Below are 143,012 nucleotides of genomic sequence, written 5' to 3' on the forward strand. Positions count from 1 at the left end.
ACGTACAAACAGGAACTGAAGCGCGTTTAAGACTGTTTAAGTATGTTACATTTGTATGACATTGGTATGAAGTGTTTTGCGAAGAAAATATTCAGACATTGTAGGTATGCAAAGTGTCTGAAAGACCGAAACGAACCTTATTTCAAAATGTTTTATTATGATACAATGGATTAACTCTGAAATATAATATATATTGTTAGGGAGTAAAACAGTGAAAACTGTGTCTCAACAAAATAAGTAAATATTATAGAAAGTTTTGAAACAATCACAAAGAATTAAATGCATATGCATGTTTCATTTACACAAATAATTAATATATATATATATATATATATATATATATATAACAACAAAAACATTTGTTTGGTGTATATGTCAATTTTATTTACATTTGTCTTTATAGTTAAGTGCCGGATTTATGACAGTGTTTAAACGCATTGCTTCAGCATAAGAATGAAACAATAGTCTTGACAAAAACATATTGTCTGCGACACGTGCTTCCCTACTCGAAATATATTCACACTATGTTTTGATTACTTGAAAAAAAGTAGAAGGTAAACGTCGAGTCAAGTACGTAATTACTCCAAAATTGACTTTTCCTGTTTATGTCTCTTCTTTTAACATGCATATAAATTCAGTTCGTCCAAATTTTCCACAATTTGGACTGCATATATTGAAAGAAGGAATAAACAAATGTGTGTATGCTTCATGTTTTCATTTTGTTTTACTAACCTCCAAGCTTAAGAAAAACAAAGAGCAATATAACTTTTTTAAGTCTATAATTGAGAGACTTAATGTGTCTGTCCATTTGTAATTCTGTCTGTCTCATACAAAGTTCAGTTACTGAGAACAACTTATTAATGATTAATTGTTTAACCATATTTAAATAAGTAATATAATTATAACCAATTTTAATATGAAATAACGCGCTTTGTTCTAAAAACTATGAGTCACAAACACCCTTATTTAAAAAAGTAAGACACCAGCATTATGTGCATTCTTTTTTGTGTTTACAGTCAACCGAACTTGTGGACTAAGAATGTTTGTAAGAGTCTGAAGTAGGAACAGACAAATGCATCATTTATGAATGGTATAATATAATGTCTAAAAATTACATTAATTTTTTCTGTAGCTTTTTGCATATATATGGATCAAAACTGGTAATCACGGATGTTACTGCACCATTGACCACTTGACAGTGATGGTAATGCGGCCGGGCTAACCATGTAATAACATCAAAATAGTAAATGCGGTATTATATGACGTCTGGAAATATAACAAACCAAGTAAATATATATCAGTACGATACACGTTAGAATTAGCCTAAATGCTAAACAGTTTATATATTTTCACACATGAGTCATGAAACAACTTCTCTTTGCACCACTAACCAATATTTGCACCTCAACCTAATTTTAATATAAATTGAAAATTGTTAAGCTTGTAATTGTGTTTATTTTGTAAGAATGCAACGAAACACTTTAATCAACATGTTGAAAAGTGTTAATTTATAATTTGATAAATGTATTGTTTCGATTTTACGTTAACAAGTATTAAACGTATTAACTATGAAGTGATTGTTTTCTCGAGTTATTGGGACTTTATATGATAATTGTTTCCGGTAACGTTTTTTTCGTTCTATTTACAGAAAGGGTGAGAAAGAATAAGTGACAGTTTTCTTTAATGAATTAAGTGTCTTGAAACAATTCTGAAAATAAATGAACTAGTGGTGTAAATATAAGTAATGAATTGCGTGATTGATGTTATTATTGGGAATATGAACATAGTTGGGCTGGTTAAAGTACGCATCGAGTCCTTCCACCAGCCAAACTGCATTCTACCCCGATAATGACATCAGGCAGGTAATTTATTCCTTTATTGGTACGATATTCAGTATCTACGCAAATTTGTAGTGGTCGATTCATTAAAGCGGTTTGTGCTGTGATTTGTGAGCATCTTACAGAAATATACGAAAACAACTGTTTGGAAAAGCATTATTGCTACGTATAAATTGTTCTTTCAAGTATAAATTAGGGGCACCCGTTGCTCGGCTTGCTAAGTTTTTGTCATTTATACAGTTAAGTTAAGAAAAATCGTTTAATATATCTACGATTTATCAACTTTAGAATAACAAATATTGAATAAGTGCTTCAGTAAGATTGATGTATGTTACAGTTAATGATTTGTCCACCGATCATAAATTTAGACATTTTTTCAGTTTGGTTTTGCTTCAATTCTGTGTGGCTCGTCCCTGTATTTATGCTTCTACGTTATTTAACCTTATATCAATGGAACTCGTAAAATGCACTGACGACTAAAACTCTTTCATTTAGAACGCCATATCTTTCGAAAGAGTGATTACCAGAGGGTTAACGTTCATTTTAATCTAACTTGACAAAACTCATCATTAAATCACTACCTACTTTAGGTTGAATAGTTACCCAAGTACTTATACATCCGGAAACCAATGCAGTTACTTGGGATTATTAAGTACGTTGCAGATTCATTTCTTCATTGATTCTAGCCTACAATAGTTCAATATATGGCAGCTAAAACATTAGCAATGTGATTTATCCTAACATTTAATTGCACATTATGTACCAATTTCCCTAAGGAAAGGATTATTTACCATTTACAAATTCATTTTGCATAATAAATCATTGACGTTATTTTAAGAGAGGTTTCCCTTCACCAAACTGAAATAATTTCATGCATCTCAAATTATTTATATCGTATCTGTTACACAAGCAGGTCGCTCGACTTATAATAAAATAAAATAATAAGGTTTAATTAAAGTTCTTCCACCTCATTATAGTGACTAGAACAGAGACATTTTGCTTTCAACATAATTACCAAAAACTAAGGAAAGCGTTAACTGTTAAATTAGTTTAAAATAATCTAAAGATATTAAACTGCACATAAATGGGTTTTTTGTTACAAAAGATAATTAGCAAATATATGATTAAACAAACCATTGAAAATAACCTAAGAGTTAAATACCGTGCATAATCTTTTTTTCATCGAATACCATGGCAATTTTCCTTCGTTGAGAGTCACAGTAAGGTGTGTGGTATGTAACACATACTGCAGACATGTCACCGTGATTAGATCAGCTATTTTACTGTATCGATCATGTCCTTATTAAATTTAAAAATGTTAAATGTCCTATGAACTTTTTGAATTGCGTCGACACGTTCAAAATGGCGCCAAAACGGCGTGAAGGTGGCTGTCAAAATATCCTATGAAGATGGATTTCATTAAAATGTTTTGGCAGTAAATATTTTTTAAAACATTTTATAATAAATGATAACTATCAACATTTTGTTAGTGAGGAGTTCAAAATTGAAACAAAGATGCCCACCAAAATGTACGGGCACTTATAAACAGACGTGTTGTTAAGCTTTAAACGTCCTTATTCAAAAACGAATGTCTCGCTATGGAAGCCCGCCAACCTGTATTATACATATCTCGTAATCTATCTCTGGACATGTATTGACAGAGTCTGGATATAAACATAGTTCCGCAAAACCTACGTTAGGGGCCATATGAGACTCATACTTTGTGTATTATCGTCATTTTGATCGTCTACTATTCGACGACCGATGACGCTACCTGTGCGGTTTATTACGTCATTGTTATAGCAGGAGCATATGCTTAACGAGCATAAGTCCAAATTTTGCAAGATTCGGTACGCTTTATGGGACCTTGGAAACTGTAATATTTAAATAGTATTGAAGAAGCAAGAGGTCACAGTGTTGCGGTCGTTGCATTGTAAATCTAAAAATAGCCTTAGTTAATCATTTGTTGTTGGATCAATTAAGATATTTGTTGTAGTGGATCAAACTGAAGTCGCAAGTAACAATCCTTGATAAACATACCTAGTTTTTATTATATATGGTATGTATGCACTGTGCTGTTTGTGGAGTTTTGTGCTGTTCTTCCATGTTTCTTGTTTGTGAGTTTTTGTTTTTGTGTTCTATGGCTTTGGCGTTTACCCAGTGCCATTAAACCGGGTTTATGTTTTAACCTTTTGCTACTGAGCTTGTTTCTGTAGTTTTTCACATAAGTATTACATGTAACTTAAGTTTTGTGCATCGTACGAAACCGTGTTCGATGCATAGTGCGCAATTTACTACGGAAGACAAAAAATGTGACAAATTATTGTTTCCTTTTTTGTTGCCCTTTTGTCATGGAATGTTAATGCGTTTTTTTTATGTCAGGATACATTTATAAAGCTTGCTATTTAAGGTTTTATCTTTAAAACACATACAAACATTGTTGCGTTTAATTCCTTCAACCCCTTTTCTCTATGGTAATTTCTTCATACCACATACAGTTTCCTGTCTTTACTTTTTGTTGTCAAAAGGAAAATACATGTAGTTTTGTTTGGGTTTTGGTAATGGTATCAACACCTTGCCATATTTTGATTCAAGTGCTTATCTAAGCATCGTAAAATGAGTTTTCATACCATGGAATAGACATTTGATTTTAACTTGACTTACATTTTCTAACCAAACATCATTTTAAAACAATAGCTGTATTTGTCACACGCATGTTTGTAATTGACCAACCATTGGTTACGCATCTTCTATTTAATGTCCTCGTACAAGGTTTGTGTCCAAGGTGTGCCTTGTTGATTTTAAATAGTGTGTTGATATTTGAAGTTATTTACTTAACTTTGGACAAAAATGCAGTCATGACCTAAAGCAGACCATCCATTCTTATAATGCATGACAGACGACATGTAATGATTCCCATACCTGATTTTTTAAGCGTTCATCACTTACATCACTTATTGTTAAATGTCTTTTTTAAGCTATTTTTGAAAGAGCAAAACCAATGTTTATGATAAAGACAATGATGTCGATAATTACATAGACTATAAAGTGTTTTGTTTATTTATTTTTTCTAGGAAATGTCAAACCAATTTAAATTGTATGAATAATGGGCAAACCTGGTCTCACCAGATTTAGGCCAGTCAATTCGGACATAGTTTGAAAGTATTAGGCTATGCTTTGACTTTCTATTTCATTATCCATTTTTAAGAGTTTGGTTTGGGTGTCATCAAAAGGCAATGTCATCTTTAAGAAAAATGATATAAAAACTACCGACAAAAGCTTTTTATTGAGACTCAACATCAAACTGTAAAAAACCTAAGCAAACACTCGTTCGATAACTTGTACTATAGGGGGTATTGCAATATCGATGTTCAGAAATTGATCAACATTAAGGTGACGAAAACCATTGATTGAGGAAAGCATCTTAGGCTACACTCTCACTGATTGAAACGCTTATACTTTCGAAAACCGTTTAATACATAACATGGATTATGAAAACATGTTCTACACCCAGTTTCTTTAGCGTTGTTGATGTGACGTTTATGAGTGTTTGTTCATTATCCTGTAAATGGCGTTGTTGAGTAATGTAACTTGTAGATCTTTCTTAGTCCTATATGAAATTTAACTTAATATTATTTTGCCCGATGATTTTTGTTATGTGGATAAACTTGTGTTGAAATATTTTACCACCCCAGTTGCTTTTGGCAGAAGTCCTTTTTTACCCTAAGAAGACCATCCATGAATATAGGCCCGAGTATGGTGCTGAAGGCGTCGCAGGCAACCTGTATTGGTTCCAACGCCTACTTTGTTGTGTAGAGAAAGTTTGACTAAGTGGATTTTGCAATAAGAGTTGCTTTTTGTTTGATTTGCTTGCAGTCCGACTCGCATTTATGTCTCACTGTCATTATTATTATAATTTCTTTCCGGGTGTGAAATATTGGAAAGTCAAATTTCTAGCAAAGCCTATTCAGCTTGTCTCATATCATACCATGGTAGTCGGGTATGATTATATAATAATCATATTAGAAGACGAGGTCCCAATTTTTTGTAAATGGTTTATTATCTTAAGACGAATCAAATGTAATGTTTGTGCTAATGTATTCTAAAACCTTAATCAACGTGCATATGAACACACCCATCAACGTTGGTTGTTCCTATAGTTTGAGCTGCATTTTTAAACTTCAAAACAGCCATTTATTCCAGGTTTTCACAAGGCAATATGTAGTTTGATGTCTAAGTGACATCAATGTGTGTGGAATTCACTCTTCACAAAACGAAAGTATTTCCCCGAATCACGGTCCCTAATTGTTTAAATTATAGTTGTTTTATATTTATCAACATGTTCTCCTTTAAATGCAAATAGAATAGTATTTAGTCAAACATTATTTTTTAAATTATTAATTTTGAAACGATATTATTTTGACACATATAAACATTCTTTAATCATTTCCGGACGAACCATACTTCCGATTGATCCGAAAACACACATATCGTTTAGCAAATACATCTGGTTATATAGACACACCTTTCAAATTCGTTCGACGTTTTAACGATCACGTTCTTTCTGTCTTACTTTCAAACAGTACTTTAGTTGTCTTGAATATTGTAGTATCTTGTGAACAAATAAGCATGTTTTTATTTAAGAACTATCCGAGTAAAAGAACATGACGGATTTTATATATGTCTCGGTTCCTGATTTGTTTTACGTATACAAGTAGTAAAGTCAATACAAAAACTAAAACTGGTGTTATATCAATATTACAGAAGACTAAAATTGACGAAGAACCGTTGATATAGAGCAGGCAAACAACAAAATTACTGATGCAGCATGACCGACAGCGTTGCCTGAAATTGAAAGGAAATTATTTGAACATATGTAACTAATTAAGTGAAAAACATAAAAATAAATAGTTTGGGCTATATTCTTCTTTATAAGTATACATGTAGTTTGTAACATTCAAACACCAGTTCCAAAAACAGACTCATTTTTTTTTATTCAGGTCTGATGAATTTTATGCGACCAACAATATCACTTAATGTCTATGTTACTATGAACCTAAGACATACCAGATGAAAACCAAAACAATAACATCAGTCACAGGTTTTGATTTAACTTTTTGTCTGCGCAATGCAAGTGTTGTATTATTGACCTTAACTGCATTTACTATAACCAAACCAACATTAATTTTTGAAATGATTCAAGCCAACAACAAACTGACAAACGGATAATCATTAATATTCTGTATATTTTTATATCATTTTTGTGAAAAATGACATGGAATAGCTGTAAAGAATGCCATATTGTACTAAAATTCAGTTCTTTTAAAAGTATGATGCGCAACATATGCTTTTGAATCAAAACAATTGACGAGATTCGTTGTATCGTCAATGTATATAACTGTTTTTGTGTTTTGACTTATGTTTTCTAAGAATTCCAAGGGGCATGAAACTTTGTCATTGTAAGTTTAAGGTTTATTTAGCCAAATAAACACAAAAACGAACATGACGTGCTGACAATAAGTCGTTTAAACATCAATACAATTATTTAACAATTTATTAATAATTTTGAGGCCGAAGTCGATGGATAGTTTTTCACACAAATATTGATATTGCAATTTAATGTTAACTTCTAGTCCACTCGTTGTTGGACTTACTCTTAGCAACACAGAGATTTGAGTCATCTGCCCCCGTGAGTTCAAACGTTACCTTACAAGCGCACTTGGTATTTACACATACTGAGTTTGTATCCGCAGTAGTACACACAGTAGCATCGGTAGAGCAATCTAGAACGGGAAAGGATAAGAAAACTTTATGAAAGTCAATTGTGAATTCGATTACCGAATTCAGAGTGTTTCTTATATAGGTTTTAAACTTATAATTAAATACGGGCACCAGACATCCACATTTAACAAAGCAATTTGACGATAAAAAGTATGACTTTCTAAAGCAATTAGCAGCAAAACATAACGAATTTCATAGGTTATCAGTCATAACAATAATGAATAGAAAAACTTCAGTCAAAAGCCGTACAAACAAACTTTATTGGTTATGTTTCAAATCGGTTAATAACATCTGAACTATTTTCAACTCTATATGTGACTTTCTGATTTATAAATGATATCTCATGTTTAAACAATGAATTTATTTGAGTTATAAACTCTTTAAAAAAAAATGGTATTTTTTAATGACAGAAACGTTAACATGCCTTTAGGTGTACAAGCAGCGCCATCATTAATGGCAGCACATGCACATTCTGGTCCATTGGCAGCATCTAAATCACAGTATCCGCCCGTAAGTGCTGTGCACTGATTCCCACCCGCTGCACAGGTTGCTCCGACGTCTGCTAAGAATAAAACAATAATACGATTAATTGTCAGAAATGTGTTTGCCCATAATTTAAACGTAAACTCAAGATCATGTAAGAAACTAATCTATTGTTTTACTTACTTGCGGAAGTTGGATGCATCAGAGTAACAATTCCAAAAGCTACCACCAGTATTCCTGACCACTCCTAATCACACAAAATACTTTTATATTAAATGCATGCATGTACGTAGAAACTTATGTCACTAATAATAAGTCGACGTGGTCAATATCATTCCTAAAATTACCGCAAGTAAAAAGTTCTGTGGATTTTCGACGTTTTACAAAATTTAAATAGAAAAGTCGGATGATGAGAAAATAACCCATACCATCCAGTTGATCACCCCTTTAAGATGTATTTCCTTTGCGTTCTTATTTATTTATTCGACAAGTTAAAACAGATCCCTACTTAAAACGTCTAAGAACGTACCATATTTAAGGGCTGTTACAGAAGTGGTGAATCCTTCTTATGCGGGTGCGCACGGTTTTTATATAAAAAGTATCGTAACACAATCCATCCGATTGGTCTACAACTTAATGACAATTTATTTTCAACCAATCAAATAATATGTTATTCATAATGTGTTTGTTTATCGGTTATCGTAGCAAAATGTGGGGATTAAATTCTCACTTTAAATCATTGAGTGAACTTGTAAAGCATTGAACACATAATATTTGTTTACTTCAGTTTTTTTTAGACAAAACCACAATGTTGGCCTAATAAATAATAAATAAACAATGAAAGTTATACTGTTAGTCTTCATATCCGTATTAATTAACTGTTTTAGTAGGTGTTAAAATCTTTTCAGGACGCCAACAACGCAATCAAGGTTGCCATGCATGAATAATATGAGCTTTGATGTTTTCCTTGAAAACAAAAACAAAAACAGAACTAACACATAACGACAACACAATCATGAATGCAGTAATGAACTTGTAATTGAAAGCTTATTTCAATAACAAATAATTTCAACTTAATAAACAAAGAAGAAAACTATTTCAACACAAGAAATGTCAAAACATTTGATTTTTTTCCCCATATTTTTTTCTAAATAAACTCTAGACTATAGCTTATGCATGTAATGCTTATTGTTATCATTTTGCATTTTCCGTATTAAAACGGATCGCTTAGGAAAACCAGGGTATGTTTTCCTTAAAAAAGCCGGTAAATTATTTCAGTATTTATATGTTAATTCTAAATTTTACAGATTAACCCTTAAGATTGACAGCCAAGTGTGTTACAACAAGACAACGGATCCGCTACCCCAGACATAATGTATTGGGGCTTTGTCTTATACAAACTAATCTGGAATAGCCACGTCGCTTCAAGAAATGATCAGTTGTTTTTAATTGGGCTTTATCTTATACAAATAAATCTGGAGTATCGGCTGAATTTGTATTGGTATTTTCCTTATACACATAATTTAGAGTAGCCACATACCCTTAAGAAATGCCAGTAGCTTTTTATTGGGCTTTGTCTTATACAAATTAATTTTGAGTAGACACGCTCCTAATATAAATGACCAATAGTTTTGTTTTATTTTGACTTGGTCGTATACAAATCAATCTAGTGTTGCTACGACTCTTAAAGAAATGGCCAGAAGGCTTACATTTACACAATACTACTTTTTGTATTAATATGATTGAACCGTTTCCGTTCTGGACACTCTAACGAATAGCAAGGTTTTAGATCATAGCTTTATTGAACTGCTAATATGCTACAAATTGCAGATAATTTCTTCGAAATGCATACATATAAATTATTTCAATTGAAAGCATTTTTTTTTAAAACTTCGAAATTTCAAAATATGCGAGTGGAAAATCTATTCGCAAAAGTTAACAGGTGCAATGTAACAAATGCATTCAACGGTGGTTTCTGCTTTGTCAAATTGAAACCAAAACGTCAAATGTGCAATTTAACGTTGTGATAAAAACTGGAAATGTTAAACTTCCATATATTTAAACTCCGCGGGCCAGTTTCAATTTAGTAATGAGTTTGCGAAGCTTTTGATAATGCCTAGTACTTATTTGCATTGGTGTCTGAATTTATATATCATTAGAAGTAACTATTTAACGAAGCGTACATTGTGATTTAATGAAGTTTATTGACAAGTTGATTAAAATGAACGTTGACCCTCTTGTAATCTCTCTTCACTTGTGAACGTCACATTTTAAGTATGAAAGAAAAGAACATTATATTGGTTTATGCTTATGTATTTAGTATCTATTTTGAAGACAGCTGAACACTTATATAGATCACTCTCGCTTCTGTTTACTAGGCAGAAACTAATACCATGTCCTGTTTTGGTAGTCGTAAGAAAGTACCCCGGGTTGGATCGAACCAACTACATATAACACCTATACAACAGTAATGATCTCGTTTACATATACCTGGCAAAATAAAAAAACAAACAATTAATTTAATTTAATTGAAATCAAAATCATCGATATATAAACTATAGTCTACACATTAACAAAGAGACATTACCTCCCCTTTTGGTATGGAATAGAGAATAGTTCGATGACTGTTTCACCGTTGAATATATGTTTATGCTCAAGGGATCCTAAACATGAGACGAGCACGACCGTAACAATTTATTTATTTTTTTACTTGTAAATGTTATACATCGACACCGTAGGTGTGAATAAATGCCGTTCCCGGACATTACTGGACCAATACATAAATACAGACAATAGTTCTACATTTTTATCTGAGTCATTAAAAATCAAGAGGTGGTGGAAACAGAGGATAACAATCTAGCAATGAATTTAAAAAATAAAAAAATATTTCCGCCTTAATACAATGACAAAACGACGTCTCGTGTTGTAAAACGCTAGCCACACATTTCACCTTCCATAAAAGTGTATTGAGGTGCAATATGAAGGAGCTTCCATAGTAAAAAGTTGGGATAAAAGAACATAAAGACAAACTCCTCACAAAAGTCAAATGCACGTAGATAAAAGGTTCAATACTTAGAAAGTATCTACATCTGGCATTTTATACGATGGCGCCCTCCCTCGAATCCAAGCACCTGCGTGCCTGCGCGCAAGTACACACGTACACACGTGTTATGCGCACACACGCACACGTACCCACTCTTACGCAGGCACGTACATATATGGCATCCATTACCAATTCCTTATTAAAAGTGTTTGTTTTCCTTTCTAATTGACGTACATTCATGCAAGTGCAAAAATAAATATTTTTGGAGTGTCATTTTATTCGAATAAAAATATCTAGGACTAGTCCGTATAATGATAAGATAACACATTAAAATACTAATCAGGAGATAAAACAATGTTAAAGTACTTATCTTAAGATTGCATTTAACTTGGGTGTCTTGTTCTACATATCAAGGCGATCGCCAGATCTATCTAGGAACCGATTGCATGTCAGGGTCACATTTTTAGGTCGGGAGGTGGAGAACCAGTGTTTCTTGTTTGCTCTACATATCCTATATTTGTTGAAACATGATAATGAAATATTGGTTAGGTCTGCTACTCATCAATGCATATCCAATGTTTGAAATGCGTCGATCCAAGGTATTTTGGATCATTTTCATGTAAGCATCCGCTCCGCTCATGTATTCTAAATTCTACGAATTTTAGTCACATGCCGTTTAATCTTTCGTCATTCCGCAATTGACCAATTGTCATTTTGTGGCGGGGGATAAATGTTGTCGTTCAAACTACCTGTTGTTGATTTTTAATTTACTTATAGCTATGCTGGTGTTATTTTAGTAAATAACAATTATACTTGTAGTTCCACCTATAACCGAGCGAGATGGTTCCTAAACATGAAAAATAATTATGATCACCATGACATGAACTTGTGCCAGACATGTTGTGAAAGCCAAGTTAATCTCGTCTAACAGTTATTTGCCCTTCAGCATATATAACTGTTGATACAGAGCCGACAAAACCAACTGACTATACGAGGGGAATATGAAAGGTCACGAAACATGCATGTATGTAAACCTGGATTTGCCTTTTCTTAGTATGTAGAGTAAACGGAATCTAAACACCAGTCTACACGTTTGATTATTAGCTTTTCAAATATAAGTGAACAGATCCCACCAATGGAGTGTATTGAACATGGACATAATAACCTTAAAATAATTGTTTCATCATGTTTTCAAATATGTCCATGAGTATATACTCATACTAAACTGATTGATATACTATTAAACTCAAAAAAGAAAACATGTGTCACTGTACCAGTACACAAGTGACTGAATTGTGCGATATTATAAATGCTTCATACTATTACATTAAAAGTTCACAAATAAGTTTTATCACCATCTAAACTATAAAACTGTTTGTTTATGTTTTAGAGATCGTGTCCAGATGAATATAACCATAATACTTTATTGAACGAATGTGATAAAACTGTTTTACTGGACGAATAGGTTAATGTGTGGTGCGTTGTATAAACTTGACTAGTATAACTGTTTTTATTTATCTGATTAGTGAAAACTTGCAAATAAAGCTCACATTGAAGTATCGTTTTAACTTTAACAAACCAGTAGTAATTGTATATATGCTTAAAATCTGTAGTTTTTGTACTATTTGAACTTATTTCTTTTTTTTGTAGCATTATTGCGTTCTCAATAAAACTGAGTAAACCTTTTTTATTTGATTAATTCATATTATAACAAAAGGGCCACTTTAATGACCCTATATCGTCCCCTGAATACAAAAGTGTTTAAGGGGAGGCAAATGTTAGTTCAAGATTTGGTAGAAAATTCGGCCCATTTGTGTTATTGTCGGCATAGTGACTTTTGTTTGGAAAAAAGTCTTCAATCTTGACCTATACATTTGAGCAAGAAAAAATCACACTGCGATTACTTATTGTATTGATTAGTATTTTTACGTAAAGGGACATCCCTTTGAAGGAGACTGAATATATCCATCTAAAAAAATACACCTGTCGCCTAGGTCTTTGAGTACGGGGCGATTCTCCTTGTGATCTTTAAAACATGTTTAAAACATGTTAACAAATGCAACCCGATGATGAGTTGCTGCTTATACTGCTCCCTTGATATAATTTGATGTTGTGACATTTTAATTTTCATGCATGCAGATTTCGTTAGATGATCTCATTAAAACATTGCTTTATTTTACGAAGTTAAGTTTTGGAGCCTAAAAAGAGTTGGTATATATTGATCCTACGGTGCTAGTTTAAGACAGCTGTAATATATATATCTTTTTTGCATGTGTTTCCTTTTCCTGATTCAATCGTCTAAGTATACCGTTGTACAAGTACACGTATAAGACATGCAGAGCAAAAATATGGAACTGGTTCCGTTTTCTTTATTCAAAACGAAGTATTGTAATTAAGCATGAATCACTGTTTCATGTCTATGAGTGTAAAGTTGGCTACTAGCGTGTTTGTCGTAGATAGACCACCTACAAATAAGAATTGGTTGACCTGTATTGTAGAGCATAGCTCGACCAAATACAATATAATATAAAGAATTGGTTGATCTGGATCATAGATTGTACAATGATCAACTAAAAAGGATTTGTTAACCTGGATCGTAGATAATAGATCAAACATCTAAACTCCGTTAAGAATTGGTTGATCTGGAAAATCAATCGTATCGTGACCTTCTAAAAACATTTAGAATCGGTTTGTCGTAGCTCGGTCATAAACAGTACATTAAAAATTACATTTATAAGTTACATCTTAGATCTACCATCTAGAATGCATTAAGACTTGGTTAACCAGGGTCGTTATTCATACATCAACTAATTACAATACATAACAAATTGACCAGGGTCGTAGATTGTAGCTCGACCATTTCAATACTAGAATGAATTGGTTGAGCTGGGTCGTAGATCGATGCTCAAAAATGAAACAAAAAATGAAAAACTACTCGACCATTTTAATTCAATAAGGAATTGGTTGATCTGGATGAGGTCGTCCAAATTTGCAATGTGTTTTAAATGGTCAACAACGATCTCTTACCCAGGTTGACGTCTATTGTCTCAAGTGGACATACCCTATATTCCTTTATATTTACAGGTATCCTCCATTTAGCATTCAAACGTTTTTAAAATTAGTAATAATTGCAATTTCTAAGGCCAAAACACTTTTCGGTATAATTATGATATTCCTTCAGATGCTAACAAAAGATGTTTAACAAATATTGTAATGAAAACTGTTTATTTATAACATTCTAAACAAATAACATTCACAGCAATCATGTCATACGTGTCTTGTCCAGTGTTCAGTTGCCATTGTTGTATTAGATAACCTTAAAATTTGGGGGAAAGACAACCATAACATATTTGTTGTGTTACGAACATGTCATATATAATTAGTAGTTTCTATTGATATATAATTATACAATCTAAATATGTATTAAGTAGGATTAAGCAATTTCTATAAAAGTCCTATGCAATGTTATTATGAATACGAAAGACATTTCAGTGAGAAACAGCCCCTTGTATCATGAAACCTGATCACAGTTTATAGCTATTTAAAAAAAACGGTTTATTTAAGCACCCATTTAAATGCATCTTTTACTTTACTTTTAAATATATCAGCGTCTTACATCAATCAAAGTATATATTTTTGAATTAAGAATAAGAATATTAATTGAATCTAATAATATTGTATTGTCAGTTATGTGGTAGGTTCCTTCTCCACGTAGAAGCTACACACCACTGAAATATCTATGGCCACTGTGGAACGCTGGATAAGACGAGACTAGCGCAGATATCAACACCTTTAATCAAATATGACATAACTATTTGCATATCTTTTTCAAGACCACGTACATTACTATGCACAAAAAGGTTTCTGACTTTCTAGTGTTTTAATGTATTGCCTAATATTATAATCTATTTGTCAAATATTTAATTTCTGGTGGATATCATGCGTTGGCACGATTATAACATTTTACACACTTATATACACTAAAAATGCAATTCAAAAACTTATCGGCATTCTCGTGATATTCAGTACCGTTGGTGACTCGTCCTAGGAGGTATCCTATCTTTACACATTCATATATTTTAAGAAATGGTATTTTTTGTTTCAATGAAAACAGGGTTAAATTATATATATATATATATATATATATATATATATATATATATATATATATATATATATATATATATATATATATATATATATATATATATACATAATTTAACCCTGTTCACAAAGTAATAATATATATTTGGGAGATCTTGTTTTAACAAAACATATGACAGACATTTAAACAGTATGGTTATAAAACACGAGTCTTCAAGTATCACAGACAGTAATTTCTCCATTCCAGTACGCGGTTAGAGCTGACTCAAGAAGAGGCACGACACAACAACAAGCATCGACGAAATTTCACGTAAGCCTGAAATATGAAAAAAAGAAAGACAAACAGCATAAAACTTAAATTAAATGCATCACTTAAAGACGAAAAAGAAGAGGGAAGAGTCATGAGAGAAAAAAGAACAACAATAACATCAACAGTTATGACACAACTAAAGTAACGACACAACTTTATATTAATGAGTTAATGCTAAAATATACTGTTTTTTGTATGAAGTTATGCTTACCGCCGCTAGGTGCCGGACACAGCTTTGTGGTTTCATCAGCGTCTCCGTTGGTACAGGTGCATTTCCCGGCTGTACACTCTGAGTAGGTCATGCATTTTGATGCTGCATCATCGCATGTCCCACCGCTAGCTGAAGTAGTTACAACACCTTCCAAAATTTCATTAATTTAAACACGCTTTCAGTAATAAATGCATTAGCTTTGTGTGAAATGGTAGATAAAGCACAAGTCGCATGGTTGGAATTTGTGTGACAAACGTCATTTCCTCCACATACAGTAGCCGTTTCATATAACGATACTAACGTTGTAGGAATAAACATTTGATATAGTATAATGTAGGGGCATTACGCTGGAACAACATTTCAAACAGGAAAACAAACAAAAGGAAGAACAATGTACCAAATGTGATTGAAATTGATATTGAAACCAGTAAGCCGAATTATCCGTTCACATGTACAAGTGTGGATTGTACATTCGGCATTCAATACTCACTTGTCTTTGTTGAGTACTTCACTTAATTCAGTTTCATCGGTTTAAATTAGTCACCCAAATTAGAAAGATTTTTTTGTGTTTTTACCAAATAAGTAATTTAGGGCTATTGTGGTATTAATTTTAAATTCTTCGTACACGCCGACGACAACACCCAAGCTTAGTCAATCACTCATAGTTTTAAAACAGACGAGCCTCCAAAAGAAACAAGTCCATATACTATAAATATGGTTTTAATATCACATGTCAAAGGATTACCGGAACATACAGTATTTGGGATGCAGTCCGCTACATTAGCGCATGTGTTGGTGATGTCTGGTTCAATAAAGAGGAAGCATTTGGCATTTTCACAATAATACAATGAAAACTATAGAGACAAGCCCAGCAGTCGAGCATTTGGAAAACAAAACATGTTTAGATCCAAGGAACAGACCAAAACGACAATGAACTAGAAACACAAGCATACAGACACTAAATACACCACATACACAAATACACTTAAAACATCCTTTATAATTGTTGTTATTTTGATTCGATTTGAACATTTACATTGTGTTCTGAAATACGATCACTATTTTGTTCCCAAAATGACGAGTATATTGGTTCTCAGTCTTCATTTCATGTCCCATAAAGAAATTATCAACTTACTCTTAAGGCATTTTGTTTTGCCGATGTTTGATGTGAAACCTGCGGCACACTGACATGTCAAAGCAGTACCGGAACATACAGTATTTGGAATGCAGTCCACTACATCAGTGCATGTCTCGGTGATTTCTGTTATAATAAACAGTATTTATTTATCATTTGCATAACAACACAATAAACACTTCAGGGACAATAATGAAATGTCTCAAACTACGTAAGGAATCGTGATACAGACAAAAATCGTTTTGTTTGCTATGACATCTGGTTTGTTGTTTGAGAGAGAAACATACGTTTGCGTTATTAAAAAGATCAATGCTGCGCTATCAACACATACTTATTATAATCTACTAACTCTTAAGGCATTTCGTTTTGTTGGTGATTGGTGTGAAATCTGCGGCACACTGGCATGTCAAAGGGGAACCGGAGCATACAGCATTTGGAATACAGTCCGTTACATTAGCGCATGTGTTGGTGATGTCTGGTTCAATAAAGAGGAAGCATTTGGCATTTTCACAATAATACAGTGGCAACTATAGAGACAAGCCCAGTAGTCGAAGATTAAAAAAAAACGAAAACATGTTTAGATCCAAGGAAAGGACCCAAAACGACAACGAACTAGAAACACAAGCATACAGACACTAAATACACCACATACACAAATACACTTACAACATCTTTTATAATTGTTGTTATTTTGATTCGATTTGAACATTTGTATTGTTTTCAGAAATACGATCACTATTTTGTTCCCAAAATGCCGAATATATTGGTTTTCAGTATTCATGTAATGTCCCATGTAGCGATAATCTACTTACTCTTAAGGCACTTTGTTTTGTCGGTGTTTGATGTGAAACCTGCGGCACACTGACATGTCAAAGCAGTACCGGAACATACAGTATTTGGAATGCAGTCCACTACACCAGTGCATGTCTCGGTGATTTCTGTTATAATAAACAGTATTTATTTATCATTTGCATAACAACACAATAAACACTTCAGGGACAATAATGAAATGTCTCAAACTACGTAAGAAATCGTGATACAGACAAAAATCGATTTGTTTGCTATGACATCTGGTTTGTTGTTTGAGAGAGAAACATACGTTTGCGTTATTAAAAAGATCAATGCTGCGCTATAAACACATACTTATTATAATCTACTTACTCTTAAGGCATTTTGTTTTGCCGATGTTTGATGTGAAACCTGCGGCACACTGGCATGTCAAAGGATTACCGGAACATACAGTATTTGGGATGCAGTCCGCTAAAACAGAGCACGTGTTGGTGATGTCTGGTTCAATAAAGAGGAAGCATTTGGCATTTTCACAATACTACAATGGAAACAATAGAGACAAGCCCAGTAGTCGAGCATTTGAAAAACAAAACATGTTTAGATCCAAGAAACAGACCAAAACGACAATAGACAAAAAACAAAAGCATACAGACACCAAATACACAAATTAATACATACGCAAATACACAGTCGTTTAATTCCAAAATTCAAGATTAGATTGTAATACTTTAAAAACTTAAATTCATAAATGCTTTCTGTGCTATATGTTTTACAGCATACATTGTAACAAAATGCTGATAAATACCACGTACTTGCTTTGCAAACGTTGTTATACTGTGTATATCCGTCAGCACAAGTGCATGTCTTAGATCCACTCGTACCTGTACAAACGGAGTTAGCGGTGGTCGTGCAATTTGTGGTATCTGTGCATGTTCCACCGAGAGCAACTATCAACAAAAACCAAAGCTTATTTTAGATAGTGTAAATATCAAACTGATTTTTAGAATAATGCTAGAAACTCATATCAAAAACAATTTAAACTCAGTACTATCGGCAGAACTTATACGCAGTTTTTTCGTATAATTTGATTCTTGCGGGGGTATAAAGAGATAAAAGTCCATAAGAATATTATAAATAAAATGACAAGAATATAAATAGTGATTGTGTTTATGTGCATTTCATGTTAGCTGCGAATGTAAGTCTTTTTGGGCGGGACCAGGTCTTACCACGACTAAATGATAAAACTTAAATGTTTTTGATGCTAAGTATTGAATTCATATGTCGCTAGTTGTTCAGGTAAAATCGTTTTTATAAGGTGTTCGTTCACTGACAAAGTTTGGCCAGTGTGCAGGAACACACAAACATCCACGTGTTTTATTCCAAAGAAAGAATGATTACAAAAGATCAGTTGCAATGTCGTAAGCATAACAAAATTGTTTTCCATGAGAGGCGAAAGAAAGAAACCTTAATCAACACAACAATTTTAAGGCTTTGACCTATAGAAGCAATTTATAACAGTTGATTGTTACTGCTTTTTAAGATAAATTTAATGCAAATCAAAGATGATCAAACAGCAAACTTTGAGCTGACGACACACGACATTATTCATTACATAGAACGATTCTCCATAAAGGATGGACTGCCAAGTTAACGTCATAGTAGTTTAAACATACGCAGATATAAGCGAGATATAATACATGAACGTTTACCTGCACCAGCTGCCTCATAAAACAATCCCACCAGAAGCAAAAGTAATAACGTCGGTGTTGCTCCTTTCTGTCGAAACAAAATAAAGAAGTCATGTTATCCTGGTTCTAAGTCTATTCCCTCGTCCCCGTTTAATTTAAAGTAATCATTGTAACAATAAAAAACAAACAAAAAACTCCTAATAAAAATGTTTAAAATGCACCACATACCGTCGTGGTAATCCAGTCAGAACATTTAATGTGCTCATATCAATACTCATAAAACAAAAATATAAACTGCCATACATTTCATCCAGCTTCTATATTTCATATTATAGTAAAATGAGGATTGCACAAAACATTAGATATTTCAAATAAGAAATTGTACGTTGCATATTTTAACAATCTAGAATTGAAATAATGATAGTTATGAGCGAAGCAGTTAAAACTGAAAGATAAAACAAGATGAACATAACCTTATCCATGTCAACGCCGATTTTCTGCAGTGCGTCTAGAGATTGTCTTCCGTAATATATCTCCTTCATTGGTAGGTTACACCCCTTCTATATTTTGACCACTAAATGTGCAATAGTTGGGCGTTCACGTGATCGTTCTTTATCTTTGATTAGCGAATACCGAGCCGCCACTGCTTCAATATTTTACCATCGCCAGTGTTCTAACCCTTTAAATGATAATTTTAAATACATATACCGATATATAATTTAGGTTATATTTTCTGAACATCATTTAAATGATACAGAAATAAGGTGGGTTCAGCCGGCATCCACAATCACGCCTTTACAACAAGTATGAAATTTTAAAAATTTTACTGAACGAAGTCAAGAACATTGTCAAAATAAGAACTGTTAACATGGTAAGAACATTGTCAAAATAAGACCAGTAAACTTGCCAATTTAATTAATTGTACAGTGGCTTATAAAAGATCATTTTGTTAATTAATGACAGCAGAGCATATTTAAGAATGCCGTTTACTTTGACTTATATGGAGGGATTCAGTGTTGAACTACATATGTTAAGTTTCGAAACTAGTCATCATTATCTTTATACATATTCACGGTTATGAAGTTTATTGACACTATAAACAGTCTTAACTGTCGATAATTGTTTTCAAAAAAGCCTTGAAATGCATTGAGTTGTTTTCCAACAAAATTATTTAAAGGGCTTTTGTTTATAATCCTTATGTTTATTATATTCATTGCAAAACATGAATAATAAGGGACTAAAGTTACATTTTACATTACAGACAATTAGTTACGTCCAGTGCTAAATATTACAATAAAGAACTGGAACAATATTAATGTAAAACATTAAAGAAACAAGCACAGTCGAAAGTATAAACATAAACCCCGCTTAATGACACAGGGTAACGCTTAAGATTTAGAACACAAAAACAAACATTCAAAACCCCGAAAAATGGAACAACAGCACAAAACTCCAAAAACAACACAGTACATTTATATTTAAGGTATATTTAAAAAAAACTAGGGGTTATCACGAATTGTTAGGTACCGTCAGTGAAAGCCCAGTAGTCGAAAATTTAAAAAATAAACGCTGTTTATACCCTGGTTAAAAAACTCAGTCACATTTGCCACGGCGGAGATAGAGTCTGATATAGCTACGGCCTAAATCAATTATACGGCCACCGCAGCAATCCAACGGCCACCTACTGTAGCGGTCAAAACTTTTAGGGTAGCCACAAGGCGTATTTTGAATTTGTGGAAACAGAAAACCTGCGTCTGCCGTACGGCCTTGAAGTAATAACGCACTGTCAAATTATGGCGTACCTGCAGCAAATATCAAGGCAATCTCAATGTAGCCGAAAACAACCGCACGGTAGCCGCACGCAGGGGGGGGGGGGGGGGGGGGGGGGGCTTACGGCGACCGTGCGGCCATGGTATCACTCTAAGACATAAATACGGCATGTATATTGCTACGGCGCACGAATGATTGAAATGTTCCACGCTATTAACGCCCTGTAAATAATATAGATACGCCGTACGGTTACCCTACGGCCAACGTATATCATTAGCGGCCGCCGCTCGTAACTCTCGGGCTTACGACCACCGAAGCCTAGCCGTAGACCAAATGTCACTGATGTATTTACCTCTTTACCATTTTCCCGATAGTACAAACACACTCGTTTTGAATATAATTTAAAACTAGTCTTTGACACAAGTGCTGTAACCCTATAATGGATTTAGCTTCAGGCCGAGTTTGTTTCTTTCTCATTAGGGTTAAGGTTGGGAAGGTAGGCATAAATGTTTTAGACGTTTACTTCAATTAGAAAATCGAAAATGACATAGGATTTGTCGCCGGTTTATTGGCGTTTACGTTTGCTTATACTAAAAAAATGCGCTATTTATTGGCCATGACTATATGGAGGGAAAACCGAAGTCATGAAATGAGATATTTTGCGTCACCGATCATGCGCTTGACCTTATGGGTCACATAATACAATTTAATATACACGAGTAACTGATGTAAAATATAACAATTTGAACATTTTTTATCAGTTTAAAAGATTTATTGCATTTACAATGTTATTAATCAATCGAAGGCGTCCATTTATAGCTGTCGATTACCTTCAAGTGGAACATGTGAGAATCTTGAAGAGAAATATAATGACAATTAGATTGCAAATAATTATATTCAATGATTTGTTTTTCATTGTATGATAACGCTTGGACACCAGGTGTTCGGTACTGTATTTTCAGTTTGCAGGCTTGCTATTTTGTAAATACGCTGTAAATAAATGATGAATTGTTTAGTGTTTATCTCACACATTTGTCAACTTAAACATACCTTATATTGATTTAGCGTTACACCTCGAAGGTTGTCTGGTGCAGAAAATCTTTCGTTCACCGAATGGCAACGACAATAAATTTCAGACCTTGTGCACAAATTCTGGCATTGCATTTCAGCTTTGCTTCATTTCGTTCGGGCTATCATTGTGTCTGCACTTGATTTTTTGCTGTATCTAACATAAAATTAACTCACTCAATGAACTTATATGGTTCCAATACAATACATGACTAAACGAATGCAAGTACTAACCTTATAAAACAGATACACGGATAGGCTGAACATACTTTGAGTTTAGTATTTTGCTGACCTTTTGCGCGTAATAAATACATTAATAAAAGTATTTTAATTTTTCCGTACATGCTTTCTGCTGAAAAAAAAACACATTCAATACAGTCTACGTTGCAGTGAGGATTAAGTCAAACTTTTTAAATATAAATAGAAAATAGCATCTTTAGTTTAGGTAATCTCAATAAGGCTCGTCTGATTGTGGTGTTTGTATTTGGGTATTTGGTGTCTAAACATATGTAGCTCTAGTTCTTTTTTGTTTTGGTCATTACCTTGGCACCTGAACTGGGCTCATTTCTGAATATGTGACTACTAGACTTATCCCTCAAGTTTTCATTGTTTGATCGTTTAAAGAAATTCAGGCGACCATATTGACGTTTATGGAAATGCTACAATATCACGACTCATAACTGGTGATAGTCAAACAGTTAAATTACGCCAAAATGCATTAGTGCTGGCCGATGGCTTTATGATTTGTCAGATAACATGTTACGGCGATAACATACATGTGAAAGCAATGGACTAAGTAACGTAAAATTTTTTTTTTAAAAGATGGTCGGATTATACGTAACAGTAAATTCATACAAATGACATACACATGAATCCTTTGGGACCCTGACTTTGAAACTAGCCTAGCAGTCAAACTCACGGGGATTAAGCAAAACATACCCATAACGGAACACACAGCAAAACAGACACGATTTGTGTTGAAATGTTTAATATCATTATGAATAAATTTTGATGATACTATTTGACGAATGTTGTTTAGTTTCAGTTGTTTACAGTGGCTTTACATCTGCAAATAATTTGCTTTGTGTCACCTTTGACGGCGGCGTAGGCGTCATTAACCTTGTTAACCTTGTGCCGAAAATAACTTATGTATTTATTATCCAACCATGAAACTAATAGACAAAGTATGTTGGCATTAGGTCTCCGTCCAAGTACATCGTGGACTAAATCGCCCAAATAGCTCAGTTATGTCCATTTTACAATTGAGCGCAATATTTTTGCGCATAATACAGGACAAATTCGATTGTTAATCGTATCAGTTGACTGTTGACTGTTCCGAAGAAACACTTGGATGTTTCGATGCAAAAAATAAAGGTCAATATATTCAAAGTTTACCATCCCATCCAACAAGCGACAAAAACATTAACTAGACAGTTTTCTCAAGCTATCTTTTAACATAAAATACTTAAGAAGGTCGGTAAAAGCATTTATTAAGAAGCTTATTGAAGTATCTACTTCTCATAGCGTTTGATGTGCTTTAAAAGCATCTTTAATGTAAAAAGTATTTTTGAAAATCCTATAATGCATAGTCATAACTAAGCATGGAAAAGATTAAGTCAAACCGAACGGACGCACACACACTGAACATGCGACACGCCCCCTTGACATGGTGAATTTTTATGGCAAGTTCTTTGAAATTGCTGGTAAAGATACGGCTAGGACAAGGTGCTGTATTGACCAGTCCTTATAACATTACTCATTTTGACACTCTGAGTATGACCTTTTAGGTACAGTCCTGCGTCTTGTTCGTGACAAGCCGCCTGATCATCGTTAACATTAATGGGTTTTTTGTTGTTGTTTTTTAAACATCCTATAATGCATGGTCAAGATACAGACGGGACAAGGCTCAGTTAAGACAGGCGTACTCACGCACTGACACACGCATGTGCACACACGTAACTGCCATTGTGACACCTCACCTGGCGAGCTCACCGCAAGCAGTTCGACAAAACATGATTGCAAATACTTTTACAAAGCATTAATCAGAGGTTGTTACTTTTATATAGCCCATATAATGACCTGACGCTGGTAACCGTATTTTCAGTATTGATAGCTTAAAACAGTTTAATTAAGAGATATCAGGCAGATTTATTAACTAAAGAAGACAAAATATTGGATAAGGGTTGCAATGAGATTGCAGTTAATGCTTTGATCATTTATATAGGACGTGGTGCACAACAATAAGACTGTTTTCAGTTTAGTGTTGTCTGAATTTGCTTGGGACTGTTTCTTAATTGAGTATCTGCTTTATTAAACATTTACCAAACTATCTGACTTTGGAAATATTTCCAAAACATTATAAACTAAACACGAGCACTGAACTAGTGAAACAAGTTATCTGCGCACATAATGACTGCTTTGGTAATTATTCTTAGCATTTTTGTTTAAATTTTGTGCATTGTAAAATGAATATTTTTATTCATTTAATAGCGTCCTACTACGCTACAGTGACACTTAAATCTAAATATAATGTAAATCTGAATCAATATGACTTAAATATGCGCTTTGTTTGTTGTTACAGTGACGTTAACAAGAGATTCGAATACTGAAATAAATTGGACGAGCCAAAGTACTGGGTTATGAAGCGCCGAAAACAAACCCGGTACGTCCGACAGGCGAACATATTTGTATTCATGCAGAACAAACATTATGACCTATAAGGCCACAACAAATTGATCATTTGTTCTACGGATTTTGCCCAAAAAAAGGAGGAGCGAGCGAGCGAAATAAAAATTAAAATACTTTTTCCTAAATTTAAGGCAAATCAGAGGCGAGCGCAAGGCGAAAAATTAAAAAAAATATATAAATGTTACCAAATTTATCATACAGTGTATGTCAAGAAATGCTAATTAATTGCAAACATAGGTTCAGTTATTAATGAACAGGTTTTGATTGTATCACATGCAAATCTGTCTCAATATTTAACAAATGGCAATAAGGTCCAGTGCTTTACTATTAACTTCAATTTAAACGTGGATTTATTGTAAAGACAACATTCCTCATAGTAACATACAATTATTTGAAGACCAAAAAGAAAACTATTGTATTCATTCTGTAACTTACTATTACAAAAAAACATTTTAGACTTGTAAGAGTAATTCATGATTTGAATCAGGTCTAAGTTTGAACCTCTTGAAGCACATGATTAAATTGTAGTGACTTTGACATTGCAGAAGATCGAAAATGTAAATAACACAGAGAACATATCTAAAAAAGACATTGTGGATTAAATTGCGGGACAACATAAATGAAGCAGTATCAAACAAATCTGCAAATGTGGCACCAGTCATTATATTAGAGCAGGTGGTGGAATAAAGATATTTCCCTTTAAAGAACTCTCCTTTACCCCGAACCTATGGTTTATAGGTCCGTGCCTTGAAAAAGAATATCATGTCGGCCTCCATAGCTTCAATGCCCATAAGAAACAGGCCACTTTAATTACAGGCCATTTTATACAAATCGATCAAAGAAAACAAGTGGATAAAAACGAAGAATTGAGAAAATAAAAACAGTCATTTTACTTATAAAAGGTTTTATTTTCTGGTTTTACTGATGTTTTTTTTTTTTATACTGTCCATGTGTATGTAATGCACTAGTATCTTGGTATCGTGGAAATACTGACATTTTTCATTTCTATAATATGATGGCATCGGAAAATGTTACCCATATTAAATCCATTGCTCTTTACATTCATAAACTCATGTTAGTTATAGATAACACTTAACTTGTTAACCAAGAGACACAACTCTTATTTAGTTACATATATGCATTTTGTTATATTTGATTTGCATTGTAACATGTATTATGGGCTGGAGGCCTTTCATTGAAATAAACTTTCGTTCGTTCGTTCAGTCAATTGTAACCACGCCCCAAGGTCCGGGGAATAGCGGGGACTTTGACTTTCGGTCCAGCCAACCCCGGGTAAATCCACTGCATTCACCCGGCACTGTGGGGCCACCTGGAAGGTAAAAACTTGGCCCATTTCCACGACTATCCCTGGTATACCCAAGGACCTGGGGGAGGGGGCGTGGTTACCGTGGATTGACTGGTTCATAAATATAATGTACAGGCTGTTTCTAAAACATTTACAAGTCCTACTATTTTTATCTGTTTATAACAATAATGATTATATGAAAACTGAGAAATCATTTTAGAAAATTTAAAAAATAACTCACGAAAACGTTCAATTGTTGTAAGTCGTGTGTCCGTGTATTTTAATATAAGTTTTGCACTCAAAATTCGATTTAGTTATTATTTAAAAAAAAAAATTAAGTACAAAACAATGAATTACTTAAAACACACATAAATAATTATTGCTTTCGATTCTGTGAAACTGTTGTTGTTTACTGAAGACTGTAACCCATTGACTTTGACACTGATTTTCATTTAAAACGTGTATTTTACATTACGAAAACCGAAAGTAACCCGAAAATTAATACCGGAAATAAATAACAACGGTGCTTCCTGCAAAATATTCCCGACAAAAAAGACTGTCAACAAATATCGGCTGTTTTGCGGTTACCCGGACGTGATTTTGTCCTGACACGAGGAAATTTTGCTCGCGAAGAATGTAAAGCATGGAAATACCTTCAAAAAAGGCGAAGTCGACGTTGAAGGATTAAATTCTTAGTAAAATAATTTCAGAAAATAGAGGAAATTCAGAAGTAAACAAAAAAATAATATGCGCGGCCAAATAGTAAGTGTGGGCGCAAAAAAAAAAAACGTATTAATGCAGGTTGGTGACTTGTTGTTTTACATACATAGTATTTGATAATATTCAATGATAAGAAAAGAGGAGTTAAAGTTAATAGTTAATAAGCATATATATTATTTCATCAATTATTTCAAAACAATATAAAATGTATTGCAATATGGTATGTGGTACATTGTTGAAGCCATCTACACACATAGTTGCATAATTAACTTGGTGCAAATGTCAACATGAATGACAGACGGCTATATCCCGCAATGGGTGAGACAGGTGTCAGAATGGCAGATTAGGCCATCAGACAATAATATTTTAAAATGGACGGTAAACTTAACAATGAAAGAGGTTAGTCGTGTCTTTTGTTCGGAGGTTTGCAAGAAAAAGCAAAAGGAGACTTACAAACAGGAACTGAAGCGCGTTAAAGACTGTTTAAGTATGTTACATTTGTATGCCAGTGGTATGAAGTGTTTTGCGAAGAAAAAAATTCAGACCTAATTCCAAAATGTTTTATTATGCTACAATGAATTAACTCTGATTTAAAATATATATTATCAGGGAGTAAAACGGTGAAAACTGTGTCTCAACAAAATAAGTAAATAGTATAGAAAGTTTAAATCATTCACAAGGAATAAAAATATTTTATTTACGAAAATAAATAATACACATATAACAAAATAATCATTTGTTTTGTATATATGCCAGTTTTACATTCAATAGTCTTGACAAAAAAAAACTGTTTGTCTACGACAGGTGCTTCCCTACTCGAAATATATTCACAAGATGTTTCGATTTCTTGAAAAAAAGTAGAAGGTAAACGTCGAGTCAAGTACGTAATTACTCCAAAATTGACTTTTCCTGTTTATGTCTCTTCTTTTAACATGCATATAAATTCAGTTCGTCCAAATTTTCCACAATTTTGACTGCATATATTGAAAGAGGGAATAAGACAAATGTATGTATGCTTCTTGTTTTCATTTTGTTTTACTAACCTCAAAGCTAAAGATAAACAAAGAGAAATATAACCTTTTTAAGTCTATAATTGAGAGACTTAATGTGTCTGTCCATTTGTAAGTCTGTCTGTCTCATACAAAGTTCAGTTACGAAGAACAACTTTCTAAATGATTAATTGTTTAACCATATTTAAATAAGTAATATAATTATAACCAATTTTAATATGAAATAACCCGCTTTGTTCTAACAATTATGAGTCACAAACACCCTATTTAAAAAAGTAAGACACCAGCATTATGTGCATTCATTTTTGTGTATACAGTCAACCGAACTTGTGGACTAAGAATGTTTGTTAGAGTCTGTAGAAGGAACAGACAAATGCATCATTTATGAATGGTATAATATAATGTCTAAAAATTACATTAAATAGACATGGATCAAAACTGGTAAACACGGATGTTACTGCTTCATTGACCACTTGACAGTGATGGTAATGCGGCCGGGCTAAACCATGTAATAACATTAAAATAGTATATGCGGTATTATATGACGTCTGGAAATATAACCAAGCAAGTAAATATATATCAGTAAGATACACGTTAGAATTAGCCTAAATGCTAAACAGTTTATATATTTTCGCACATGAGTCATGACACAACTTCTCTTTGCACCACTAACCAATATTTGCAGCTCAACCTAATTTTAATTTAAATTGAATATTGTAAAGCTTGTAATTGTTTTTATTTTTTAATAATGCAACGAAACACTTTAATCAACATGTTGAAAAGTGTTAATTTATAATTTGATAAATGTATTGTTTAGATTTTACGTTAACAAGTATTAAACGTATTAACTATGAAGTGATTGTTTTCCCGAGTTATTAGGACGTTATATGATAATTGTTTGCGGTAACGTTTTTTTCGTTCTATTTACAGAAAGGGTGAGAAAGAATTAGTGACAGTTTTCTTTAATGAATTAAGCGTATTGTAACAATTCTGAAAATAAATGAACTAGTGGTGTAAATATAAGTAATGAATTGCGTGATTGATGTCATTATTGGGAATATGAACGTAGTTGGGCTGGTTAAAGTACGCATCGAGTCCTTCCACCAGCCCAACTGCATTCATACCCCATTCATCCTTTATTGGTACGATATTCAGTATCTACGCAAATTTGTAGTGGTCGATTCATTAAAGCGGTTTGTGCTGTGATTTGTGAGCATCTTACAGAAAAATACGAAAACAACTGTTTGGAAAAGCATTATTGCTACGTATAAATTGTTCTTTCAAGTACAAAATAGGGGCACCCGTTGCTCGGCTTGCTAAGTTTTTGTCATTTATACAGTTAAGTTAAGAAAAATCGTTTAATATATCTACGATTTATCAACTTTAAAATACCAAATATTGAATAAGTGCTTCAGTAAGATTGATATATGTTACAGTTAATGATTTGTCCACCGATCATAAAGTTAGGCAGTTTTTCAGTTTGGTTTTGCTTCAATTCGGTGTGGCTCGTCCCTGTATTTATGCTTCTACGTTATTTAACCTTATATCAATGGAACTCGTAAAATGCACTGACGACTAAAACTCTTTCATTTAGAACGCCATATCTTTCGAAAGAGTGATTACCAGAGGGTTAACGTTCATTTTAATCTAACTTGACAAATCCCATCATTAAACCACTACCTACTTTGGGTTGAATAGTTAATTCAAGTACCTATACATTCGGAAACCAATGCAAACAATTGCTTGGCATTATCAGGTACATTGCAAATTAATTTCTTCATTGATTCTAGCCCACAATAGTTCAATATATGGCAGCTAAAACATTAGCAATGTGATTTATCCTAACATTTAATTGCACATTGTGTACCAATTTCACTAAGGAAAGGATTTCTTACCATTTACAAATTCATTTTGCATAATAAATCATTGATGTTATTTTAAGAGAGGTTTCCGTTCACCAAACTGAAATAATTTCATGCATCTCAAATTATTTATATCGTATCTGTAACACAACCAGGTCGCTCGACTTATAATAAAATAAAACAATTAAAGTTCTTCCACCTCATTATAGTGACTAGAACAGAGACATTTTGCTGTCAACATAATTACCAAAAACTAAGGAAAGCGTTAACTGTCAAATTAGTTTAAAATAATCTAAAGATACTAAAATGCACATAAATGTTTTTTTGTTACAAAGATAATTAGCAAACATATGAATAAACATACCATTGAAAATAACCTTAGAGTAAAATACCGTGCATAATCGTTCTTTTTTTCATCGAATATCATGCCAATTTTCATTCGTTGAGAGTCACAGTGAAGTATGTGATATGTACCTGAAGCACATACTTTAGACAAATAAGCGTGATTAAATCAGCTATTTTGCTGTATCGATAATGTCCTTATTGAATACAAAAATGTTTAGTGTCCTATGAACTTTTTGAATTGCGTCGACGGTTGTTAGAAATAGGCTTAATAATATTGCTAGAATAATAAATAAACATTTAAGTATTTAAACAGCTTTTTTGACACATTACGTTCAAAATGGCGCAAAAAAGGGTGTGAAGGTGGCTGTCAAATATCATATGATGATGGATTTTATTAAAATGTGCTCTTTTGCTGTTTATTTTGGAAGTTACCAGGTATTGTTATAAGATAGGTTTGCTAACAAGCATATTTCCAAATTTTCCACGATTCGGTACGATTCATGGGTCCTGGGAAGCTCTAATGATTTAAATATTTTTTTTGAAGCAAGAGGTCACAGTGTTGTGGTCGTGGCATTGTCAAACAAAAAATAGCCGTAGTTGATCATTTGTTGTTGGATCAATTCAAGATAGTTGTCGTAGTGGATCAAACTGCAAAGTCGCAACTTATATGTAACTAAAGTTTTGTGCATCGTACGTAACCGTGTTAGATGCATAGTGCGCAGTTAACTACGGAAGACAACAAATGTTAAAGATTATGGTGTCCTTTTTTGTTGCCGTTTTGCCATGGAATTTAATGCGTTTTTCATGTTTTCTAAGTAATAAAACCACATCAACAAGTATGCCAGGATACATGTATAAAGCTTGCTATTGAAGATTTTACCTTTAAAACACATACAAACTTTGTTGCGTTTAAATCCTTCAACCCTTTTTTTCTGTGGTACCACATACAGTTTTCCCGTCTTTACCTTTTGTTGTCAAAAGGAAAATACATGTAGTGAAGTTTGCAATCGGCAATCACATGTTTGGGTTTTGATAATGGTATCAACACCTTGCTATATTATGATTCAAGTGCTTATCTAAGCATAGTAAAATAATTGTTCATACCATGGATTAGACATTCGATTTTAACTTGACTTACTTTTCCTAACAAAATATCTTTTAATGACTATAGCTATAGTTGTCAAACTCATGTTTTTAAATGACCAACCATTGATGCAGCATCATCCATTTAATGCAGGTCGTGCAATGCTTGACTACAATCATTGGTATCATTGTGTTTGCATCAGCTTGAAGAACGTTTACCTAGCGGATGTAGGAATATGGTGCAGTTTTTTGTTGTACAACAGGAGTAAAATTATAATACAATTATAATTGTTTTCCACTTGCGTCTTTTGTCCTCGTACAGGGATTGTGTCCAAGGTGTGCCTTGTTGATTTTAATTAGTGTGTTGATATTTTAAGTTATTCACTTAACTTTAGACAAAAATGCAGTCATGACCTAAAGCAGACCACCCATACTAATAATGCATGACAGAAGACATGTAATGATTCCCACACCCGATATTTTAAGCGTTCACCACTTAATTTTTTAAGCTATATTTGAAAGAGCAAAACCAATGTTTATGATAATGACAATGATGTCGATAATGACATAGACTATAAAGGACCAGCTCAGTGTTTAATAAACTTACGCGTACGTTTCTTTACCGTTGTTGATGTGACGTTCATTATCCTGTAAATGGCATTGTTGAGTAATGTAACCTGTAAATCTTTCTTAGTCCCATATGAAATTTAACTAAATGTTATTTTCCCCGATGATTTTTGTTATATGGATAAACTTGTATTGAAATATTTTGCCACCCCGGTTGCATTAAGCAGAAGTCCTTTTTTTACCCTAAGAGGACCTTCCATGATTATGGGCCCAAGTATGGTGTTGAAGGCGTCGCAGGCAACCTGTATTGGTTCCAATGCCTACTTTGTTGTGAAGAGAAAGTTTGACCGAGTGGATTTTGCAATACGAGTTGTGTTTGTTTGATTTGCCTTAAAAGTCCGACACGCATTAATGTCTCACTGTCATTACTTTTAGAATTTCTTTCCGGATGTGAAATATTGGAGTTTCGAGCCTATCCAGCTTGTCTCACATCATCCCATGGTAGTCGGGTATGAGTATATAATAATCATATTAGAGGACGAGGTCCATTTTTTTGTAAATGGTTTATTATCTAAAGACGAATCAAATGTGATGTTAGTGCATATGTATTCTAAATTTTTAACCAACGTGTATATTAACACACACATCAACGTTTATTGTTGCTATAGTTTGAACTGCGTTATTAGACTTCTAAACAGTCATTTATTCCAGTTTTTCACATGGTGACATTTAGTTTGATGTCTAACTGACGTATATGTGTGTTGAATTCACTCTTCTTATAACAGAATTATTTCCGCGAATCACGACCCCTCATTGATTAAATTATAGTTGTTTTATATTTATCATCATGTTCTCCTTTTAATGCAAGTAGAATAGTATTTAGTCAATCATGTATATACATTTGTTTCTTTAGTAGATAATGGGTGTCAGGAAATAAAAAGTCACTTAAGAAATTATTTTGCTTTATTAATTTTGAAACGATATCATTTTGACACATATATACATTCTTAAATCATTTCCGGACGAACTATACTTCCGATTGATCCGAAAACACACATATCGTTAAGCAAATAAATCTGGTTATATAGACACACCTTTCAAATACGTTCGACGTTTTAACGATCACGTTTGTTTCTGTCTTACTTTCAAACAGAACTTTAGTTGTCTTGAATATTGTAGTATCTTGTGAACAAATAAGCTTGTTTTTATTTAAGAGCTAACCGAGTAAAAGAACATGACGGATTTTCTATATGTCTCTGTTCCTGATTTGTTTTACAGATACAACTAGTAAAGTCAATACAAAAACTAGAACTGGTGTTATATCAATATTACAGAAGACTAAAATTGACGAAGAACCGTTGACATAGAGCAGGCAAACAACAAAACCACTGATGCAGCATGACCGACGGCGTTGCCTGAAATTGAAAGGAATTTATTTGAACATATGTAACTAATTAAGTGAAAAACATAAAAATAAATAGTTTGGGCTATATTCTTCTTTATAAGTATTCATGTAGTTTGCAACATTCAAACACCAGTTCAAAAAACAGACTATTTTTTTTATTCAGGTCTGATGAATTTTATGCGACCAACAATATCACTTAATGTCTATGGTACTATGAACCTAAGACATACCAGACGAAAACCAAAACAATAACATCAGTCACAGGTTTTGATTTAACTTTTTGTCTGCGCAATGCAAGTTTTGTATTATTGACCTTAACTGCATGTACTTTAACCAAACCAACATTAATTTTTGAAATGAAACAAGCCAACAACAAACTGATAAACGGATAATCATTAATATTCTTTATATTTTTATATCATTTTTGTGAAAATTACTTGGAATAGCTGTAAAGAATGTCATATTGTATTAAAATTAAGTTCTTTTAAAAGTATGATGCGCAACATATGCTTTTGAATCAAGACAATTGACGAGATTTGTTGTATTTTCAATGTATATAACTGGTTTTGTGTTTTGACTAATGTTTTATAAGAATTCCTAGGGGCATGAAACTTTGTCATTGTAAGTTTAAGGTTTATTTAGCCAAATAAACACAAAAACGAACATTGTCAACAGACGCGCTAACAAGGAGTTGTATAAACATCAATACAATTATTTAACAATTTATAAATAATTTTGAGACCGAAGTCGATGTGTAGTTTTTGACATAAATACTGATATTGCAATTTAATGTTAACGTCTAGTCCACTCGTTGTTGTACTTACTCTTAGCAACACAGAGATTTGAATCATCTGCCCCCGTGAGTTCAAACGTTGCCTTACAAGCGCAGTTGGTATTTACACATACTGAGTTTGCATCTACAGTAGTACACACAGTAGCATCGGTAGAGCAATCTAGAACGGGAAAGAATAAGAAAACTTTATGAAAGTCAATTGTGAATTCGATTACCGAATTCAGAGTGTTTCTTATATAGGTTTTAGACATATAATTAAATACGGGCACCAGACATCCACATTTAACAAAGCAATTTGACGATAAAAAGTATGACTTTCTAAAGCAATTAGCAGCAAAACATAACGAATTTCATAGGTTACAAGTCATAACAATAATTAATAGAAAAAACTTCAGTTAAAAGCCGTACAAACAAACTGTATTGGTTATGTTTCAAATCGGATAATAACATCTGAACTATTTTCAACTCTATATGTGACTTTCTGATTTATAAATGATATACTCTTTAAAAAAATGTTATTTTTAATGACAGAAACGTTAACATGCCTTTAGGTGTACAAGCAGCGCCATCATTAATGGCAGCACATGCACATTTTGGTCAATTGGCAGCATCTAAATCACAGTATCCGCCCGTAAGTGCTGCGCACTGATTCCCACCCGTTGCACAGGTTGCTCCGACGTCTGCTATGAATATACCAATAGTACGATTAATTGTCAGAAATTTGTTTGCCCATAATTTAAACGTAAACTCAAGATCATGTAAGAAATCAAATTTATTGTTTTACATACTTGCGGAAGTTGGGTGCATCAGAGCAACAATTCCAAAAGCTGCCATCAGTATTCCTGACCACTCCTAGTAACACAAAATACTTTTATATTAAATGCATGCATGGACGTAGAAACTTATGGCACAAACACTTATAATAAGTCGACGTGGTCAATATAATTCCTAAAATTGTCGCAAGTAAAAAGTTCTGAGGATTTTCGACGTTTTACAAAATTTAAATTCAAAAGTCGGATGATGTGAAAATAACCCACTACCATCCAGTTGATCACCCCTGTAAGATGTATTTCCTTTGCGTTCTTATTTATTTATTCGTTAAGTTAAAACAGAGCCCTTCTTAAAACGTATAAGAACGTACCATATTGAAGCGCTTTTACAGAAGTGGTGAATCCTCCTTATGCGGGTGCGCACGGTTTTTATATAAGAAAACATCTTAACACAGTCATCAGATTGGTCTACAACTTAATGATCATCTATTTTCAACCAATCAAATAATATGTTATTCATAATGTTTTTGTTTATCGGTTATCGTAGCAAAATGTGAGGATTAAATTCTCACTTTAAATCATTGAGTGAACTTGTTCAGCATTGAACACATAATTTTTGTTTACTTCTTACGTTTTTTTTAGACAAAACAACAATGTTGGCCTGATCATTAATAAATAAACAATGAAAGTTATACTGTTAGTCTTCATATCCGTATTAATTAACTGTTTAAGTAAGTGTTTTCAGGCCGCCAACAACGCAATCAAGGTTGCCATGCATGAATAATATGACCTTTGATGTTTTCCTTGAAAACAAAAACAAAAACATAACGACAACACAATCTTGAATGCAGTAACGAACTTGTAATTGAAAGCTTATTTCAATAACAAATTATTTCAACTTAATAAACAAAGAAGAAAACTATTTTCAACACAAGAAATGTCAAAACATTTGATTTTTTTCCCATAATTTTTTCCATATTTTTGTTCTAAATAAACTCTAGACTATAGCCCTTGTCGCGGTTTCAAAGTCACTAAACCGCGGGATCTGCTTTTTCACATAATAAACCGGAACTCGTTGTAATATACTCGTTCACATTTATTCCATACAATCAAACAGTCAATCAGTCAGCATAACAGTACGTAATGGAACTCATCTTAACGCTATTGTACGTATAGGAACGTAAATGAACGCTAAGGAACGTATGAACGTATGAACGGTTATCTGAAATAACCCAAACACAATAATTAAGACACATACATCATATACACAATAATAATCCAAATAATGCAATTAACATAGCAAATAGATGTTCACAGAGTATTTTCAGGACATTCGAAAATACTTAGTTACGAAAATGCTCTGAAGTTTTGTAGCTATCAAAAATTGCCTTAACTAACCTTTCCGTTATATATTGTAGATTAACTTCATTTATAAAAAACAAAATGTTACAAAATATAACTTACTAAACATTGGTACGTATTCCGATTTATTTAACCAAAGCCCAAACATTCGTTCATGTCTTTTCACTCGCACCTCACTTACTGACCAAATTTACTTTCGCCCAGAGCCCTCGCAGCTGCCAGCCAATCAAAACACAAAACATTCTCATGGTAACCACGCTAAATATATTTTGTATACGTATCTTGCATACCCCAAGCAAATAATCTAAACAATGGGTCTGATTAATTTGTTCTATTATTACTACAATGAATCATACTCGTTAGCGACCTACAAAGCTGATGAATTTAATAAAAATATTCCTAGCTGCGGCACAGCCCTTAAGATTTACGGCCAAGTGTGTTACAACTAGACAACGGATCCGCTACCAGCGACATAATGTTTTGGGGCTTTCTATTATACAAACTAATCAGGAGTAGCCACGTCGCTTCAAGAAATGATCAGTTGTTTTTTAATTGGGCTTTGTCTTATACAAATAAATCTGGAGTATCGGCTGAATTTTTATTGGTATTTTCCTTATTGAAATAATTTAGAGTAGCCACTTTCCCTTATGAAATGCCAGTAGCTTTTTGGGGTTTTGTCTTTTACAAATCAATTTTGAGCAGACACGCCCCTTATATAAATGACCAAAAGTTATTGTTGTTTTTTTACTTGGTCGTATACAAATCTATCTAGAGTAGCTACGACTCCAGAAGACTTACATTTACACAATACTACTTTTTGTATTATTATTATTGAACCGTTTCCGTTCTGGACACTCTAACGAGTAGCAAGTTTTTAGATCATAGCTTTATTGAACGGCTAATATGCTACAAATTGCAGATTATATCTTCGAAATGCATACATATAAATTATTTCAATTGAAAACATTTTTTTTAAAACTTCGAAATTTCAAAATATGCGAGTGGAAATTCTATTCGCAAACGTTAACATGTGCAATGTAACAAATGCAATCAACGGTGGTTTCTGCTTTGTCAATTTTATACCAAAACGTTAAATGTGCAATTTAACGATGTGATACAAACTGGAAATGTTAATCTCCATATATCTAAACTCCACGGACCAGTTTGCGAAGCACTTGATAATGCCTAGTACTTATTTGCATTGGTGTATGAATTTATGTCATTAGAAGTAACTATTTAACGAAGCGTACATTGTGATTTAATGAAGTTTATTGACAAGTTGATTAAAATGAACGTTGACCCTCTTGTAATCTCTCTTCACTTGTGAACGTCACATTTTAAGTATGAAAGAAAAGAACATTATATTGGTTTATGCTTATGTATTTAGTATCTATTTTGAAGACAGCTTGAAACTTATATAGATCACTCTCGCTTCTGTTTACTAGGCAGAAACTGATACTATGTCCTTTTTCGGTAGCCGTGAGGATGTACCCCGGGTTGGGGGTTGGATCGAACCTACTACATATAACACCTATACAACAGTTATGATCTCGTTTACATATACCTGGCAAAATAGAAGAAAACAATTAATTTAATTGAATTGAAATCAAAATCATCGATATCTAATATATAGTCTATATATTAACCTCCCCTTTTGGTAAGGGATAGAGAATAGTTAGAAAAAGTAGTTTTTTTAAATTGAGACGGAGTTACATTATTTTCTGTGATGACTGTTTCACCGTTGAATATGTGTTTATGCTCAAGGGATACTAAACATGAGACGAACCACAAACACGACCGTAACAATTTACATTTTTTTTTACTAATGAGTGAATGTTAGACATCGAAACCGTAGGTGTTAATAAACGCCGTTCCCGGACATTACTGGATCAATACGCAAATACAGACACTAGTTAACATTTGTTTTTATCAGAGTAAATAAAAAAAAAAGAGACGGTGGAAAAAAAACATAAAAATCTAGCAACGAATTTAAAATCGCCTTAACAAAAAACAAATGTTTCCTCCTTAATACAATGAATGAGCGACATCTCGTGTTGTATAACGCAAGCAATATATTTCACCTTCCATAAAGAATGTACCGAGGTGCAATATTGGGGAGCTCCATAATAAAAAGTTGGGATATAAAGACTTAAAAACAAACTCCTCACAAAAGCCAAATGCACGTATTTGAAATATTCAACACTTAGAAAGTATCTACATCTGGCATTTTTAACGATGGCACCCACTCTCGAATCAACGAACACAAGTATATACGTGTGCGCGCGCATGTACACACGTACACACGTGTTATACATACACACATACACGCGCCCCTACACACGAACAAATGACGCGTACACACATACATACAATCAAGGATACCCACTCTCACGCAGGGACGTACACAATAACACACACAAGCGCACGCACACATGCACACCAAAATGGATTTTTATTTTTTCTTCTGCAAAAGTAGTGTTCCTGAAAACTAAATAAAAATGACATTTTGAAACCTTTTTTTTAAAATTTAACCATTTCCATCCACTCTGTACTTTGGAAGACTTTTCAGACTTCTATCTTTCAATGTTAAATACAAAAGCACAACAATTTGCAAAACTGTCATATCGATGCTTCTGTGTATTTAATTGTAATATATATGGGAATTATCCAATGCGTATGATTTTTGTGGATATTTGATGTTTCTTCCTTTGTTTTTTTTTATAAATGGTAGATATATAATGGCATCCATTACCAATTCCTTATTATTAGTGTTAGTAATATCCTTTTTAATTGACGTACAATCATGCAAGTGCAAAAATAAGTTACTGCTGGAGTTATTCGAAAAAAGCATATCTAGGACTAGTATGTTTAATGATAAGATAACAAAGGAAAATACTAATCAGGAAATAAAAAAAACGTTAAAGTACTTATTTGAATATAGCATTAAACTTGGGTGCCTTGTTCTACATATCAAGGCGATCCCCAGATCCATCTAGGAACCCATTTGTATGTCAGGGTCACTGCTCTTGGTCGGGAGGTTGAGAAACAGTGTTTCTTGTTTGCTCTTTATATCCTATATTTGTTGAAAATGATAATGAAATATTTGTCCGATCTGCTACTCATCAATGTATATCCAATGTTTGAAATGCGTCGATTCAAGGTCAATTTCAATGTACTAAGTGGAGTAATGTAGCTGGCATAGAGTGACAACTATACAGATCTTCTTCATTTATGGAAGGATCTCTATAAAACTTCGATTACATGTTCCATCCATTAAGGCGATCGGCGCAACCTATTTTGGATTGTTTTCATGTAAGTATCCGCTCCATGTATTTTAAAATCTACGAATTCTATGAATCTTATCTTTCGTCTTCCGCAATTGACCAATAATAAAGAATCACTGGACCAATAGATGTTTTTAATATAATTTCGTCAAAATTTATTGGCCAAAACAAATATGTTGTCGTTCAAATTACTTGATGTTTTTTTTAATTTACTTATAACTATGTTATTTTAGTAAATAACAAATATACTTGTAGGTCCACCAATAACCGAAAAGTATATGCTGCGTATGTTATGGATATGCATGAAACATGAATTCTCAAAAGTTATGTAGAGCCGACACAACCAAATGTCTATAAGAGGAGCATATGAAAGGTTATGAAACATGCATGTTAGTAAGCCTGGATTTGCCTTTTCTTAGTATATAGAGTAAACGGAATCTAAAAACCATCTACACGTATAACCCTAAAAAATAAAATATTTGTGTATATACTCATACTATACTGTTTGATATACTATTTAACTCAAACAAGGAAAGGTGTGTCACTGTACCTGTACATACGTGACTGAATTGTGCGGTATTATAAATGCTTCATACTATTACATTACAGGTTCTCAATGAAATTTTAACATCATCTAAAACTGTTTATTTATGTTTTGGAGATAATGTCCAGATGAATATAGTGCTTCTTTTTGAACGAATGAGTTAAAACGGTTTTATTGGACGGTAGATTAGTGTGTTGTGCGTTGTAATTCTACTAGTGTAGCTGTTTTTATTAAGCTGATAAGTGAAAACTTGCAAATAAGCTCACATTGAATTTAAGAAACTTGAAGTACTTGTTTATGCTAAAAATCTGTTGGTTTTGCTATATGAACTTATTTATTTTCTTTGTAGCATTACTGCGTTCTAAATAAAACTGAATACAAAAATTTTGACGCATTCATATTGTAACTTAAGCGCCACTTAAATGACCCTATATCGCTCCACTGAATATAAAAGTGTTTAAAGGGACGCAAATGATAATTGAAGATTCGAAAGAAAATTCGGCACACTTGTGGTTTTGTCGGCATAGTGACTTACTTTTGTTTTGGATCTTGTCTTCAATTTTGACCTATTTTATTGATTAGTATTTTACATCACTTTTTAGGAGATTGAATATGTCCATCGAAAGAAAAATAAACCGCTCGCCGAGGTCTCAACTATTTAATTGGTTCCCCTTGTGACTATACGAACATGGAAACAATTGCAAACCGATGATGAATTGCTGTTTATACTGCTCCCTTGATAGAATTTGATGTTGTGACATTGTAATTGTCATTCAAGCAGAGTTCGTTAGATGCTCTCTTTAAAACATTGCTTTAGTTTACGAAGTTAAGTTTTTGAGCCTAATGATATTTGGTATATATTGATCCGTCATTGTGTAATCCTGCATTTGGTGCAATGAGTAGTATAGGATGCTTTGTTTGTACGATACTAGTTCAAGATAGCTGTAATATTTCTTTTTTTGCATGTGTTCCATTTTCCGGACTCAATCGTCTGGAAGTATACCGCTGAACACGTACTAGTATAAGACATGCAGAGCAGAAATATGAAAATCAGGAACTGGATCCGTTTTCTTTATTCAAAACAAGGTATTGTAATTGAGCATGAATCACTTTTAACAACTGTTTCATGTCTAGGAGTGTAAAGTTGCTACTAGCTGGTTTGTCGTGGATAGACCACTACAAATAAGAATTGGTTGACCTGTATTGTAGAGCGTTGCTCGCCTAAATACAATATATAAAGAATTGGTTGACCTGGTTCATAGATTGTACAATGATCAACTAAAAAGGATTTGTTAACCTGGATCGTAGATAATAGATAAAACATCTAAACTTCGTTAAGAATTGGTTGATCTGGAAAGCAAATCGTAGCGCGACCTTCAAAAAACATTTAAAATCGGTTTGTCGTAGCTCGGTCATATAAAATATATTAAGAATTACATGTATTACTTATTACTTTATCTTGGATCGACCATCTAGAATGCATTAAGAATAGGTTACCCAGGGTCGTAATTCATAGATCATCCAATTACAATAAATAACGAATTAATTGACCAGGGTCGTAGGTTGTAACTCGACCACTTCAATGCTTTAATAATTGGTTGAACTGGGTCGTAGAACGAAGCTCAAAAATGAAAAACATACATTAAAAACTGCTCGACCATCTTAATTCAATTAGGAATTGGTTGATCTGGATGAGATCGTCAAAATTTGTAATGTGTTTTAAATGGTCGAACTACGATCTACTACCCAGGTCGACTTTAGATTTCTCACATCCCTATATTCCTTTATACTTGTGTCCTCCATTTAGCAGTCGAACGTTTTTAAAATTAGCAATTAATTGCAATTTCTGAGGCCATAACACTATTCGGGATAATCATGATATTCTTTTGGATGCTTAGAAAAGATGTTCAACAAATATTGTAATGAAAACTGTTTATTTATAACATAATAACATTCTAAACAAATATCATTCACAGCACTCATGTCATGTGCCTTGTCCAGAGTTCAGTGGCCATTGGTGTATTAGATAACCTTAAATTTAGGAGGAAAGAAAACCATAACATATTTGTTGTGTTACGAACATGTCATATATATTTAGTAGGTTCTGTTGATATATAATTATACAATCTAAATACGTATTAGGTAGGATTAAACAATTTCGATGAAACTCCTATGCAATGTTTATTTATGAATACGAAAGACATTTCAGTGAGGAAAAGCCCCTAGTATCATGAAATCTGATCACAGTTATAGCTATTTAACAAAAAACGGTTTATTTGAACACCTATTTAAATGCATCTTTTACTTGACTTTTAAATGCATCAGCATTTTACATTAAATCAAAGTATATGTATTTAAATTAAGAATGAGAATATTAAATAATTGAATCTTATAATTTTGGTTCGTTAGTTCTGTGGTAGATTCCTTCTCCACGTAGGAGCTACACACCACTGAAATATCAATGTCAACTCTGGAACGCTGGATAAGACGAGACTAGCGCAGATATCAACACCTTTAAATAAATATGACATAACTATATGCACTTCTTTTTCAAAACTACGTTAATTACTATGCATAATAATTGTTTCTCTCTTCCTAGTGTTTAATTGTAATTGTCAAATATTTGATTGCTTGTGGAAATCATGCGTTTGCAATATGAACGATAAGCAAATTTTACACACGTATATACATTAAAAGTAAATTTCAAAAATTGAAGTATCGGCCTTTCTTGCGATATTCAATTTACCGTTGGTGGTTCATCCTTGGTATTATCCTGTCTTAACACATTCATATATTTTTAATGTTAAACTTTTTCAATACATTGACTTTAAAGTGGCAAAGTTGACAAAAAAAAAACTTAAAAAGTATTTTGAATTTGAGAAATTGTTTGTGATACTCCTGACACTTGAAATTAACTTTAAGGGTCTTAACTGTGCTGTTCTGTTATTTTAAAATGAAAACAAACCTATTATTCAAAAACACAAAATTTGACGCTTCAAAATCGATTTAGTCAAGCTTGGGGATTTTCATTTCATAGTCGCAAAATGCTTTCTAATTATGCAAACACAATATATGTGACCAGACACCAGCAGTTTACGTATTTATGGTTCAATTCAATACTTGTTCAAATGTAAATGCATATTCATTTTCATTGTGCACCCCCTGTAAAGTTAAACATAGATATATATATATATATAAAGTTATATGTATATATTAAACCTGTCTGTTAAGAAATATTATATCTTTGATATATTGTTTAACTAGACATGTGACGAACATGTGGATGTTTGGTTATAAAACACGATTGTTTAAAAATCACAGACAGTAATTCCTCGATTCCAGTACGGCCGTAACGGTTAGAGCTGACTCAGCCAGATGCACGTCACAACAGCAAGCATCGATGAAATTTCACGAAAACCTTAAATATAAACAGAGAAAGGTACACATGTATAAGACGAATATTAATAGCACTAAATGGAGACGAATTAGAAGAAAGAAGAGTAACAACATGAAAAATAAAATATCAACAACAACCGTATTAACGCAAATGTGGAAACGACATTTCATTATATGCGTGTATGTAAAAATATGATGTTTTAATTATGTAGTTTTACCAACCGCTGTTAGGTGATGGGCACAGATTTGTGGTTTCATCAGCGTCTCCATTGGAGCATGTGCATCCTTCGGTTGTACACTCGGAGTAGGTCATGCACTGTGATTTTGCAGCATCGCATGTCCCACCGCTAACTGCAGTAATAACAACACTTTCATGTCTTTATTTTAACACGCGTTTAATGACAAATGGATATGAATTTATTTTTAATTGTTAACAATAAAATCACAATGTTATTTATTCCCTAAAAAATATTTTCGTGCGATAGAAGCAATACTATCTTCTTTTTAAATAGTTCTCATCAATATTATTTTTTAAACTTTTACACAATCATCTTAATCATTTTTCATGTCTTTACGGAAACGGAATGATTGCATATATTTTCATTAAATTACGTCGCTATGAGAAAAAATAGAACCTAAAGCACACGTCGCAGGGTTGGCGTTTGTGTCACAAATGTCACTTCCGCCACATCCCGTAGATGTTTCGCATTCCGATCCAAACGCTGTATTGGTAGACAGGTAAAACACGACAAAGAGTAAGTGACTAGTGCATTATTTCAATTAGAAAATCAAACTAAACAAAACAGAACAAAACAACATAATTATCCGATAAAATGCTCAAATTTAACCAATCTTACCTCCAATGCAGAGTTTGTTTGTGGCCGTAAAGTCCGATTTACAAGTACAGGTGTTGGTCGTACATTCGGCATTCAATACACATTTGCCTGTGTTTGGTGACGCACACGATTCAGCGTGTCCTGATACAAATAAATTTTTAGTAAACACTATTTAGTGTTTCAAAGAATTTGTGATTTCCCTTTAAATAATTGAAGATTGGGCTTTCATTCAGTCATAGACAAAAAAACACTTCGGTGTAAAACGCTTGATTTTGTCAATAGAGGAATAATTCGACGATTTTTAAAACCAATGCATAAATTTCCATTTCCACAGGTAACATGTGTAAAATTATATAGTAAATATTTTGACTGACGGCCAAGGTAAAAGTGTTTACACGCTGACAACGACACCAAAAGTATGACAATACCCCATTGATTTATTAACTATCAACTATAATAAAATTAAAAAACAACACTGAACACCTGTGTAGATTTCGTGTTTTCGTTTTTTATTACATCTTACCGAGAGCACAAATGCTCGATGATCTAGTGGAATCACAAACTCCAATTCCACAATCGGCGTTCGTGGCACATGCAACTCCAAGCTCTGAAATGTTTTATTAAAATGTGTCTTCGATAATACTATGCTTTCACTTAATTACTGCTAGTGTCAGATAAACTATTATATTGTATGTTATCGCGCTGTTGATTTCCGGCTAGAGATGTAGAAGTTGCTGATTTGACAATAGTTACTCAAATGTCAACTTGGCGATCCTTTATTTAGCATGAGAAGTAATTATTGTACAAGATTTTTTTGTCGCGCTAGAGTTTAGTTCTACATGTTGACATTTGCAAAAAAATTGCCGTTTTTTGTCGACGAGTTGGTATGCAGAAAAACAGATGTTCATAAAGAATGAAACTTTCGTGTAAAAGTACCTCTATTGTAATGAAACATTTGAAAAAGTATATTTTATGTTTGCATATGCATTATTTGTAACTGTAATTTTGAACAATGATTTCGACTATCTAAATAAAAAATAAAATTAAATAACATGATATTTCTGCATAGTATACGATTTTCTGTATTCTTTCGTGGACATATGGAACATGGTTTCCGTTTACAAATGCAGAAAACGATTGAGGGCGACGGTATCGGAAAGCGTGAACAAGGCCTTATGATGGTAGGGCAAAAGTAAACATAACGGAATACGCCATATTGCCGTTATCTAGTTTCCAAGACTAAGCAAAATAAGAGCTCTAAACGTCATGTTATCAATTTAACAGAAACCTTACAAGTTGAATTTAAGCTTTAAATATCAGCTCATCGCGGTTTATATTTCCCATAAAAAGTTGAAAAATGCTTAACTCGAATATTTCCGTTGTGCAATTATTTTCGAACCAACAACTTTTAAACAATTTGAAGGAAATTTACACAGGTTGAAATAGAAGGCAAAGTTTCAATTTGTCGCGTTTCTGTTAAGTACAAAAAACCGACGACGGTACAGGATACCGTAGCCATGGACAAATTTGAATATCCAATGTTGCGGGAGAGCTTTTTATCATTTTAAAATGCAAACTTCTAATTGCAGTCTTAATGTATACACTTAGTAATACATTGATGTGGTAATGAAAACTACAACGACAAGAAGAAGAAAAACGAAATGGAAAAAACTCTCCAATTAGCAGTCATATAATACAATCCGATGAAATGCTTAGAATGAAATAAGCTTGCCTCCAATGCAGAGTTTGTTGGTTGCCATAAAACCCGCCTTACATGAACATGTGTTAGCCGTACAGTCGGCATTCAACACACATTTGTCTGCGTTGGGTGCCGTACACGAGTCTTTGTCACCTGTTAATATATTTGGAAAACATCAAACGATTTGTCAATATATTATAAAATCAATATTGAGTGGCCCGATAATCAAAAAGTAAAAGAGATAATATAATAATAGTGGTTGAATAATATATAAAATATTAAAAAAAATCGATGTAAGTCGGTGATTCATTTATAGATACAATTTACCGAGAGCGCAAATGCTCGTTGTTCTGGTAGTGTCACACAGTCCAGAGCCACAGTCTTTGTTGGAAACACATGTACCTCCAAGATCTGAAGTGTTTTATTAGTAATATCTTACTAGTAACATAGATTCAACTTGTTACTGTCATGTTATATAGCATTCATCTAGTAGTATTAGTGCCACTTGTACTTAATTGTTTAATTGTATAGCTGATATGAAAACGAAATATGATACGATAAATTATCTGCATGAACATAAGACAATACCATCTTTATTTTCTTTACCTATGCAAACATAACATTTTATAGTTTAAATACTAGACGAAAAAACAAAAAGAAAAAAAATGGATTTCGCATACTGTAGGATCGAGTTTATTTATGGTATGTCATTAGGATTGGATGAAATGGTTTAAGCTGCGTATCGCTTTATTCGGCACAAACAATGGTGGAATAAAACATTGATTTAAAAACACATGAATGTGACCATGCCTCATTTTCTTAAACTTAAGATTTCTTCCAAAATATTTTCAAATGTTATTTTTTTACAAAGATAGTAAAACCGACACTTAATAAATAAGTAAGTTATTTTATTGTATTGTTTTTACTTTTGCATTTTTTTATCGGAATTATCCAAATCGGCTTTTGCTTAAATATTTGAATTCAATATATAACAGCGGAACTGGCGAAATTCCTAAATACATGTTTGCTAAACAAAGGTAAAATAAATGAAAACCATCAGAACTTCAATTAGACTTCAATTTCTAAAATTCAAAAGTGTGTTAGTGGTGTAGGTTGGTAACAAAACGCCACGACCGTAACCGGAAACAGTTTGTCAAATGGCGTCACAATAACGCGGAAAAAGATCAACTTCTTGCACAACGATACACTTAACATATGATAAATTTACACTTTCTTAAATGTTGTTCTATTTTTTACGAGACCTGCTGACACAATACAAACAAAACCAAGATAAACAATTTCCATGTATATTGTTATGCGATAATTCGCGATCCGAACATACACGAAGATGTTGCGTTTATCGGATGATAACCGCAATTTTCGAAAGGCAGTTCATTTAAGGAAAAGAAGTTGAGGTGTAAATATGATGGAATAATTAGCTATTTCAAACGCGAAATTGTCTATGAAAATTACTGTATATATGAATATGTATATAGTATACGATTTTCTGTATTCTTTCGTGGACATATGGAACATGGTTTCCGTTTACAAATGCAGAAAACGATTGAGGGCGACGGTATCGGAAAGCGTGAACAAGGCCTTATGATGGTAGGGCAAAAGTAAACATAACGGAATACGCCATATTGCCGTTATCTAGTTTCCAAGACTAAGCAAAATAAGAGCTCTAAACGTCATGTTATCAATTTAACAGAAACCTTACAAGTTGAATTTAAGCTTTAAATATCAGCTCATCGCGGTTTATATTTCCCATAAAAAGTTGAAAAATGCTTAACTCGAATATTTCCGTTGTGCAATTATTTTCGAACCAACAACTTTTAAACAATTTGAAGGAAATTTACACAGGTTGAAATAGAAGGCAAAGTTTCAATTTGTCGCGTTTCTGTTAAGTACAAAAAACCGACGACGGTACAGGATACCGTAGCCATGGACAAATTTGAATATCCAATGTTGCGGGAGAGCTTTTTATCATTTTAAAATGCAAACTTCTAATTGCAGTCTTAATGTATACACTTAGTAATACATTGATGTGGTAATGAAAACTACAACGACAAGAAGAAGAAAAACGAAATGGAAAAAACTCTCCAATTAGCAGTCATATAATACAATCCGATGAAATGCTTAGAATGAAATAAGCTTGCCTCCAATGCAGAGTTTGTTGGTTGCCATAAAACCCGCCTTACATGAACATGTGTTAGCCGTACAGTCGGCATTCAACACACATTTGTCTGCGTTGGGTGCCGTACACGAGTCTTTGTCACCTGTTAATATATTTGGAAAACATCAAACGATTTGTCAATATATTATAAAATCAATATTGAGTGGCCCGATAATCAAAAAGTAAAAGAGATAATATAATAATAGTGGTTGAATAATATATAAAATATTAAAAAAAATCGATGTAAGTCGGTGATTCATTTATAGATACAATTTACCGAGAGCGCAAATGCTCGTTGTTCTGGTAGTGTCACACAGTCCAGAGCCACAGTCTTTGTTGGAAACACATGTACCTCCAAGATCTGAAGTGTTTTATTAGTAATATCTTACTAGTAACATAGATTCAACTTGTTACTGTCATGTTATATAGCATTCATCTAGTAGTATTAGTGCCACTTGTACTTAATTGTTTAATTGTATAGCTGATATGAAAACGAAATATGATACGATAAATTATCTGCATGAACATAAGACAATACCATCTTTATTTTCTTTACCTATGCAAACATAACATTTTATAGTTTAAATACTAGACGAAAAAACAAAAAGAAAAAAAATGGATTTCGCATACTGTAGGATCGAGTTTATTTATGGTATGTCATTAGGATTGGATGAAATGGTTTAAGCTGCGTATCGCTTTATTCGGCACAAACAATGGTGGAATAAAACATTGATTTAAAAACACATGAATGTGACCATGCCTCATTTTCTTAAACTTAAGATTTCTTCCAAAATATTTTCAAATGTTATTTTTTTACAAAGATAGTAAAACCGACACTTAATAAATAAGTAAGTTATTTTATTGTATTGTTTTTACTTTTGCATTTTTTTATCGGAATTATCCAAATCGGCTTTTGCTTAAATATTTGAATTCAATATATAACAGTGGAACTGGCGAAATTCCTAAATACATGTTTGCTAAACAAAGGTAAAATAAATGAAAACCATCAGAACTTCAATTAGACTTCAATTTCTAAAATTCAAAAGTGTGTTAGTGGTGTAGGTTGGTAACAAAACGCCACGACCGTAACCGGAAACAGTTTGTCAAATGGCGTCACAATAACGCGGAAAAAGATCAACTTCTTGCACAACGATACACTTAACATATGATAAATTTACACTTTCTTAAATGTTGTTCTATTTTTTACGAGACCTGCTGACACAATACAAACAAAACCAAGATAAACAATTTCCATGTATATTGTTATGCGATAATTCGCGATCCGAACATACACGAAGATGTTGCGTTTATCGGATGATAACCGCAATTTTCGAAAGGCAGTTCATTTAAGGAAAAGAAGTTGAGGTGTAAATATGATGGAATAATTAGCTATTTCAAACGCGAAATTGTCTATGAAAATTACTGTATATATGAATATTTTTTAGACATGTTAGATGTTTGTAAATTTAGATATCTGTAGATCATTTTACAATTAAACAAAGATAATTTAGATTTTTCTGTACTGTTTGAATGTGCTCTTAACTTTCAATATGTAAATCAATATATGCAATGGATATGTGGACTAATATCTATAGTGTTCGTTTTTTATGTATGTGATGTCAGGTTAGGTCTGGTGTTTGATGATGTGAAAATGTGTGCGCAACTAGTAAATTGTCGTTTGGGCCTTTGCATTGTGCCCTATGAACAGGGTTAATTATTAAATTTCCGACTACTGGGCTTGTCTCTGTAGTTTTCATTGTACTATTGTAAGACCTAAATCGTTCCAATTAATATCTGTAAAATATTATAAATGAATTCATAATATTAGTGCATGAATTGTGACAAACTTTTGCACAACACAGCATACCTGCTTTGCAGAAGGTTGTTTCTTTTGTATATCCATCTGCGCAGGAGCATATCTTTGAATTATCCGCACCTCCACACACGGAGTTTGCGGCAGTGCAAGGTGCTACATTCGTGCAGGCATCACCGAGAGCAACTATAATAAATAACAGACTAATGTAAATACTCCAAGGGAAAGGTACTTAAACTATTTACTCTTAGATATATCATTTATGGCTTTCTTTTAAAAAAAGCTTAATGTAATTGATTAGACTCTTTTTTATCTGCCATTTCCACGTAAACATTGACTTTTTACGCACCATCACATTTATCATTTTTTCAAAGCTAAATTCTACTTACACATTAAACATATATAATAAAAAAAATGTTGTAACCAAATAACAAAGACAAAAGAAAAGGAGACCCACCCTCAAATAGGCAGACAAGTATTACAATCCGATGAAACAAGCTTACCTCCAATGCAGAGTTTGTTTGTTGCCGTAAAACCCGTCTTACATGTACAAGTGTTAGTAGTACATTCGGCATTCAATACACATTTGTCTGCGTAGGGTGCCGCACAAGAGTCTGCATCACCTGTTATATTTTTAGAATACATTAAGCGTAATGTAAATTAATTAAAATTGAAATTTGAAATGGCAAAATGCTGAAGATACAATAGAGTTCAGATGATTTAAAAACACCAAAAATCGATGTTATCAGTGAATCATTTATAAATGTCATTCACCGAGAGCGCAAATGCTTGTTGTTCTAGTGGTATCACATAGTCCAGAGTCACAGTCGTTGTCTGTAACACATACACCTCCAAGATCTGAAATGTTATATGGATCCATCCTTAGTAGTTACACTGTTTCCTTTTGTTTCTACTAAATCATATAGTATTCTACCACTAGTCTTAGTGCAACTTATACTTAATTGTTGAGAAAATATAGCCGATATTATAAAAAAAAATAGGAAACGTTTTCTGCAACATTAAACAATACTTCATTTTTTTGTGTATTAATTATAATAAAACATAATATAGTTATGTTACTAAACCAATTAGCATATATAGAAAGTATAATTTTTATTCTTGTATTTCGCATACTTGTGATGATGAAACGTTGTTTACAATGTCATCAAAATTGGCTTAAAAGCTTTAAACTGCATATCGCTCAGTTGGCTAAAACATTTTTATGAACATAAAACATTGATTTAAAAAAGGACATGAAAGTGTTCAAACCTCATTGTCTGGAACAAAGATTTTCCATTAGGATAAGAAAATAATTTCAAATGTCAGGGATATTTAAGATTATACTTGACAAACAGTAATGTTTTTAGGTGTTTTTTTTTGTGTGTTTTTTTTTAAATTCGAAATTCAGCTTTGAAATAACACTTTTGTTTCGAATTGCATATACACAATTCTTATAATGGTATTTGCGAAATCCTAAGATAAATATTTTCTCAAAGAAAATGTTATGAAATGTCAAAACAAAACTATGGAACAACCTTAGTTCCATATTATGTAAAACGCAAAATAGGAAAATAAATAGATTTCTATTTACTGGATGAATTCCAAAGTAAGTCAGTGGTTTATATTTGCTCATCAACCAATCATATTGTAAACATTGCGCACATTAGATTCGGAGTTCAAATATCTTTGCTCATTATGCATGGTTTTAGCATTTAGAGCAATGAAATATTGGTAATGGCTGTGAAAGGTAAGAAATGATTAAAATGTTATTTAAAATGTAGTGAAACAAGTGTAGGTATGCAATCAGTTTAATAAAAAAACAACTATCATTAACTCATGTTCAATAAGTCTATTATATATAGCGTCATGGTATAGCTGGAATGTACTAAATTTGAATTTCCCGGCTTCTCTAAAAAACCATTTCGAAGCACTCAATGATGACCCGAGGCACAGGCATCAGTGACAATGATAATGTCAGCAAATGCCGAAATGTTGAATTACTGCACTATAAAGTCAACTTGTCCATTGCAAACGTATATACATTAACATGTTAAAAAACGTATAACGTCTTATTCGATTTTCGATGTCGTGTGAATTCTAAAAGTAACATAGATATATCTAAATTTACACAGGTCTAACACACCTAAACATTTATCATAAATACAGCATATTCTATAGCCAACATCGCGTTCGACATAACCTGTTTCAATACATGCATATTCTGACTGTTCATTTTTGTTTCCCAAGTGCATGTATATTGTTCTTGGACATATTGGAAGTGGGGTAGAATATGCTTGCCGGAAAGTATCAATAATCATAATATATATATTGACAGGTAAATGAGTTTTAGCATGAAATTAAAAAATGTTATTTCCATACAACAATCTGACAATTATTGTTTGCGATTTTGATGAACAAAATGAATTATTGTACCAATTTGAAATCCCTGTTAAGAAGAAACGTCTTTGTGGCATATGGAATATATATGAATATGAAAGTGGTTTAGAAAAAGGAAACATGAGTATTGTTTTTATAAAATGCTGCATTTTCATATTAACTTTTAATACCTAAATCGATCTAATTATTATCTGCAAAATTGTTCTAAAATAGTTCTTAATACTAACAACACATACTTGCTTTGCAAACGGCGGTATGTTTTGTATATCCTTCCGCACAGGAGCATATCTTTGAATTTTGCTCACCTACACACACGGAGTGTTCGACAGTACAAGTTGCGTCGTTTGTGCAGGAAGCATCGAGAGCAACTATCGAAAAAATCACATATATTCTGGGTTCCAAGTCCTCACTTTTGAGAAAAAAGTATCCGTCATGTTATACAAATTATTTTTATATGTTGTGTTAGGAGAATGTCTATTGTTTATGAAAAGTGCCTTTGGCCACATGGCTGCTCCTGCGAATTTGCTAAATTTAAAATGGCGTTCAAAATGGCCGCCAAAATATGTAATATGAGAAATAATCAAATAATAGGTTGTTAAGATATTTTGAAAGTACATATTAAAACCAAATCACTTTTAAATATATACATACTTTTTCTACTGTTCAGATTCAAGTTTATTTACATTTTCTATTTTCAAGGTCAAGGTCATTTTAGCGGTCAAAATGCTAATTTTGAGAAAGATATACTATCGGATTGGCTTCTTTCTTTTATTATTTAAAAATGATGATGTGTATCAAGCTAATATATGTACCAAAATGAACTGCTATGTAGATTCTTTCAATATTTTATTTTGAATGCACCCTATATGCTGTTACCATGGAGATATTCAAAATAGCGTACACACAGTCATTATTCAGAATAAGCTAAAATGATAAAAAACAGATGGCTATTATAAATACTTTTTTAAGATAATTGTACGTTTAACAATATGCCTTTAACAATTATCATTTATAGCTTTCTTTTTTAAATAAATGTAGTTCAAAGGAATTGATAAGACTCTTTCAAATGTTCCAGATCGTATTTCTTTTACACATTTATTATTTCGCTTATTAAATATGTGGTTTCATGAAATGAAATAAATAACATATCGTGTTATATAAAAATGCTACATAAAATGGAATTTCAGCCAGATCAAACAAATCAATTTTGACCGGCTATATGGCTTTATTAGTACCCGCACTCTTACAAGATTTGTTAATTGCACAGCAGACGCTCGGAAAGCTATTCGGCAATGTTTAACCAAGGGTGATATCCAATATGCTTCAAACATTATTATGATCATACTTCACTGACTCTATTCACTGTGTAGGTCCGGTATTCATATCGAGCAATCCGATTAGCTACACCGTTCTTAGATCCAATTAAAACCAATATTGAATACCACTCCTGGCTTCAATGAAACTTTGTTTTCTATATTATGATTTTTAGTAGTAACCGAAAACAATAATCATAGAAACAGTAAAATTACCTTAAATATCCTACAAAAACAACAATGATCAAATCGACATGACCATTTCTGACCTTATGTGTATTATTTCAACATATTATAAAGTTATCTAGTTGCTACACACGAAGTATGTAAAAATAATATGTTTCGACTACTCTTCAAAAGTAATGAAGACGGACACAAAAATAGGTTAAAATGAACAAATAAAAGTAAAATTCAAAGTAAACACGAAAAGAAATAGGCAACAAAAATATATAATGAAATTCCTTAGCAGAAAGGCATAAATCATTACATAAAACAACAACTCGTGCGAATGTTTCACAAAGTTAACGTTTTGGTAAAACATTTATCGTTGTAACGGAAGCATGACTAAGCAAGAGTAAAGAATAATAGTTTACCTGCTTCAGTCGCATCATAAAGCTGTGCCACCAGAAGCCAAATTATCAACGTCGATATAACGCCTTTCTGTAAAAAATGAATAAACTAAATTCGTATAAAAACAACATTTTAATTACTAATATATAAGCGACAATTTTACTTTTATAATTAACTTCGTGTATACAATTGGTGATGGCTTAATTAGGAAATTGATAGAAGAAACTTAATTGGTTTTATAGTTTACGATCCTGTTACCGATTCTTAAACAAGCATGCCCCACCCTTTTGTTCAATACGAATAAACAAAATACTAAATCATAGTATCCCGATGTACTTTTAAGTAATTCTTAAAAACTATTTACCACCCTTGTGTCTGGTAACAAAAATCTTAATAAAATACTGTTTAACCAAAAGACGATTTTTCAAGTCTAAACTTTCAATTTAATGATAATAGTCAAACCCCATGACGCCCTTCGACACCATAAATGTAAATATCAACATTTGTAGTCAAACAAACTAAACGAACACAAAGACAGTTAAATCTGACGTACAGGTCATACTCCGTGTGTACTAAATCTTTCAGTAAAGTAAGTAATACACAAAACTAAATTTATCAGATAAAACATATTGTGGTTAGTATGAATGTACAATTGCTTAATTTAAATATTTAAAAATAAATCCAGCAAATGAATTAGTTAAAACCAATGTACAATTAGAAAGATAAAACGAAGTGTTTCTTTAGATGAACTGTACCTTATACATTGGTCCGCCGTTGTGTTGTAGCGCATCACGAATTTTCCGTCTGTTATATAAGCTATCCTATTTTGATTGGTTACACCCCTCGCATATATACTATCAAATCACTAACAACTATAATCCGTAGTAGTGTAGCGTTCACGTGGTCTTCCTTTTTCGATTAGCGAATATCTAGCCTCTGCTGATAACATTCAAATACATCTGGCAGATCCCTTCAATGATTAACTTGTACTCTTTATGGAGGACCTTAATGCTTAAATTTAGGATTGTGTGCTGACATATTCAAATACAAATACAAAAACATTTAGTCGTAGCGCCGTCCATGTATTGTTCATTCCCAGACACGTAACTCCACTTCAGAAGTATACAGATGGCTTAAATGAGGCATGTTCTTATAGCAACATGGTATGCTATAGAATTAGTTCTTTTTTAAAAATCCGTAAATTGTTAGGAGTGGGCAAAACGACCTTAAAGTAAGCTTTATCTTACACCTATTAATAAGATAACATGAGGTAAAATATTAGTTTGAATGAATGCATAAGATATCGGCATCTTAAAAATAATACTTACTTAAACTTATTTAAACAAATGAAACACTTCGAATAAAAACATGAAACCCTGAAATTGTCCGACCCACAAACAAGCTGAGTATTTGATGATCCCATATTATTTGAAAAATAGGGGGACAATAATTATATGAAAAACTACAGAAACAAGCACAGTGGTCGAAAGTTTAAACATAAACCCCGTTTAATGGCACAGGGGAAACGCCAAAAATATAGAACACAAAAACAATAAATCAAAACCCCAAAACATTAAACAAAGGCACAAAACTCCACGAACAACACAGTATATATATACTTAAAAGTATATAAAAAAAAGGGTGTTTATCGAGGATTGTTAGGTACCGCCTTGGAACGGTTAGTAAAAGCCCATTAGTCAGGAATTCAAAGATAAACGCTGCTTGTACCGCAGCATTCCTTCGGCCACCTATTGTAGCGGTCACAACTTTTAGGGTAGCCACAGGGCGTATTTTGAATTTGCGGAGACAGAAAACCTGCGGCTGCCGGCCTTTGAAGCTATGACGCACTGTCGCCTTAATGTGTACCTACAGCAAATATCAAGGCTGACCCCCGGTAGTCGCAACGCGCCCGAACGACAGCAGCAAGGGTGGCATATTGCGACCTGCGGCCTTGGAACCGCTCCACGACATAGCTACGGCATGTCTATTGCTACGGCAATATATCCACGCTTTAATCCTACGGTGACCCCAACGGCAGTTAAATAGTAGGAAAACGCCGTACGGTTACCCTACGGCCACCGTAGATTTTCCGCGTCCACCGCTCGTAACTCTCGATTTCGGGGGCCTTCGGCCGTAGAACAAATGGAACTGAGGTTTAGTATTAAAAACTAGTCTTTGACCATAATGCTGTAACTTTATAGTGGAGTTAGCTTCTGGCCGATTATGTTTTGTTCTCATTAGGGTATAGGTAAACATTTCTTTAATATACCTTACATCTTTCATCTTATTTTAGAGGTATACCTGAAGTAGAAAATTGAAAATGACGACATTGGATTTGTCCCCGCTTTATTGGCGTTACCGTTTGCTTAAACTAAACAAATGCGCTTTTCATTGGCCATGGATATATGAAGGGTAATGAGATATTTCGCGTCATCGATCGTGCGCTGGACCAATGTCTTTTTTAGATCGCACAATACAATTTAATATACACGAACATCTGATGTAAAATATAACCAATTTAACATTTTCCATTAGTATTATAAGATTTATTGCATTTACAATTTAATAATGAATCAAAGGCGTTTATTAATAACTGTCGATTAACTTTAAGTTGATCTTGTTTTGATAGTGATAATCTTAAAGAAATATACGATGGCAATTAGATTGCAAATAGGGTTCTGGGTTTCTATCGTATTTTCAGTATTGCAAGTTTGCTATTTTGTCAATTAATAATACGCTGTTTATCTATGAGGAATTGTTAGTTTATCGTACAGATTTGTCAACTTAAGTAAACCTAATATTGATTCAGCGTGACACCTCGTAGGCTATCTGGTGCAGAAAATCGTTTGTTCACCGAATGGCAGCGACAAAAATTTCAGACCTTGTGCACAAAATCTGACATTGCATTTCAGTTTTGCTTATTATTATTTATAATTTCGTTCGGGCTATCTTTGTGTTTGCACTTGAATGTCTGCGGTATCTAACAAAAATAACACATTCATTGAACTTGGATATGGTTCTTATACAATACATGACTAAACGAATGCACGTACTAACCTTATAAAACAACTAAGCGGACAGTCTTAACATGGTCTGAGTCAAGTAAATTGCTGACTTTTTACACGTAATAAATACATTGATATAATTATTTTATGAAATTCCGTACATGCTTTTAGTTAATTAAACACATTAAATACAGTCTACGTCACAATGGGGATAAGGTAAAACTTTGTAAACCTAAACCGCAAATATCCTATGTACGTAGTATCAATAAGGCTCGTATGTTTGTGGTGGTTGTATTTGGGTATAGGGTATTTATACATTTGTATCTCTAGTTCTTTTTCGTTTTGGCCATTACCTTGGCATCCAAATATGATTTCTGTATATGTGACTTTTTGGCTTGTGACTTCTTGCCTCTAGTTTTCATTGTTTGATCGTTTAAAGAAATTCATCCATATTGACGTTTATGTAAATGCAACAATATCACGATCCATACCTGGTGATAGTTAAAAAGTAACATAACGCCGAAACGCATTAGTGCCGGCCGATGACCTCATGATTTGTATGATGACATGTTTTGCGTTAACATGCATATGACGGCAATGGAACAAGTAACGTAAAGTTTTTTTGACAAGGGGTGGTCGGATTGGACGTAATGGTTAATTCATTTTACATACACATGAACCCTTCGGGACCCTAACTTTGAAACTAGCCTAGCATCATAATCACGAGGATTAAGCAAAAAATACCCTTAACGGAACAAATAACAGAACAGACACAATTTGTCTTGAAAGGTGTATTTCCATTATGAATAAAAGTTACCGTGTTGAAAGGGTTGGTGAAATGCTTTAGAAATATTTCATAGTTTGGATTGGCCTTTTTTATTATAATATTCGTCTTCACGGATCTTGACAGCTCGCCATCCTATTCTCCCATGTCCACCCATGCCATAATACATACTTAAAACTAAATCACTGGACGGTCACAACGCAAGAACTACAGTTTTATACTCAATCACGTCAACATGCATTGGGATCTCTATCGTAGTTTGTTTGTAGTGTAAAATTTATTGAGAAACTATCGAAGGGTTAACGTTCACTTTCACCTAACATGACAACAAATGTCATTTAATCACAATCAACTTCGGGTTGAGTAGTTACTTCAAGGACCTATAAATTCGGAAACCAATGCAAATAATTACATGGCATTATCAAGTGCTATACAAACTCATTACTAAATTTTTACTTGCCTGCACATTTTTATATAATAAAGCTTAAATATCAAAGTACTTTTTTATCTCAAGATATATTGCACAAGAAAATCCACCAAAAATAGTTCTTATCGCATCTAGTAGTTTTACATGTTAACACTTAAAAATGAACATGCTATGAAGTCAGATTTACTCTTGCATCTCTTGCACACAGGCATGTCACACGAACTGTTTTTTAAGAACTTCCAAATCGTTAAAGAGATTAAAACGATAACAATTATCTCCTAACATAATATGCAAAGGTTAAAGTATATACGGGTATTTACAAGGAAGTCAAAGACACAAGGATGTTTTATATACATGACAAATTATATTAATACACATCTAACAAAGCATATATTGATTGTGTGTCAAGGTAAGTTCTACAAATATTTATACTGTTTTTTAATTGTTATATTTGTTACATTGTTAAAGTTTGATCGCATTGGCAAGATAATTTGGTGACACAGGTGCTCCAATATTCAAAATATTAATTTCAGAAACAATAAGCCAATGTTGCTAAAGCAGTGTCCATTTGTTAGAAAAAAATCATGTCTGGAACCACACAAGAGTGTCCATGATGCCTGCTGAGCATGACAAAAACCTCGTTGTCGTCGGTACACTTTCATTTCCGAACGATTACGTTTCTACAAGCTTGTGTAGAGCCGCCAAACTTGTCGTACTCTTTTTAGGATCGGAAGGTCGAAGGGCAAGGCGATACTATGACATTTTACCAATTATTACATCTCAAGTATCAGTTTGTCCTCTGTCACAAATTTGATCATTGTAAAAGTCATATCTCAGCAATAAAAATGTTGTGTCCCGTAAACCGTATCGATCCCCCGACAAACATAATTTCAAGATAGTTGGATTGGTTACATTCTAAATCATATGACTATATGGTTGTTTGTTACAGCTTACGTTCCCAGGCAGTTATAGTCGCTAAATGTTGGGATATATTATAACAGTCGGTCAGTGGCAACGTGCTGGAGTAACATTGTACCTAGGTGGTGGGTTGTAATCGATTACGTTCCCGACAGACATGTTCGCTAGAATTTGGGATAGGTTACATTCCACAACATACACGGTCTCAAGATGGAAGGATAGGATATATTCCCCGAAAAACAAAGTCTTTAGAATTAAGGATAAATTACATTCCACGATAAAAATGGTCTAAAGATGTAGAGATAGATTACAATCCAGGACAAACATAGTCGCCAAATGTTGGATAAGTTACATACCCCGACAAAAATGGTCGCCAGATGTTGGATATGCTATATACCCCGACAAAGATTGTGGCCAGATGTTGGATATGTTACATACCCCGACAAAGATGGTCGCCATATGTTGGTTATATAACATATCCCGACAAAGTTGGTCGCCAGATGTTGGGAAAAGAAATACTCCCCGACAAACATGGAAGCTAGATGTCGGGATAGGTTCCATCCCCGACAAACATGGTCCATAAATGATGGTGGGATAGGTCCCATTTCCTGACAAAAAGGTTGCTGGATAGTTGGATCATTTACATTTCCTATCAAACATTGTCGCTAGTTGGTGGGATAATAAACATTTCCAAATAAACATGGTCGTTAGTTGAAAGGACAGTTAACATTCCCTGACAAACATGGGCGCTAAATACAAGTAAAGGTTACATTTTCTAATAAAAAAGGTCGCTAGATGTTGGGATAGGTCGAATTTCCTAACAAACATGGTCGCTAGATGTAAGCGTAGGTTCCATTTCCTAACTAAAAAAGGTTGCCATATGTTTGGATAGGTCAAATTTTCGAATTGACATGGTCGCTAGATGTTAGCGTAGGTTCCATTTCCTAGCTAAAAAAGGTCGCTAGATGTTTGGACAAGTCGAATTTCCGAACAAGCATGGTCGCTAGATGTTAGCTAAGGTTCCATTTCCTAACCAAAAAAGGTCGTAAGATGTTTGGATAGGTCAAATTTCCGAATAAACATGGTCGCTAGATGTTAGCGAAGGTTCCTTTTCTTAATTAAAAAAGGTCGCCAGATGTTGGGATAGGTCAAATTTTCGAATTGACATGGTCGCTAGATGTTAGCGTAGGTTCCATTTCCTAGCTAAAAAAGGTCGCTAGATGTTTGGACAAGTCGAATTTCCGAACAAGCATGGTCGCTAGATGTTAGCTTAGGTTCCATTTCCTAACCAAAAAAGGTCGTAAGATGTTTGGATAGGTCAAATTTCCGAATAAACATGGTCGCTAGATGTTAGCGAAGGTTCCTTTTCTTAATTAAAAAAGGTCGCCAGATGTTGGGATAGGTCAAATTTCCGAATAAACATGGTCGTTAGATGTTTTGATAGGTAACATTCACAAACAATCATTGTGGCTAGATGTTTGGATAGGTAACCTATCCATACAAACATTATCGCTATATGTTGGGATAGGTTACATTTACTGTAAACATTGTGGCCAGATGTTGAGGTTACATTCGCCAACAAAAACGTTTTCGGGTTTAATTTAAAAATTGTCTGACAAAATTTCTGAGAATTGTCTGAGGAATTTCGAAAAGTGAAACATCATATCGATTTTTTAGTTCATTAAGTTCAAAAGTATTTGGATACAAAATATGAATGAATCATTTTTGCGATGCATTCACGGACATATCAGAATAAAATAAGTTATACATATTAAATATCCGGAGCAATTGCGTTTACGCAGAATATTTGCAGACTGAAGATTAAATTTTAATTAATTTTCAAATGTCGTGAATTAAAAAAGGGTAGGTTATCAATAATAATATGTGGCTATCGGTCAGATACCGGTTAGGGCTCTTCGGGGCTCATTCCGGGTGGTTTGCCAGGTAAGCTCAACCAGTTCTCGTCATGTGTGCGCGGTCAGTGGCAACGTGCGGGGAGCCTCGATGGCACAAGGTCCGCTTCGCCTTAGAATTCGGGACTTCACGGAGATCCCTGTATATTGCATATCAATTATATAAATTGCATGATCTTGTATAGCTTTGAACATTTAGAGTAGTTCCATAACCATAAAATGCACAGCATGATTCTTTCTATCAATTCCAACGAAACTACAGGGACAAACCCAATAGTACCTTTAGCAACGAAGAGCCAGTTGTGTTTTCTTACTCCAAGATCCGCCACGTTTTCCTTAACATATGTATGTGCTGTGTGGTTGTAAGGTTTTATTAGGCTCTTGAGTAGAGATCAAAAGTGCCTTCAATCTTTGCTCCATGATATCGATGCCATATATCAACATAAGCATACAGTAAAACCTCTAGTGTACTGCTTAAAAACTACTTGATTTTTTATGGATAGTTAAAATTTGTCATTTGCATTTTGCAACTGTACATGCCTTGTACTCCTTGTTAAAAAATGCCCTAAAATAGGCAGTTGAATCATTTTTAAAATCAGCAAAACCATTTCAGATTGTAAAGAAAACATTTAAGAAATATTGTAATGAAAACTGTTTATTCATAAATAAAATAGTTCTTAATAAATAACATTCACAGCAATCATGTCATACGTGTCTTGTCCAGTGTTCAGTGGCCATTCCTTAGATTTATAAAATCGACAAACGTAACTAGAATTGTGTGATGTAAATCAATATCAATATTGTGTATGGTTAAAATGATAGATAATCATACGACCACAATATATCTAGTAGTATTTTTAATGTAATTTGATGTTGAATATGACAGACATTTCAGTGAGGAACAGCTCCTAGTATCATGAAACCTAATCACATGTTATAGCTATAGAGGAATTGTTTATTTTAACAAGAATTTTAAAGGACCGGTTGCTCGACTTTAAATAAAAACAATAATAAACATACAATTATAGGTTATTCATGCGCATTCAAAATGGAATATTAAATTAATGGTATCATATTTTTGAAATTCAAACACTTTTGTCATTCTGTGGTAGATTCCTTTTCCACTTAGAAGCTACACACCACTGAAATATCCATGGCCACTCTGGAAGGCTGGACAAGACAAGAATATTCACACCAGCGCAGATATCAACACCTTGAATCAGATACGACAGGAATGTATTATTTTCCCTTTTTATCATTTATTCTTTAAACTTGTTGTATGTCCCTGTACACTCTTTTAGAATTTACTTTGGGTTCAAGTAATTGGTTCTTTTTTCTGCATATCATTTGATATCTTTATACAAATTAATGATCAACTCATTCTTTATTACTACACTAGTGGTATATATACATATGTATTGATATTTGGTTGCCATGTATTATAAGTACATTTAAAAAATCGTGCATTCTATCATAAGCATAACAACTTTAAAAAAATAATCTTTGAACCGTATTGTGTTTAAAAACTTGCTTGCATAGACCCAAAATCAATGCAGAAATGAGTTGATCGGATACGGGTCAAGTTACCATGTGACGTTCAAAACATGTGGTATTGACAGTGACAGTTTTGTAAACTACTTACATATCGAAAATAAAAAAAATAAAACTTCCATTTTGACAGAATAAGACTTATAACGAGTTTTACATTAACCTGTCATGTATTTAATTTATGATTGTTATCATGCGCTGGCAATATGAGGGATGACATAAATTGTGCACACACATAATATTATATATTTACAGTTAAATACAAAAACAAATAGAACATGAAAAGGAGTCGATAGTTCTAAACACGGCTTAATCGGACATTATCACAATTTGCAACTATTACAGTTGATGACGTCTCATTATTAGTATTAACAAGTTAAAGGTGCACTCTCACAGATTTACCGTTTTTACAACTTTTGTTTTGTTTTGGAATGAGCAATTTTTTTATTTATCAAGATGGAATTCCTATTAGTGTTATGTTATTTTCTTCTTATCTCTAAACAACAAATAAATCAAAACCAGTCCAAGCTATTCTTAAACTAATCATAAACTTACGAAAGCTAACTTAAACTCGAATGTTTGATACAAATCTAGATTGTCAATAGTAAAATTACGTAAAATAGTCATCTGATAGTACAAACGACCATAAAATAAAACATAATATAAAGCTGGCATGTATATCATTAAAAAGGCTGATGGAGAATTTGGTAAATAAGATAACGAAACATACATTGCAAAAACTAATAAAATGGGAACAAACGTAAATAGTCTCAATGTTAAGTTGTATATCATTTCCAAACGTTTGATACTTTTCAAGGCTACCGATTTATGGGTCAATACCTTATTACATTTCACAATTCCATTTATATCAATTAACACATAGATTATTGACCTTACTAAGGAGAGTAATATGTTTAGATAAGTGCCTTTATGAGAGTGATTCGTACTATTCTCTATATAATGTAGAGTTGTAATTTTTATTTTATTGGTTATCGAATACTTATATTTCACTTGGTTGATATTGGCAATAATATTTCCATCTTTTAAGGTATTTCTGTTGATATAAGGTCACACGAATTAAAAGATTGTTCTACGGATTTTGAATTGCTTTCAGAGGCCGAAATGAATATAAAGTATAATTTTCTGATGAAGTTTTAAAACGAAAGCAGGCCAAAACAAACGTACTTTACCCATAAAATGTATAATGGGAATGAAAATGGTGAACATTACTAAGTACACTTAGAAACTTGTAAAAGGTAACGCCCTCATGAAATATTCGTACCAAATTTTATATTGAAATACAGCTTTATTAGCTTCATTGTTACGTAATCGAAGCAGTTCGTTATTTATTAAGAAATATTACTGTTGTGATTTACTAAGAAGAGCAACACTCAAGCCGTCGAACAAAGAATTCAATGCGGCCTAATAATATTTTTACTCTATTTAAATTGACTTATATATTTCAATGTGTATTCCATGACATGTTTTACATTGGCATATACACAAATTGTTTTACATTGTATACATATTAAGGAAATATGATAAAGAACAGGTTATTAAACCATACATGAACCATACATGACAGATGAATAATTATCTTTATATCACACAAAGCTCTAATTATGACAGACAGTAATTTCTGCAGTCTAATAGATTCCAGTGGCAGTTAGAACAGGCTCAACCAGAGGCACAGCGTCACTACAAGCATCGAAGACGATTCTCGTAAACCTTCGAAATGAAAATAAAAAGGACAAAATATAAGACAAGGATGCTATGCACGAAAATATAAAAGATAAAGGAAGCCCAAACAAGATAGCAAACGGAGAACAACACTAGCATCACCAAGAAATTCGTCAACGGTTATTAACACGAAGAAACTCTGTGTCATGTAGGTTGTTGTTTAACTATGCATTTATACCTACCGCCACTTCGAGATGGACACAGTTTCGTTGTTTCATCGGCCTCTCCGTTAGTGCAGGTACATTTCGTCTCTGTACACTTTGAGTTGGCTACACACTTCGAATCGGCATCGCATGTTCCACCATTCCCTGAATACAAATGCAAAAGATTCATGTGTTATAATTTAAGTTAAACTAAGGCGTATATTCTGTTCCCTAAAATAAAATGTCGTCAATGGCAGAATGTATTGCCCAGCTACATACGTTTTTATTTTGCAGCGATTGCTCTGAAGTTTTCATTGATAATGTCGACATTGTGATATAGAACATACCCATAGCACATGTTGGAGAGTCAGAGTTGATATCACAAACGCCACCATCGGCACACACAGTTGTTGACCCGCAGCATATTTAAGTATACAATAACATATCAGTATATCCACCAGACAGGGACCAGGTCATTAACGTGTTTAATTTTCTAGGGAATTAGTTATACAATTCAAACATTTTTGAATACAAGTATGTATGAACACCTTAAAGGATACAAATATGAAATGTTAATTACTATGTCTTAATCCAATTGGGTTTCAATAATGAAATTCCATTATATTCAACTCTGATAAACATACTGAATTGGCAGTTTTATTGTCCGTTTTAATTTATTTGTAACGCCTCTAAACATTGAAATTACATTAGCATTAAGATCGGATTTCGGTGGTCGAAGAAAGCATATACTGTCAAAGGTTTCGGAATCGTACCACACATTTTCATTCCTTCATGTGCCATACAATGGAAACCACAGGGACATGTTAAACAGACAAACAATAACTATTATCCTGTCAGGTATTATAAATTTACATTCATACACATGAGACAACTAACACAGATAATATACATGTTAAACATTGATTTCAAAAGCTGATCTTTCCACCTTGTAACTTTCAGTGGAAACAATCACTCCTAGTTAACAGGAGTTTATGCTGGTTGGTCAAAGAAACGACTTACTTTTACGACATTCTGTTTTGTCGGTGGTTGAGGTGAAGTCGGTGGCACACTGACATTTTGTACTTGAACATACAGCATGGGCTATGCACTCCGATTCCGCACTGCATGTACTGTCGCTTTCTATTTTTAAACGGCAATTTTGTGTTAGCTTACAATCAATTGGAGATGGATAGACATAACCCCGGCCAGTGAATGTTAGATAGTTACAATTTGTCATTTAGGACGTTTTAAAGGTAAAGTAATACTAGGTTAAGCATCTATATCATAGCATCTATGATCGTATTGTTACATATTGTTACTGGCAGTGAGTATTTTCATTTCTTTATTCTAATATTTATCTCTTATTTTAAATACACTGTCACGTCTAAATTCCATTGACTACTCAATTAAAAACGGGGGTTGGAAGTCAAAAACAGTTCTGGTATATCACAATATTTCTTAAACTATTCGTTATTAGGGATGTTAACAGTGTTTCTAGTTTGTTTTATCGTCGGCACACTTAACAAGATCGCATTAGATGTTTGGCTACTGCTTTTGTTTTGTATGGAATAATAAAAACAAGGTTATTGATTTTTTTACCGGTATTCATCAATCATAGCTTATGAAATACGAAAATATCTCACAATTCAATATGTTCTTACTTTTGAGACAACCGCTATTATCTGTATTAGCCACATAGTCATCAGCACAGAGACACTTTGTTGTACTTGTACTCCCGCCGTCAGCAACACACGCCGAGCCCAGAGTAGTGCAAACATTATCAGCCGCAGTGCACGCCTCTCCGATTCCTTTGTCTGGCATAAAACACACGTTCGTTAAAACATGGCCAGTGTAGCATACGTTTTTCATTATATTGTTTATTGGTGAACGTTTACTGAACCTTACTGGGAATTACCTGAACTTGTCAATCATTTTATCGGCGTGATTACTGATTGATTGATGAATGTTTGTTCCGACAAAAACACACTCATTATATATATACGTCAATACTAATGTGGCTATAATGTCAACATTAGATTTTTACATACTATAGTTTAAAAGATAATTTCATAAATCGCCTTACCTCTGTTAAGTTCTCACTTAGCAATAACTATTTCTTAACCCGATTGGGTTTAAACAATAAGATTCAATTCAAATTTAATCCTGATAAACAAGTTAATCAATAGTATTGTCCGGTTAGTTTTTAGTTGTTACGCCTCCGATCTTTGTTATAATAACAACCTATCGTTTGAAATTTTAAAGTTGAAGACACACACACACTTAAAGTGTTGGTAAAATTCGACACATTTTTGGTGTTGCATGTGCAGTTAAATGTAAACTACAGGGCCAAGCCGCTAAAAAAAAGAATCCCTCCTGGCTAACAGTAATTCATGTTGGTTGGTATAAAAGTGTTCCCTTTAAACCCTAAAAGTAATGTGTATAGCATTCTAAGTTAAGCATACATATGATTTTATCTCATAAAACAATGAAATTTACTGTAATTTTACGAATTAATACTTAATACTGGTAATTCATATTCTCATTTCTTTATTCAAATATTTATTCCCTCTGTTGAATGCACAGTCAGGTCATAAATCCGTGGACTACCCATTTTTCCAGGTGTTAGTAGTCGAAAACATTTCTGGTATATTAAAATATTTCTAAAAATATCCCTTTTTACGGATGTTCCAGTTTATCGTTTTGTTTGTTATCTTATATATCTTTGGGTCACTTATCAAGATCGCATTATATTTTTGGCTACTGCTCTTGTTTCGTATGGTATAATAGCAACAACGCATTTAAAATTATCATCGGCAATCATCAATCATAGCTTTATGAAAATATGACACAATCCAGTATGCTCTCACTTTTGAGACAACCGCTATTATCTGTTTTAGCCACGTAGTCCCCGTCACAGAGACACTTTGTTGTACTTGTACTCCCGCCTTCACCAACACACGCCGTGCCCACAGTGGTGCAAAAATTGTCAGCCGCAGTGCACGCTTCTGTTATTACTTTATCTGACATAAAACAAGCGTTCGTTAAAACATGGCCATAAATATTTAGCATGTGAAGCATACGTTTTTCATCACATTGTGTATGGTTAACGTTTACTAAAACCTTACTGGAAATGACCTGAAATAATCAATCATTTTATCAGCATGGTTACTGATTGATTGGCGAATCTGTTCAGACCAAAATACACGCAATAAATATACACACGGCAAGATATTTGTAACATTAATATTAATGTTAACATTAAATTTTATATCTAAAATACAATTGATAATATATTATCCTGACAATATCCCGAAACTATCACATAAGAGTTAACAGTGAAATACAAAATCATTCTAAATGAAAATTAAATAAAAAAAAATATTTTATTTGTTTGGGGGGTGGGACATTTTTCTCGCCGTATACTATGTTTACGAGCTGAGGATAGCTCGCGAATACTCATTTATCTTGTTTTTAATGGGGAATTTCAATTAAGTTTTATGCTGTACGTGAGGCAACGTTTCACTTGTTTTGAAGCTGAAAGATTTATGGCTTTCAATAGCAAATCCTGTCGGAAATCGTGAACTGACTTGGTTTAGCTTGCTTATAAATAGATGTCAATAATGTTTTCATTCATTGGATTCTGAATAATGCGGGTGATCAACAGCCTTTGATTAGGCGGGGAAGTTAAGATAAACGAAAAAACATGAAACTTGTATACTACATTGAGATTAAATATTTGTAATAAAGTACTGCGATTGGCCAAGTTGGCTTATATTGTACATTTCATTTTCATTTGCTTAAACTATAGATATTTTAACAATAAAAATAATATTTATTTTAACATTGAAATGTATAAGTTATGATAGCGTTTAACCTATAACGTAATCATTTGCGTTAGTGTATGTTATAGATGTACATAGCATGTAAAATTATATAGGCTAAGTAATATTTTTTAGTTGAAAGTTCTAGAAATTATATAGCGATATTATGATTTCAAATCTCTATTTTATGAAATGTTGATGTTTAAAAACCTGGAATCTTAATATTTTATCGCCATATATGAAGAGACTTTTTAAAGTGCAAGTGGCTGTTTTAGTTTTTTGTTTGATTTTACGACTAATTGTTTCATCTAACACAGTCATGTTTATATGTTGTTTTTATTAAAGACATAATGGAATAGTTAATATTAGTATAGCTATACGCAGTATTAAATGTGCAATATATCAGTTAAACATAACATTTATTTATTTGTGATCATTTTGATTGTGCATTGCTAAATAAGATCGAGTGTCATATATGTATACATGCATGAGTGTTTGTTTTGTCGTTATTTGTATAATATTTGACCATATGGGTTTAAAATCTACTAGTAGATCAATGCTTTGTTCTGAAAAATTTGGCCAGAGTTAAATAAAACGTGCTGATATTTTTACGATAAAAGTATTTAGCAAATTGAAACGTAATAAAGATTTAGTAATACTTGTTAGCTATGTTATTCTTAAAATAATATAGTATAATATTTGCCAAAACATATCTTTTCTTCATAAAAGGGAATACACACCATAGTTTTATAAGGTGCAAAACCTGGTGTGATTAAGATCATGTTTCCTGTTTAGCCATCGCCTTGTGGGACGGTTTTTAACACAGAAATATTGAACCATTAATATCTTGCAGTTAGTAGACTTGTATGGACAAAATAAATTTGTATTCATGTCTTATAATTTATACTTCTTTTTCCGAATTATGCTTACACGTGTGTTTCTCTTAAAACGTCTGTACTTATTTTATATATAATGCTGTTTTTGCAATACCACATTTTATTTCCTTATATGAAATAATTTATATAAGTTTGCGTGTTAAATTTATATGAAAAACTACAGACAGTAATAAGTTCACCATTCGAGTGTAATTCCAGATCTCTATGAGTGAGGGTGAGGTAAACTTCCCTTTACTCTTTCCACGTATCACGCACCCCCCCCCCCCCCGGTAATCTACCGCGACAAAGCAACCGTAGAAAATTGTGACTGATTGCAAGAATATGTTAATCTCTAAACTTGTAGCCTTTCAACACGTTTTCAGAAATATTTTTAAAGTTATAGATTCATATTTAATTTTAAATTAATTTTTAAACTTTTGAATTTAATAGAACCCTACTTTTTCAATTTCCATGTATTCTTTAAAATAGATAGTTAACAATATTCAACCTTCTAAGTTCACCTTTGTTGCCTTCGTCATTTGTTTCCACATCATGCATTTCCTAGCCGTCACATTGAATACCTCAAATCGTTTATTCGCTTCAGTGACACAAGACATGTGAATGAAAATGTTTTAAACGTTTTTGATTTGTTGTTTGTTTTTTAATTGATTGATTGATTGATTGATTGATTGATTGATTGATTGATATTGATTGATTGATTGATTGATTGATTATTTGATTATTGTTTTTTTTTACCTCTCTTATGACCAAAGAAGTATTTCTGCCGGGTATCACCACATATGGTGTGTATTATAATAAATTCTCTTCGATTAATTTGTTATCAAAATAAATCATATTATACAATGTCTGTGCCATTATATTGCTTTTAAACTGCTTAAATATGTCATTATTTCCTAAGAACACACATAATTTATGTGCAACTGAATTGTATATGTTAATCTTTAATGTTTACATTGTCCAAGTTCATTTTACTTCAATGACCAGATACGTTATTTAGCTAAAGTATATTCAAATCCACAGTAATGGTTTAAATTTTCAAACTACTACGTTTATAGACGCATATATATGAATACTATATAAATCACGAGCAATAATAATCATTTTGATGACATTTGTAATAATTTAACAACAAAAAACACACCGTGTGTTGAACTTCCTAGCGATTTTGTAAATAACAAAAAAAACCAGCTTCCCTGACATGACACGCGACCTAATCATATTAGTGTACATCATTTGACATTAAAACATGTGTCTGATGCATGTCAAGTACTATCCGATGCCAATTAAAGTGATTTAATTGTTTAAATGGTAGCGTATCTGGAAGTAACATATCTAGTGTCATAAAAGATGGGCCTTTATCGATAGTGTTTTTAAAATATAATATAACGATTTCAGGCATGTGAAAAGCGTAATAATGATATTTTTTAATTTAAATAAGATAACTGATAACTTAAGATAGCGTTTCCGAATAATATAAGATTATAATGGTGACGTACCTTCTAGTTTCTAACATTACAATGTGGATATATCTGTGGGATCTCAAAAAATAAGGGTTTTTTATGAAAAAGGGTTGCTTTTCATTCGACATGGGTGATAGTAATGCAAAGCACTTACTTATCTCAACTATAGCTAAATGTGTCATCTGGATCCATTTGAAAATTATACTGGTAACGTATCTGGCATTAGGGTATGCCCAGGCCTATCATGATTGTCTGGTTTGTGAACCGCCTCTAGATAAAAGCAACATGACGCGTTGGGAACACTAAATCTCGATCAGAGTTTGCGAAACCAGTCCATACCAACAGTTTAGTCTTTCGCGACATATGCTGCCTTATATTTAAAATGTATTAAGGGTTAGTTTATTTCTTCGTTATCAAGATTTCAAAATGATAGTAATACAAGCCTTTAGTTGAGATAAACTATAAAAAAAGTAAACAAACAAATAAGAAATAGCATATGCATTAAAGAGGTTACTCCTTGAAATTTGCCTATGCTTACGCCACGGGTCGTTATTGGTATTTCGGGCAAATGATCATGTAACTACCCAGCTCCGCGATGTATACTTTCACATCTAAATGATATTTGCAGAATTAAATCATACATTGAAACATAATCCAGTAAGTTAACATACGCCAATTAGATATATTTAACTATTTGCATCAACGTAATAAATTTTATACATTATTTGCACATGGGGAAACGCAATTCAGTAAACAGAGGTGTGCTTGTATGACACTTGTAGCTGTCGATTGCATTAAAGGGATTTTGTTGTGATTTGTGAGCATCATAAACTAATATACGACAGCAATTTGCTTTCAAAGCATCATTGTTACGTTTGAAGTGTCAATTGAAACCGTATCATAAATCATTGATAGTTTGCTGTTTTTTATCATTAACGCAGCTCATCTAAGATAAATTGTAAATCTTTTGACAGAAAAATTGGGTGATCTAAGTAGAGCAAATATAAGATAGATTACATATACTGTAAGTTTGCTGTCTGGAGCACTTTATGTGTTGACTAATGGTCATTAATTTAGGACATTGTGTGTCAGAAACTTGAAGAGAAACAGTTCATTTTAATATATAACTAGAATATAAACATCATTAAATCACAACCTCCTAAGCGTTGAATAGTTACATCAAGCACCTTTAAATTCGGAAACGAATGCAAATAATAACTTCGCATTATCAAGTGCAGAGCAAATTAATTACAATTTTTTTGTCACAAATCTGCAGAGTTTTAGTATATGGAATCTAAAGCATTATCAACGTTACACTGTACTTTGTGTAGCATTAATTATTAGACTACATTAACAACATGTGTTACTATTTACAATCTGTTTCCTATTATAATATATTCATTCAACAACTGTGATAATTTCCTCTCAACATAACTAGCGTTGATAAATGAAAGTTTTAACTTTCCAATATATTTAATATAATAATAGGAAGTTTAAATAAACATTAAAGACTTTTTTTCTCACATAAGATTTACCACAATTAAAACTATTATTTTAATATTCCGAAAAGGATAAATAAATGTCAAAAACAATGGTTCTTATTAAGGATACCGAATTTAATTTGAAAGAAATGAGCAGAAAACATGGTATTTCTACGTAATGAGACGATAGTAGATCACAGTAAATCTTTTAGCATTCACCATCATTTTATAATTTTTCGTTTCCAGCTGTTAAATACACGGCTACAATTTTGATATCAGCAAATAATATTTTCCATAAGTGCATTATTAAGAAAGTAGTTAAAGGTTTATTACTCAAAATTTATGTTTGTTATACTTGTGTATGTGTTGATTTTGAATAAGAGTGTCACTGTAATGTTTCATTTCTGTGAAAAAAAATATAATAACCACACATATAACAAATCAAACACGTATTTTGTGTAATTGTCAGTTCTACTTATAACTATATTATCAAAAGTTATATATTGAATATTCTTCGTTAAACTTCTGGCTACTGAGTGTGTCCTTTTAGTTTGTATTGTATATATATTAAGGGAGTAGGTGGTTACAAGAGTTTTAACCAGTCAATGTAATCAAAATATTTGTCTGAGGCTGTAGCGGCATAGATAACAAATGCATCGTGTAGACTGAGAAATCTAAGGTGGCGTCCATACATTGTCAATTGAGTAGAAAATATGTCTGAAAACGGCGTTTTGTTCTAAGTATTTTTTTAAAGAAAGAACAATGAAAATCTTGATAAATTAGTGAAGAACGAAACAAAATGCTATAAGAGATAATTTGTTCAATAAAAAACCTATAACTATTAGCAATTTGTGAGTTGTTTACTTTCCGAAAATGTCAATTTCAAATATTTCAGATCCAATACGATTTGTACACGTGTATGGTTTTAGACTAAATGTTGCGAACACATATGACGGACAGGATCCACCAATACTCCGCTTTCTGACTTGGACTTTTGTTATCCAGTAATCTTTTCCAAACGTTGATGAAATATTTTTGTAAATTGTCTTTGACAAATTTGATACTCAGCCAGATCGTTTCGTTATGGCCCCTATTGTCGAAAGTGTATTTATTGCAACTGGAATTGAAGCATTCTTTTAAACTTTTTGTCAAACTTGATTACAATTTGTATTGGCATGATATCTTAAACGAGTTTGATAAACAGTCAACATGTACCAGTCAAATCGGAATTATGGTCTTTTTTGTCGGGCGTATACGGGAAAAACTTTACTAAGTCTGCCTTTCATTCCAAAGTTTACTAAATTTGGATACAATATTTTTTTAGAGACTGGTATCTTGGACAGATTTGATAACCAGCAATATTCTTTTTATCAATCCCGAGTTGTGGCCCCTTAACTATCAAACTTTGACCAAATTGACCGTGTGTCATGTTGAAGCACAAACTATTCAAAGTAAATGATTTTGCTCACCACGTGTCTATCATCTGACTTTGTGCACTACCGCGGCTGACATCCTTCTTTTTGATACGCTAGTGCCCATAAAATATTGGTCATTGTTTTGTAAAGCTCATTTTGGTATAAGACAAAACATTACAACCCCCTTGTGAATACAAAAGGTTTGTCATATGTTCCTATCAAATCTTGATGCAATTTGGTCAGAATAATGCTATTAATTGTACCTGAAACAGTGAACTTGCTCAGACTTGATTTAATTAAATCTAAGTTCAAGTTTAATTTGGAAATTCTGATCATTCTAGTTAAGTTAGATCATAAGCTCAAAAGAAAAACAATAACATTAACATACTAGTAATCATGTTTGTATATACCTTCCAGATGTTAATGGAATTTAAGCATGAGTATTTAAGTCTAGATCATGATTTTATATATGCTATGTTGGGTTAAACAGTACGTCACTGTGGAAAATAGTAATCTTGGACCCACTATTGGCCACATTTCGAACCATAGTCCAGAAAACTTTGTCCAAATTTGTTATTGAGAAATTAAGATCAAGCTTCAGTGCTGGTCAAGTATGAATTATTTCGTTTTGGCCACTATGCCAAAACTTCGTAAAGGTTTGTCATTTGTTTACAAGCTACAACAAGTGTATAAAACTAATTATTTGGTTTGGTAAAATGATAATTGATTAGCCGATATTTCTCTTATGATTACTTTTAACCAATAACATTATTTACACGTACTAACTGGTCAAAAGATAACCTGAAACCTGAAGTTTCATACAATCAGACGCTAGAAGCCACATATTCTGCAATAATTTTTGAAACATGGTCAAAATATTTGCCGCTCTGTAATACATGAGGTCAAGAATGATAACTGTTTTACCATACAAAGTTAGTTACTTTGCCTAAATATAGAATAGTCTTCTCCGATCTATAACATTAGAAGCATTTGTCCAATCATCAACACATTTCGGCATATGTGCATGTCTTAAAACAGGGAGGGCGTCCTTTGAGATGGTTTGCACTTTCGTTTCTCTTAAAGTACAAGCCTTAGCACATTAAAGTTCACATTTAAGACGGCTGTTTTTACATGTTTAAAATAAAATCATTCCTTTGAAACAATCAATAATGTATCTTAGGCGTTCAGCGGGAGAGAACGTAATGTTTTGCTTAATATATGGAAAAGACATATATACAATATTGTTTAAACAATTGTGTAGATTAATAATTAAATAATCAATTATTCGAAAGACACTATCTCTCTTATTTGTACCAGACGTTAGTAAATGCAGACACTTAAAATACCATTCATGGCATAACGTCAGTTATTTATTATGACTTTATCTCACAAGCAAATATAATGTTATTTTTGTTTAATTGACTTAGACTTAGTTGCACGATGGGGATTAAGGCACACTTGAAAACTTGATCTGTTTTTATTACTATTGGTAGTCAACATACAGTGCTGTAATATTTCCTAATAGACCAGTGTCCATTGCACGTCGTTATGTGTGTTTAAGAAACTCCATCTAGCCCGCGATAGCCAATACATGTAGTTTATTGTATCAATTCCAACCAAACTAATAGGAAAATCAAACCTATGCCAAGAAACACTGGCACCCAGATCCGTTACATATCATTACTCTGCAGGTGTAATGGTAGCAGTCAACAGTTAGAGTTTCGATTTGAAGTTGTAGACATCTCTGGCGGCAAATATTGGTTTAATTTATCTCTTGAAATGTTATTTTTTTCACTTCGAAGGGAACATTCATTCAATCAATTTTATATACATTCACCAATGTTGTCTGCTAGTCGGTGGGTTGAAAAATGTTAAATTTGACCAAATTTCTAATGGATTAATACGCTATTTGGAAACATGTTTTGGTAATACTAGTAGCTGCTAAACATATTCAGGGCATGAAACTGGTGCAATCACTCGCAAGTCCATTTAAATAACTTACTGCAATTTAATGGACTGGATTTTTGTATGTGATTCCGCCCTAAATTCTTATTTCAGTGCCATCTGACCGCTGCGTACATGTAATGTATTTAATCTCAGCATTTTGGTTGAACCACAGATTGGGGAAAGTTGTAAGCGTGAGGTAGATTGCAGCGCCCAATGTCGTTTATTAATGTGTGTGCTGTATTCTTTGATTTTGTTTTGCTTTTCTTTGGTAAACTCTCGACGGGAAATAATCAAACTGGTTTATATCTTCTGTCGCATAGTATGCGTGCCATTAAATAAGGCGAACTACGATAATAAGCATACGTATTGCTTTCAATGTTGTTATTATTCTACAATTATTCGATGGAATTGCTACTCAATTACGCAATAATATAGACATTTTTAATACCGTGTCGCGATCAACAAGTGTACATGTGTTGTATTTCCTTGATACGTGTGTTCTTAATTTGCCGTCGAGCCAGTTTTAGACTAGCAATGTAGAATTTCTCCATATTACTATGGCATTCGCTGAGATGCCAGAGAAAGATTTTCGACAAAGATTTAATGAAAACTGTTTATTCGTAAAATATTTCTAGATAAATACTATTCAAAACACGCATGTCATACATAGATCTTGCCCAGCGTTCAGTAGCCATTGGTGTATTAAACAACCTTAAATTCCAACAAATAGTCAAACAAAAATAGATTATATGCAGCGTTGTTATCCGCATTGTTTATGCTTTAAGTGTTAGATAATTGTACAACACAAATATAAGTATTTTAGTATTTTAGTCATTTCATTGAGTCATGTTATATAACTATGACCCCCGATAAACATTTCAGTGAGAAACAGCTCCTAGTATCATGAAACCTAAATACAGTGCATAGCTATTTTAGAAGATCTGTTTATCTTAACCCCACTTTAAATGCATCCGTTACATGACTTTTAAACAAATCAGTATTTTGCATTTAAATATAGTAAATCCATGTGCATTTAGATTCGAACATCTAATTAATCTAATCATACCTTAAAATTCCAACGCTTTTGCCAGTTTTGTGATTGAATATTTCTCAACTTAGGAGCCACAAACCACTGAAATATGCAACTTTGGAGCGATGAAAAAGACCAGGATAATCACATATGCAGCAGCGCAGATATCATCACCTCCAATCAAATACGACAGAAAATAGATGCGTTGTTGATTCAACATTTATACTATCAACTATTATTGTAACTCTGTACATTCATCTTTAACCAGACTTGAAGAAATCGTATTTTTTTCTGATTGAACCTTGTCCGACTTAAAGCTGAACAAGCAGAAACATAGTTATATTGCCATGTCTTTTAAACGCACATAAATACTGAGTTAAAAATTCTGTATTTAACACAAAAAGATGACATTTAATTTTGCAAAAAGAACATGGACTGGTGTTATGTATCCAAGCATTTCCGTGTAACACAACTATTTATTTACCGTACATACAGGCTACAGTTTGTTTAAAATATGTTGATGAAAGATCATATCGTTCCAGATATTAATAAACACAGGCGTTAGATGTAAGCGAAGAAATTATATATCCATACTTTACATGTATTGTTCTATTATAAATGTTATAAATGTAAACAATCTGTGTTTTAAGGTTCCCGAAGCATAGCAGTATACACACGTATTATAGCATAATAAGTACAATGTTGTTTAGATACTCTTGGTGCCAGCTGATGCCAAACATATGTGGTATGGACACTGTGACAACAAAAGTAATTAAAACGAAAGCATGCTGTTTGACATACTAATAACTTTTAACTGACAAATGTATAAAAATTATCCCTCAGCTAAAGTATTTGATTTCTGGTGATTATGTGGCGTTGGCAACATGAACGACAAACACAGTGTACAGACGTATTTACATTTAAATGCATTCAAATATTAAAAGGATTCTTAGATTCAAAACTCTTTTTCAATCGGCCATTCTCGCGATACACTACATTTTACTGTTGGTGATTCTTCTTAGTATTCTCTTATCCTTAAACATTTATATTTATTTAGAATTTTAATCAATGTTTCAATATATATTGACAAAAAAGTTGTCATTTTCCGTTCAAGGACGTACTTTAAGACGAAGTGTTCATATTTGAGAATATTTTAGTGACACTTTGGCACAAACAAAATGTGTTATTAAATTAACTACTTATTGTTCATCCTATTTGCTTTTATACATAATCATTCATTTTAACATTTTAACAAAGTCACATTTTATAATATGGAAGTTATCGCCTCAAACAAGAACTTTACAATATGACATACATATCGATCAATTTCCATAACGGCAGTATTGGCTTGAGCTGTTAGAGATGACTCAACCAGAGGCACACCAACACAACAAGCATTGAACATGATTCACGTAATCCTTCGATATGAAAAAAACAACACAATTTAAGACTTATATTGACCGGCTAAAAGACCAGATAAACTAAAACGAGAACAAAGAAAGAAATGCGGAACAAAGAATAGTAATAATTTAAGTATTGTACCGACACAACAATTGATTTCTGTAATATGTCTACTGTGCTGTTTTGATTATGTTTGTGTGCCTACCGCTGCTTTGTGCTGGACACAGTTCCGTGGTTTCATCAGCATCTGGGCATGTGCATGTTTCTGCTGTACACTCTGAGTGGGTCATACACTTGGAATCATCGACATCACAGTTTCCACCGGTAGTTATATTAAGGTAAGCAAGTATTTGTTTTGTGTAACAAATCCATTCACGCTGTGGTAAATCAATGCGTTGTTCAACTTTAAATAAGTAATTGTCTTTCATAGCGACATGCACATAACATAAATGTAATGTCGTAATAAAAATATAAATGCAAATAACAACCGGCCCGTGGGGCCTATAGGTCACTTTAATATTAACATTTCTCAAGCATTGGTTCAAAGATAAAAATTATGCAAGTCGCATTGCTGTTTCTCTTAAGCGAAAGGTTCTTAATACAGATTTGTTTTAATTGCGGGTATTAATAACAATGATACTAATAATTGCTGGTATACCAAACAATTAACAGCGTGTGTATCTAACTTCCTTTCGTTAAATTGGGATACCCGGTGGTGTACTACTTGTACTACATATGCTTATAAACATTACCTAAAGCACACTTCGCAGGGTTGACATGTTTATCACATATGTCATGTTCTCCACATCCAGAAGACTTTTCACAGATGGAGCCTAACGCTGTACGAATAAAGGTTTAATAACGAACAAACAGAGAGAAACCTAGTTCATAAGTTCAATAGAGAATACTGTTAAAAAAACAGACAACTATAAGATTAAGTTCTAATGCTAAATTTGAAAACAATCTTACCTCCAATGCAGAGTTTGCCTGCTGCCGTATAACCCGTTTTACATGAACGGGTGTCGCTCGTACATTCGGCGTTCAATACACATTTGTCTGCGTTTGGTGCCGCACATGAGTCTGTGTCACCTGTTCACATTTCGAATAACAGAACGCAGTGCTACATGTTTATTTGTCAAATATCAATATGGAATGACACGGTACAGACTGAATGATTAGATATTGAAAAACGCAATGTAATTGGATGATTCATTTATAAATATGAATTTTACCGAGAGCGCAAATGCTCGTTGTTCTTGTGGTATCACATACTCCACTCCTACAGTCGTCGTTGGTTACGCAAGAACCTCCAAGATCTGAAATGTTTTATCAAATATGTTTAACTATTCGTTGTACAACCGAGGCTTTTATGATGTCTGTTCAAAAATCATCTCAATTAGGCCATGCTATATTGATTTTATGTTGAGTGTTATCTAGCTGGTAGGTTTAAGGCCTTCTAAAGTTTGATAGTAAAGCAAAGAATATTGCATTTATAACGCTAATACTATCATAAGATATAATCACTACCATTAGCTTTTACACTATTTAAATAAGAATGTTAGTAAATATGTGTTTCATTTGATATAAAAAAACACCCACGCCGTGGTAAATTAATAAATATTTTAACTATACAGTACATAATCTATGCTTGTAAACATTACCTAAAACACACGTCGCAGGAATGGCAACTGTGTCACAAACGTCATTTTCCCCACATCCGGTGGATGTTTTGCATTCTGATCCTAACGCTGTAAGAATATACATTGAATGATAGACATAGATAAATTTAAATGGCAGACTATATTTAGAATAAAAAACCTCAAAAACAGATTCGATTAAATGCTAAGACTGATACTTACCGCCAATGCAGAGTTTGCCTGCTGCCGTATAACCCGTTTTACATGAACAGGTGTCGCTCGTACATTCGGCGTTCAATACGCATTTGTCTGCGTTTGGTGCCGCACATGAGTCTGTGTCACCTGTTCACAATTTGAATAGAAAAAGGCAAGACTACATGCTTATTTGACAAATATAGATATGGAATGAAACGATACTTTGGAACAACACACACTTAATGATTATATATCGCAACTAAAGTGATGTAATCGGATGATTCATTTTTGAATATATTTTACCGAGAGCGCAAATGCTCGTTGTTCTGGTGGTATCACAGACTCCATTCGCTCAGTCGTCGTTGGTAACACATGTACCACCAAGATCTGAAATGTTTTATACTTTTTACACCGTTTCGCTTAATTACTAATATAATTGCAGGAGTAGAATTCTACGGCCTATTTCAACAAAAATATAATTAAAAATACACCTATAATAATATATAATTGTTTGATAGTAGACAATACAATACCTTTGTGTGTGTTATATTTTCACATATAATAGAATATGACTCTATACCAATATTATTATATACTTCCAATTAAAATAGAGAAGAATTATAATTGCTAAACCATTACTTGGAAAGAGTAGATTTATTGATTGTGTCACTATGTTTTCACTAAGTAAACTGAATATCTTTTTAAAAACATATCACAATGACGCCACATTACATTGTTGAGTGGATAGGCTGGAATTGCTTTATTCAAACACGCATGGATAATGTCGGAACTCCTTATTACCCCCAACATGCCACATAGACAATGACAACTCTTTTGTAGAAGTTTGTACATCTATAATAAATTTATATGTAATTTCATCGTCAAACTAATACTACCGAACAATCACTTGGTTTTTGAAGACATTGAATCCGATTTTATTTTGACTCATTCTGGTGGCTTCTAATGACTAGAATACAAAACGAAACCACATAAATTTAGCACTTTGAGAATATTTTTAACACGATCATGTTTTTGTCATTTTTAATCAAGAATTATTTCAATCAAGGAAAAAAAAGAAAGAATGCTATGACCAATAAATGCAAAGGAAAGTTTGATAAAAAAAAAATGTTCGAAATCTGTTTTTTTTTCCAGGCGATTAATTTATTTGCTTAATTTGCTGAATTATGCCGAAAAATCACGATAAAAGTTGACAGTTTCAATCATATTTGCGAACTATTATACTTGTACATACTGCATCATTAGTTGCAGTACCCTGTATAACCTACTTGCTTTGCAGGCGGCGTTCTGTTGTGTATATCCATCGGAATAGGCACATTTTGTGTTCCATCTACACACTCGGCGTTTTGGACAGCACAAAAATCATTTGTGCAGTCACTCCCAAGAGCAACCAACATGATAAATCACGAAAAATTATTTCAAATTCAGGTCATCGATTCAAAACAGGCATATATATATAAAAAAACAGCTTGCATACTTTAGTCCGTGTCACCAAATATATATATGTATATTTTAGAAGTACCAATTGTTGACGACTGATTGAAGACAACGTTCATCTATCCTAAAAGGTCACCCAACCACTCCGTATTCAGGATATCTCAATGTAAGTTATGTTATTTAAATTATTTTATTATTATTTTTTCATAGATTTGTATGAATAAACTTAAGTGATTTATATTCATAATTAAATACATAAATCATGAACCTGCTTCAATCTCCTCATAGAGCAATGCCACAAGAACGCAGAGTATCAACGCCGATTTTTTTTCCGTTCTGTTGAAAAAAGACAATTTTCTATTGCTATTTCGTCGCATAAAGCTGAAGAGTAAATGTCAAGGCAATTAATGCAGTTAAAATAATGATATTCGCTTAACATTACATATCGTAAAAAAACATTACTGCTATTATTAGTTTATTCGGGACAGTTGTATTTTCTTTAACGACATTTTTATACACCGCGTGTATCTAGAATGAATGGATGATTATTTTCCAATAGCATCCTCAATCAAAACCAATATCCCTGCTTTTCGGGATTTTATTGTCAAGAAAAACGATTGTTAAAAACGACAAGAAGAAGAAAAATAACATGAAAAGCAATAGTAAATAAAACATTTTGAGCTACAGTTGTGTGCCTGTGTTAATTCAAACGGAATGTCAATAATTTTAATTTCGTTGTTGTAACCTAAGACATAAGAACATTCAATTTACGTTGATGAAAAATTACATAAATACGGCATTGAGTTTTAGCATCTGCCTAAGCAATCATGATATAATGCGATTAAAACCTGCAAATGAAACAATTAAAATAGATTTTATTGGATAGGAAAGATCTAATGTACCTTTTCCATTTGTCACCCGATGTTCTACAGCGCGTCAAGAAATTTCCATCTAATAGGCTGTCCTATGATGATTGGTGAATGATGACGTGCGACTAAATAAGTACCAATGAGTGGTGAACATGATCATGACGCTTGTGTTTGCTCCTGAATAAGGAGGGGCGAACTATTACATTTTCGAACTCGGATAATAGATGTGAAGATTAGTGAAAAGGAGATGAACAACCACGTTTGAACTTAGAAATATATATATATATATATATATATATATATATATATATATATATATATATAGATATATTAGTTTTTAAGGGAACCCCTAAATGATTTTGTCCAATGCGCTTTTTTGTATGATTAAATAAAGTTTGGGAAATCATATGGAGTGTCAGAACTAAAATACTTACTTTCGAAACCTCCAACAAATGACGAAGTAAGCTCAAATATTGCCTTTGAGGTCCACAGCTTGAATAGCGTTAGTAACGCGATCCAACAAAAGGCGTAAAGGTTAAGTTATCCTAACGTTTGTGCATGAGTCCTTGTGAAAGTAAGTTTTTTATTAGTTTTTTAAATTATGCCTTGGGTGTACCGGCGTGGGTACATATCCCACTAAAACTATAAGAATGTTTTTTTCTTCTGCAAGTTCGGTATCAAATATAAAAATAGTTTAAATATAAGTGTTTTAGATGTATTACCGGGAAGAAAACAAAAATGATGCCCAAAAATGAGCGATCCCTTTAAATCAGTTTTTTTCCCATTCCCAATTAATTGCTTCGTGGCCACAATATTCCCGACATTAATGTTACTGTAATGGCTCCGCCATTAGATCTTTAGCATTCATATTTATTTTGTAGTCATGAAGTATTGAAAACAATATATATGCATTTAAGCAGCAGTCAATGAGAGTGGCATTTCTAACTAAACATGAAATCAAAACCAAATGATGATGTTATTATTTATCTTATAAACCGTTTAACTTTGAAAGGTAAGAATGGCGATTTGCAGAAAGGTATAACAATTTATGAGTTTTGCAACAAATGACATCAAATAAACGGAGACATTCTTTTCGGTCATAGTATGTAGCTATACTGAATGTGATTTTAGAGCATTTCAGCCAACTATAAGATATCAATTACTTTTGAAAAGCTTTATCGCTCATTGAATGACACTGAGACCCATGGCGTTCGGCGCTTACTCCATTATTGATAGCTTCATGCAGCTCATTTGCTGTTTTATCTGACAGATTTATTAACCTCAAGGGACCAAATATTGAATTGAAGTTACTTTGCGTGAGCTGTTATGTAAAAACAATAAAATTTGCAATGTTTGCATTTTAGTTTTGCTTGAATTCGTTTGACTTTATGCTTAATTCAACATAACACGAATGTAACATATTTAACGAACAGACTTTGGAAATTCGACCTAATCATGAGATAACTTAAACAAATATGATCACTTACAACGTGAACTGATAGACTAAAGCAAAATTTCAGTATTCTGCGTACGTTTTACACGAAATATAGGCATTAAATATATTTGATCTAGATAATTCTTTGTATTTGTTTTTTTTTTAATTTATATTTGTTATTTTATTTAACAAAGTTAATAAATTCAAAAACGCTGCAGTGAAACGTAAGTATTCTAATCGGAACAAAATGCGCTCTGTACGTAGTTGTACAATGAGGTTAACAAAGATACCCGTATAAAAATGACCAGTCGACAGCTGACAATCAAACGATAAGTTGACCAATACTAGGACTATATTTTATAAAGAAATACCAATGCATGGCAGCATTATTAATAGATTAACTAAATTTCGATAGCCGATCTTGCAAGACAAGCAAAAAGTACCGGGCAATTGAGCGGGATGCAGACAGGCAACCATACTATATTGACATTCATCAACAGATATTATGTTTAGGTACATTTAGAAATTGGGACACCGAAAGGATTCCATTTCAAGTAGAAGTGCTGCCTTAAAATGCTGATGTTAATGTTTTTGTAAGTAGTTTTTTGATGTGTCGTTGGCAAAAGTGAGTTTATTAGGGCGACGATTTTAGCATTGCTGTAAATATCATCAAAGTCCAAATCGTCCACAAAGGTTGTATATCTATATATGTTTTCAATACATAGCATATCAATATAAGGTTTGGTGCATTTAGGCAAATATCTTAAAATCCCTTTGACATGGCTTTGTCATTGGTCCTTTGTCAGCTTGGTAAACCGGCAGGTGTCGATTCAAACATGGAACGGTTGGGACGTAATAGTACGGTAATCGTACCTCCTCACGATACTTTTTGAGTTCATTTTTATTTACCGTATATTACAAAGTATCAAAACTCTAAATCATGCAGTGCGTCGTCTCGTGTTATTCATTTTCCATTGACAGGTCGTCATTCAACTGTTTTCCAAGCGCTTGATGGAAAGCTATATAATACGCACGGGCTCGTATGTCTCTCCAAGTCCACACGCAGGTTAAGTGTGCTACACTTGTCTTAATCTATATTCTTGTGTATGGCAAATAAACAGTTTTGGCTAATTGGTATGTATCTGAGAGACAAACACTAACTTTATTTGTTTTGTGTTTCATTTAAATCTAACTTGACAATAAACATTATTTAATCTCAATCTACTTAAGGTCGAATGGGTACTTCAATGATCTTCAAATCTAGAAATCAATGCAAATAATCTCAAAGAAATATTAAGTATCTAGCAAATAAATTACTGAACTGATACTGTTCTGCACGGTTTTCATACATGGAGGCTAAAACGCAAGTTTTTGTACCAACATATATATTGAAAATCGAGCAATAATTCAGTTTCAACAAATAAAGTTTAAACAACAATGCTATTTTTGACCACTTTAAGTATGTTAACGTTGCACAAATAACCTTATGGTAGTTGTTTTTCCATAAACATTTTAGCATAAGATTTTTCTTTACTTTCCAAATAGAATAATAACACATATCCGTTTGGTCATTCGGCTTGTGATCTAATATTTGAACAAAAAAGCGGCTCGATCCGAGCCTGAAAGCTGCTGTTAGTTCTCTTTTTATTAAATTTTAACAAAACACAGCATAGTCGAAGACAAACCTGCACAAAAAAATCGCCCATTAAGCCTTTCGCTGTATATTGTATATAATTTGTGGGCAAAATGCTCAGATGGTTGTTTGTTATAACCGAAAGCAAATTGTTTTTCAGTACAAAATAGGATTGCAATCACAGTGTTTGAATCTCAAACGCAATTTCTGGAGACATTTTACAATCCAATGGTTTAAAGCTAGATAATTTCATGAGGCGCCTTTCATATCGAAATATATAATCGTTGTATTTTGCTATCGCAAAGAGCAAAATAAATTTGGCTTTCACATAGAGTAATAATGGGGCACAACTGAGAAAACCCTTTATGTGTTACCTTATTGTGCAACTGAACTTAAATAAAGTGAACAGTAATACACCATCAGTATAAATATATGCACAACAGTAAAGATATTTGTCATCGAAACTTTACTAGCGAAAATGTAATAATACACTATTGATTGGCAAGTTTACATCGAAATAGTAACTGAAAAACAATTTCGCTAAAACGAACGAGAGACTGATAATTTATGTATAAATATTCGACCTTTTTTACAAGCATCTAACATACGATGAAATCTACACACGCCTTAATTCTTGTGGTTTACAGTATAGTGTCTTGTTTCAGATGCAAAGTTCATGTCTAAAAAAAGAAATTTATAAATAGTTTTGATGTACACGGTTAAATGTCCAATATAACAATTAAACATGTTTCGTTTTTTAGTTATTACGCAGTGTTATTAATTAAACAGAGGCGTTCATTTAGGTAATAAATCGCTGTCGATTACCTTTCAGGCATTTTGTTGTGATATGTGGGAATCTCAATAAAAAAGATAGTCATTAGTTTGCAAAAGTTATATCCAATGATTAATTGCCCATTGTAGGCGTCCAGCAGGCGGTACAGTATCTTTAGTAGTGATGGCTTGCTTTTTTGTCAAAAGAACAGTTTATTTATGAGGAATTGTTGAATGTGTATCTGAAAGATGTTTCAACTTAAATAAACTTCATTATGGATTAGCGTTACACGGAGAAGGTGGTCTGGTGCAGCAAATGTTTTGCCAATCGAATGGCAACGACAATAAATTTCAGACGTGTGCAGAAAACCTGACATCGCGTTTTAATTTTGCTTAAATTTGTTTGGGATTGTCTCTGCTTTTTTGACCTCTTAAATTTCTGGTGTATCCAACAAAATGTAAACGTACTTATTGAACGAGCATGCCTTCGATAATTTACCTAAATAATAGATGACTTGAAAAACTTGACTAACGAATGCGATTGCATACATTGTAAAACAACTGAAACTCACAGTCTGAAACATACTTTGGGTTAAGTATTCTGCTGACCTTGTACGCATAATAAATACAATAATACCATTATGCTATGCAATTCGGCGAAATATAATAGATGCCTTTTAATATACAATGGCCGGAGGGGGAATAAATTAATATGGCGCGCAAACCGAACATAAAACGAGGGTCGTATGTTGCAAATGTGTAGTGTTGGTTTCGTGATATTTGTGAAACTCATTACACCAAATACATTCGGATTCAAGTCTTCGTGTTGCTTAAACACGTTCATGAGTGTTGTAATTCATGAGTTACGTCCTGCTGCTACTGTGAATGAGTTAGGCGACTTGTTTCCAGTACTTTGATGAAATATTGATATTGAAATGATGTACTGTATAAAATGTTTCAAAGGTCATTTGTCTTGGGTTATTCCTTGTTTGCTTGTCAATTCAACATCCGGCTTTCGTCTTATTCGGGAGCTTATGGTCGGGTGGGACGTAATGGTAAAATCACTGAACCTACACAGGAGTCCATGTGGAACTTTTTCTAAATAATGCAATGGATACTATTCCAGCAGGCAAACTCACGCGGATTAAAGCAAAACATACACTAACTGCAACACACAACGCCACGACAGAACAGGCACAATTCGTAATGAAATATTAAAAAAGCATTATCAATAAAGGTGTTACCGTAAAACGCTTCCAACTTTGGATTGGCGTTATTCGTGATAATATTCATCTCCGCGGATTAAATATTTCTCGTTTGTCAAAATCATCGGTTCTGTCAGAGCATGGACTTGGGGGACGTTATATAATACGTACATGAAATTAAATTACTATACTGACACAGCAACCTTTGGAGACCCTATATCTAAAAGGCTCTAAATAAGAAACGAACGGTAACACCCCATGCTCTATATAACTAGTTAAATGTTAAAACAGTTTCAAATAACAGTTTCTGCTATTAAATTTACTGGAATTACAAATGGGACATACGTATAAGACAGAATAAGATTTAATCTCGGTATGAAAAGTGTACTTTAATATTAATACGATGTAACGTAAATAAGTTCCACTAACAACACAAGCAAACTCTGGGGTAAGTTTGCGTGAGCTCTTTATTCAAATGATTTGTGAAGAAAATAGGTTTGAATTAGGCGATATACAAAGTATCTGAAGACAAGAACGATAGTGTAATGCTTCATCACGTATCAACGTATTTCCCGATATTTCGTAGTTGAACTGCAGAGTTAAATTTAAAGAGAGATTATCAGAGATTATTTCAACATTTCATTTTAATCTTACTTGAAAATAATCGTCATTAAATCACAAAAACACTTTAGGTTGAAAAGATACTTCAAGCACCTATAAATTTCAAAACCAATGCAAATATTTATTTGGCATTATCAAGTGCATTGCAATTTATTTACTAAATTGCTAATAGCATTCAGAATTTAAATATATGGACAGTAAAAGAGTAAAATACGTGTTTATACCAACTTTTGTTTGCGCATTTTGTAACGAATAGACCAACCAGAACTCAAAAAAACGAATGGTTGTATACGGTTTTGTATTATATGACGATAAGAGACAGATCCTGTAGTAATGCATTTCAAAACACTCATCTTGCATCTGTAGCATACAAGCAAGTCGCACTTACTATTATCTGAGACCTAGGACGGAGACTGTCTCTCAAAATAATTACAGATTAATGTTAATGAAAGCAATTTATTATCAAATGCGTTATATACGGATATTTACAAGAAATTAAAATAGACATGAATGTTTATTTTATTATAACAATTCAACTAAATACACATCTAACAAAACCTTTGTTTGTTTTCTGTAAATAGCAGTTTTAATTACATTTATATTTAAATTTCAGATTTGTAGCAGTGTTCTATATTGATTGCTTTGGTAAGAGAACAGGAAGATGTCTTGTGTCCAAGACAGAAGCTCCAATATTTACATATTTTTCAATTCCGATCAATTGCGGTTATACGATTTTAGAGTCAGAAAGGCTATGGTCAAGGTCAGGGTAACCGTTAATAAAGATTTAGATATGAGCTAATGCGATAACGAAGAATATGTTATTGCGCCCTTGACCAATTATTTCTCAATTATCAGTTTGTCCGTGGTTACAAAATCATTGTTAGAGATCATTTTTTTGGAAATCAACATATAATATCGCATTAACTACATTGCTAACCGTGTCGATTCCCGACAAAATAGTTGCTAGATGAATATATGTCTTACATTATCCGACAGGCTTGGTCGAAAGGTTTGAATACGTTAAGTATCTCGACAAACATGATCATTAGATGATGGGTAGGGATAGGTTACATTCCCCGACCAATAAGGTCGCCAAATGTCTACAGGTTAAACCCCCTGACAAACGTATTAACTAGATTGTGGTTTGGTTAGGCTATATTATCCGACAAACATAGTCGCCTAATAATGGGAAAATTTACATTTTTTTCGAAAAAAATCGTCGATAAATGGTTGGATAGGTTCCATTCCGTCGCTAGCAATTGGGATAGGTTGCATTCCTCGACAAACATGGTCACTCACTGTTTAAATAGGTCTTATTCCCCGAATGGTAACATGGTCGCTAAATGGTGGTATAGGTTACTAATCCCGACAAAAATGGTCGCTAGATGGTGGGATAGGTTACATTTTCCGTCAAAAATGGTCCCTAGATGGCGGGATAAGTTACATTATCCGTCAAAAATGTCGATACATAGTAGGATTAACTGTATTGCCCGACAAACCTTGTCGCTAAATGATTGAATTGGTTATATAAAAATATATTGTCTCAATATGTTGGGTAGGTTACATTCCCTGACAAACATAGGCGCTTGATGGTGGAATTGGTTACATTCCCAAACAAACATTGTCGCTAGGAGTTGGAATAGCTTAAATTCCCCAACATACATTGTCACTAGATATTGAAATATAATACATTCCCCAACAAACATTGTTGCTAGGTGTTTTGTATAGCTTACATTCCTCAACATACATTGCCGCTAGATGTTTGGATAGCTGACATTCCCCTACAGAGATAATCGCTTGATAGTAGAAAATGTTACATTACCCAACAAACATTGTCGCTAGGTGTTGAGATAGCTTACATTACCCAACAAACTTAGTCGCTAGAGGTTGGGATAAATTACATTCCCAAAAAAACATTGTCGTTGGATGTTGGGATATGTTACATGCCCAAACAATCATTGTCGCTAGATGTTGGGATATGTTACATAAGTTTTTGTACACTTTGAGTGGTTCACTTGGAATCCGCTGCATCGCGTGCATAGAACCCTAAACATAGATGCTGAAACGTCTTTTAATTCGAACTAGGCTTTCTTTTATGTGTCCCTGTATTAAAATGCCTTAGTAAATTTAATACACCAACACTCTTAAAAGGCAATTTAGAAACATTCATTATTGCTCTGAATTTGTAACAATTAACGTCGAAATAGTGATGTTAAACATACCAATAGCATTCGTCGGAGATTCAGAGTTGGTGTGACACAATCCATCGGCGACACACACAGTTGTTGCCTCACATGATGTTCCTAAGAAATTTTAGTTATATGTTACAGTATGCTATACAAAACATTGAATGAAAACTTATATAGTATATAATATATATATCTCTTTGAAATTGTGTTTGCATCATAAACGTGTTACCAATTATTATACAAATAGTTTAAGATACAAAGTTCGTTCATGATTCTGTATAATAATTGGTTACATGTATATGACATACTGTAACAGATAACTAACATTTCGTGCATGTTAACCTTCAAGACATACATGGACATACTGTACATAAATATTAGGTTGTACAATGTAGCGTCATGTGTTGTTTTTCATTTCTGCTTCATGCATAATCCAGGAAACGACGAAGACTTCACTGATGCAACTGCGTGCGTAGCAGAAACTGTATTTTCAGGAGACTCTAAGAAATGTCAGTGTGCCACAGACTTCACTTCAAACGCCGATAGAACAAATTGCCTTGGAAGTAAGGAGCTTGAATCATGTTTTGGTGCCTGATATTAAACTTATTTAAACACAGTTATTCTTGGACAGCATTTAATCTCTTAACGTAACATACTCGTCATCTAAAAAAGGTCGTTCGAAGAAGTGTTGATGGATGAAGAATACCTGTACGACATTTCAATAAAGGCGGCGCTGCACGTGAAAAGGGCAAGTCTCCTAGGGATCCAGCTGAAGCTTTCGCTTTCTTCAAAACTTATTTTCACAGTCAGTAGAAGGATTTATTACTTTAAAACAATTAAACTAAAAGTGAAACAAACAAAATTTAATTCGAATTTAATTCGGACATTCAGGAAGGTTTTAAAAGTATTTTGACGAAGAATTTACCTTAGGCAGCTCAGCATATTGTTATGGGTCAAGTTTCTAACTTAACGCACAGAAATAGTCTCATTCAAGTGGCAGATTGTTCCGCGGTGTGCTGGGCGACAGTAAATGAATATGAAAAATCTAACTTGGGCCAGATAGCTAGGACGAAAAGAGGCTTAGTATGAAATGTGAAATTGCGAGTTCAGTTTAAGCTTGAAAATCGCTCTTTGCGCGATGTGGGGAAGAGAGGCTTAGGCAAGCCGAAAGAAGGGTTATTAAAAATATAAAAACTTCCAAACCTCCTTCGAAAAGTTATCGTTCTTCTTCAACATTTCGGAGCACCGACACGGGAAGTGAGCGACAGTCTAGACAAGAGCGGCGGGGTTATTATGACCAGCAGTTCTGTCGTGCCCTACGTACCAGAAGCGGCCACGATATTTGCTTCTCATGCGAATAGCGCGAGCACTTCCGGAGGGGATGAAGCGCCAACGAGGGTGTTCCTCGCAAGTTTACTTCTACTACGACACCAACAACATTGCCGAGATATAAATGATGAGTATTCTTTTGACTGTTTGTTTGATAAAGATTTCTTTGAGTATGAGTTACATAGTTGTACAACATGTTCAAGTGCCACTAAAATGATAACGATATATTCAAATCCCACAATTTTAGAAGCATATAGGTTTGAATGTAGAAATTGTTGATGTTATTAATAATTGGCTACAAATTACCATTATTTGAAGTAACGGAACGTCTTTTTTCGAGAAATAATAAGTCCGCTTTGGAAAATATATGTTTTGTTGATACGGCTGTAAATGAGTTGTCATAAACACATTGTATTGTTGACACATCTTTTGTTCCCCATACAGTAAGTTTTCTTTAAAAGGAAAATACTATTGTTTTACCGTTTTGGCTTTCGGATGCAGTTCAACCCCTTCATAATTTGTAAAGTTCTCGGAGAAGTGGTTAACTATTTTTAAGAATAAACGACCATAACATTGTCATGTTTCTAGGCGAGGGGTTGGGCACAAACATTCTATTTGCATGTACTTTGGCAGATTCTTTATTTGATATTTTAATAAAGGCAGGGTAAATTATAAACAATGAAGAGTCAATTTGGAGTCCAATACAAAGTATTGAATGGATGAGTTTTCATTTTAAAAGTACAAAATTTTGTATAAGTATTCCCGATAGACGAGTTCAACAAGTTCTTTTGAACAACTACAGCGACACGTTTAGCAAAATGTGTGGGTAGAATTATTTCTATGAAACTGATATTAAGTAACATAGTTAGGCTAATACATAAAACCTTGTCAACGAAAACAACTAAAATACAATGAATGGTATACGGGCGACAGGTACTGCACTTAATAATCAATATTTATATAAAAATCTACAGAAACAAGCCCAGTAGCCAAACATTAAACATAAACCCCGTTTAATGGCAGTGGGTAAATGCAAATACATAGAACACAAAAACAAAAACAAATCACAAAGTTTAACAAGAACCATGAAACAACAGCACAAAACTCAACAAACAACACAATGCATATAGACTATATACAAACTAGATGGGTTCTATCAAGGATTGTTATGTACCGCTTTGGAACGGTCAGAAAATGTAAATTTACTGGGGGTTTAAACCAGTTTGCGTGCACAACCTCACTCTTATCTAAACATTCCTGAATTAAGTAAACACGTAAAAGTTAATCCTTATCAAAGTATGCATTAACTTGAGGAAACTTAAAGTGACACTCTTATCAGTACATTCACATGTATTACAAACATAATTTTTGAGAGATACACCCTTAAATACTTACTAAATAATGCATTTATGGATAATATTACTGGTGCCAAGATTGAAACCGTGTATTAAAAAGCTCAAACGCAAAAATATAAAATAATCGGTGAGTGCTAAAAGATTTACAGTGATCTACTATTGTCTCATAAGGTAGGACCGTGTTTTCTACAACTTTCAAATTAAACTCAGTATCCTTCATAAGAACAATATCTTTCGACATGTATTTATCCTTTTTAGTAAATTTAAACAATTGAATTAATTGTGGTAAATTTAAGTTGGGATTAACAGTGCAGCTTTAAAAAAAAAAAAAAATTAAACTAATAGGTAAACCTTAAGTACTTCAATGATTAGGAATTCCAACTCTGTTTGCAGTGTAGACAAAGGAATACAATTCAGAGTACCTAATACATTTTTTTTCAAAGACACGATACAGTTATTGTTTAAAACGATGTGTTCATAGTTTCATAATAAAAAGCATCATTGTACTAAAATCTTGGAACAAACAAAGAAAACATTATTCAAAATGAAAACGACATGTATTAGCTAAACTTTTCATCCAATTGATAACCTAAGTAAAATTTTAAAAGAAAGAAACCTCACACGCTGAAACATGCCTAGCCAGCAGAAAAAAAAACGGTTTTAAAGATAATATGAATCTGCAAAATTTTCATAACATCAATGCTCTGAAAGTTTAATTATGTAAGGATGCTATTTGTGCCATGTAGGCACTACTATTGTACTTTGATAAATATTATAATGACCATTAACAAATTTAGAGAAAGTTTCCCTTAAAGTATAATATCTGAAGCCTTGTGTTAGAAATTGTTCCGTCATAAGTTTACTGCGAGAGCTGAACTCTTTGAAGTCTGTGCATATTCTAACGAACCTTATCAACTGTGCAATACATCTCAATCTAACGAAGGATAATCAGTTATTTTGAAATTAAAATCATCACGTTTATCATAAAGATTGATATTCAATTTCTCTGCCCTCACTTCGAGTTTCAGATCTAAATAGGATGCTTTATTAGATTTATTAAGTTGCAATTGTGAAGGGTGTATCGATTTAATAAAATCTGTAAATACCGGATTATCCAAACTTAGAACATATATCTAAACGTGTTATCCAAACTTAGATAATTTCAAAATATATTCACTTTTAGAAAAGAATTATTATGTACAAAAGTTAATACTTAAAAGATACCTGTGCATTTTCTATAGATATATTTATCTGAGCGATCATTTGTAAAAAATGACCTTTTTATCATAAACTGGCATATTAGTTGTTTTCTTCCTAGCAAAAGTGTTTTTAATTTATAGAACTGCACTATGAACGTAAAGCTTGAGTTAATGATACTTTCAATCACGAGGGTTGGTAGTTGAAAGATATTTTTCTTAACCTCCCCGTTTTTCTCCATCTTATTGGCGGTGTTGAAAGCATCACCTTAGAGGCAACAGCGAGGCATCGACAGACCAACAACCCCTTGATATCAATAAGGACATGTAATTAAATAGGTAAGTAGGTTGCACATGTAAACATATTGAAACGATTTTCCATAGCATAGATTGAAGTCAATTATAATGACCAACTCAATGACAATTGTACATAATCATCAAAGGTTAATGTCATTTATCTATAATGTAATTATTTGCAAACGAGTTTACCAGGAATTAAAATACACAAGGATGATTAATATACATTATAATTTAACTTAATATACATCTAACAACGCATATATTGGTTTCTACGAACATTTATATCGTTTTTTAAATGTCATATTTATTACATTTACTACATTAAAAAAATGTTGATCGCATTGGCAAGATAATTTGGTAATACCGGTGCTCCAATATTCAAGACAATTATTACAGAAATAATAACCCAAAGATGCTAAAACAGTGTCCAGTTGTTGAAAAACGTGGCTTCTTGAAATAAATCATGTCTGGAACTACAGGAGAGTTTCTGTGTCGCCTGGTTAGCATGGCAAAAACCTAAGAGTCGTCGTTACTATTTTTCCCGATCAGTTACGGGTGTACGACTTGTTTTAGAGTTGTCAAACATGATGTACACACTAAACGGTCAGTAGGTCGAAGGTCAAGTTCTTATTGTGACACGTAACCAATTATTACATCTCAAATATCAGATTGTCCTCTGTCACGAAATTGATCATTGTAAACAATCTCCTCTCAGAAATTACCATGTTGGGTATCCTAACCTACAATTGTACTGTTTCGATTCCCCGACAAACACAGTCGCAAGATGGTAGGATAGGTTACATTCCCTGACAAATATTGTCACTAGATGTTGGGTAAGAATCGGTTACATTCCCCGGAAAACATGGTCACTAGATGGTGGGTTCACATAGGTTATCTGGGATAGCTAACATTCCCTTACAAACATCGTCTCTAAATGTTGTGATATGAATCTTTTCCGGGTAGTCACTAGATGGCAGGTTATGATAAATTACATTCACCGACAAACATGTTCGCTAGAAGCTGGGATAGTTTAAATTTCAAAATATACATGGTAACTAGATGTAAGAATAGGTTACATTCTTCTATCAACATGGTCTTTAGATGTAAGAATAGGTTACATTTCACAACGAGCATGGTATATATCTACATTCCCCGATAGGTGTTGGATATATTACATACCCTGTCAAACATTTAAAGTGTACAAAGCCAGTTGGGGGTTTTCTTAAGCAAGATCCGCTACTATTATCTCGTTTTACTTAAAAATGTATGTGCTGTGTGGTTTTTATGCGACTCTTGATGAGAGATAAAAATGCCTTTAATCTTAGATTCATGTTATCCATGAAATTATAGAAGACGAAATTTATACATGAACATAGGTATACGGTAAACACTCTATGATGTATTGCTGAATCAGTTGTAATTGTTGTACAACTACACGATTCTATATGCATATTTATAATTTGATATTTGCATATGGCAACTGTACATGCCGTGTTTTCATTATAACCTAAGCCTAAAAATTGGCAGTTGAATCATTTTTTAAATCAGAAATACTCTTTCAGATTTTAAGGAAAACGTTTAACGAATATTATAATGGAAACTGTTTATTCATAAATAAAAATAATTCTAAAAAAATAACAGTCACAACAATCATGTCACATGTGTCTTGTCCAGTGTTCAGTGGCCATTGGTGTATTAAATAACCTTAAATTTAAAATAGACAGATGTATAAATGGTTTGGTTTAACGACAAGGTTATCCATCTTTTGAATGGTTTAAATGATAGTTTATTATAAAACCAAAATAGATATAGTAATATTAAGCAAGTCCGTTAAAATTCCTTTGTACTTTAATATTTTTTAATGAAAGACATTTCAGTGAAACAGGTCATAGTATCATGAAACCTAATCACAGTTTATAGCTGAAGAGGAACGGTAAATTTTAACACGCATTTTAAAGGACAGATTGTCTGGCTTTTAAAAATCAATATTTAACATATAGTTGTAGTGTTTTCATGTCCCTTAAGATTTGGAATATTAATTTCATGTAATCATATTTTTTAATTCCAACACTCTTGTCAGTTTTATGGTAGATTCCTTCTCCACTTAGGAGCTGAAATGAAATATCCATAACCCCTCTGGAACGCTGGATAAGACGAGAAAAGACACATAAGCAACAGCGCAGATATCAACACCTCAAATCAGATACGACAAGGATGCAGAACTTTTCTTTTTTAACATTCATACTATAAACTACTTTTATGCTCCTGTAGAATTTACTTGGCGTTCAAGACAGCGGTTCTTATTACTAACTATCCTTTGATATCTCTACAATATCATTATTTTAAAACAATTTTAATTATAACACTAAAGGTATATATAAATATGTAAAGGATTTTCATCGATTATTTTTGGTTGCCATGCTTAATAAGTAAATACAAAATTACAGCATACTATCATAAACGAAACAAACATTTATATACTATTATTTTTTCTTAAATCATCTTTGAATCGTATTGTGTTTTTTAACCTCGTCAGCGTTGATCCACTAGAATAAATGCAGCATTATGAACTCCTCGGATGTATACGGACGGTTTACAATGTCAGAAATCTATACAGTTTAACCAAGCTGCGAGAAGATCGCGTAGTAATTTCAATTTAGCAGTTAAACATTATGACTTAATTCTTACGAATTTTAATTATTTATGTAAATATACACTTCACTGGCAATCAATTTAATTAATTAATACAAAATACACGTTAAGACACTACTAATGATCACTATTATTTTTTAAATTTTTACGAACTACTTCAACTTATGTACCGGCATAGATCCGAGGTTATTTTTCTTGGAAAATGGGCGAGTAGTTCCGAATGTAAATGCAGATGTAACAAACAGAAGTTGTTGTAGAGGTGAGTTAATCGGAGTTGGATCACATTGTCCTGTGACATTCAAAACACGGACACCGTGGAAAGTTCGTAAACAAGCTATTTATCGAAATCAAACGAAATTGAACCTTTCGTGCTGACATAATAATACTTTTAACAATTGTTTTACTTTAACATGTCGAATATTTAATTTTTGGTAGTTATCATGAGCTTGCAATATGAGCGATGACACAAATTGTGAACACACATATATAAATTAAAATACAAACAGAATATGAACGAATTCGTTAATTCAAAACACCTCTTTCCCCGGACCAGTTTGCATCCATTTACCGTTGATGACGTTATATTGTTATTATTAATATCATAAAATGTTAACATACTCGTATGAAAATTCGTGATGAAAATTTAATCTAAATTTTAATAACATACATGTGGCGGGTTTAGTTAGAGGCAAGACTAAGTGTTCTGAATATGCGAATCACTTTTTGGAATTTTGGAATGTCTTGAGGTTTCAAGTATCACAGACGTTCATTGCTGCAAACGACCAAAAGCTTCCAGTAGCAGTTAGAACAAACTCAACCAGAGGCACACCGTCACGACAAGCATCGAAGATGTTTCACGGAACCTGAAAAACGAAAAATGAAAGAAACATAGTATAAGAGACATATGTACTTGCACGCATTAAGATAAAGATAGCAAAGCTTAAACAATAGGAGAAATTAACAGAACTTAAATAAACAATATATACGTCGATTGTTATAAGCAATTATCACCAAGAAACATAACAAATTGACACTATGCTGTTATAAAACTATGTATTTTATGTTTACCGCCGCTAGGTGCTGGACACAGCTTTGTTGATTCATCGGCGTCTCCGTTTGTACAGGTGCATTTGCTTTCGGTACATTCTGAATGGGCTACACACTTGGAATCCGCAGCATCGCATTTTCCACCACTCCCTTCACACAAATGCAACCACATTTAAATATGTCATTTAAGTCGAACTAATACTTCTATTCTGTGCTCCTTAATTGAAATGTCTCCACTGACAGGCTTAATCACTCAGAAACAATTTTCTTTGCAGTGATTGTTCTTAAGTGTTCATAAATATTGTCAAAAAAGTGATATCTAACATACCGATAGCACATGTCGGTGAGTCAGAGTTGGTGTCACATACGCCATCCTCGGCACACACAGTTGTTGACCCGCATGATGTTTCCAAGTCTTATAAGTGAAAGAGGACAATCAATAAACCAATTCATACATGACTTTTTAGTACGAAGACCGTATGTCTACTAGAAAAGGACAAATACAAGATAAACGTATACATAACTGTACCATAAATACAGAAACTAAAGGGTCTAGTCAAACAGTCAGACTTTTAACATTGGTGTAAGCAACCTTTATAAAAAGTCAATTGAAACGTGAGTGTTTTCTAAAGTGTTATTGCTATATTTTAAATGCTTTTAAATAAAAAATAAGAATATTATACAAACATTTTTTTCTGAAAAACACAAGTTTTATTACAACCGATCCAAAGATTGTCGCTATATTTAATTAATTGCAGCAACTTGTGTTCACTTCAACCGTTTTGTTTAAAATTATAATGATTGTATAGTCATAACTTATGGAAACAAAGTGTATGCCAGGAATGAGTTCATAAGCAGATATATATATAGGAACCTGACAGAAGGTGTTTTATCATATCAAACCAAAACTGTAGCACAAGCTCAAAATGAACTAATCCAATGGCATATCATGCCACGCTATGCACTAATATCACAGTTTCATTTTTTTTTCAGTTTAAAGTATGCGTTTAATTGTTCTTAATTATAAGCAGTGCGTTCTTGAAAAACTAAGCTTGACGTTGAGAAGTCGAGATGGGGTTTCGTCTTTCCGAATTTCTTTCATTGAACGTTTTGAAAACTCTTTCATTGTGAGAGTTAAACAATGTTAAACAACGAGCATTTCTCTCTCATATTGTTTGATGGGATGGTCTCATCAAAATATCTCACATCACTTAGACATACATATATGAATTTAATACTGGAAAATGACTACACGTCACGTTAAGTGACACTTCACGCGCTGATGTAATGTTACTTCATACTTTTGGAAAAATATGGTCTCAATATTTCTTCATTATGTCAGTGGATTTCTATGTTATCTTGTCTGAATTATCAAAAACAAATATTGTCATTTTTTCTGTAAATATTTGTTCTGACATAATAATGCAAAACATGATAAGAGATGCTTGCATTTCAGATATAACAGGTGATAAATCGGTAACTTATTTACTGTTTAACACGTTTTGATAATCACACGTTAATTATGGATTTCCCTCCCTAAAGTATCAGACACATGGATTGTGCATTGTCAAAGTATGAAGTTGAGTACCCGACGACAGGTTTAGCAAAACAGGAAATGTATCTGTGTTTTCGTTTATACAAAATGCTTTATTAATGTGCATGCGCTATAGATTATAATGCCGTTTATAGAAGGAATAAATTAGTATGATTTTTTTAACAGGGACGTAACTCGTATTAGCATTTTTAGAAATATCCTAGAGTTATGCCATGATGACTTTTGTTTTGTGACGTCAGATGACACGTTTTCAGCTCGGAACAAAATGGCACCCGCCCACCCGTCAAACCCTTTAATTCAAATGTTAACAAAATACGTCAATGTGCAAATGTCTGCTCTCTTCTTTACTTTAATTTTCAGAAACCTCAAAATCAACGGCACCCATTCCAAGCCAATCTGGTTTCACCGGTTCCCGTGTGCGTGTGATGTCGCCACCACAACCCGTCAGGCAGTCGACTTACGTTTGATGCTATGGACTTTGTCGCCATGTTTTTATCACGGACATAGTATAGAACACTTTTCTAGCTAATGTTAACGAAAGAATTGACTCATTCAAGATTACTTTGCGATATTGGCGGATGTTTTTGACAATACATCCATGAAAATATGAAGTTCATATTAGAACAATTCTTAAGTGATAATCATTACAAACAATTTGACATAATCCTCTTTGCACTGAATACCTTATCCATACTGTTTGGAATCACCAACAGATATAAGTATATTTCTTTGTCGTTTGTACAGTTATTGGGACTTACGGCCTTGGACTTGTTGCATTACAATTCAATATTGTTTGTTCGATTTATTCATTATATCATTGTTGTTTGAATATTGAATTAGTGATTACATGTAATAACAATGATTGCAATATCGATTGACATTAACATAGTAATTGATTGACTTTGAAGTTTGATTATTATTAAACATTGAAAACTGTTGTCGACTGCTAGGCCATATTCTTCAAAATAATAATCTTTTGTATGGATACAAGTATTGTTGAATTTATTTCCGAGATAATGTGAATGCCTTGTCTTGTGTATTTTTTTTTATCTTTGTATTGAATCCACCACTATCCGACTCACGACCATTCAATATATTGAGAACGTTCTTACTTTTAAGACAAGCGCTGTCATCGGCATTAGCCACGTAATCCCCGTCACAGAGACACTTTGTTGTACTTGTACCCCCGCCGTCATCAACACACGCCGTTCCCACAGTGGTGCATACATCACTAGTCGCGCTGCATGCAACTCCAATTAGTTTGTCTGTAATAAACGTGTCTTAATAATCATAACTACTCACATTATGCCAGATATTTGTGAACAGCAACAATATTTCTCTGTAAAAATCATAATCTTATGGCCGCAATCTGTGTTTACTATTAAACAAATTCAAATTTGTTCAGTCAGCCGAGCATTTTCTAATGATTCATGATTTGATTTTAATTTAAATTTCGTCCATTTTCAAATTTGTTTAAACGACCAAACATTTGCTACATTTAAATACTGATTGTGAATGTTTTTTGTAGTAACCGTTTCAAACTTGTAAGGACGACCACACATTTTATTATTGAATTTTGTTGTTATTAAATGGATATTAAATGGATATGATTTTTGTTCCGGACGACCAATCAGTTTGTGATTTCGTATTTTGATTTTTCAATAGTTCTTAAATCTATTTCAAGTTTGTTTAGACGACCAACATCATTAAGCACAATATCTTTTTGAATTTCAACTGTTTCAAATATGTTAGGACGAAAGAACATTTTCCTTACCTTGATATTAAATAGATACGACTGTTTTTCGGACGACCGAACATTATGTGATATCATATTTTGAACTTCAATAGTTTTAAAATCTGACTATTTCAAATTTGTTTGCTCAATCGAACATTTTTTTATCAATTCACGTTTTGATTTTAATTAAATGTTGTCCATTTAACATCTGTTTGCTCGAACGACGGAGCGTTTGGTACATTAAAATATTGATTTCAACTGTTTGGCTAGGACGACCAAACATTTTCTGAATCAATATTTTGGATATTCAATGGATATGATTTTGTGATTTGATTTTCAATACTTTTTCAACTCTACAGAATTTGAATACCTATGGAAAAATCCCTTTTCAACAAAAAGATTTCTTACAATATCTGACTATTTTAAAATATATAGATCAGATGTAATTTGATTGTAATTTTAACGTTTGACATTTCATGTTTGCATTACGGACTTGTTTTCTTAAGATTTAAATTAGGATATTTTACCTTTGCGTTTTTTTATTGTTTTTGTTTTCGTTTTGCCATTTTTATAAATATTATAGGCTCTGAACTTTTGGGTTATTGAGGTTATTGTTCATTTAAAAACACACTAAATCCACTCTTTAAACCAGTTTCGTCTACTAACTACTAACGTACGAAGTAAAAAATCTACAGCTCAATCTGCTGAAAGTACTTATATAATTATACGTACTTGCTTTGCATTCGGTATCCCGTTGAATATATCCTACAGCGCAGGAACATGTTTTTAATCCTTCGTCATCTACACACACAGAGTTTGCGACAGTGTCCGTGCAATCTGAGTCTTTTGTGCAGGATTCTCCGAGAACAACTATATATCGGAAAAAAACACACTTAACTGTATTAATGTCGACCTTATGGTTACTAAACTAACCTAGTTTTCCTTATACCTTTCTTTGGAAATTGTTCGAACGAATTAATTTGCTTAAGCGCATACCAATTTGATTCCACGTATAACGCCAGGCCTCAATTTCAACATCAGTTTTACCTACATAGCGGAAAGTTAAAGCGTGCAATACATAATTCATTATCTTAGGATATATATGATGCAGACGTTCAGAAACCTATTTGAAAACTTTACAATCAATATTTATTCGAAAAACTACAGAAACAAGCTCAGTAGCAAAATGTTCAAATATAAACCCGGTTTAATGGCACTGGGTAAACGCAAAGACATAAAACATAAATACAAAAAATCACAAACAAGAAACATGGAAGAACAGCACAAAACTCTACAAACAGCACAGTGCATACATACTATATATAAAAAACTAGGTATGTTTATGAAGGATTGTTAGGTACAATCAAAATTAAATAGTGTTATATTTAACGTGATATTGCTGAACTTATTTTATCATTATTTGCATAATGAAAGCAGTTTATTTTCTTGTTATCCTTGCTATACGTTTTGGGGAGCAGTAGACTCGAAATCTTCCCACTTTATGGCGCTATTACAATACATTCAGCGCAATTGTCTGTCGGATTAGCAGATCTTCTTCTGGCTATTACCGTTTAATTTCTTATATCAATATATTAAGGCGTAATGAGCTTCATGGCGGGACCGGCTATGACCACAATGTGATGATTTGAAACTAATTTATTAATGTCCTGGCTGTAAAATATTGAATACATTGCTTCTTGTTCCAAACAAAACCGTCATTGAAGTGTGTTTATATATCCATAAAAAACAGTGATCCAAGCGGCAGAACAATTTCTGGCCTCATTGGCATGATTCCAACAAATTTAGAGATGCTTTACATTAAGTAACAAAAGTATGCATGTATTCAATTTGCAAGGTAATGCTAGATACAATAGGCACTAAGACAGTCTCAGAGTCATAAATTGAAAGCGCATTGACAGTGTTTTCTTGGACACTTGACAGAAAATTCCGGTAAACTTGACCGTGCTGTAATATTTCATCGAATACCCCCATGCCATGAGTCACGTTAATTTATATTTGTTACTATTACAGCTGATTAAACAATTAAACGATCGCAACTGAAATAAATACGCATTATGAATTCAGTTAACAACGTCGCACGCGCTCTTTCTTACAACTGTAGATAAATGTTTTTTTTCTACTTGGTGTTCGCATATATATTTTGGCAAATGACAATCGAAGATTTACCCAATTTACTGTAGCTCCATATCATGTAGATATGACAGTGGATACAAATATTTATTTTCGTAGAAAGTAATTCGTCGGTCTACCTGATTTGGTACAGTGGTCTATTTTGCATAGTTTGTTATTCGCTTGCGCAAAGTAACTACGATTGACAGCTAAGGGTGCCGTTGTCTGGTTACATTAAGCTTACGTCATGAATCCGATTTTTAAATAATGTGTAATCAGATGTCGAATCGTATTGACAACTTTTCCAAATAAAGATGAAACATTTCAGCAAAAACTTCTACTTCTTTCATTCTTTTCTTTCTAAAATAAACCCAAGCAAGCACAATTCAGTACCAAACTGTGCATTTTTTATATTCATTCTCATGCGAAAATATATCTTTCGGTAACCTAACTTACATACACAAGATATACTTCGACTGTTATTTGAAATAATCACCAAGAGAAATCCCAAATTGACACTTTACTGTTATAAAACTATGTATTTTATGTTACCGCCGCTAGGTGCTGGACAAAGCTTTGTGGATTCATCGGCGTCTCCGTTTGTGCAGGTACATTTTGTCCCTATACACTCTGAATGGGCTACACACTTGGAATCCGCAGCAGTGCATGTTCCACCACTCCCTTAGCACAAATGCAACCACATATAAATATGCCATTTAAGTCGAACTAATGCGTCTAGTATGACTCCCTAAATTAAAATGTCTTAACTGCAGACATAAACGCCCAGTCAAAAACACTTATTTTCTTTTTTGGTTTCCCAATTGAGATTGATCTTAAGTGTGCATAAAGAGTGTCGACATGGTGAAATAAAGCATACCGATAGCACATGTCGAAGAGTCAGAGTTTGTGTCACACACGCCATCTCCGGCACACTCAGTTGTTGACCCGCATGATGTGCCCAATTCTATTGAGTGAACCAGAACAATCAATTAAAAATGCTTACATCACATTTAAAGTATCAGGAAGATACGTCTGTCAGACAAAAATAAACAACATGTATATAAGTCCATTACATTAACGCAATAGAAAACCACAGGGCCGAGCCTAGAAGTTTAAACTTCATCATTAAAGGCACTTGGTATTTAAACCAGTCGTCAAAACATGTATCAATATAAGCACAACTTATTGTGTTATCATCAGTTATCGCATCCTTAGTATATAAACAATAACAGTTCATTCGTGTTTAAAACGCTTTGAAATATAAAACAATAAAACGTTTCTCATAACCAACACAACACCATTTCCTGTCAAATCGCGACCGTTAAGTATAGTTTTGAGAATATTCTTACTTTTAAGACAAGCTTTGCTATCTTCATTAGCCACGTAGTCCCCGTCACAGAGACACTTTGTTGTACTTGAACTCCCGCCCTCACCAACACACGCAGTGCCCAAAGTTGTACATGTATCATCGGCCGCAGAGCACACTTCTCCGATTCCTTTGTCTGGCATAAAATAAATGTTTGAATACAATAGTAATCTCACACATTTTTTCCTGGCCGTTAACAAAATCCCGTGGCTATTAAATTATAATCGTATACCTGCCAAAGACTTTCATTTCATTGATAAGGATACCTGGAATAACACAGTTGTATCACGTTTCATCCCTGTGTATAAGAAATTTGATTTGAAGATATTGGTAGATGTCCAACCGTGGTATCTTTAAGATCACTATTTTAACCTGCCATAATCTTACACATGTAGAAACTTGATCTCTTGTTCATCATTTCGCTGTTATTTATGTAACTTAACATTTATGTAACACTGGCATGCTATATTTTATCATATGCACTATATTATTTTGATTCTTATAATATTTTAGAAATCTGTTTAAACATCAGATGCAGCGACGGTATGTTATGGCTTAGTCATATTGCGAAAAAATCAATCCCTCGACTAACCTTGTCAAAACATTATATTTTTGAAAACAAGATGCATGCCCTTAAAATAATACAACAACAATACCCTGGTGTATGGTTGTATGAAATTAATAAACATTGTTTAAAAATGTAAAACCAGACTATAAACATTTTGAAAATGACATTGTAGGTGGAAATTTGTGTCGATAACCTAATTAATGATATACCTATAATTTTACGTTTCTCTATTCAACAGCAAAAAAACAGCTATCTGTATTGAAAAATCCGTGTCACCATACTGTCGTATTCTGATTCAGTATCTTGCTAGAATGGTGTGTAGTCTAAAAACAACTTTCTCGTCGCTAAAACTAGCGGGCAAAAATGCCTGGGAAAACCTTTTTATTTTTAAATTTTAATACGTAACATGACCTAATATTACTAACTCCACAAGCAGAACGTAAATATAACGGAACATGATATTCATAGAAGCATAATGATGAACACGAATAACATTTTCTCATCATGTCAACTCTTTGCCAATATAAAGATGATGAATTGTAACATATCAATAGATGAGTAGAACGCCAAAATAAAAAAGAAGGCGTTATCATTGAAAGTAATAGCGATTGACTTACGAACTTATTTCTGTATAATAATGATAGTCAACATTTCTACGAACTTTTTTTTAGAAAAGACGATTTGTTTATAATCATTTAAAATCTATACGCTTTTGATTGTTGCTGATTTGTGCTTGGGCAATACTTTGTTTTTCGTATTAGTAATTTATTATTAAATTACTTATTTTGCTTGTCCGGTTAGCGTAGTGGTTAGCACTCTCGCTTATCACCTATGCGACCGGGTTCGAATCCCGGCCTGGGCGCATATCAGCTTGGTTTGTGATCACCAAGCCGGACAAGTGTGTTACCTCCGGTTACTCTGGTTTTGTCCACACACAAGACAACACTCCCGAGCAAAGTCGTGCCATAGAGAGTGATTAATATAATGCTGTAATAACTTGTTTCACAATCGTTGTAAAGTAAAAATATTAACTAAGGTTACAAACTTGTGACAAATTGCAAATTAGATACACCGTATGGCCAGATAGCCTGGACAAGAGCAAAATCAGATAAAAATGCCGTTTAAGAGTACCTGTTATCCCAAACAGTGCCTTTTAAACACAGAAACATAGTTTATTGGTGATTGCATATAATGTATCAGCATCATTACTAACTTGATGATTTGTATTCAGACCAAAACACCTTCACTACTATATTATGGCAAAACGTATTAAAGTACAATAACTGTTTACAAACATCATTTTATAACTAATTCTAGTTCATAATATACTATCCAGACAAATTGTAGATATGATAATAAATGAAAACATTAATGACTTAATCTTAGAACCAAGACGTTTACCATCTGCATTTATACGGATTTTGTGTTTCCTCAAGTTTATGCAAATTTTGATAAGATTTACTTTTTACGTTTTTACTTTATTTAGGATTGTTGGAATAAGAGTTAGGTTGTGCACACAAACTGGTTTAAACCCACAGTTAATTTCCATTTTACTGACCGTTCCAAGGCGGTACCTAACAATCCTTGATAAACATACCTAGTTTTTTATATATAGTATGTTTGCTCTGTGCTGTTTGTAGAATTGTGTGCTGTTCTTCCATGTTTCTTGTTTGTGATTTTATGTTCTATGTCTTTGGCGTTTACCCAGTGCGATTAAACCGGTGCAATGTTTAAACTTTTTGTTTCTGTAGCTTTTCGCATAAATATTAAGTTGTAACTCTGTTGAAGAGAAAGTGTTCTACTTTTCAATTACAAGTTAGGTTTGTGACAAGAAGGTTTAATGGTACTATTTAAAAGAATACTTCGTCTTCTCAATTATTTTAAAGTAAGCGATTCATGACTTATATAAGCATTTAACATCTTGTTTGAAAAAATACACCGACATCTGTTAGACGTACATGATTTTATAGCATTTGGAATTAAGGGCGGCGTTGAATACAATTCGATCAGGTTATCATTATCCAGAAAACGGCAAATGCTTCATTGCTATCAAAACAAGATAACCGGATAGTTCAAGGATAAAGAGAAATGTAATGCATAAAACATGTGAACTGATACTGTAAGATATTACAAATGTTTCTATGCATATAATTCCTTTTAAGTCCTAAAACAAAATCACAATCTCTAAAAACACTTTACGTTCAAAAAACAGTTACATCTGCATCCATGTTTATACTATTTAAGTAATTACGTTTTGTGCTGTTTTGTATTTAAATGCCAAATAATGATATTATGATTGCTAAAAACAACTCTTTTCTACAAACAGTTAATCATGTCCTTTAAGCTGAAGACTGGTATGATATATACTAGGTTATGACAAATTGGCAAAACATAACCCGAGAAATGTCAGTAATACACGTATGTTAGATGCATGCATCCGCCTATATAATATAGCAACGACAAAGACGACAGTATGGCTGGACAATGTTATTGTTAAACTGGCATTATTTGTAGAACCAAATAAAACATGTTAACAGTGGTCATTTATCGAAAAATCATTTAAACATACATTATACAGTACTTTAAAATTATTTTTGTTTTAAGATAGCTTTGAACAGATGAAAACATTTTTAGTTCTCTTGAATAGTTTCAGAAATGACAGGTGCCAGGTTAGACAGATAATGACTTTTCTTAAAGCGTTTTGTTATTAAACCATTTAATACATGTTCAAATGTTGTTTGCGAAACCTGCTGTGAAATACTTTTATTTGGCGCGTTTTCTTGGGAAAACGGTAGAAATCGAATAAAGTTTCAAATAGTAATTACTTAACCGGTTCAAGTTAGAATAACACATTTTTATACTTTTTCTTATACTATTTCTGTACCAGTTGCCAACACGACATGCATCACCTACTTGCTTTACAGGTGTTGTCCTGTTGTTTATAATCGTCCTTACAGGAACATTTTCCTGTACCTTCACTATCGCACCGTGCGTTTTGGTCAGAACAATCAGCATCGCCTGTGCAGTCAACACCTAGTGCAACTTACAAATGGAACCACGAATAATTACATCTAAGAATAATTTTAAGCAAGGCTTATTTGCAAAATGTATAATTGGCATATTTTACGAATATTTATATGAAAAGCTACAGAAACAAACTAAGTAGCCAAAGGTTTAAACACAACCCCCGTTTAATGGCACAGGGTAAACGCTCAATAAATTAAAACACAAAAAAACAAAACAATCACGAACAAGAAACACGGAACAACAGCACAAAACTCTACCAAGAAAACTAGGTGTTTGTATCAATGAATTTTTAGGTACCGCATTGGACCGGTCAGTAAAATAAGTTTCCTGGGGGTTTGGGTGTTTATCTCCTTGCCGTTGCATTCATTGAATTACACAGTAAACAATATTTTTAATCTTATACTAGATAGAAATAAATTGACCTGCAATAGGAAATTGACATGAATAATGGGTTTGATCTAATGTCAAGCGCCTCGGTATTTTGTGTTACGGGGCTCGGTAGAACTGTTTTTATGTAATGATGTGAAAAACATTGTTAAACAAAGCTATATGTCATTTTAACACTAAAGTTTAACTAATCTGGCCAAAAAGCATTCAAGTGTTCCTTGTTTCCCTCAATAGGTAGAATGCATGAGATGTAAGGTTTGTTTTTGCTTGTGTCAAAGATCTAGTAGATTTGGATAATCTAGTAACGGATTTACGTCCAGTGTATTCGGAAGATTGATAAAGAAACCGTTTTAACTTTTATTCACGAACGAACTATAACAAAGGACCGCCTATGAATTATTAATTCGATATCAACATTGACTCTGTGTTTCAGAAGTAACAGTTGTGGATAACGGACGAACGACTGACGATCAATTATCATAAAAACTCAATCAAACACTATTTTTTCATCTCGATTAGTTTTTTTATAAATAGAAGTATTGTATTGCTACATTTGTATTAATATACTTGAACTGATGTTTATTCAAAATTGAATACATAAAATATTTACCTGCTTCAATCTCCTCATAAAGCAATGCCACGAGAAGCCAGAGTATCAGCGCCGATTTTGTCCCTCTCTGATGAAAAACAAATAAGAAAACTAGCTATTACGTCGCACAAGCCTGACAAGTAGACGTGAGTTCAAGAAAAGAATGAGGTTTGTCTTGCATTTGATTTCGTAAAACACTTCATTTCCATTATTAGTTTTTACGGCCTTTTAGGTATGTTTATACTCGGCCTATATCTAAAATGCCAGGATAATTAATTTCTGAAAGCATCACCACTGAAAAAGAATGATTCATACTTTTCGTGCTTGTATCGTTCGAAGATTCCAGAAAGAAAATACAACAACAGCAATTCCTACATTTGTACGTTTTGTTGTACTTAAAGAAAACAACTAAGGGAAACAACATTAAAAACAACATCAATACTGACAATAAATTAAAAAAAAAACATTGCGAAATACAGTTGTGCGTCCGTGATAATTCTAAAGAAATGCCAATACATAAATGACGTCGTTGTTATCAATGCCTAAGAACATTCAATTTACTTTTTTTAAAGAAACCCTGTGAATTTCATGCTTTGTCGACGCACAGGCTTACCGAACTCAAAGACAAATTCTTCTTTCGCAAAGTCGTCACTTTTGTATAATAATTATGTTTTATCAGACGAAATACTGCTCAAAATATAAATCCAATAAATTATTTTTCCTTTAAGATGCAAGTATAAAATTGCATATTTTAGCAACTTAAAAGTAAACCACTGCCATTACATCCAGCGAATACAACAGTTTAATATATTTTTAATAAAATAGATAAGATCAAATAAATATCCTCCTTAAGATGCACAGTACCTTATCCATTGTCCGTCGATGTTATGAAGGGTGTCACGAAATCCCCGTCTATTTTATAAGATATCCTCGGTTGATTGTTTACACCCCTTCTACACCTAAACTTAAATCACTCACGACCAAATGCGTATGAGTTAAGCGTTCACGTGGTCGTATAATGTATGAATTGTTCATGAATAAGGAGGGTCTAGCTCTGACAAGTTCTAACTATGATGGGAGACGCGAATAATAAACCACAGATGAGTCAAAATGACATTTATTCAATGTCAAAGACTACTTTGTCTTCGATTAGCAAATATCAAGCCGTATCTGTAATAATTTAAACACGTTTTGAAGATTCATCCAATGATTTACTCGTTTTGTTTTATGTCCTCATTGGTTACATGACAAGCGTTTGTTTTCTTCACTGCAAACTTTACGGGATAGTCTCAGTTCACAGATGGTAATTGTAAGAAAACACTGTCAGCAAAACAACATAAGACGGAGAAAGTCGCGATGGCCCTAACAGGTTTCCGTAAGAAACGAACGAACTTGGCGTTATTTTTTTCTAGGACAATTTCATGGGGCGAGAGACGAAGACGCGTAGGCCTTAACAGGATTCCGTACAATTTTGTCACTGCAGTCGCTACGTACATTTAGATCTTAAGTAGTCATGAAGGTTTGAGCAAACATATGTATTCATTTAAACAGCAGTCAGTAACGACATTTGTAAGTAAAATATTAGACCAACCACACATTAACCAAAGATGTTCAATAAGAACTTTTAACAAACTACGACACCTTCAAAAGCGGTCGGATTTGGGACCTCAGCCAGTTTATGTTTGTAAAGTATCTGTGTTACAATGGATAAACCCTATCTCTCGTAGGGCAAAGTTGCAAACAAACAAAGATTATCATACTGTGTTCTTTCATTTTAATCTAACTTGACAGTAAACATCTTTAAATCACACTTCACTTTTAAGTTGAATATATATGGGAAATTTAGAAGCAAACGCAAATAAATACTTGGCAGTATCAAGTACCTAGCAAACAAATAACTAAACCGTAATTTTAAGCATGCTTTTAATATATGGAAAGTAAAACGTAAAGATTTTTATACATAAGTATCAAAAAAAAATATCACACATTAGGTAATACTCTGGTCCTAAAATAATATAAAAAGACATCTCAGAAAAAAAACTATGTACGTTTAGAATAACTAATACGTTTTTCTTCATTAACCATATAGAATTTACCAGAGTGGTTATATCTTGTGGTCTTTGACGTAACATTTGGATGTCGCCTGGTGTAAAAAGAAAAAAAAAATAGCACAGTCTAACGGAAAAGTGTATGTAAAGTAGCGCTCGGTGAACGATTTATTTCACCGTTGTATTTTGCTATCGCAAAATGGGAAATGTACTTGTATTCACCAAAGTAATCGTGAAGTTATTGGAGTAAAACTGACAAACCTTTCGCATGTGTTACTTTATAATGTAATTTTAGGCAATTACAGACTTGAATAGCAATCTACCATCATACTTTATATGCAAAATAGTGATGATATTTGTCTTAGGAAATTTACTAGCGAAATAATGATAATACAAAATTAGATGGCAAATCGGCACCAATCGAAATAATGATCATACAACGATTGCGCTGATACGACTGAGACCTTGACGATTTATGTATGAACTACTTATCGAAGTTTCTGCAGAGGCAGCAAACATAAGAAGAATACTACTCTTAGTCTGGCTTTTCGTAAGCATAGACGTTCTAGTGTTATGAGTGTGGAGGTGGAGTTTCAACGGAAGATAAACTACCGGATCATCAAAAAAACCCAGAGATATACAAAATTCTCATTGATCGTGAAAGTTCGACTGAAATGAAAATAATTCAAGACATACAGTAATGACAAACGGCCGTGGTTGCTCAGCATGTGGATCAGTATTTAAGCATGAAAAGATATTTACAAACAAATAACTATTGATAGTGCCTTTTTATCTGCACTCGTCTTCAAATATCAAATAATTGTCCATACATCGGAATAAAATTCTACTTGTAGTAATCTTTGAAAACGGTACCGAAGTGTGTAATTACTTACAGTTATATTTTTTCACAATAACGATTCATTCTAATGAATGACTTACACTTTTAACAAAAAATAAACACTTTGGTTATACAAACTTTATATTCTGATTTGAACCAGTAAAATAACCTAGGTTCTAGATTCTCAAGGTTACTCTCTAGACTCGTATAACAAAATCAATATAAGTTTACAACCACCATGTAGGGCATCCCTTGAAATGCATGATCACCGAGTGAACTATCAAGTGTACGTCTGGCAACACTCTCATGAAAAGTTACCCACTATGACTACGAGATATAAAATGAAGGTGGTTGGTTAAAAGGGCCAATTTGTATAGAAAACACGTGGACAAGTAGTTACATTGTTTCAAAATAAAATTAAGATGTTGTGTACTAGTAAAGAAATAAATACAGAGACTCAGAAAAAGACGATGACGAAGTGAAGCTTGACAATATGATTGACATCGTATTTGAAAATAAATCTCATAAAGACAAGTGCAGGATGTTGCTATATAGCGAGTATATCGGTTAAAAGTATTACGAAAATTAACTGAGGTTACTTGATCAAATGAAGATTGCAGAATGTTTTTCAAAATAGTACTATAATGTACAATTGTATTTACTTGTTGACATTTTCTCATGTAAATTATGCATAATTGGTAAGATGTAAGAATTGTGCAATTTGTCACGTTTATGACACATAATGTTAACAAATGTCAAATTGTTTGTAATGAAAGTGAACTGCATTTAAAAGAACACATTTTTTCGAGGATGTACAGTTCATTTCTAGACAGTGTTTTTAACATAATTTATACAATTATATTCATTTATTAATGTTGCATGGTTAATGATATTCTTGTTAACAGTGGTTACGTAAACTTCATTTTACAAATGCAATAATATACCCGTTTTCGAATGCTTTAGGATATTTCTAGTCCATTAACATAAACATTTAAGAGAGTTGTGTCATGAATAATTGAGTCAAAATGTCAACTCATGTGATTGAAATTTAAAGTAACGAGTTTTATATGCAGATTGGCATTTTTGTCATATATCTATATTTTAAAGTCACTCATTGTTTTGCAATGAAATCTTGCACAACAGAATAGTGTTGTGATGAGAAAAGTGTTAAGTCCATAAATCTAGTCCTGTTTACTTTAATCATCGGTTGTACCGTATTCTACATGCAAATTCATCAGAATATGTTATTGGTTTTCTTAACTGTGTTTGAAATTTGCTTTTGTGCCAGGACCAAGGATCATTGTATGGATGGTCTCTGTAGGTATCATTTGTTTAATATGCATAAACAGGCAACTTACCTTTCTTATGATGTGACGTAATATACATGTGAACGTTTAACTGGGCATTATGTTTTATTCATCAGTACTGTCTGAAGATTATTGTCTAATAATCAAAGTTTTCTCCACAAATCGATGCAGAATATTTTGATGCTTGTTGTTCATCATAAAATATTGCAAGTTTTGAAGTAACGTAAATTACAGTATTGTGACCAATGAAACATCTTCGTTTTAGCTGCAAGGTTATTGGTTTGTTTAATAACATCATATGTTTTTGAATTTAAACGAGTTTTTTATACTTTTTCTCTTATTAAACGGTAGTATTTAACAAGTGAAAATTATATTCGAAAGTTAAAAATTATTTGATAACGGATTTTAAAATGCTGTAGTTTCCAAACGCCCCAACGGCCGAGGCGAACACATGCCTTAAAATGTTACAAGATGCTACACTTTCATAAAATCATGGTCTACAAAATTGCACCTGGGGGCTCAAAACCATTTTTTCCTCATAGTCTAAATATACTAAAAGCTGGAACGAACCCTTCAATATATGTTCATATTTGCTTAAATATCGTTCTTGACATTATCAAGTGATGTCAAAATTTCAATTAAATGTCAGAAAGAACCCGTGGTCTACTAGTTCAGGTGTTGTAAAATCAATTTTTGCATTGACTTTACTGGCACTGCACCTCAGTAAAGTAATTTTCACCCTATAACAGTAACTGTTATGTGTTTTCAGATGCATTACCGGAAAACTATTTGAACCAAAAACTTCTTCGTTAAAACTTGCATAAGTGTATAAAGCAACATAGAATTTAGGTATTCAGAATGTCGCGTGATATGCAAAGTTCGACAATGTGTGCGGTAAATTTAGATTATATTCTTTCAGTTGATTTGCATTTTGTAATTGATAAAAATGCATATTTAGCATTCTGGGGGCTATAACTAAAAACGCTCAAAAAGTTTCAGAGAAGTCATTTGGATATACATACAAAAAGAATAAGTTTACATCACTAAAACATAATCCGACTTTAAATGTTACCTCAGAATATAGTCGGTCACGGGCGTTTACACTATTATATGATAGTAAACAATGTCGTTTTGCACGAAAATTGTATACGGGTAATGAAATAGCTACTATGAGGTTGTTTTTAAGCCAGAATTTTACATGCATGTGAACGCATATAGATCATCATATTCTGCAAGGCTGATAAATAATATCATTTTATAATGTTATTTGAAAGCACGTATGCTCAATCAAACTTATTTGCTTTATAATCCATATTGTATAATTATATATAACTAGCATTGACATATATCAAAATGTTTAAGGATTTATCTGAAAATAATGTTATTGATCTTATAGTTATTGTTTCTTTTTGCATTTAATGTTTTCATACGAACGGTAATAAAGAAATATCATTGTTTATTAAAACATTAATATTTGACATTTAAGAGCTTTCAACAGTTGATCATATTTGCTGTGAGGTTTATCTAAAAAATGTCATACACATTCTTGTTTACGACCTGTCGTTGTCGAGCGACAGCGAGTTGATTTAGGCGACGTTTTAAGTATTGATGTCAATATTATCCAACATCAAAATGTCCACAATCTCTGTATACCTATGTTTGTTTTCAGTACATTGATGCAATATCAACGCAGGGTTTGTTGTTGTGTATCAAATATTCTAAAGCCCCTATGTCATGGCTTGTTCGTTGTTCTTTTGTGAGTTCGGCATCTGATATGTGTTGACTTCGACAGCGTAAGGATAAGTAAGACGTTTAAGTAAAATCACCGGTTCTCCACTGGAGACCTTAAATCACGTGTTTTTCTACAAATCAATGCAAAATAATCAATCGATCAAAATGAATCGAAGTATGAAAGCCAAACAACAAAGCCACAAGACAATTGCCACAAAAGGTTAAAATGCACTTTCCGATAAATGTTTGGGTTCAAGTTTGGAGGCGGTCAGATATCATACGTTGGTTGGCGTTATTCAAACTTTCTGAAATAGCCTAAGTTTGTCGTCTCAGATTATTTTATTTTTCTCGTCCGGTCTACAGCATGTGATGTGCGGTTGTTCGAAGAAATAGTTTTCGTGTAGTGTTAAAGGGTCTAAATCCGTAGAGTACACAAATCTCGAACGCGTGTTCAAAACACGCGTTTGTTTACCATGATAACTCACTATATTATCTAGATCAATACTGATACTTATTTCGAAACACTTGCGAAAATAAATCGGTTTGTTTGTGATATATCTTCCGTAAAATCCAATTTATTGTAAAACACGATAAAAAGTCAAAATGTACCACGCTTCGAGGTCGCGGTGCATATCTTTAAAAACACACTGTTAAACACTTTTGAAAACAAAACAAAATGTATCTAATTGGTAAATGATAGTATAACTTTCAATTATAATTCAATTAAGATGTGTTTGCGTGACTGACTTTTGAAAGGTCATTGCCAAACGAGTTTTTGATGTCAGCTCTTTTTATTTCCGTTCAAAAATAAAAATCAATCATCTATTTCGACATATTTTGGTCAAGATTTAGCAAAGCGACTTTAGAACGGCGTATTAGTTTAAAAACTAAGTGTTCGGGATAAGGATCCTCCATAAGTTAAGAGATATATGGGGTTTTCCCATAAGGTTGATTATATTTGCTGTGGAGTTTATCTAAAAGACGTCAAACAAATTCTTGATATTAAAACAATTATGATTAAGAGTGTTTCATTTGCAATTTGGAATTTGCATAGTGCATAAAATTGTATTTGTGCTCATTGAAACCTAGCAAAGCAATTCACTCAGCGCTGTCGCTTACCTTGTTGACAATAGTGAAAAGCTTGTAAACTTCCAGCCACAGTATCGAAAACAACGACTGAAAAAAGAGGGTAAGAAGATATTTTAAAATTTGCCCGAAACTAAGTGAACCGTTTCTTATTCATAAGTAAAATAATATATATCAAAAACAATACCCTCAATATTTTTTGTACTTTTGTAATGAGGTCAACCCAAAGAATTGTCAGTGTTACTCGAACAACTAAATAACTACGATGGTCGCCAAAACATTTTGCTATTGACAATAGCAAAATACAACGATTATGTTTTTCGATATTAACGGAGCCTTATATGTAACTAGTTCCTATCGCAAAATGCGTTTAAAAACACACTGTCTAGTGTCACTGCAATAATATTTTTTACGAAGTATAAAACCAGCCTTAAATTCTTACGTACTTTGCTATAGTAACACATGTAAAGGGTTTTCCTGATTTTGTTCATGACTCAGGATATGTGATTTAAGGCTCAGGATCTGGCTCGGCGTTTTTGTAATCCGTCAAAACCAACAGCCAAGCTGATAATAGTTAATTTTATTACCAAATTAACAATACTAATTTTGATGCAAAGCATCAAAGACGTCGCGAATGGTGTTGAAACATGTAGAAAAGGAAGCAGATGCAGTTTGATAGCATAGCAAGTTTATCTTACCATGATACTTCTTCAGTTATTGAAAGAATCGGATTTTTAGCTCAAGGTCACCGAGACCTTAAATTTAGCCTAACTGACGTCAAAAATGTCGTTGGTCATGTATGAGCGACCTTTACCAAGTTTGAGGTCTCTAGGCCTAAGTGTTTCTGAATTATTGATAGGGAACTGTGTATATTCAGGGATATCTTTTTAAGCAAATCCAATTAAAATAATTATAATAATTTATTGTTATTGAAATACCTAAAGTAAAATTGAATGCTTACTTATTTCTCATATATATAATAATCAGAAACTAAACATTACAAATCAAATTATTAAAATAAAACAAAAACATTTATCTCGGTTTTCAAAGAATAACACAAACATTAGTCTATTATAGCTAAAATAGTACAAGATAAAACATAAATTAAACAAAATTACTCTTAAAAAAGTTTTCATTTGAAAAGTATTTTTCCTTCTTTATCTTTATGGTCAGCAATTGACTAGCAATCTTCCTCTATTTCTATATCGTCAGCTAATTGGTCAGCACTTTAGCACGACCAAAATTCCTGCTATTTGATTGGCTGACGGGAAAAAAAGAAATGTTTCGCGATGTATACTGTTGTACACTCAAAATAATTTGAGGGTAAGTCCATCTCTTCGTCGATATAGTCTCAAAACGAGAGGAATACAAGGCTGGAGTTTGAGGTTAACTAAAACCATTATAGAAAATTAACAATAAATACAAAAATAGGCATCGAAGAAGTTAAAACTTGCAAGAACCTGGCCAATGCTAACGTCTCGGGCCATTGTGGGTCACTTGGACCAATAACACGCAACGGCCCGGCTCCATCATGAATTTACATCTTAATAATTTTTGTGATATTTGATGACATATGTAAACATAATCCAGCAAGTTATAGTATATAAGTTAGATACATATAATACACATGTTACTATAAATAGTAACATTTTACTTTAGAATTCGTTTCTAATGATTATCGTATCCGCCCGTGAGATTATCACGGCACGTCAGGGCGATTATGGCATAATTGCCTGACGAAGACAAAAACGTGCACACTGACGTCATTTTCGCGAAAATAAAATGGCCGCCGTATACTCGGTAGGCAAACATTTAAACATTAAAAGCTTTAAAGGGATTTAAATGGAACTATCGGTGCAATAATAGTGAAATTAGTTTTACCAATTATGACACTTTCCGTGTTTCTGTAACGAGTACTACCTGAAACCGTACCGGATGTTTACATTCGGTAAAGGTCATTCAGCAGTGAGACAAGGAAATGTTTTGTTGAAACGTTTTGGTTTACTTTATTCGCTGAGAAATGTTAATTATTCAAGCGAAATGGCTAGGGTCATTCAAGCTGAGATTCTTATGAAACTGCTCCTAGCCTTGATCGACCCTAGCTGTGCTCACCTGAAATGAACATCACAATCAGCCGAAGTAAAACAGGAAATATTTGAAGAATGGAAAAATTGCAGGCTTATTCTGAAAACACATACGAAAAGGTTTGGTATTTTGAATTCCAGTCACTCGTTATATTTCGCAGCTAATGCCATTCCAAAACCATTTTGTTATATCTCAGTTTTAAGACTTTCCGACTAGATGCTAATTATAAGACATATCCTTCATTATTCCGCAAAATCATGTTTTTAAATCCATTTGAAATCATTGACAAATGACAAAACATATGTATTATACCGGATAATACATGGTTGACCATGGCTTTTGGTTGATAATTGCCCTCGGGCAATTATTCCTTCCACTGGGGCAATTATCAACCAAAAGCCATGGTTGACCATGTATTATTCTATAAGTAATGTATTGCCGATACATTTTATGTATTCTTGCAGATGTTTTATGACGCAACTAATCTTAAAGATGCAAGGCAATTCAGTAAAGAGAGGCCTGTTTCTATGTAAATGTGAAGTGGTCGATTGCATTAAAGTGGATATTACTGTGATTTGTGATCATCGTAAAGAAATATACGATAGCCACTGTTTGGAAAAGCTTTATTGCTTCGTTTAAATTGTTCATTGTAGTCTATGCAAGGGGCACCACGTGTTCGGAAGCGTATCTTTATTATTGATAGTTAGCTCCTTTTTGTAATTAATTCGTAGTCGAACTGCAGCGTGAAATTTAATCTAAATTGAGAATAAACATCATTAAATCAAACTTTATTTTGGGAATTGAATAGGGATTTTTTAGGTACTCATATACTATGAAACAAATACAAATACTTCCTTGACATTATCAAGTGCTTTGCAAAGTAATTAATTAATTGTTACGAGACAGCAAGACCTAAGTACATGGGAGCTAAAACATAAACAGTCTGATTTTATCACGACGTTTTATTGAAAATCGGGTAACAATTTGACTAAGCAAAGGACCCCCAAAACGTGACAGTTTTTGTTATCAGCTACAAATTCATTGTCCATAAGAATAGCTTTAAGTCACTTCAAGAGTGTCTTCCGTGTTCCTTATCGAAATGATTTCATATATCTCAAATAGTTTTACTCGAATGAACTGTAGCTCTTAAGCTTATACGAACTTAAAACCCGATACAGTGACTAAATCGGAGACAACTTTTTCTCAATATAGTAAGCAAAAACTAGTTAAAGCTTTAGCTGTCAAATGTTTTTAATATATATATATATATCATACAATAAATTTAATGCACATGAAGGTTCTATTTCAAATGTAAAGGAAAGTAGACATAAATGTAACAAAACAAATACATAGATTACCAATGTATGGTTTGGACCAAAAAATCTAAGACGACGTACAATTTAGCAATTCAGTAAAGAACTGTATAAAAATGGCAATTTTAATTTAATACATTTGGATAATAACTCACATGGATATAAGTCCACTCATAATTTACACCAAATGTGTAGCAATGACCATTCGGAGGTTAATGTTATTGCTAGGTAGATGTACAAACATAACGCAGATAGACGTTGACTGCCGATATTTCTTCTCTGAAAATGCATTTGAAGTATTTACTTTATTTTACCTTCTAATTGTAACATTTACACTGGACGGCCCAAAAGACTACAACTCGAGCAAGAAAAATTAAAGTGTTTTTCAACTTGATAATTTACCTATATTTTTAGTTGAATTCAAGTATAAAATTATTGCTTTGAATTGACTTTGCTATAACGTATAAGATAATTGTATGGAATATATTTTCGTCAAAGTTGACGTAAGTCACCTAAGACTACACTTTTTGACAAAGAAACAATGGTGCTTTAGTATAACTAAATATAGTAAAATACAAACAATTAATTTTTTGTATACGAACACTACTTAAATGATAATTACAGATGATTTTGAGCAATTTTTGAGTAATGTATGTTTTCCGAAAGTGTTCACGAAACAGTTTTTTATAATTTTTAAATAGTTCAGCTCCAATATGATTTAAATACATGAAATACATGCTGGTGCACAATTGCGGACCGCATTCATCAAGTTTCCACAAATTTGATTAGCATCCAGATCGCCTCATTATGGCCTCCGATTGTCAAAATTGAACTTATTCTTAATGTTTTTTAATTAATTCCTTTTTTTTAATATTAACCTTATTTGATTACAATATTTATTGTCATGATATCGCACCCTATGCCAGTCGATCTTGAGCTATGAACTTATTTTAGGAAAACACATTGATATTATATTTTAGGGAACCAATTAACTTTTTTTGTCCGCTTTTCATATCAAACTTTTTTCAATTACGGATATAATATTTTATGAGAAATATGAGCAATTTATCTTGGAAAAGTTTGATAACCAGCTGGACATTTTTTAAATCCGGAGTTCAAAAGTTGGCTTACATGCGCACACGTTATTTACACATTATGCTTTTGTGTCTGCATCAGAACACACAGTAACACCTCCAGAAGAATCAAAAACGGGAAAGTATAAGACAACTTAATGTAAGTGGATAGTATTGAAATTTTGTATATGTAGTTTGGACAGTTTTTCTGTAGTCTTTGCTATTAAGTTACAACAGAAACGTTAACTTAAAAATAATCGAGAAAACACGAGTAATTCAAACAAGTACAATAACGACACATGGGATATTTTTTATTTGAAAATGCAGTTTCCTTTTCATGTGTTCCATCCATTATGAGCTCATGTAACATTGATATATTTTGAAAGTATTTGATGTGTAGAGACACATGCATGTATTCTATGTCAAAATAATACAATCTCGGTTATTTTACCCGAAATATTGAAAAAAAAATATTTCCATGTGACATTGCACTTTACGAAAAAAGCAAATCTATACAACACAAAATATAATATTCATGATTACTTAATACATCTTTAAAAATAAGCTTAAGCCTTTCAAATGGTTGTACTTTTAACCGGGCGAATGATATCCACATTTAACAAGACAATTGGACGATGAAAGAAATACATACAAATACATAATAGTCATAACATAAAAATGATGGATGAAAATCCCTAGTAACAAGCCGTACGAATAAATTATATTTGTTATACGTATACGCATTGTATTTCAATTTCTTTCATAATTTCTGAACTTCTTTCACTTTTATATGTACATGCATATTAATATGTTCGCACTATTTGATTTATAAAGTAAATTTCTCGTTTCAATAAAAGTCTTTCTTGTAATTAGTGGCTGGAATTCAATATTGGTCTTAATTGGATCGAAGAACGATGTAGCTAATCCGATTACTTGTTATTATTAACTTACCAATATAGTGAATGAAGTCATTGATGTATGACCATAAGATTGATTTAAGTTTTGAATACCACCCTAGCCTTTTAACGGTCAATAACAATAACATGCTTTTAGGCGTACAAGTTGTGCCGCCATTGGCACCGTCCTTGAAGGCAGCACATGTCAATTGTATCCGCCCGTAAGTGAAGTGCACTAATTTCCATTCGCAGCACAATTTTCTCTCACGTCTCTTTTGTATTAAACAGTAATACGATTAATTGTTAGCCATTTTTTGCCTGTCATTTACACGTAAACTCAAGAAAAATTAAAGTAAGAAACTTAACTAAATTTTTACTCACTTGCGGAAGATTGGTGCATCAGAGAAATAATTCCAAAAGCTGCCACCAGTATTCCTGACCATTCCTAGTAACACAAAAGACATTTAAATTTATCGCATATAAGAAGTTCTGTAGATTCTCGACGTTTTACAAAATCTGAATGCAAAAGTTGGACTATGTGAAAAAACAACATTATCATCCAATTGATTCAAAACTAATTTCAACTCTTAAAAATGTTTTTCATGTGCGTTCTAATTCATTTATACTACAGGTTAAATCAGAGTCCTTCTTCAATCTTATTTGAACGTACCATATTTAAGTGCGTTTGCAAATGTGGTGCAACCTGCTAATACAGATGCGCGCGGCTTTCATATAAAAACATCGTCACACAATCCATAAGATTGGTCTAAAACATAATGACCATATATTTTCAACCGATCAAATATTATGTTATATAATGTGTTTTCTATTGGTGCAGCTATTCTCGGAGCAAAATGTGGAGAATTAATTCTTACTTCAAAATCATTGAGTGAACTTGTTAAGAACTGAACACATCATATTTTTCATAACTTATTTTTTAGACAAAACGACAATCTTAAGATAGAAATAAAAACAACTATTTTTAGCTTACTAACTTTTAATAACTACAATTTTACATACTACTAATATTTTAACAGTATTTTGTTACGTTTCCAAAGACCTTTAAGGTCATTTAAATAGGCCTATATTGATTTGACAATAGAGCTAACTAGAAAGTCAACAAGTAAATGCTGCGTTTACTCAGTTTTTTAAAACGTATTTGCTTTCGCTGATTTTATCACCATGTTCTTACTGATATGACTATATTCAAACCAAAATTAGTGTTTAAGTTAAGATAAAACCAGATATTTCCAATGAAAATGTTATGTTTTTGAGTCTACCCATCTTAAAGCAATAATTATCTTTACAATTGACACCTACCATAAAGCACGGATGCCTGTTCTGATGCCTGTACCTTAAAGTTAAACAATTTGTAGAATTCTTCGGATTAAGCATTTTAATAGATTCAAATAGAGTTGTATATGCTTGATTATCGCAACTCACCAGAGTTGTACACCAGATTGGCACGAAAAAAAGTTTTTTTCTGTAACGAGTCTCAGGACAATTATCTAATAGAATGTACGGCTTTGATTTCATAATTGTACAAAAAAAGTACCAAAATGTAAAAAAAAGTTGTGTCGGAGACCGGGTTCGAACCCGTGTCGCCAAAATTGCAGTCCAGCGTCGTATCCACTGAGCTACGACGGCTTACCCTGATTTGGTGACTTAATTAGGCTATACACCTTCCTCGGTAATATTACGTGATAACAACGACTAGCCAATCACGCATAAGGAATTGAATTTTACCTGGTAGACATACCCAGTAATCTTTTTTAATGGAAAAATACGTTATAACTGCTAATTTTAAATAAATTGTAAACTATGTGGTACTTCAGTTAGTAAGTTTCAATGCATTGTACACATCGATGCCAAGTTTATGTCAGTTTTCGACAATTTTCTTTTTTTTTCTCGCTATTTTATCATACGGAGTACAGCCCCTTTAACATGAATATATGTAGGAAAAACCTCAGATATGAAATGAGATACTTTGCGTCACCGACCGTGCTCTGGACCGATTTCTATGTTTAGGTCTCATAATACAACTGAACAATTTTCATTTGTTTTACATTATTTGCAGTTGCAATTGTATTAGTCAATCAAAGGCGTTCACTTATAGATAAATAGCTGTCTATTACCTTTAAGCGGATCTTGTTGTGATATGTTGGAATCTCAAAGAAAGATACGATAGCAATTAGTTTGTAAAATCAATATTTGATAATTAATTGTCTATTGTAGGATAAAGCTGGGACACCCGGTATTCCGTAGCGTATCTTCACTATTGCAAGCTTGTTCTTTTGTCAATAGTTCTGTTTAGTATGATAAATTGTTTAATGTCTATCTAACTGATTTGACAACTTAAGTATACATAAAATGGAATCAACATTACACTGGGAAGGCCGTCTGGTGCAGAAAATCTTTTGTTTACCGAATGACAACGACAATAAATTTTAAACCTTTAGCACAAAATTTGGCACTGCATTTAAGCTTTGCTTAAATTCGTTCGGTCTTGTCTTTATTTCTCCACTTGAATTTTTGCAGTATTTGAAAAAATATAAACCTACTCATTGAACTTGGACATGCTTTCAAAACAAATTATGACGAAACAAATGCGAGAACTAACCTCGAAAAACAATTAAAACTGACAGGCTGAAATTTACTTTGAGTGAAATATTTCGCTGATCTGTTTCCGGTTGGGCCATTGCATTGACATCTAAACATGAGCGTCAGATTTCATTTTATCTCCATAACATGCATGTCAATGAAACAAGTGACGAAACGTCTTTTTCGGCGGACAACGGTCGGACTGGACGTAGTGGTAAATTTACTTGACGTACACATAAACCTTTGAGGAAACTATACTTTGAAACTAGCCTAGCAGTCAAACTCACGGGAATTGAAGCAAAATAAAAATTAAACGCAACACACAACGCAACAGCAAAACAGACACAAACTGTGTTAATATGTTTTAAAGCAACATTTTAAATGTGACTAAGTTCTGCTTTCAAAATTCCAAATTTGTAATTACAAATCGAGTATACGTATAAAATAACAGAGGAAAGAAAACGGCATGAAAGTTTATTTGAATACTTTTGTCGACGTAATGAATATAAAGTCGATTCACCCTGTAAAATACACTTATCACACTAGCTAACTCTGAGGTAAGCATACGTTGCTCGTATTATAGACATTTGTATTTTTATGCGAAGAAAGTCTTTTGAATTTGGATGTATACAAAGTGTCTGAGAGAGCGCAAGAACTACGGTTTCATACTTAATCACGGTTTCCCTCTCTATCGTAGTGTGTTTATAGTGTCAAATTTATGGAGAAACTATCAAAGGGTTAACGTTCACTTTCACCTAACTTGACAACAGACGCCATTAAATCACAATCAACTTCGGGTTAAGTAGTTACTTCAAGGACCTATAAATTCGTAAACCACTGCAAATAATTACATTGCATTATCAAGTGCTTAACAAACTTATTACTAAATTCGTACTAGCCTGCACAATTTAATATATTAAAGCTTAAATATTAAAATACGTTTTTATCTCAAAATATATTGCACATTTTATAAAGAAAACAAACCAAAAATTGTTTTAACCGCACCTAGTTCAACTGGTTAACACTTAGAAGCGGAGCATAGTTTGAAGTCATTTAAAGATTTCTTTCATTTACCATATTAAATTAATTTCAAATACAAATATGTATGCATTTCAAATACTCTTGCATCTCTTTCACACAGGCATGTCGCGCGACCTGTTTTCTAAAAACTTCCAACTCGTTAAAGTATGTCTCCCAACATAATTAGGAAAGGTTAAAGAAAACAATGTATTATAAAACGAGTTATATACGGGTATTTATACGGAATTCAAATACACAAGGATGTTTCATATACATGACAAATGACCTTAATATACATCTTAGAAAGCATACATTGATTGTGTGTCAACATGTCACTATATGGTGGTTTGTGACAGCTTACATTCCCCGGCAGTTATAGTCGCTAAATGTTGGGATATGTAACATTCCCCGACACACATTGTCACTAGGGTGTGGGTTGTAATCGATTACGTTCACGACAAACATGTTCGGTAGAGTTTGGGATAGGATACATTCCACAACATACATGCTTTTTAGGTGGAAGGATAGGTTATATTTCCCGAAAAATAAATTCTTTAGATGTAAGGATAAATTACATTCCACGATAAAAACGGTCTATATATGTTGGGATAGGTTACATTCCTTGACAAACATAGTCGTCAGATGTAGGATATGTTACATACCCGACAAAGACGGTCGCCAGATGTTGGGAAAAGTTACACTCCCCGACAAACATGGACGCTAGATGTCGGGATAGGTTCTATCCCCGACAAACATGGTTCATAAATGATGGTGAAATAGTTTCCATTTTCTGATAAACAAGGTTGCTGGATAGTTGCATCATTTATATTCCCTAGTCAAACATTGACGCTAGTTGGTGGGATAGTAAACATTCCCCGACATACATGGTCGTTAGATGTTTGTAAAGGTTTCATTCCCTTACAAACATAGTCGCTAGATGTTAGCATAGGTTACATTTCTTCACAAAAAAGGTCGCTAGATGTTGTGATAGGTCGAATAACCGAACAAACATGGTCGCTAGATGTTCGGATAGGTAACATTCACAAACAAACATTGTGGCTAGAGGTTTGGATACATTACATTCAATTCAAACACTATTGCCAGATAATGCGATAGGTTACATTCGCCAACAAAAACGTTTTTGGGTTTAATTTGTCTGGCCAAATTTCTAAGATTTGTCTGAGGATTAGGAAAAACGCCTTAGCTGTAAAAAGTGCAACATCATACCAATTTTAGTTCATTAAGTTCAATAGTATTTGGATAGAAAATATGAATGAATCATTTTAGCGATGAAATCACGGACCTATCAGAATCAAAGCAGTTATACATATCAAATATCCGGTGCATTTGTGCTTACGCTTAATTGCAGACAGAACATTATTACAAAGTTTAAATAAATTCAAATTTTATTATATCGTGAATTTAAAAAAAAATGTTTTAGATAAAGCCGTCGTCGGAAGGTTTATCAATAATATATCGGTCACATGACGGCTAAGACGAAGGGCTGTTCGGCGCTCATTCCGGCTGGTTATCCAGGCTAGCTCAACCAATCCTCGTCATGTGTGCGCGATCAGTGGCAACGTGCGGAAAGCCTCGATGACGCAAGGTCCACATTGCCTTCGGATTCGAGTCGTCACGGAAACCCCTTTGCATTGCATGTCAATAATATAAATTGCATGATCTTGTATAGCTTTGGACATTTTAGAGTAAAACGCTATCCATAACCATAAAATGATGAAACCATAACTCTTTTAAAACTGTAAAGAAAATGTTTGACGAGTATTGTAATGAAAACTGTTTATTAATAAATACTATATTTCTAAATAAATAACATTCACAGCAATCATGTCATACTGTCTTGTCCAGTGTTCAATAGCCATTGGAGTATAAAATAATCTTACATTTCTAAAATCGACAAACGTAACTAGAATTTGTTTGGTGTACCGACAATGTTATCAATATTGTATATGGTTAAAATGATAGATACTAGTACAACCACAATATATCTAGTAGTATAAAGCAACTCGGATAAAATGTTTTTTATGTAATTTGATTTTTAATATGACAGACATTTCAGTGAGGAACAGCTCCTAGTATCATGAAACCTAATCACAGTTAATAGCTATGGAGATACGTTTTTAACACGTATTTAATAGGACCGGTTTCTAGACTTTTGAAAATCAATATTGTATCCATGTTCCTTAAGAATGGGATATTATTTTCATGTAATCATATTAATGAAATTCTAACGTGCTTGATTCCTTCTCCACTAATGAGCTACACATCACTGAAATATCCATGGCCACTCTGGAACGCTGGATAAGACCAGAATAGTTTCATAAGCCAAAGCGCAGATATCAACACCTCAAATCATATACGACAGGGATGCATTATATTTACTTTTTAAACATACGATGAAATCCGTTTATGTCCCTAAAAACTCTTTTAGAACTTACTTTACCATAAAGCTATTGTTTCCTTTTTACGTATCCTTTGATTTCTTGTTTACAATTTTAGGATTTTTACACTACCTTTGGTTTATATAAATATGCTAATAGTTCCCAATGATTTATAAGTAAATATAACATAGCTGCATTCTATCATTAACAAACAAACATTTTGATACATCCTTTGAATAGTTTTGTGCTTTAACAATTGGCTTGTGTTGAACCACCAAAATACACGCAGATGTCACAAACGGAAGTTATGTGAAATGGAAATCGTAAGATTTTAGTAAAAAGCATTATATTTCGAAATTAAACGCAAGTTAAACTTTTGTATTGATACAAAAGCCACGTTTTGCGTTAACCTGTCGAATAATTAATTTTTGGTAGTTATCATGCGCTGGCAATATGAGCAATTAAACGGATTATAAATCAAGTAAAATACATAATATAACTTGAATTGAAAAGATCTCTAATACAAAACACATTTTATATCCGTCGTTGTCGCACTGTGCAACCAATAACCATTGATGACATTTCCTGATTGTCATCGAAGCTTAACTTTTATTTAATTCAATTTATGTTTTTACTATGGGAGGTACAGATAGACTAAATTTTAAGTAACCTTAAATTATGTTTGTATATAAAAATAAGTGTTGACATATGTGTGGCTCACACATTTATCTTTATAATATACTATTGTTATTTAGATTTTCATAAAAAAATATTACTTTTTTTACTAAATTTATAATTATTTACCTGAAAGCCATTAATAATTGTTTTTTGTGTGTTGGAATGTATGCTACTCGCTTTTTAAAATATGTTATAAGGCAACACCAGTTTTGGGAGGCTGACGAAATTGTACCTAGAGGTGGAAAGAAAACATAACGAACAGTTTTCTTATTAGGTCTGAAAATGGGAGCAGGCGAAAGGCAAACATACTTCTTCCTAAACAATTCTTGCTCGGAATGAAAATGTTGACCATTACTAAGTATTCATCTAAACACATTTTTGCTTGATTCATGCACTTATGCGTTGCAAGAACGAGTTGTTTTAATTTTAAGTACATTAAAATTTATCTTTCTATGGACTAATTTTTATCAGCTTTATTAGTTTCACGGTTTGGAAATCGGAGCAGTTCTTTTAACATTTAAGAAATGTTATTGTTGATTTTTTTATAAAAGTAGGTGCAGTAAAGCCGTTGAAAGACGAATTTGGTGTGGCCTAATACAATTTGACTTAAATTGACTACTTTATTTACATTGTGCATTCCATTAGATATTTTACATTCTCATATACACATATTGTTTTACTTCATATGCATACAAAGGAAATATAATAAAGAGCACGATATTAAACCATACATATGATGAAAGGATGAATAAATATTGTTATAACACAGAGGTTCCAAGTATCATTAGCAGTAATTTCTACAGTTGTCGATACTTTCCGTTCGCGGTCAGAACAGACTCAACCAGAGGCACACCGTCACTACAAGCATCGAAGATGTTTCACGTAAACCTGCAATATAAAAATAGAATTCAACATAGTAAAAGACAAATGGGCTACGCACGAATAAAGATAAAGGAAGCCAAACGAATACAGAAAAAAGAAACGACAATAACATTAACAAGAAATACGTCAACGGTTATTAGGCATTAACACAAAGAAACTGCACGCATTGATTATGACATGTAGGCTGTTGTAAAATAATGTTTTTATACCCACCGCCGCTTGGGGATGGACACAATTTCTTTGTTTCATTAGCGTCTCCGTTTATGCAGGTGCGCGTTTTCTCTTTACACTCTGAGTGGGCTACACACTTGGAATTAGCATCAACGCATGTCCCACCACTCCCTTTAAACAATTGCAAAGCAGATTTATAAGCCATCGTTTAATTAAATATAAGGCCTGTTTTATGTGTCACTAAATTAAAAAGTGACAGACTTAAATATCGAGCTTAAAATATGTCAGTTTTCTTATATTTTGCAGTTAATGCCCTGACGTTATCATGATGAATGTCGACATAGTGGTATTCAACATACCGATAGCACATGTCGGAGTGTCAGAGTTGGTATCACACACGCCACCATTAGCACACACAGTTGTTGACCCGCATGATTCGTCTGTCAAATAAAACCGAACACTCAATTTGATATGTATGCAGCAGATTTAGGTAACAAAAGCCTTCTAGTATATTTATCGGGCAAGGTCCAAAAACAAATAATGTACACATATTTAGCCTTACTGTTATATGTAGGACTGGCATTTAACATTAAAAACAATATGTAGGGCTAACATTTAACCATAATGCAATGTGTATGGCATATATTTAACCTTTAAGTTAATACAATATAAAGGTCTATTAGTTAAAGTAACACTCCTAGTCAAAATCAATACATACACATGTATAACAAATATCATTTTTGACTGATAAACCTTTAACCACTTACTAAATAATGCATATATCGAAAATATTAATTACTGATAACAATATTGTAACCGTGTATTTGATAGCAGAAAGCGCAAAAACATTAAATGATTGGTGAATGCTAAAAGCTTCACTGTGGTCTACTATAGTCTCATAAGGTAGAAATACCGTGTTTTATGTTCATTTCTTTTAAATAAAACTCGGTATCCTTCATAAGAACCATTGTTTTCGTTATTTATTCATCCTTTTTGGAATATAAAAACAACATCATTAATAGTGGTAAATCTTATTTGGGAGTAAGAGTGCATCTTTAACCTTAATACAACACGTAGAGCTAACACTTAACCTTAATGCAATATTAAAGGCCTACATTTAACACTGAAAGTATCTTTAACCTTCATGCTAATTTGTGATGCCTTGTGAACCCATACAAGTAAGTATATTTTGAAACTAATTTGTTTGATGTCACTAATATGTTAGATAAAGGACCGAAAGTACATTATACATAAAGTTATTCCAGTTTGTATATTTGCTCTTTATTTCTACTGAAATCTGATATACATGACATATTGAGCATTTTTTCCACGTTTTTTGGGGGGTCGGATACCTGAAATACTAGTAAAGCTACATAAACGTATTAAATGTATTACAAACACAATGACGTCTTTTTTAATTATTGCAGCATCATTCATTGGTGTGAACTACTGCAAAGACTAGATATGAATGAATCACCAACCCTAACGTTACGCCTGGAATAAGCAAATACAGCAAAGAAATAGTTAATAGAGCAACTAAAAAGATAACTAGGAATTATATGTATACAAATCAAATGTAATCAAATGGAAACTATAGGGACAAGCCCAGGGGTAAAACCAAATCAAGAATAAGCCCTGTTTAGAGGCACAATGTAAAGGATTTAACGACACGAAAAAGAAGAGTAAACAAATGAGGAACAAAGAACAACTATATAAACAACAGTAATAACCCAGTTGTAGAAAACACATCACATTTGGCGCCACTTAGTAGAACTATAATGTTTCAAATATGTATTTGTGCCTACCGCTAGGAGCTTGACACAGTTTTGTGGTTTCATCAGCGTCTCCGTTCGTACAGGTGCATTTACTGGCTATACACTCTGAGTAGGTCATGCACTTTGATTCCGTAGCATCGCATGTTTCACCGCTACCTATAGTAGTAAAATCACTTTTCACAATTCGATTTTAACTCGGTTTCAGGCATACAAAGAAATATACATGCGTTTTATAACGGTAGGACAATAGTAATTTCCTATAATTTTCTTTCGGGCTGCAGAAGAAATAATTTCAAAAGATTGCAATTATTTCCATAGTTCTCTATTCCGTCTTTTAAACTGTTATTAATTGAAGTAATCATCTTTAAATCATCACATTACGGAAACTGAATGTTAAATGCATTAGCTATGAGTGAACATGCTACCTAAAGCACACGTCGCAGAGTTGGTATTTATGTCACAAACGTTATTTCCTCCACACCCAGACGATGTTTCGCATTCCGATCCTAACTCTGTAAGACAAGATATTTAATAGTGACCAAAGAGAAATAACGCAATATTACCAAATGGAAAACCCACAGAAATCAGACAAATATAACAATTCGTTTAAATACTCAGATTAAAACAATCTTACCTCCAACACAAAGTTTGCCTGTTGCCGCATAACCCGATTTACAGGCACATGTGCTCGAACATACGGCATTCAATACACACTTGTCCTCGTTGGACACACACGAGTCGGGCACACCTGTTAAATACGATTTTGACCCAATATATATATTTTTCAAAAACAATGTGAGTAAAAAATACTTCAGGTAAAATCTTTCGTTTAGTCAAGAATACAACAATCAGGTGAAGACGCTCGTCTTTTAGTCAATGAAGGAATAACTTGACGATGTTAAAAATCAATGCTATGGAGCATGCTACATGTAAAGTATTTATCCTCACTGGTAACATATGTACGAAGTTAAATGTGTTTATTTGAATAGTCTTTGACTGGTGACCAATGTTAAACTTTTTGAACCCCACCCCCTCCAAATATATAACAAAACCGCGACTCTATTACAACAGACAGAAGATACACCTACGTTTTGATGTGTACGTTTATTTTACCTTACCAAGAGCGCAAATCCTCGTTGTTCTAGTGAGATCACAAACCCCACATTCGGCGTTAGTAGCACATGCAAATCCAAGGTCTGAAATATTTTATCAGTAAATGAGTTTGACTAGAGTAAAACACTTACTGAAATACTAGCGTTTGTGACCGAATACTAATAATGATTTAATTATGATGATCCATACCAAAAAGACGTGTAATAAAATGATAAATCAAAATTATACAATTACTATATGTTTTTGTATTGTATACAACTGCCTTTCATATATACAAAAAAGTGCACAGTCGGCATGGAGAAGATTGTACTTGTCTCTCACCTACAGCGTAGAATTAGTACGTCACATTAAACATGTGCTATTCAATGTTAATATCACATGGGTGAAATCATAAGCCTACCTAGGGCAACGTATTTCAATTACAGGTGCATGAAGGAATAAATAAGAATATTTGTTATATCTCAACATCCGTAAAGGTATACTCTTATTCAGAACAACATATTTTACTTCCGCCAGCTAATTATATATCGGAGTATAGCAAAGCACCTCAATGGCGTAAAATGAAGTTTGCTTTTACGGTGAAACTCTGATTTTTTTTGGATTTTAACTGAGATAAAAGTTTAAGTTTAAATCAGGTTAAAACAACCAGCACATCATAATTTTATATTGAAGGTATGTTGTGGGTTTTGTTAAACAATTTATATTATCAAAAAGACTGCATATACTGAGGATAACTGTTTGTTTCCGAGTTATATTTGGTGTTTACGTGGTGAAAATATGAAATAGTGTAGCCAAATAATGTGATACCGGAAATAACGTCAATATTTTTCTTCCAAACACTGTTTGCGTTAATTGTTTTTACAGAAAAGAGGCTAAAACAAGGTATGCTGTGAAATTATATTTTGATACACTTACATCGGGTTTTTTTTAATTAACCATCGGAAAGAGTGAAATAACAACATCATTACATGGTTTATAAAATAAACCATTCATGATTGGCCTGTTGGCAATTTTCATAGACATGATAAAACGCCATAATGAAATAGAGAATAGAAATTGGTATTTCAAAGACTTATGAGGTAAATATTGAAATATAAATATATATACTATATTGGGTTAAATATCTATAAAAAAAAGACCTTGGTACTTACCTCTTCGATTTTTGTTTATCCACAGGATCATACAATATATATTGTTTTGTTTTCATTATTGATATGGTTTTTGGCAAATAACATTGTGAACAATAGTACAATAAATTCATGTTAATTTTTTGTAAGGCATTGTAGTGAATTATGTCATTAGATAACAACATGACTGCCATGATTGTCATGAACGTTTTTTTTAATTCTTCATTAATAATTTCTTAGTGTAATTTAGTTTCATGCAACATAAGGAATGTGTTTAATATATAATTTTACATGTACATCAAGGAATGTGTGTAATCCTGTTAGATGCTTGCATCTTAAGCCATGTGTGAAATATACTTTACGTTGAAGGCCTATAAAGAATATGCGATATCCATTTTCGTGTATGCATCTTATGAAATGTGTGTAATCTATTTGATTTTGCGGTATATAAGGTAATATGTGTAATCTACTTAAGAACTGTGTACTGTGCACCATAAGAAATGAATACAATCCTGTAACTTTTAAAACAAAGAAAGAGAAATGTGTCTTATATATATATATATATATATACTTTTAAAACACTATAAATATATCTCTAGATTTTTTTCCTTTGAAAACACAAACACAAGTGTATACAATCGCCATATTGTTAAGACAACTAAAAAAATGAGGGTACTATATTTACTTTTCAGGCAAATAAAAAAGAAATGAGAATAATATATGTACTTTTAAGGCATTTGCATCGGGATACCGGACTTTTTCCAGAGTCCCGATTTTCCCCTTCCATTTTCAATGTAAAATAATCCCCACAATACCGGAACCTCGGAATTCCGGATACCGGACAAAAATTCGAGAAAATTTGTTAGCTGTCAACGTAATTTTACCTCGCAAAACCGGACGTATATTTGTTCAAACATGTCAAAATGATTTTGTGTATTAGGAATTCGCGAATCGCGTGTCACTTTGTCACTTTGTTTTGACAGCCGGTGCGTCGTTAAATATTGCACCTTTGATATTGTGATAACTCGATAATCGATAATGATGATTGCGCTGTGGATTGACTGCCGCGCGATAATCAAACGTTAATCAAACTTGTGAAAAGAAAATTGATTGAAACATTAATTTGTTTGTTGCAGAAAATAAAGAACTAAAAACGGTTAAGTGATCATTTTGGAGGGTTGTTTTATCTAAAGACATCTATGAGTGAATCAAATTAGAGCGGTGCGTTAATTAAACTATCAAACATACTTAACAAGCATTAAATTACGCTAGTTGTTTTATTTTTTTAGACTCGGAAAAAAGATGATAATAAAAACGCAGAATTATGTTTATCACTTTTGCATGTCCTTTAATCATGTCTCAACCTCCGTCTAAAACTGTATAAACTGTATCTGTAATATACAAATGAATATACATGTATACTCTATGCATTATTTCAAGTTACTTGAACCATCGTTGATATAAAATAAATGTTATCTTTATGTGTTTTTATTTTATTCCAATTTCCAACTTCCCTTTAAAGGTTAACTCAGTTAATATTTTGAGTAAACTTACTCCGTACATCACATCCTCACTAAACCGGAATCCTCACTAAACCGGAAATTTTGCCCAGTCCGGACCTTGTCCGGTTTAGTGAGTTTTCACTGTACATTCATTTTCACTATCACTTACATATTTTCAGAGATCGTTGCAATATATTGCAGACCGAGAGCAGTGTCAAAGTCGTACAACAAATTGAAAAATGTCGAGCTTAAGCTATCACAGGAATCAATCGTGATTACCCTCGTACCTTACTTGACAGTGGATATAATTTACAATTTCGGTCTAAATAAAATTATTATTATTTATTATATTTCTCAATGACATTTACCAAACTTAGTGTGTACAGACACTGACCTTAGACAAATACATGTTTAAGAACATCCAACATTTAGCATATCAATCTAGATAAGAAAGGGGGGAAACATGTCAGACATAACATGGTAGATCATATTAGATCGCTTCACAAACTTATAAGTGCATATTAATCCAAAGTACGTTCTCAATAAACTCCAAAATGTTCAAAATACGGCTGCTCGGGTTATCACCAGGACACCACGTAACAGCCACATAACCCCTGTGTTAAAGGAACTACATTGGCTTCCGGTGCACATCCGAGTTGAGTACAAAATCCTCACTACTGTGTTTAAAGCGCTTCACGGACAGGCCCCTACATACATACGCAACATGCTAGACATTTATATCTGACAATATCGTTTTATATCCCATCCAGACAACTTAGGTCCCAAAATGATTGTTTAACACTGGTTGTACCGCGTAGTAGGACTGTGACTTATGGTGATCGTGCATTCATGACGGCAGCCCCTAAACTCTGGAATGCCCTACCTAGAACACTTAGAAGCTGTGAAACTCTGCCAGTGTTTAAAAGAGCACTTAAAACTCACTTTTTTAAGAAGTTTTATCTGGACTAATTACTTTGATAACCTTGTCGCTTTAGAGTCTTGAGTCTTATCTGTATCTTATTTTTATGTGTGTCTTTTTAACTCTTATTTTACATTTGAATTAATTCTGTGACTTGAGTAATATTGATGTGTTAATTTTTTAAATATTTTTATCTTTTTAAATATTGTAACATTCTAGTAATTCTGTACAGTACTTTTGAACGTGTTAATGTACATGAAAAAAGTGCTTGAGAAGTCTGGTAAATAATAATAATAATAATAATAATAATCAAGATGAGAAAGGGGAAATATTTGTCAGACATTCATGGTAGATCATATTAGATCGTTTCACAAACTTATAAGTGCATATCAATCAAGATCAGAAAGGGCGAAAACATGTCAGACAAAACATAGTAGATCATACTAGATCGCTTCACAAACTTAAAAGTGCATACTTATCAAAAATAGAAAGGGGGAAATATGTCAGACATTACATGATAGATCATATTAGATCGCTTCACAAACTTTAAGTGTATATATAAGTGACTTAGTTAAAAGGCATGTAACTGTAAAACGAGAAGATCATGACTGATGGTATAAACCAACAATAGGGTGTAGAAACACTTACCTCATACAAAAACATTTATTTTCAAGATTAAAAATAAAGTCGAGATAGAGGCATACTAGATCCTTTCATCAACTTATAAGATTATATAAGGCTGGGAGTGTCTTAGTATATGATTATGTAACTGTGAGACGAGAAGATCATGGCTGACATTAAATGTCTGGCATGAGTTTACTAGATTGTGATCATATAAACCTTTTTTTAAACATTCTTGTTCTATTCATGGAATATAAGTACGCGCCAAATTACCGCTAATATATGTTTATCTGTATACAATTCACCTGCTTTTTTTTGTTTTGAGCATTAAATTCAAATGAGTTAAACATGAACATGAAGAAAAAATAAAAGTATTTCGTTTTGCATCAGCCTATATTGTGCGCCTTGGTTTTACAAAGATTTTAAATGTTTAACCATTTAATTAAACAATCTAGAAAAAAGGTTTGTACTGTATTTTACAGTGTCCGTCATTCAAAACTATGGTACATTAAAAACTAATGAACAATTTGTCCAAAAGCTGTTCTGCTTTGTTTATTTCATTTGTGTTTGTTCTTCTGAAATTCTTTATTTAGCCGTTATCGTAGTTACATGCATGGACGTTTTGCACTACTTGAAAACGGTGGACCTGCTTTTTGTGAAACATGTCAATCCACTTCATCGATCGCAAATGTGTACGCTTGAAATAGTTATAACAATAGTAAACAAACATGGAGATTATCTAAAAATGTCACTTAAACATACTTAATAATGGATCTATTAAAAAAATGAAAATTATCGGTTAATATTTAGATTACTTAATTTATCTTAACATTCACGGTTACTTAACAGCAAGGTTACTTTCCTTAAAAATAAATTGACTATTTCAATTTAGGACCATTACTGAAACATTTTCAATGTCAACTGGATAAGCGATTGAGGCTAGTGCTTTCGAGCAACATCATGTTTGACAATGAAAATGAAGGCGTTTGTGTCATTGTTCTTCTTTTACGTATAATACGCTTCGCTTATATGCCTAAGATTTGCCGTTGGCATAAATTTGCCCAGGGCACTGGCTAGCTGGACATCTTTGAACACGTTTATATTATAATATGACAATTGAATATCACGTATAACTAAGAAAAACTGCTGAACGTTTGTGTTTCAAATTATAATTAAAATAATTAGCGACGTTTACAAACCAAGTATTTGCCACTGGAATAAAGCCTAATGGGGAGACTAACCAAGAATTGAATTTAATTTGCATTAAACATTTGTAAAAATTGAAATAAAAATACAAATATGTTTACCAACTTAAAGGGAATATAGCCAAACATAAATGACAGCTAGTCAGAATTTATATAAGTTAAAAATGCTTAGGTTGAACCTTTGTTTGTTAATATCTTTAATGCAGTGTTGACAAATTCAGTCACAATCATTTATTGTTATATATGTTACATAAACCCGTGACAAGATAAATGTCTACCGTTGCGCAACATATTCGGTCCCCGAAATTACCCACGATCGAATTCTGCTGCCGCTTTATACGCTTTGTTTAAAATTTCTGAAATTTATTACACGTTAAAACGTATCACAAATATTTCTTAATTACTTACAATATGCACCCGATGGGTATTCAAAAGAGTAGCTTAATGTATGCAGAGTGTTCCCCTTCTTCAATTTCGTACTCCACTAGGTATCTTTCCGTTTATGTCAGTAATTGTTGTGTAATTGACGATTTGACGCCACGTCATTGCATTGGGATGTTCTTGTCCGTGCCATATATTTCATAAAATGAATGACATACTCCTTCGTCTATAAGTAACATGAAGAATAATCTGGTTCAAATTTCGAGAACAATCACAAACGTTATAGATAAGTATAATATTTAATTTAGCCAAATGACCTGCTAAAACTTGATAGTATAAAAGTAAGCTTAGTTTATAATGATAAAATGAATATAACAATGTCCATTTAATGCCTCAAACATCTTTGAAAGCAAACATTTACACGTGGAATTCAAATGAAAAACATGAGCTAAGCTTGATTCTGTTTTAAGGAACTGAAAAGAGAGCGCAATATTGTTTTCCAGAACGTTTTACGTTACAATCAAATATAACTTTTAATAAAAATCATAGTGGCACAAATATATAACTAAAATGTAGGGAATGTTATAAATTCTGATCAGGAGAGGGGAAAATATAAAATGATAGTGGATGCATTAGTTTGAATGCTTAGTAATGTAAACGCAATCTTTATTATGAGGTCATCGAAACGAAAAAGGTAGACATTCTTCCATAAGCAAAGTTTCCGTGTACATTATATTAGTTAACATCACTTTAGTAATTGGTGCGATCTCATTCAACAGGCAAACACATATCAAACTCGAGTGTCCCCTAAAACGATATTGTCAGTAATATATCTTCAGAAAAAGTCAACATCCACGACTGTGATGAAATTCATTAAACATGCAAAAAATCCCAAAAATAAACACAGTTAAAATCTCATTACGTCATCCTCACTTGATGGCCGATTGTTACTTAAATGGAGCTTGTTGAATTGCACCTCGAACAGTGGAAGATATATTTCCAAAGGGTTAATGTTCAATTTAATCTAGCATGACAATACACATTAAATCACACTAGACCTTCAGTTAAATAGTAACTTCTAATGACCTATGAATTCGGAAACTAATGCAAATAATTACTTGGCACCATCAAGTGCTTTGCAAATTTATTACTAGCCTAGAGGGTTTTAATATATGGAAGCTAAAACATGGACAATTTGATTTATCCAACTCGTTTAATTGCACATTGGGTAATAATTTGACAAAGCACACAACTCAATAAACTGCAATCTTTGTTACCATTTACAAATCGGTTATCCCATAATTAGCACAAATAACATTTAATCCACTTTTGATGTCATTTAAATATTAATTTCCATTTATTATATTATATTTATATATGTGCATTTCAAATAGTTTATTTTGCGCCTGTAACACACAAGCTGGTTACACGAACTATAAACTTAATTTTCGTTATAGTGACCGGAACGGAGACATTTGTCTGTCAACATAATAAGCTAATATTAACTGTCGTATTCATTAAATAATTTAACTAGGAAATAAAATGCACATGAGTATTTCATTTTTATTGAAGAAATAATATTTAACATACAGTCGAAACTCGTTGGCTCGAACTCCCAGGGACCGGCAACAATACTTCGAGCCTCGAAATATTCGAGCCAAGCATTCAGTTTAAAGAAATTGGTCCTTTAAATCCAGATCGAGCCAACGAGGAATTCGAGCCAAGCAAATTCTAGCCAACGAGGTTCGACTGTATATCTAACAACACAATCATTTGTTATGTGTCAAGATCAGTTCTAATTCATTCATTATTTTTCAAGAGTCAACTAGCCGTTTGGATTTCTAGAAGAAAGTAGGTTCTAGAGAAAGTGACTACTCCATATTGAATTTTGTTAGAAAAAGTCAAAATACATCGTAAAATTGAATAACTAGCCCCTTTTTTAGATATTAACTGAAATTAACATTATTATGTGACTCTTTACCAAATTTCGAAACACTTTTACGTAAATCAACAATGGACAATATGTGTTATCAGACATTTTATAATTGGGTTACATTAGCAACACAGAAAATTGTATCAATTATATGAACACATTTGTAAACAAACAGCAGAAGCAGACAAAAACAGTCGTTATCTCAGCATCTAATCCTCTCTTCATTGAGGCTTGTTACTTTGAATAAGGTATTTAACTGTGTAAATGATTTTTACTATCATAGTTCACTACAAGTTATAAAATTCCCAGTGTATATACTGTTGAACGGTTGACAAAGACAGTGTATGTAAATCTTCGCTCATGCTTTCATTAGTGAAATAACAGCAGTATAAAACCTGCATACTGAGATGAAGGAATAACAAATTAACGTATTACTTCTAAAATCAATTGCAGTAACGTCCCTTTCATCAAAACTCATTACCTCACTTTTGAACTGAAAATTATGTCAAAAAATAATTTAAAACTTGAAAAAGATTGCATATGTTTAAATAAAGAACATTCATTATTGATCGATGTATTGTGTCTATATACATGTCATTCACATGAACCTTATTCTAATGCCAGTTTCTTACAACTTTTACTGTTTTACTGGTTTATAGTTTCATCATGATTTAAAAAAGTAATAGATCGATTTATAAATCATGACCTCAGCATTATTAACATTCTCTTTTGTAAATACGTTCAACCAAAGTTGTGCACCAAACCTTTTATAAGGTGTCGTGCTGAAATAGTTAATAGCTCAAGAACTCATTGATAATTCACACGCAAAATTTTCGATGAATCCTTATATGTCTTTATAGAGGCCTTACATTTCAAAAGTATTTCAACGTTACCGATACATGACTATTATGATAGCTTGTAAAGAACTTTTATGCATAAACAGGAATTATGCTAGATAAAATATCATTTGCCGACACTGTGCACAGGGATATAACTCAAGTATGACACCTAATTAAATACAGGTTTCGTACGGTTAATTTAATGAATGAATTGCGGGGTTGATGTCATTATCGGGGTATGAACGCAATTGGGTTGGTCAATGTGTTTGGAGTCCGAAGGAGTCACGCGTTCATCGCCTTGTTTGATACGGTCATAAGCAGACGTATCGCTTTAGGAATTGTATTTGTAATACAAGTACTCGTTTCGTCTGTGTATTATAACGACTCGCACAAGTGTACATGTCATTTATTCCCTGTTTCTTGTGACAAAACACGTTTCTGGTTTATTATGATATTCTTTTAGATTTAAAAGAAACAATTATTGTAATGCAAATTGTTTATTCACAAAAGAATTCTATATAAATGTAGAATAGGCCAATTTCAACTATAACTCCACCCCAACTGTCCTGTTTGTTATTGTCACTTGTTTGTCCATGTGATTCTCATGTTTATGTAAATGAGTGCATGAGGTTATGTATGAAAGTGGTCAAACGGGTATATTTATATATAACTAACAGTTTCATTGGCTCTCCTATTTTTATCTCACCGCCCTTACTAATTTCCTTCATTTTGGCTATCACTTGTTTTCTAGAAGTCGGACTGCGAGGTCCGCTTCTCCTTCAAAGTCATTTCTATATTGTTACAAAACTTTATAGTTTATATATTCATATTTAATAGTGTACTGTTTCACAGTCTAGTGAGTGTATTTCTTTATTACATTCATATTAGTATTTATTTGTATTTAACCCGAAAAGCTGTAATTAGAGATAACCTGCTTAATTGTATTTACTGAATTTCTGAAGGGCGTGACACTTGCTTTTATCTTGTATGTTTTGTATTGTGTCTTATAAATGTTTATTGTTTCTGTCATAATGTTATTATATTTATAGTTTTTTTCTAAACGACCATTGAGAAATAAATATATCGAATCCTGAGAAGTGTTGGGTCGAAGTACTATATCCCCCCTTCTACATAAATAACATTTTCAGCAATCATGTCATTCATAGATCTTTCCTGCGTTCAGTGGCCATTGGTGTATTTTTTAAACTTAAAGTTAGACATAAAAAGAGAAAAAAAAATAACTTTAAAATATAGAACATTTGTTTTGTTATGATACTGTTATCCATGGTGTGTATGGTTTAATTGATAGGAAATAATACAATTAAAATATAGATCTAGTGGTATTAATTTTTTTCGTAACAGTCTTTAGATATATAAATATTATAATGAAAGACATGTCAGTTAGATGTTAACAGCTCATGAAACCTATTCACAGTGTTTTTGTAGTCTAGTGGAACGGTTTATTTCAACCAGCATTATAATTGACCGGTTGTTAAAAGTCAATATATAACATACACCTTTTCCACTGATGAGCTACACATCATATATATATAATATATAAAAACATTATTTATATATATATATATATATATATATATATATATATATATATATATATATATATATATATATATATATATAATGTTTTTATGATCTATACACTTATAACAAAACAAATACTGTTAAGACGATATTGAAACTATGTTATGTTAATAACAAAAACAAACATTTTAAGAACGTATATAGTACCATTCTAATGCGTTGAACGAGTTCTGTTCATTAAGGGTACGCGCGCTCAGTTTTATATAAGCAGAATTGCTCCACAAGTCAAAATATTGGCATTATTGGTCTAAAGCTTAAAGGCGATACGTTTGTAACCAATCGGATAGATGCATACAAATTTGTATTTGTTCTTTTGAATAGCTGTAGTCTATGTATCGCTGCTTTTATCTATCAATGTAAACTTTATAAACCGCTGGTCGATTATTGTTATAACGAGAGATTCTGGGGGTTTTTATTTAAAAAAGAGAAAAAAGTGCATTCTGTATTAAAAGTTTTTGTTTTCTCCAATAGATAGCGATCACATGCTTGGAATATGGACACACATTAGCGAGAAATATTCCCAATGTGACTGA

At 32.9% G+C, this 143,012-nt stretch overlaps 1 protein-coding gene and 1 long non-coding RNA gene across 2 annotated transcripts; both read right to left on the minus strand.

Moving 5' to 3' along the window:
• Positions 1 to 16,905: 16,905 nt before the first annotated feature.
• LOC128231156 (uncharacterized) lies at positions 16,906 to 18,135 on the minus strand. The gene is made up of 3 exons (XR_008260305.1): positions 18,067 to 18,135; positions 17,255 to 17,380; positions 16,906 to 17,031 (listed from the first exon to the last, which is right to left on the minus strand). It is a non-coding gene; the product is annotated as an uncharacterized LOC128231156 (long non-coding RNA).
• A 25,180-nt stretch (positions 18,136 to 43,315) lies between these two features.
• LOC128230827 (prion-like-(Q/N-rich) domain-bearing protein 25) lies at positions 43,316 to 105,181 on the minus strand. Its single transcript, XM_052943270.1, has 16 exons — positions 105,151 to 105,181; positions 104,747 to 104,899; positions 104,275 to 104,361; positions 103,950 to 104,078; positions 100,645 to 100,797; positions 98,306 to 98,392; positions 97,999 to 98,127; positions 66,299 to 66,451; positions 64,677 to 64,802; positions 50,383 to 50,502; positions 49,934 to 50,065; positions 48,050 to 48,169; positions 45,924 to 46,043; positions 44,213 to 44,332; positions 43,578 to 43,706; positions 43,316 to 43,377 (listed from the first exon to the last, which is right to left on the minus strand). The coding sequence occupies exons 1-16, from the start codon at positions 105,179 to 105,181 to the stop codon at positions 43,316 to 43,318; spliced, it is 1,851 nt and encodes a 616-aa protein (XP_052799230.1).
• Positions 105,182 to 143,012: the final 37,831 nt, after the last annotated feature.

The sequence above is a fragment of the Mya arenaria genome, chromosome 4 (genome assembly GCF_026914265.1).
Source record: "Mya arenaria isolate MELC-2E11 chromosome 4, ASM2691426v1".
Classification (NCBI taxonomy): Eukaryota; Metazoa; Mollusca; class Bivalvia; order Myida; family Myidae; genus Mya; species Mya arenaria.

What these genes read in the sequence shown, in the direction of transcription:
- LOC128230827 (XM_052943270.1), bottom strand. Translation starts at nt 105,181, where the DNA reads ATGATGAACAAGAGATCAAGTTTCTACATGT. An exon ending in TTGTCCAGCACCTAGCGGCG is followed by an intron (nt 100,798 to 103,949) that starts GTAACATAAAAT and finishes CGTTTATTACAG; the next exon opens with ACAAACTAATTGGAGTTGCA. An exon ending in TAATAGCGGTTGTCTCAAAA is followed by an intron (nt 64,803 to 66,298) that starts GTAAGAACATAT and finishes ATTTGTATTCAG; the next exon opens with GGAATGGTGGAACATGCGAT.